General features: G+C 48.3%; 10 protein-coding genes across 32 annotated transcripts; 7 read left to right on the forward strand and 3 right to left on the reverse strand.

The window, feature by feature from the left end:
* The first annotated feature begins 280 nt into the window (after positions 1–280).
* Positions 281–23088, forward strand: SETDB1 (SET domain bifurcated histone lysine methyltransferase 1). 7 transcript variants are annotated; one of them, XM_033092571.1, is made up of 23 exons: positions 303–351; positions 445–534; positions 1516–1786; positions 2565–2716; positions 7416–7450; positions 8090–8189; positions 8822–8947; positions 9118–9319; positions 10117–10190; positions 11457–11647; positions 12409–12538; positions 13196–13370; positions 13456–13614; positions 14224–14910; positions 15380–15496; positions 18604–18773; positions 19322–19950; positions 20500–20528; positions 20643–20775; positions 21057–21222; positions 21580–21791; positions 22053–22141; positions 22338–22455. In XM_033092571.1, exons 3-23 carry the CDS (start codon positions 1527–1529, stop codon positions 22453–22455), a joined length of 3954 nt encoding a protein of 1317 aa, XP_032948462.1. In that variant the 5' UTR covers positions 303–351; positions 445–534; positions 1516–1526. The 7 variants fall into 7 exon arrangements, with proteins under 7 accessions (XP_032948463.1, XP_032948462.1, XP_032948461.1 ...); XM_033092572.1 differs by lacking the exon at positions 445–534 and having other exon boundaries at positions 281–351; XM_033092570.1 differs by lacking the exon at positions 303–351 and having other exon boundaries at positions 374–534.
* CERS2 (ceramide synthase 2) lies at positions 22967–32184 on the reverse strand. Of its 4 annotated transcripts, none has more exons than XM_033092584.1 (11): positions 32169–32184; positions 26670–26843; positions 26134–26251; positions 25801–25919; positions 25523–25580; positions 25372–25422; positions 25059–25151; positions 24739–24867; positions 24481–24587; positions 24216–24369; positions 22967–24026 (listed from the first exon to the last, which is right to left on the reverse strand). In XM_033092584.1, the coding sequence occupies exons 2-11, from the start codon at positions 26840–26842 to the stop codon at positions 23892–23894; spliced, it is 1137 nt and encodes a 378-aa protein (XP_032948475.1). In that variant the 5' UTR covers position 26843; positions 32169–32184; the 3' UTR covers positions 22967–23891. The 4 variants fall into 4 exon arrangements, with proteins under 4 accessions (XP_032948475.1, XP_032948473.1, XP_032948474.1 ...); XM_033092582.1 differs by lacking the exon at positions 32169–32184 and adding an exon at positions 31550–31703; XM_033092583.1 differs by lacking the exon at positions 32169–32184 and adding an exon at positions 31186–31204.
* Positions 30822–48135, forward strand: ANXA9 (annexin A9). 5 transcript variants are annotated; one of them, XM_033092587.1, is made up of 16 exons: positions 30822–31044; positions 37488–37537; positions 38625–38700; positions 38814–38914; positions 39381–39471; positions 39633–39729; positions 40287–40381; positions 40599–40712; positions 40923–41013; positions 42081–42160; positions 42346–42405; positions 43028–43112; positions 43251–43346; positions 43424–43482; positions 46986–47108; positions 47336–48133. In XM_033092587.1, exons 5-16 carry the CDS (start codon positions 39397–39399, stop codon positions 47396–47398), a joined length of 1038 nt encoding a protein of 345 aa, XP_032948478.1. In that variant the 5' UTR covers positions 30822–31044; positions 37488–37537; positions 38625–38700; positions 38814–38914; positions 39381–39396; the 3' UTR covers positions 47399–48133. The 5 variants fall into 5 exon arrangements, with proteins under 5 accessions (XP_032948478.1, XP_032948479.1, XP_032948481.1 ...); XM_033092588.1 differs by lacking the exons at positions 30822–31044; positions 37488–37537 and adding an exon at positions 38302–38342; XM_033092590.1 differs by lacking the exons at positions 30822–31044; positions 37488–37537 and having other exon boundaries at positions 38369–38700; positions 39386–39471; positions 47336–48135.
* Positions 48136–48216: 81 nt separating this feature from the next.
* On the reverse strand, positions 48217–56387 carry MINDY1 (MINDY lysine 48 deubiquitinase 1). 3 transcript variants are annotated; one of them, XM_033092579.1, is made up of 10 exons: positions 55813–56387; positions 52891–53458; positions 52462–52519; positions 51983–52047; positions 51430–51588; positions 50991–51093; positions 50483–50625; positions 49481–49672; positions 49022–49165; positions 48217–48756 (listed from the first exon to the last, which is right to left on the reverse strand). In XM_033092579.1, the coding sequence occupies exons 2-10, from the start codon at positions 53341–53343 to the stop codon at positions 48676–48678; spliced, it is 1398 nt and encodes a 465-aa protein (XP_032948470.1). In that variant the 5' UTR covers positions 53344–53458; positions 55813–56387; the 3' UTR covers positions 48217–48675. The 3 variants fall into 3 exon arrangements, with proteins under 3 accessions (XP_032948470.1, XP_032948469.1, XP_032948468.1); XM_033092578.1 differs by having other exon boundaries at positions 52891–53669; positions 55813–56386; XM_033092577.1 differs by having other exon boundaries at positions 52891–53706; positions 55813–56386.
* Positions 56388–57634: 1247 nt separating this feature from the next.
* On the forward strand, positions 57635–73579 carry PRUNE1 (prune exopolyphosphatase 1). Of its 2 annotated transcripts, XM_033092580.1 has the most exons (8): positions 57635–57861; positions 63664–63756; positions 64292–64494; positions 65941–66125; positions 67174–67332; positions 68038–68132; positions 69759–69917; positions 71694–73576. In XM_033092580.1, exons 1-8 carry the CDS (start codon positions 57823–57825, stop codon positions 72120–72122), a joined length of 1362 nt encoding a protein of 453 aa, XP_032948471.1. In that variant the 5' UTR covers positions 57635–57822; the 3' UTR covers positions 72123–73576. The 2 variants fall into 2 exon arrangements, with proteins under 2 accessions (XP_032948471.1, XP_032948472.1); XM_033092581.1 differs by lacking the exon at positions 57635–57861 and having other exon boundaries at positions 63698–63824; positions 71694–73579.
* A 470-nt stretch (positions 73580–74049) lies between these two features.
* On the forward strand, positions 74050–81379 carry BNIPL (BCL2 interacting protein like). Of its 2 annotated transcripts, none has more exons than XM_033091947.1 (10): positions 74050–74272; positions 75088–75173; positions 75377–75441; positions 75656–75880; positions 78262–78444; positions 78634–78736; positions 78897–79028; positions 79915–80001; positions 80187–80285; positions 80759–81371. In XM_033091947.1, the coding sequence occupies exons 4-10, from the start codon at positions 75694–75696 to the stop codon at positions 80793–80795; spliced, it is 828 nt and encodes a 275-aa protein (XP_032947838.1). In that variant the 5' UTR covers positions 74050–74272; positions 75088–75173; positions 75377–75441; positions 75656–75693; the 3' UTR covers positions 80796–81371. The 2 variants fall into 2 exon arrangements, with proteins under 2 accessions (XP_032947838.1, XP_032947836.1); XM_033091945.1 differs by having other exon boundaries at positions 74100–74272; positions 75084–75173; positions 80759–81379.
* Positions 81380–81564: 185 nt separating this feature from the next.
* C22H1orf56 (chromosome 22 C1orf56 homolog) lies at positions 81565–83809 on the forward strand. The gene is made up of 2 exons (XM_033091948.1): positions 81565–82685; positions 83572–83809. Exons 1-2 carry the CDS (start codon positions 81654–81656, stop codon positions 83590–83592), a joined length of 1053 nt encoding a protein of 350 aa, XP_032947839.1. The 5' UTR covers positions 81565–81653; the 3' UTR covers positions 83593–83809.
* Positions 83810–84485: 676 nt separating this feature from the next.
* Positions 84486–91514, reverse strand: CDC42SE1 (CDC42 small effector 1). Its single transcript, XM_033093421.1, has 5 exons — positions 91377–91514; positions 88024–88325; positions 87370–87480; positions 86582–86670; positions 84486–86338 (listed from the first exon to the last, which is right to left on the reverse strand). Exons 2-4 carry the CDS (start codon positions 88075–88077, stop codon positions 86596–86598), a joined length of 240 nt encoding a protein of 79 aa, XP_032949312.1. The 5' UTR covers positions 88078–88325; positions 91377–91514; the 3' UTR covers positions 84486–86338; positions 86582–86595.
* A 57-nt stretch (positions 91515–91571) lies between these two features.
* On the forward strand, positions 91572–97437 carry MLLT11 (MLLT11 transcription factor 7 cofactor). Its single transcript, XM_033093420.1, has 2 exons — positions 91572–92406; positions 96167–97437. Exon 2 carries the CDS (start codon positions 96173–96175, stop codon positions 96443–96445), a length of 273 nt encoding a protein of 90 aa, XP_032949311.1. The 5' UTR covers positions 91572–92406; positions 96167–96172; the 3' UTR covers positions 96446–97437.
* Positions 97438–97847: 410 nt separating this feature from the next.
* GABPB2 (GA binding protein transcription factor subunit beta 2) lies at positions 97848–119621 on the forward strand. 6 transcript variants are annotated; one of them, XM_033093415.1, is made up of 10 exons: positions 97848–99117; positions 100422–100511; positions 103005–103144; positions 105082–105270; positions 105794–105988; positions 107901–108039; positions 112348–112464; positions 114313–114498; positions 117693–117826; positions 117981–119621. In XM_033093415.1, the coding sequence occupies exons 3-10, from the start codon at positions 103037–103039 to the stop codon at positions 118278–118280; spliced, it is 1368 nt and encodes a 455-aa protein (XP_032949306.1). In that variant the 5' UTR covers positions 97848–99117; positions 100422–100511; positions 103005–103036; the 3' UTR covers positions 118281–119621. The 6 variants fall into 6 exon arrangements, with proteins under 6 accessions (XP_032949306.1, XP_032949307.1, XP_032949304.1 ...); XM_033093416.1 differs by having other exon boundaries at positions 100426–100511; XM_033093413.1 differs by lacking the exon at positions 100422–100511 and having other exon boundaries at positions 97850–99117.
* The last annotated feature ends 5625 nt before the right edge of the window (positions 119622–125246 follow it).

Here is a 125246-nt window from a genome sequence, read left to right on the forward strand (position 1 = left end):
ACATCTTGCTATTCCTTGACTTGTTACACTTTGTATGACCTACATAATAAAACAAAAGCCAGTAAAAGTGAGAGAAAAATATGTAAACCTGAGTGTCGACCCACTGAATCTTTACTTAACAAACAGTATTGCTGCCACCATTTGGTGTGGGGGTGGAAGAGGCGGAGCTTCTGTAATATATTCCAGACCACGCCCACTTTACTTGGCCAATCGCTTCTCACGTGTGCCCTGGACGGCTCGCTTTGACGCATGCGTACTCGCCTGAATTTGCCTAGCCTCAGAGGGTTGCCCTGCAAGCTTTGGGTTTGACCCCATCGGGCTACCGTCGCCGGGACCGGAACGGCACCTGAGGTTTGCTTCCGGGCGTCTCTTTTGCTTCCCTTTCCCTCCCCTCACGTTTTTACCTTCCCCCTGCTCCCTTTTCTCTTTCGTTCTCTCCCGTAGAGGCCCACCCCTGAGGCGTGAGTCTGGGGTCTGGTTGGTGAAAAAGAGCTATTGTAGCTGGAAGCAGGGAGGTGTGGGACATTAACTGAGGTATTTGGAAACCAAGGGCTTGTCTGGAATGTTTTGTTTGTGGGAGGAGGTCGGGTGAGGGTGGGAAGGAAGTTTTCCCCCTGCGGCGAGCGGGGGCGGGGTTGAGCTGGGTTTGCAGGAGCGTGGGACGCACCCCTGCAATGGGTAACACAGGGGTGGGGCGGGATGTGGGCAAAGTGAAAAGTGGAGGCGCTGAGAACTGGCATTGGGGTTCCCCCGGCGTACTGGCATCAGTTTTGCTTTAACCATTTGATCAGAAAGGCAGCTAACATCAATGTGTGGGTTATTTGGATTGTAGGTTTTAGGTAGCCACGTTTTATTCCAGGTTGCTTTTTTCCCCTTGCTTTGGAGAAATCTCGTTGCTGCAAGCTTTTGTGTGCTTAAGTAGTATAGACTCTTCAAAAAGTAAATTTCCACATGTAATGTAAGGAGAACAGCTAATTAAAGAGAAAACAGTGAGTTAGTGAGTGATAGACCGACCTCTCCTCTCCAACTGGAGGTATTTGTTCAAGCTAGGCAATAGCGTGCAGCCTCCTTTTATTGCACTTTATTGCGCTTCACAGGTGTTACGTTTTTTAGAAATTGAAGGCAAAGATCCTCTACCAGCAAAAAGATTATTGCAATACTCGCTTTATTGAGGTGTCTGGAAGCCCAACCCACAATATCTATGAGGAATGCTTATATCTTAGTAAATCGGCTCTCTTGAGTTTCCGAAAACATTATTTCCAGTAGTTCCCTGTTGTACAGTATATGCCCTCTCAAACTTTTAAATCTTACTCAGGCTTAAAGTCTATAGAGTAAGATGAGAACTCTGTAGAATCTCAGCATCATATAGTGGAGAATGGGGAGAGAGACCAGAATCAAACCTAACTATATTTGAATAACAAGTAAGGAGTAGAAAGGAGTTTTATTAGAGGGCCGAAATTCTCTGTTGCGGTTATAATGACTCCAGAGGTAATTTTAGCTTTCTCTTCCATGTAGAGGACAACAGCATGTCCTCCCTCCCTGGGTGCCTTGGGTTGGATGCAGCCACAGCTGCAGTGGAGTCCGAAGAGATTGCAGAGCTGCAGCAAGCAGTGGTTGAGGAGCTAGGCATCTCTATGGAAGAACTGCGGCAGTTCATCGATGAAGAACTGGAAAAGATGGACTGTGTACAGCAGCGCAAGAAGCAGCTGGCAGAGTTGGAGACGTGGGTCATACAGAAGGAATCTGAGGTGGCCCATGTTGACCAGCTCTTTGATGATGCATCCAGGTGAGGACTGCATGGGAGGAAATCTCTCCATTGGCAGACATTTTTAAAGTATAATTGTTCATGACACTGTGTCACGCACCTTATAGTTTACAAGCTACAGATGTGCAAAACCTGACTCTGCCTCAAAGGTTAGAGTCCAATATCTTACCTCACCACCATCCATATACAGAGGCTGCCAAAAAAATGTATATACATTTTAAGAAAGGAACAAACGGTATTAAAATTGTAATACTCTATATACTGATAACAAAAGATGAGGACGGTCATATGTATACATTTTTTTGGCACCCCCGGTATATAGAATATTCATCTATCAGAGCCTAATATGTGATCGGAAGTAGGGGCCAGATCTTGAGTCCCTTCCCTTCTTCCTCTTGTGCTCTACTTCAGAACAAGTGCTTTGTTTTCTTAGTAAGATCATCTGAGGATTGAGGATTGTGAAGAGTTACTGTCTTATGTAACTGGAGCATTAATAAGGTCCTAGGGCCCTAGAAGATTTATTTCTGGTGCCCTGGTTGTCACTTAGGACACATTTTCGAATAACAAGGTAGATGATGAGATGTGTTTGAAAGGACTGTATTTTGGGCTTACTGTGGATTTTTGAGGAACTAGTCTGGAAACCGCTACTGAAACATTTTTCTATGGGAAAAGCATTCTATTCTAAACAGAGATGCTTTGGAATATGGCTGTTTAAATTGAGGTCAGCATATACTTAAATATATATAAATTCGAATGGCTCTACACCTACTGACCTTTTCTACATGTGTTCCAATATTAGGGCAGTGACTAATTGTGAGTCTTTGGTGAAGGACTTTTACTCCAAACTGGGACTACAGTACCGGGACAGTAGCTCCGAGGATGAAGCTTCCCGGCCTACAGAAATAATTGAGATTCCTGATGAAGATGATGATGTCCTCAGTATTGATTCAGGTAAGAGATGAAGCTGTGGATCGGAAAGTCTCAGAATTGAAATTGAAACACTAGAAGATGAGAAGATGGAAGAGAGGAGAAACCACTGTCACTAACTCCATATTCCTAACGTTGGACTTGTCTGATACAGGAAGAAATAGAATATTGTTAGTATCAGAGTGTCTCCTACACGCTACTTCCTGATTGGTTATCCTCCTTTCTTTTTATAGGTGGCATTAGCACCTATGTATATATCCCAAAACAGTACATTGTTTGGTTTTATCTATTTTTTAATAGTTTTTTTTAAGGTATAATTTATGTACGATAAACTGCACCCGCTGTAAGTGTACAGTGTGCGTTTTAGTACATTTATACAGTAATGCAAACTTCAGCGCAATTTAGTTTTAGGACACTTGCGTCACCCCAAAACATTCCCTCGAGCCTGTGTGCGCAGTCTCTGTGGTTACCCCAGCAACCACTGATCTGCTTTCTTTCCGTAAAGTTCTGTCTTTTCTAGAAATTTCATATAAATAGAATCACAATATGTCTTCTGTGGTGTGTCTGGCTTCTGTCACTTAACATAAGGTTTTCGAGGTTCATCCATATTGTTGCATGTGTCGGTAGTTTGTTCCTTTTCTGCTGAATGATATTTCATTGCATGGCTATTCCACATGGTTTTACTCATTCCTCAATTGATAAACCTTTGGATTGTTTCCAGTTTGGGCTATTATGAGTAATGCTGCTATGAAATTTGTGTATAAATCTTTGTGTGAACATCATGTTTCATGTCTCTTGGGTATTCTACCAGGAGTGGAATTGCTAGGTGTTAATGGTAAGTGTATGTTTGAGTTTTTAAGAAACTGCCATGCTGTTTTCCAAAGTGGCTGTATCCCACTAGCAAAGCGTGGGGTTCCAGTTTCTCTACGTCCTTTTCAATGCGTGGTATTGTCAGTCTTTTATTTTAGCCATTCTAGTGGGTGTGTAGTATTATCACACTGTGATCGTAGTTTGAATTTCCCTAAGGACAATTAGCATCTTTTAATACATTCGTTTGCCATTTATATATGCTCTTTGGGGAAACATCTATTCAAATCTTTTGCCTTTAAAAAAAATTAGATTGTCTTCTTCTTCTTCTTATTATTATTATTATAATTGGGAAATATAGTGGAACAGTGTGTTTCTCCAGGGCACAGCTCACCTCCAAGTCCAGTTGCCGTTTTCAATCTTAGTTGCAGGGGGCACAGCCCACCATCCCATGCGGGAATTGAACCGGCAAACCTGTTGTTCAGCGCTCACACTGTAACCAACTGAGCCATCCAGCCGCCCATGTCTTTTTATTATTGACTTAGAAGACTTATGCTTTAGGTACACTTCATTTATCGGATATACAAGTATTGTATAAACATTTTCTCTCAGATTATGGTCTTTTCGTTTTCTTAATGATGTCTTTAGAGGATTAAACATTCTTAAAGTAGGGTTGAGGTTGGTTTGTTTATTTTGTTTATGGCTATCCAGTTGTTCCACCACAATTTGTTGAAAAGACTGTTCTTTTGGTACCCTTGTCAACAATCAGCTGGCCCTGTGTGTGAGGATCTACTTCATCACATTGATATAAATGTCTATGTACTATCACCACACTGTGTTAATTACTATAGGTTATAGTACGAGTAAGTATTAAAATCATTTTGTTAGTGAAAAGCCTCCAAATTTATTTGTATTTCATATACGGGTCTATTCCAAATTTTAGGAACAGCTTGTCAGTTTCTACCCCCCCAAAATTTTTTTTTTTTAACCGGCTAGGATTTTTAATATGAACTGTATTGAATCTAAAGATTAATTTGGGTAGTATTGCCTTTTTAACTAATAGCGAGTCCTCTAATGAATGAACATGGTACATCTGTCCTAAGTATTAGGAGTTTATTCTTTTTAATTCTAATGTGAATGGGATTATTTTCTTAATTTTATTTTAGGATTGTTGCTAGGATATAAAAATATAGTTGGTTTTTGTGTATTGATCTTGCAGGATATGACATTATCAAATTCACTTATTACTTCTAGAAACTTTTTGTGGATCCATTAGGATTTTCTATACTCTAGATCGTGTCACCTGCAAATAAAGTCAATTTTACTTCTTTCTAATCTGGGTGCCTTTCATTTCTTTTTCTTGTCTTGTACTCACTGGAACCTCCAATACAATGTTGAGTAAATGTTTTACGAGCATATCCTTTCCTTATTTCTGATCTTAGGGGGAAAACATTTGGTCTTTAAGCATTATAATGTGAGCTTGGTCTTTAAGCATTATAATGTGAGCTGTAGGGTTTTTGTGGCAACACTTTTATCAGGTTGAGGGAAGTGGCTTCTATTCCTAGTTTGCTGAGTGTTTTTTATCATAGCTGGATTGGATTTTAGATTTTTGTCAGCTACTTTTTCTGATGATCATATGTTTTTTGTCCTTTATCCTGTTAATAGGGTGTATTAATTATTGTTTGGATGTTAAACCAACCTTGCATTCCCAGAATAAACCCCTCTCCCTTCATTTTAGTGTATAATCTTTTTTACATGTTATGGTTTCAGATTTGCTAATATTTTGTTAAGAATTTTTGAACCAAGGTTCATGAGGGCTGTTGGTTTGTAGTTTTATTGTTTGTTTGGGTTTGGTATCAGCCATATGGGTAATAAGATGTTAGGAAGTGCTCCTTTCCTCTGCGTTTGTGTGGAATTGTGGTATTTCTTTCTTAAATGTTTGATAAATTCAGCAGTAAGACCATTTTGGCCTGGGCTTTTCTTTGTGGAAAGTTTTTCTGTTTTTTTTTTAAATGAGCTTTTTAGTTGGGAATAATTTTAGATTTACAGAAAAATTACTAAGATAGTACAGAGATTTCTTGCATACCTTTCACTGGTTTCTTTTAATGTTAATAACTTATTATTACCTTGGTACCTTGGTCAAAACTAAGAAGCAAACATTGGTACATTACTTTTATCTAAATTCCATACTTTATTTGATTTTTGGACTTTTTCTGTTCTTGGATTCAGTCTAGGATACTACATTGTTTTATTGTGGAAAGGTTTTTAATTACTAATTTATTTTCTTTACCTGATATGTCTACTTAGATATTCTTTTTCTCCTCCAATTGGTTTTATTAGTTTGTGTCTTTCTAGGAATTTGTCCATTGTATCTAGGTTGTCTAAATTATTGTCATAAAGTTGTTCATAGTATTCCCTTACAATCCTTTTTAATTTTCATAGGTTCTGTAGTGATGTAATTTCTTTCATTCCTGACGTTGGTTATATTTGGATCTCTTATTTTTCCTCAGTTGGTCTAGCTAAAGATTTATCAATTTTGTTGCTCTTTTTCAAGGAACCATTTTGGGGGTTCATTGATTTTTCTCTACCGTTTTTCTGTGTTCTCTCCTGTTTTCTATTTCATTGATTCCTACTCTGATCTTTATTATTTTCTTCCTCCTACTTACTTGGGTTTGATTTGCTCTTTTCTAGTTTCTCAAAGTGGATGCTTAGCTTATTGATTTAGACCTTTCTTCCTTTCTAATTTAAACATTTAAAACTATAAATTTCCTTTTAACAGTGCTTCACTGCGTCTCATAAATTTTTATGTTATATTTCATTTAGCTCAATTTTTTATTTCTTTTGTGATTTTTCTTTGACCAGTGGATTATTGAGGAGTACATTGTTTGATTTCCAAATATTTGGGAATTTCCTAGATTTCTTTCTGTTGTGAATTAATTTCATTGTGGTTAGAAAACATACTTTATATGATTTCAACCCTTTTAAGTTTCCTTAGACTTTTTAAATAGCCTAGCGTGTTGTCTGTCCTAGAGAATAATCCCTGTGTGCTTGAAAAGAATTGTATTCTGCTGCTGGAGTGTTTTATAAGCGCTACAACAAAAATGACCCTCGTAGGATGACCCACATGTGGTATGACTCCATTGACATGAAATGTCTAGGATCAGCAGATCCACAGAGACAGAAAGTAGATGAGTGGTTGCTGGGGGCTGAGGAGATGCTGGAATGGAGTTACTGCTAATGGGCATTTTCATCACCCCAATAACCCACCCCATACTCATTAGTGGGTTTTCTTTTTGGGGTGATGAAGAATTAGATAGTGGTGTAAGTTGTACAACCTTATGAATATACTGAAATGCACTGAATTAACATTTTAAAACAGTAAATTTTATGGTATGTGAATTATACCTGATTTTGTTTTAAGTTTTTTTAAATGAAATTTCAAATGTATTTATTTCCTTAGTTGCACTAGCCACATTTCATTTGCTTAGTAGCCGTGTGGTAACAGATTGGACAGTGCAGATGTAGAGCAATTCTATTAGAGCATCAGAGCAAGAAGTTCTACTGTATAGCACTACTCAAGAATAAACAACTTTGCTTAACTTATTGACCACATCTCATTTTTTCAAGTCATTCAGCTAATCCATAAGTAAGTTATTGTTATAAACATTCAAAACCCAAAATCCCACAGACCACCACCTGTCCTAGTACTTTACCCCAGATAAGCACTGTCACCTCTTGGCTGTGTATCTCTCTGGACCCTTTTGGTACTTTGACATAGATATGTATACCTGTATCTGTTTTGCAGTTGTTATCAAGAGGCTTCCACGATAATGCTTTTAGATAGCTTAGTTCTTAATTTCTTGGAAATTGTTGTGTGTAAGTATCTTACACTCGTTAGAGTTTTTCTCATCCACAGGTGACGCTGGGAGCAGAACTCCAAAAGACCAGAAGGTGAGTTGGAATTGGTAGGGGTAGGAGGACAGATAAGAATATGAAAATGGGAGAAACTTTTGACCAGACCGTTCAGTCAGTTCAGCCATTCACATATAATCATTCACCCTGTAATCAGCCCTGTGGGTTGTAGTCCTCTAACAGACGTGGTAAGACTGCAAAAGAGGTTACTTAAAGATGCATACACTGATTGCTACCAAGTGTAGAATCTGGCAGTGTCCAGCTAGGTGAGATTAATCAAGGAAAGCTTCCTAAAGCTGATTTCTGAACCAGATTTATAAGAAAGGGCAGTTTTGCCTGATAAAGTAACCGTTAGCTTCCAGACATAACTAATTCTACTTTGTTTCTTGGAAGACAAGTTACTTCTTTTTCTGAAGTAATTTCTTCTTCTTTTTTTTTTTTTTAATTTTTATTTATTTAAGTGTGTTTTTCCAGGACCCATCAGCTCCAAGTCAAGTAGTTGTTTCCATCTAGTTGTGGAGGGCGCAGCTCACAGTGGCCCATGTGGGGATCGAACCGGCAACCTGGTTGTTAAGAGCACTGCGCTCTAACCAACTGAGCTAACCAGCCGCCCCCTGAAGTCATTCCTTACCCATCCTACTGTCTTAAAACTCGTTTCCCTCCTGCCCTTCCTTGCAGCTCCGAGAAGCGATGGCTGCCTTACGGAAGTCGGCTCAGGATGTGCAGAAGTTCATGGATGCGGTCAACAAGAAAAGCAGTTCCCAGGAGCTTCATAAAGGTGAGGATCAGGAGGAGCCTCAGGACACATGGGGGTGAACTCCTACAGAGATTTCATGGGTGACTGGCTTTGTTTTAGCATCTAAGAAGCCTTCTCCACCTTTGTTGGGCTATACAGGTCAATATAAGATTATTTTTTATTTTGTTTTTCCTTATCTCTGTAAGTCTTTTGCCTGCCGATTTTCCAGGGTGTGATGGCTTTGTCCAAATACCTTTTTAGCTCATGCTCATGACTCCTTCCAGATAGAGATCAGAGAGAAGAACTGAAACACTTAGAAAGCAGTTTGAGGAAAGCTCTGTTTGTAGAATGGGGCTGTTTCAGGAAAATGTGGTGTAAATGCTACTTGGCACTTCATGAGTGGCAGGTAATACTGTTAATGAGTTGGAAACATTTGGTTGAAGTGAGATGCTCTTGAATTACATGCGAATTTCAATTATTCGAGTTTTTCCTGTTAGCGTAACAGTTGAGTCAGCTATGCCTTGTGCTTCTGCCCTTGGTCAAGAGAGAGCAAAAGTAGTTAAGGATCAAAGATGGCCACGTTTTCCCTGGATACCTCACTGCCCTCTCCTCTTTTTCATTCTCTCCCCAGTTTCTTTCCTGTCTCTTTAGAATGCCTTCGCTTTTTTCCACAGGGACTTTGAGTCAGATACCCGGAGAACTAAGCAAAGACGGGGACCTGATAGTCAGCATGCGCATTCTGGGCAAGAAGAGAACTAAGACGTGGCACAAGGGAACCCTCATTGCCATCCAGACGGTCGGTACGTTCAGCCTGCGCAGGAGCTCGCGAAAGGCAGTCTGCAGGTCTCCATTGCGGACCGACTCCTGTCCGTCCCTTTAGCCGGGCCTCTTGTCTCGCACTCGGCAGCCAGGATTTACCCACAGACTGATGGCTTGGAACATTTGTTGTGTATCTCTCCCTTTCCCTCAGGGCCAGGAAAGAAGTACAAGGTGAAATTTGACAACAAGGGAAAGAGTCTGCTGTCGGGGAACCATATTGCCTATGATTACCACCCTCCTGCTGACAAGCTGTATGTGGGCAGTCGAGTGGTGGCCAAGTACAAAGACGGGAATCAGGTCTGGCTCTATGCTGGCATTGTAGCTGAGACACCAAACGTCAAAAACAAGCTCAGGTACCTGGACAGAGGACTGGAAAGAGAGCGGAGGCCGGGAGCACAGCACCTGCCCTGTTCAAGCCATAGTCCAGATCTCACAATTAGCCTTTGTGCTTAGTCCCCAGTGGCCAGAAACCCTTTCTCTTTCTTTGCCACAGGAGTCATTCGGGTGATTCTCTCTTTCTCGTTTTTTTTTTTTTTTTTTTTAACCTTTCTCAAGGACAACACTTGGAAATCTAGGAGAGTACTCAGGATTGATTAATAGGGGAATAGGGAATCCTTAGAAATCAAGAAATAAAAGTGGAGAACAAATGGTTTTCGGAATAGGAATCTGATAGTGGAACAAGAATAAATAGCTTTTGGAAAAGTGGGCGTATGTTGCTTAGGTTAAGGGAGAATTTTTTTTTTTTAATATTTTGGGGAACAGTGTGTTTCTCCAGGGCCCATCAGCTCCAAGTCAAGTCATTGTCCTTCAATCTAGTTGTGGAGGGCGCAGCTCAGCTCCAAGTCCAGTCGCTGTTTTCATTCTTAGTTGTAGGGGGCATAGCCCATCATCGCATGCGGGAATTGAACTGATAACTCTGTTGTTCAGAGCTCGCGCTCTAACCACCTGAGCCATCCGGCTGCCCAAGAGAGAATTTGTAACTCTTGGGGTGGGAAGAAAGAATAACAGGGAGAAAGTAGTAGACTGGAACTTCTCCTCTGAAGGGTGTCCTGTTTGAGCCAGAAGAGTGGAGGCTAAGATAAGATAATGTCTATAGGTCCATGTTAAATACGACCTCCTGATCTTTCTGCCATCACTCTTTTCCTTACAGGTTTCTCATTTTCTTTGATGATGGCTACGCTTCCTATGTCACACAGTCTGAACTGTATCCCATTTGCCGGCCACGTGAGTGTGTTTCCTCTCTTCCTTAGTGGTGTAGACTGTCTTCCTTACCTTGTATTTCTTCAAAAGACGCCCAGTTGAAGATCCCTAGTATTCTTGATGCTTCAGTCCCAAAGAGCAAAAGTTTGATTAAACCCTTTCACTGCGTTAATTAATTTCAAGTTTTTTCCTTTCAAAATGTGTCAAAAATCCACAAAAAATAAAAAATTGATATTGCGACTATTTTATGCATTTAATAACATTTTGAGCTGCATTAAACATTAATGACATTTTTATTTTAAATCTTTGTCATATGGTAATAAATTTACCATTATATTGAATTTTAGCAAAAAATAAACATACAAAATGGCATCAATTAGATATAAGTATAAATAAGAATCTAATGGCATTGATGACATAAAAAATTTATTACAAAATGTTACACAATATGACACACAAACTGTCTTTGTTGTTGATAGTGCAAGCCATAGGAAAACATACCTGAACGTTGCAGCAAAAGTGTTAATGTCCTTTGGGAGATACAGCTTTATTTGTTCATCTCTAGTGCTGGGTCTCTGTAGCCAAAGAGTGAAACACTGGAAGGTCAGGCCTGACCTTGGGTGGATACTCATATTGTAGACATGTTTTGATTTCTTTTCTAAGTGATTAGGTTTGAGACAATGTTACTGCTTTCCTGGTCTCATGCTTTGTCTGACGTGTATATAAATCTGTGGTCTGTGTAGTGCTTTCTACAGAAGTTAACGTTAGTCGGGGCTTCATGCTGTCCCCTACACTTGTGAGTGGCTTGGGGACAGACTCCTACAGAAGCAACGGTATTTAATTGCAGAAGAGTCAACTAACACTGCTGTTTCCACATAACATGACAGTAAATGCTTTCAGGGTTCCTTAGAAGCCTGAAAGAGAATGGGAAGGACAACGGTTTTTTTTAATCCATTTCATGATGCCACCTGATCTTTTTGATTTACCTCTAGACTTATACCAAGTTAGCAAGAATTTCCGTTAGAATTTTTCTAAGGAGAAACATCCATTTTTCCGAGATGAGTGACTCAACCTATATTTAGTATTTACTCGATTTGTGTGATCATTTACACAGTGAGGTTCGATGCTTTTAGGTTATCTTAGGTTTGCATCCCTTGAGGTTATGATTTCTTCATTTATTTTTCGGTCCCTCCCAACTGAAAAAATACCCAACATCTCCTTGCCAACCAGTTTGTCCTGTGAGACATGCCCTACCTGCCCTCTCTCAGCCCTCCTTCTTTCTTGGGACAGTGAAAAAGACGTGGGAGGACATAGAAGACATCTCCTGCCGAGACTTCATAGAGGAGTATATCACCGCTTACCCCAACCGACCCATGGTGCTGCTCAAGAGTGGCCAGCTTATCAAGACGGAGTGGGAGGGCACGTGGTGGAAGTCCCGAGTGGAGGAGGTGGACGGCAGCCTGGTCAGGATCCTCTTCCTGGTACTGTTCTCCCCTAGAGTTGTGGAGGGTCCGGGTGGGCTGAGGCGCGTGAGAGAGAACAATGAGGATGGTTTTGTCAAACGTCATAGCTTCCCTCTTTCTTGTCCTTCTATCTGTTCTCACTGCTTTGGGTCAAATTTTGCTGTGTCCTTTGTGTTCTTCTGTGGGTGGTGGTTGAAAATAAATTCCCTGGATTTAATTAGGATACCAACCTGCACGGTGGTGGTGGGGGTTTTTTTGTTTTTTTCCTCTAGGCGTAGCCACGTCGCATGTAGGTACAGAAGAAGCATCCAGTTCCATTTGTCCGTGCTTTGGGTTTGGTGGCGTAGAGGGACAGAGAAGGAGGGATCAGGAATTGGAGGTCCTGATGATCTTTCAAAACCCAAGTTAATTCTTAGACCTTATGTACCCATCCTTTTCTCCCTTCTCACGCCTTACTTAGAATGCTGCTTCTTCACTGAGCTCTCCCAGCTTTTTGTTCCTAAGGCCTTATGATCCTGGTCATGTTTCTTATACTCAGTAAAAACATCTATCGCTCCTGAGATTTCTTAAACAAGGAATATATGTTTTTCTAGTTGGTATTCCTGATGCCTGTCAAGGAGCCTGGCACATCAGTTTCTTGACGAGATGAAGAATTCAGGGCTCCTCAGGGAGGTTTCCCTGAGGAGGCAGGCACCTGGTGTATATTCTCCGCAAATGGCAGGATCGAGTCTAGTCTTTAACCCATTTAATCCCGCCCTTCCTTCCTCCCAATCCCCCAGGATGACAAAAGATGTGAATGGATCTACCGAGGCTCTACACGGCTGGAGCCCATGTTCAGCATGAAGACGTCCTCGGCCTCTACACTGGAGAAGAAGCAAGGGGGACAGCTCCGGACACGTCCCAATATGGGTACGTCCTGAAAGATACCCTGGGGGAGGGAAGAAACGCACACCCCAGCCAAGGAGATTGTATACAACGGCTATCCTTTGTTTACCAGGATGATACTACTGACTCATTGGAAACAGGACGTGTGCCCTGAGTTGTCCCCAGTAGTGGTGATGGATTTGTGGTGCTGCTTCCACATGCTGTGGCTCTGATTCGTTCTAAACAACCACATAAAAATCTGAAACAACTGACTTAGGTTAGGGGTTGGTGGTAGCTGCCTCTGGTACTCCCAGGAGAATCACCTGCTTTTTCTTATCTGTGGTCACCATTTTATAGCCCAAACTGTTTCTGTTTTTATGTGTTCCTGGCATACTTCCTGGTTGATTTTTTTTTTCCTCGCTACACTAGTTGATCAAAGAACATATTTTTGAAAGTTTTCACCAAAATAGAATCACTAACATAAATCGTCCGAGGCAGGAAGAGAAAGTCTTACTGTGTAAGTCAAAGCCAGGCTGTGCCAGTTTCCCCACTCATGTGAAGATTGGGAACTGACAGTCTTAGCACTCACTCAGAATGTTTCCATTTTTGCTTTTTTATATTATGTAAATTGAGGATCAGGTGTGTGCATGAATCCAGGTGACACCGTGATCTTCTCAGTGGTCCATGTCCTTTTTCCTGTAGGTGCTGTGAGGAGCAAAGGCCCTGTGGTCCAGTATACCCAGGATCTGACCAGTACCGGCACCCAGTTTAAGCCAATGGATCTCCCACAACCTACAGCCCCACCCGCCCCGCCTGCTACACCCACCCCACCTGCCCCACAGGCTCCACCTCTGTCCCCCCAGGCAGGTGACACTGAGTGAGTGCTAGTCCTTCTTTTTGGCCAGTTTCTTTCATATTTCGTATTTTCTGTATTCTTTACCATATGATCTCTAATCTCCCAGAAGCTTGGAAAGCCAGCTTGCCCAATCACGGAAGCAGGTAGCCAAAAAGAGCACGTCTTTCCGGCCAGGATCTGTGGGCTCTGGTCATTCCTCCCCTACATCCCCTGCACTCAGTGAAAATGTCCCTGGTGGGAAACCTGGGATCAGCCAGACATACAGGTGAGAAAATCTCAGGTGCTCTCTGGGGGGCTGGCAGTGTGAAATGAGTGGTCCCTTCTAGGGAGGTTCCTTGGCTCCAAGGGGTTTTGTTAAGGCTATTACAGGGAAGAGTTTGGACTTGAAACAAAAGCTTTAACCTTGGAAGCTTCCAAGAAACAGAACATAAAAATAATTGAATTAGAAACTGGGTGCCAAGAAAGTCATTTGTTAAAACTTCTTATTGAATGTGGTGTCATTGGTACAATAAAAAGGGAACACTACAACCTGTTTCCTTGAACCGTGGGAGTTCATAAGGACATTTATAGGACACGTAGCAGGAAAAAGAGCATTGGTAGAAGACTGGACTCGACTTCCATAATTCACAGGGAAAAACACTTTCAGGAAAAGATACACTGTTGAGATAGAGGTATTGTCGGTCAGTGAAGATTAACCAGGATGTTTCCTTGTCGGGGTCTTTTGGCAAGGCATGGGAAAATCTGGTGTCATCTTCAGCTTCAAGAGCACCGCTGTTTGAAAGATTAAAGAAGTGGTTTAGCCAGGTGGGGGGAGGTAATTGTATAACAGATAGACCCTGTTGCATTCTTACCTGATCTTGCATCTCATTTTCAGATCACCGTTAGGCCCAACAACCACTGCCCCGGCACCCCTGGCGCCCCCGGCGCCCCCAGCACCCCCCGTAACCCCCGCTCCCTCAGCACCCCCAGCCCTCCCAGCCCTCCCAGCCTTCCCAGCGTTCCACGGCATGCTGGAGCGGGCCCCGGCAGAGCCCTCCTACCGCGCCCCCATGGAGAAGCTTTTCTACTTACCTCACGTCTGCAGCTATACTTGTCTGTCGCGAGTCAGACCTATAAGGAGTGAGCAGTACCGGGGCAAGAACCCTCTGCTCGTCCCACTGCTCTATGACTTCCGGCGGATGACAGCCCGGCGCCGAGTGAACCGCAAGATGGGCTTCCATGTTATCTATAAGACACCCTGTGGCCTCTGCCTTCGGACAATGCAGGAAATCGAACGCTACCTGTTTGAGACTGGCTGTGACTTTCTCTTCCTGGAGATGTTCTGTTTGGATCCGTACGTTCTTGTGGACCGGAAGTTTCAGCCCTTTAAGCCTTTTTACTATATTTTGGACATCACCTATGGGAAAGAAGACGTTCCCCTATCTTGTGTCAATGAGATTGACACAACCCCCCCGCCCCAGGTGGCCTACAGCAAGGAACGAATCCCGGGCAAGGGGGTTTTCATTAACACGGGCCCTGAATTCCTGGTTGGCTGTGACTGCAAGGACGGGTGCCGGGACAAGTGAGTCGGGAGGGCTGTTGCCGGCCCTGCCTCACCTGTTTTGGGGTCGGTCACCTTTCTTTCCACCTCTTGCAGTGCCTTATGTCTGCCTTCTGCATCCCTTTCCCCTTTCCCCACCTGCCTTTACCTCATTCCTCAGCTGAACTGCCTTGAGGCCTCCATGAAAACTAGGAGATAGAGGCACTGGGGTTGACTTGGCCCCACTGCATAACCCTGGGTACAGGTGTGTGTTTCTATCTCTGATTCTCCTCCTCTTCCTTTGCTTCCCTCCGCCATGCTTTCAATTTCGTCATCTGTCTCTGTCTTCTTCTCACTCTGTCATATGCTTACTCCATCTTTCCCTTTCTCGTTTACACGTATGAGAGAAGAAAAAGAAATTTCCCCACCTTAACCCCACCCTTTTATCAGTGCTCCTTGCCTCTAAAGAAAACCTCACAGCTCTAGCTGTCGTACCTTCTATCGTGTACAGGTCCAAGTGCGCCTGCCATCAGCTAACTATCCAGGCTACAGCCTGCACCCCTGGCGGCCAAACCAACCCCAACTCTGGCTACCAGTACAAGAGGCTGGAGGAGTGTCTGCCCACCGGGTAAGTAGGAGAAAGTACAGCACCTCAGACTGAGGGGCACGTTCTTGGTTTTCTATGCTTGTAGGAACCATCAGAATTTTAAATTTTGAACCAAAAATAGAGTAACCAAAACAGGCATTTTATCAATTAAATCTTATTTACTGAAATCCCAGCTCATGTTTCTCCCGTGGGCTTTCCTTGAAATGAAGACATAGAATGATTGAAAAGTGTCTAGTAATTTTCTGTTGTGGTCAAAGGTGGGGAAATTTCCTAATTTTACAGCTGTATGAACGTCCTGACAGATTGCCCTGGGCCCTGAAATTGAGTGGAGATAGGCAGAGCCAGCGTGTGTGCTCGAGAAGAACAGGTCAGGGAAAGAGGAGCGTGGTTACGTAAGAGTGTGTGAACTAATAAGCCTAGTGCTCAAGATACATAATTAGCAGAGAGAACAGGAGAAGAGATGAGAAGGGCATCAGTGAAATAATGCAGATATTTTCCTATAATTGAAGAGTCTGTTTCCAAATTGAAAGGGCCAGTCAGGTCCCAGTGTAATGGATGAAAATCGACCTGCACTAAAACAGATGATAAGAAAAACACTGAGGACGAGAAGAAAATCCTAAAAGCTTCTAGAGAAGAGAAATAGATCACACACAAAAAAGAGATTCAAAATGACTTCAGCCTTCCCAAAGCATCATTGGAAGCTGGATAGCAATTAAGCAATCCTTTCAGAATTCTCCGGGAAATTATTTCTAACCTAGAGTTCTAAACCCGGGCAGACTGTCAGTTGAGTGTTAAAGCAGGTTAACGATGTATTTTAGAACATGAAATACCTCAAAATTTTCCGTTACTCCCCTTCTCAGAAGTTACGAAATATTTACCAAAATGAGGGGATAAAGTCAAGAAAGAGGAAAGCATACAGATCCAGGAAATAGGATCCAACTCAAAAGGGGGGTGAGGGAAATCCCACAGATGATGATGAAGGAAAAGGGGGCTTCCAGGCTGACTGCTGAGTGTAGGGAACAGCGGGTATGACAGCGGCCAGACCTGGCTGCAAGAGCCTTCGGGAAAATAAACAGTGTGATAGAAAACCTGCTGTGTCTGAGTATCTTCAAAGGAGATTGAGACATTGAAAACTAAACAGAGGAAAAGACAGTGACTAGCTTTAGCTGCATCACTGTATCATTTATGTTTTTGTTACAAACGAAACATTTGAATCTTGTAACAATGTTTAGACTTGATAATGCTGGGTGGTAGGTAAGTATTCATTGTATCTTTTTTACCTGTTTGAAATGTTTCATAAAAGTGTTCTCAAATAACCACAAATAATATGTCACTCCCCTACAGAAAACTCGCCAATAGCTTCCCACTGTACCTCGGATTTTATTCTCTTAATCTTGGGTCACAAGACACTACTATCTTGCCTCTTCCTATCTCGCTCCCTCCAGAACTGTTCCAACCACACTGATACTCTTCAGTGCCCGGATCCAGTTCGCCCAGTGTTTGCCAGCCACCTCGAGGGCCTTTGTACACACTGTGCCCTCTTCTTGGCATCCTCCCACTGTCCTTTGCGTACTTATCTTCTTTAACCTTGAGCGCTCTCAGCTCTGTTCTCACCTCCTCAGAGCAACCTTTCCTGGTCACTCTGAAACTGGGTCATCGTCACTCCCTCAGTTCTCTCAGCGAGCACCCTGTGTGTGTCCTTTATAGCATCTGTGACAACTGACGCTTATTATATTTGTTGAGTTGTTTCTGTTCTCTTTTCCATGAGAATGTAAGCTCCGGGCGGGCTGGGGAATCTTGTTTGTCTGGCTCACCGCTGTATCACCAGCCGCTGACTTACCCAGTGCCTGGCACCTAGTAACAGCTCAAACACATTTTGTTGAATGAATGAGGGATACTCAGTATAGCTCTCTGGCAGTTTCATCTGGTGATAAAACCTGAGTTCACATTCTGACCCTCTCCCTCCCAAGCTGATCCTGGCTCTTCAGCAGTAAACACTGAACACTGACACCTCCCGACCCCCAAGCCCAATGGGGTTTCAAGGGACTGAACTACGTCGTTTCTTGATATGGTTGCTGGTTCCATGGTGTATCTGTGGAAATTCATTGAGCTGTAGACTTAGGCGCCCACTTTTTTCTGTGTATGTTATGTTTTAACAATGTATTTAAAGTTTAAAAACACCCTCATAAGGCTACTTTGAGGATAGAATAAGAATGTATGTAAAGCAGTGACGTGATGCTAAACCCAAAGTATATGCTCAATGAATAGAAGCTAGTCTTGCCTTCTTTGTCCAGAGATATAGGACTAATATCATCAACCAACTAAATGTATTCTTGTCATCTTTCCAAAAGTAAACATTCCCCTTCAATTTACATACCAGGAAAAGAAGTAGTCAAATCCTAACACAGAGCACAGCAGGTAGAGCAGAAACACTGATACCTGGAAAGACAACAGTTCTCTCACTATAACTACTTCCTTTAATGTCCATATTTGCTAGATCTCTCTGATTAACTTCAGTACTTTACTTTTACATGTTGTTAAATCCCTTGAACTGGATATGGAACATGAGCTCTCTGAGATTCAACGTGAGCTCCCTGAGATTCCACTATCGTGTCCCCAGTGTCTGACACAGCTCTTGGTGTTTTTAAAGACATTCACTGGATAGAAGAATGAAAATCAACTTTCCCAAAAGAAGAATCCCATGAAATTCAGTACCAGTTCGCCCTCTTCACTCCCTTTTACTGTCTACATATTGGCCTCTGCGTTTCTCACTATCTTTGTTCATGCATTGATCTTTACACACTGACATAGCTTGCCTACTTATTTTAATGGCTCTTAACCCTGCTCACATCACAGTTGCTGAGCTTTTCTCCAGGTTAGTCATTCTGCTATTCACTGTTACTAATTGCAGTGCTGTAAATTTCTGCCGAAATCGCTTCTGCCCCTTCTGAATTATTTCCTTGGGCTCTATTCCCAAATGAATCAAAAGAGCACAGACAGCTCAGTCAATCTGCTCACTTAGTTATTCCCTCACCCGTGGTGATACCTTAAGAATGATAACAGTTGTGTGGATTTAATGCTCTAGTGATCACCGTGTCATGATCGATTTTCTTGCAACCTCCTCCCAGAGTTTACGAGTGTAACAAACGCTGCAAGTGTGACCCAAACATGTGCACAAACCGGTTGGTGCAGCACGGACTCCAGGTTCGGCTCCAGCTGTTCAAGACGCAGAACAAGGGCTGGGGTATCCGCTGCTTGGACGACATTGCCAAAGGCTCCTTTGTCTGTATTTATGCAGGTTGGTGATGAAAGGTTTGCAGTCTTGGGTTGGGACATGGTGGTGAATTGAATCCGAGACAAGTTTGAACACAAGAAAAAAATGCTTGACACGTGAACCGGGGCTACGAGGAGGCCCGGATTTTTTCTATAAAAAACATGATGAGTCCATCTGGGGGGATGAGGGAGGGACAGAAGGGCTTCCTAAGGACAAAAATGACAAGGGGTGAAATTGCGGGTGTGCTGCTTCGGAAGGACGTGACGGCAGAGTCCTCAGTACCATTTTCTCCCCCCGTCACTCTATCCCGTCACCCCGCTGCACCCAGAGATCTTTGGGTGGAGCTGAGAACCCTGTTGGTAAACAAAGGAAAGAGGACTCGTGGGAAGGCAGGAAGTGGGATATAAAACCACAGTAAGCTCCTCGTGCTCCCCTGGCGAAGGCGCACAGGAGAGGAGACTCCAAGTGGAGGCGTTTTGCCTGCGTGCTGGTGGCCTGGGTACGGGTGGGATGAGCCTGGCTCTTTCTACAAGACCCTCATGACCCGGAAGGCCTTTCCTTCTCGTTTCCAGGCAAAATCCTGACCGACGACTTTGCAGATAAGGAGGGCCTGGAAATGGGCGACGAGTACTTCGCCAACCTGGACCACATCGAGAGCGTGGAGAACTTCAAGGAGGGCTATGAGAGCGACGCCCCCTGCTCCTCCGACAGCAGCGGCGTGGACCTGAAGGACCAGGAGGACGGCAACAGCGGCACAGAGGACCCTGAGGAGTCCAATGACGACAGCTCGGACGACAACTTCTGTAAGGACGAGGACTTCAGCACCAGCTCAGTGTGGCGCAGCTATGCCACCCGGCGGCAGACGCGCGGCCAGAAGGAGAACGGGTTGTCCGAGACGGCTTCCAAGGACTCGCGCCCCCCAGACCTCGGCCCCCCACATATGCCCGTCCCTCTCCCCGTGCCTCTGGGTGGCTGCAACCCGCCCTCCTCTGAAGAGACACCCAAGAACAAGGTGGCCTCGTGGTTGAGCTGCAATAGTGTCAGTGAGGGTGGCTTTGCTGACTCAGATAGCCGTTCATCCTTTAAGACCAGCGAAGGTGGGGACGGCCGGGCTGGGGGAGGCCGAGGGGAAGCCGAGAAGGCCTCCACCTCGGGGCTGGGCCTCAAGGATGAGGGAGACATCAAGCCGGCCAAGAAAGAGGTAAGCAGTGACAGGGCTGTGGCTTTTGGTGGCTTTGGTGCCGTCCACATTCCATGCTGTCTCCCCAGGAGTCTTCACACATAGATTGTTTACTTAGTGGCTCTTTTCTGTGGTAAACCTGATTATCTCCTCCTCCAGCCAGCACAATCCAGTGTTTGTTTCAAGAACCGAATTATTTTAAAATCAACCTGCTGGGTTGCTTCATTTTCAGAGTGAAGGGTTTATAAGTGACTTTTAATGATGTTGAAACCGACCACATTACAGGTAGTGAACTGTGTCCCTTGTCCTTATAAGACTCTGCCCGTGGTGTTTTCCATGAGCATTTGACGGCCCGTTGGGGAGGGTTGGAGACCTCTGCCGGGCGGGGTTTGCTGGTGAGAATACAATTGTTGCTGTCGGGCTGCAGTCATTTCTCCACACACACCTCACTTTAGAGAGCTTAACTCCCTGGCTAATGTCTCTGGAGGGCATTGGAGATGAAGGGTAAGTGTTGGATTTGTTCCCTAGGACCTCAGCCACATTTAACCCTCCACTTGCTCTCTCTTCCAGGACCCTGATGACCGACCCAAGATGTCAATGTAAGTGCCTCCTCTGGACCCGTTTCCCCGTCTGCCTTCTTGTCTCCAGCCTACGAAAGAAGCCAGAGAAACAGCCAGTAACCTGACCCCTCTTGCTCCTTCCCCTCCCGCCAGGGTTACCGAGAGCTCTCGAAATTATGGGTACAACCCATCTCCCATGAAGATGGAAGGACTTCGCCGCCCGCCTAGTAAGACGAGTATGCACCAGAGCCGCCGGCTCGTGGCCTCAGCCCAGTCCCACCCTGATGTGAGTGGCCTCGTCTCACGCTCGGCCTCACCAGCCTTCTGTTTGGTTCAGAGTCTGAGTGCAGGGATGTCCTCCCACCTCAGGCCCTTCCCTGTAACGACCGCTAGAGCTTCCACGCTGCTTTGGCCTCGACTTCCTGCCTTGTTTCCCTCCACCCACCCTCTCCTCTTCGCCTTGCTGTAGCCTCAGCCCCGTCCCGCCTAACTCCTGGTAAGAGCAGGAGCTGGAAGGGCCCCGTCCATTTACTCTTCTTCCTTCCTCTCACCCTTCTGCCTCCCCAGGATGTCCTGACACTGTCCAGCAGCACCGAAAGTGAGGGGGAAAGTGGGACCAGCCGGAAGCCCGTTGCTGGTCAGACTTCAGCCACGGCAGTGGACAGTGATGACATCCAGACCATCTCGTCCGGCTCTGAAGGCGACGACTTCGAGGATAAGAAGAACATGTCCGGTAGCCTGGAGGAATTTAGGGTGGTGGTAGGAGCCGTAGGAAAGTTGGTAGAGGAGTTTTAAAGAAAGCTGAGGACGGGGGGTGGAAATGCAGACCCTGAGAGCTGGTGCATCTCTGGGAGGGCTCCCTGGCTCCCGGCTAAACACGGCCCCTTCCTCTCCTTTCCGGTTCTCCGCTCTTCCCTCAGCAACTTTATCCAGCACATCTAATCCTGCTTGGAAAAAACTGCCGCTTACGATCTTGGCTTCCGTCCCAACTTACTGTTATTCCTGAGCTGCGCTCGATGGGATGAAAAGGGGGTAGGATATCCAGTCATGAGTTGGGACGGGTCCTGACCCTATTCTCCTTCCTGTCCAGGTCCAATGAAGCGCCAGGTGGCAGTAAAATCAACCCGAGGCTTTGCTCTTAAGTCAACCCATGGGATTGCCATTAAGTCCACCAACATGGCGTCCGCGGAGAAGGGGGAGAGCGCACCCATCCGGAAGAACACCCGCCAGTTCTACGACGGCGAGGAGTCCTGCTACATCATCGACGCCAAGCTCGAAGGCAACCTGGGCCGCTACCTCAATGTGAGACCCCTTTCCCGCACGTCGGGGTGCTGGATTATCCCGTGGTCCTCAAATCCTAGTGCTTTTAACAGAACTTAGAAATACCTCTTCTCGTTACACATGCTTGATCTCAAAGGATATTAAAGCGGTAGCTTTCGTTTAAAACTCCACTGCTGTGACGGGGAGGATCCGACGGCATCGTTGTTCCTCCAGCCCTCACGCCCGCCACTAAGCCGGATCTTGTTTCCTTGGTTCTGACTGACCCTGTCCTTAAACCTACAGCACAGTTGCAGCCCCAACCTGTTTGTCCAGAATGTCTTCGTGGATACCCATGACCTTCGCTTCCCCTGGGTGGCCTTCTTTGCCAGCAAGTAAGAGGGAATCGGGAAAGAGGGTGTGTGGGGAGGAAAAGAAGCCCAGGGTCGGGCCGGGGCGAGGACTTCTGTGATCCTGAAGCCCCTGCCTCCTGTGATCCAGCCGGGACCCAGCCCCACCCCCACCTGTGCAACCCCAGGCACCTGGGCCCCTGCCGGCCTCACCGCCCGCCCCCCTTGTGTCCCTGTGCAGGAGAATCCGGGCTGGGACAGAATTGACCTGGGACTACAACTACGAGGTAGGCAGCGTGGAAGGCAAGGAGCTGCTGTGCTGCTGTGGGGCCATCGAGTGCCGAGGGCGCCTGCTCTAGAGCACGCTGCCACCTCCCCTGCAGCCTCCCAGCCTGCCCTCTCTTCAGGAACGGGGTCTCCCTGACTGTTCAGCTCTGACCCCCAGCTCTCCAGTCTAGCTACGCCCCCAGCTCCTGGTCGATAGAAATGGGGGTTCTGGAGCGGGAGATCCCTTCCAGCGTGGTGCTAGCAGCCTGGGCCTGACATCCCTCGGTCCTGTAGGGCATCCCCACCACCCGACATGTGTTCCTGCTTCTAACGGACTTGATTCCCGGAATGAGGGCTGAGTATCTACTACCCCTGGTTTGTATTGTTTCTTGAAAGTCTTTCAACAAGATGTTAAGACAAAGACTGTGATTTGATTTTTTTCTCCCTCAGCCCCCATGCTCCCAGTTCTGGGTCTTTCCGTAAGAGGTCTATTCGCCCCCGTCCTTCCCAATGGGCAACTGTCATTAGTCTCGAACCTTCTCTACCTTTGCTTTTTCTTATTTGCCACGTGAAATTTGAAACCGAAATTGTTATGTAACCATGAGGAAGACGACCTTACTTTGTTTAGTTGATTCCCCCTTCTCAATTCCCAATAGTCTCAGACACTTGTTGTCATGTTTTACTTAATCTTTAATATATTTTAATTAAAAAAACCATTAACAGTACATTTTGGTCTGAAGTGGTCCCTCTGCTAAAATGCCAGGTGCTAGCTGTAATTCTGGCTTTAAAACCAAAACCCCAAATGTTTAATAAATAAAAAAAATTAGAACTAGTTGCCATTCTACTTCAAACCAGCTAGCCTAGAGGAAGAGGCCAGAAAAAGGAGGCAGTAAGATCCCGGACCTGTGACTACAGGGACAGCTGGCAGAGAAGTAGTAACAGACTGAGCAGTCCCCAGTATGGCCCCCACTTTTTGGCAGAGGTAGGCTAAGGGTCACGTGTACCCTCCTACACTCAATTCATTTGCATCTTAGGAGAGAAACAGTTAAAGTCTCAGCTTTGGTTTCTGGTCCAAGTTAGGGAGCTTAGAAAGATGAGCCCTGGTCCAACTTTGGCAGAATGAGGCCCACAGATGGGACAGTAAGGCACGCCCCTGGCTCTGGAGGTCAGGGAGGCAAAGGCAAACGGCCAACCTCTGAAGGCTAAGGAATGTGAGTTGCAGCCCCCACCCCCAGAGTTGAGGAAGGGTCCTGAAAGCAATAGGAAGGACAACTTGGGAAATGAGACCATTCTCCGCCCCCCCGCCCCCCGATAAAGGACATAACCAGCTTCTCCAGGTAGAGACCTGGGGACAGGCTGGTTAGGATTTGGTTTAAAGGCAACTGGGTGACTAGCAGGGGTGGGGGCACAGAGAAGAACTCTCCTCTGGCTTTCGCCTTTCTCTCCAGAGCTTAAAGTGACCCTGTGGGGAGGGTGGGGTAGCTCCTTGGCTTTACGCATTAATCTGAGGGGCTGCAGGGACATTGGTTCAGTCATTCTTACGATGGTTATTGAGGATGGGGTGGCCGTTGGCTAGGGGCCGGCTCTTTGCTCCCCCAGCCGCTGCCTCCTCCCCCTCAGAGCTCTCCGTTTCTTCCCGGTCACTGCGTTCATCTTCTACCTGCTGTAAAAGGATATGAAGGGTTATTCCATGTCCTCCGAGCCCTAAGGGTGGCCTGTGTGCGGGCTTGTTCCAGCTACACCCAGGCCCCACCGCAGCTTCTCAGAGGGCTGCTTCCCCTAGAGGAAGGAGTTTGGGCAGCAGCTAGAGTTAAGTATAGTAGGGCCTACAAAGTGGGGACCGAGCCTTCACCTTTCCAGTTATGAACTTGTGAGCCATCCGCAAAATGAGGTAGGCCCAGAAGATATGCAGCGTCTGGAGCACTCCCATCATGGAATTGAAGAAGTAATAGCCAAAGAAAGCAGGGTAGAGCTCCAGTGGGTACACCACGGTGCAGTGCAGGATCCTGGGGACAGGAAGCAGGGGAGCACTGTAAGCCCCGCAGGGGGAGGCCAGGATGGAGGACAGGTAACGGCGGGGAGGCAGGACGCTGGGTTTGGTCCAGCCTCCTACTCACCAGAAGGGCAGGATGACCAGTCGGGTGATGATGAAGACGATGGCAAAGACGATGAAGATGTTGTTGCAGGTGTTTTTCCATCCCGCGTAGTTGAACATCTTGGCTGACTGCATGGGGAGCCCCGCCCGTCATCACGGGCCCCTAACTCCCCCATTCACATTCACGCGTACAACCCGGTCCCCACACCGGCTCTGTGCCCCTGCCCCCACCCTACAGAGGGTCCAGAGAGCCTGTCCTGGGGCCTCTGGGTTTGCTGACCTCCAGCAGATAGTCGGAGGAGTCGTGCAGAGCCATGATGAGAGTCCCCGCTCGGATGTAGTTGGCAAACCAGGAGAAGCTGATGAGGATGATGGTGGCCACGTGGTGGATGATCTGCTCCTTGAAGTCCTGCAGGAAAGAGGCAGCTCCAGGGCACTTCTTCCGGACCTCAGCCCCCGCTATTCCCTCTTCCTCCCGCTCACTTTCAGTTCCCCATTGCCCACAGCTCCATCCAAAGCACCCAGAAATCAGAGGGGAGCCTGTTCATCACAGAACTCCACGTCGGCTTCTAGGCTTCATGGCGCAGCCCCTGGACCCACCTTTCGTTTGACATCAGAGGCAATGCTGAAGAGCAGGGACCAGTAGAAAGAAAGTTCGATCATGTAGTACCAGTACTGGGACGGGATGGTGGTCTGGAAGGGAGGAGAGAGAGGTAGGGGCCCCAGAGCCTCGGTCTCCCCCCTCCAGACCCAGCCCCTTGGCCCCTGAGGTTACGTTTAGTGCTGTGACATCAGTCCCTTCTGCCATCCATGTGTTCCAGGGGTCACCTCTTCACGAGGGTACACGTGTCCCAGTCCCACCCTACACTGATTCTCTTAATCACCCCCACATAAGGAAATCAGGACTCCATACCTGTATGGGATATCCCTCCCAAACTTTCTTCATGTCATAGAACCAGGGTTTCTGCAGAGATGGCGAGAGGTTAAAAGACGGACCCACATTCTATGGCCTCCCCACGCCTTGTGAGAGGACTGACTCCCACAGCCCAGAAATCCCCACTCACATCCACAATGACCGCCATGCCGGCAATGAAAGCAATCAGGTAAAATGTGAATCTCCAGCTGGAAGAGGAAGCGGAAATGGCTAGGAGAGTGGGGTGGGAGGAGGGCACAAGCCTCCCGCCCCCAAGTTCCCCAGAGATCTGCTGGGAAGACAGGAAGGACCCAATCATCTCACCTGAGTGAGACCTCACCCTGCATGCAGCCGTTGCCCCCACCCCTCCCAGCAAGACACACAAGACCTTCCTCTGCCACCCAGCTCCGCATACCCCAGCAGCCCCACCTGGCCTCTCGGAACTTCTTGAGGAGACTGGGCCGGTCCTGGTTGCGGCGGCGGCGGAACCAGCGTTCCACCTGGCGGCCGGAGAGCCCACTCTGCCGGGACAACAGCTCTACCTCCACCTGGGTGTCGCGAAGAAGCCATCACAGGGCACTTCAGAACTCAGCAGCCATCCCCCACCCTCCCCCCTCCCCCTGTAACAACCTAAGTCAGCACCACCACCTTCCCGCCCACCACAGCTGGCATTGCTACCTTCCCCACCCCTCCCCTTCCCTCCCCTCTCCTCCCTTCTCCACCAGAACTCAGCAATGCCCAGAGAGGGGCTGCAGCTCATACCTGTTTGGGATGCTTGCCGTTGGTCAGGTAGAAGTGCTCCAAGGTGGGATTGGGAGCTGCCCGCAGCCGAGTTTTCTCCTTGACATTCAGAAGGGCAGCCAGGGGTGTGGCCACGTAACTGGGGAAGGAACATGAGTGAGAAGTGTTTGGCTCTCTGAAGCACCGCGGTCTCTTGGTAGCCCCTAAGCTGGGAGGGGGAAAGCACTGCAAGCTCAGGCAACTTCATTCTGGGCCTCAGTTTCCCAGCAACCCCTTCTCTGGCTTCCTTGGGCTACCCAGAGCTGACAAAGCAGCCTATGTTCACAAGTGACCAGGCGGGGTGGAGGGTGAGAACAAACAAGCATTGACAAAAAGGGCATGGGGGTGCTGAGCCCTCAGGAAGACAATGCTGCCTTCAGTGGGGGACACAGTAGGCAGGGACCTGGGTGGCCAGAACAGCAGGGTCCAGGACCACTTAAAAGGCAAGAGACACTTGAAGTGCAGGAAACGGTGTGGCCGGCAGCCAGGGCGAGCATGGGGTAGGCTGGTATGCTCACAGCTCAAAGAAGTATCGAATGATGAGGAAGAGCAAGGCCAAGGGTAGTGTGATGTAGAGGTCTGAGGCTTTGGCGTAGACACGTCCATCTCGGTCTTCTAGGTCAGCCCAGGTTAAGTTCACAGGCAGCCACAGCCGTTCCCACCAGAAGTAGTCATACAAGGTCTGGAGCATCCTGAGTGAGGAGGGAGGGAGAGGAGAAGGCGTCAGTGGGGGTAGCCATGGGGGACACAGAGAGATGACAGTTGTCATGGTGTAACAAAAGGAGCAGGGGGCAGAGACTCAAGCCCTGGGCTCGGGTGCTGGTCACGTGGCCTTGCCCAAATCAGTTTCCTGGTCTGTAAGATGGCGTTTTTCTAGTTCTAACATTTACTATTTACAGTAACTGCTGGTGATGCTGACACCACCACCACTACCACCCCTCCCCTCCGCCCGGAAGGCTGGATGCCCTAGAACCTCAGGTCGCCTGTCATTCTGCTATCCCAGCATGGGGGACAGGGAGGATCTGGCCCGAGAAGCTCTAGTGAAGTCAGAGGCACCCTCCTTTCCCCCCCCCCCCCCCCCCCCCCCCCCCGCTCTCTAGCCACCCCCTCCAGTCCCTCAGCCAAGCGACAAATGCAAACTTCCCAGCCGGGAAAGCTCAAAAACAGATTGCAGGTATTAACCAATGTCACCACAATAAATTTAATTACAAAAAAAAAAAACAAACGTATTGCAGGGCTGGGGCAATCCCTCCCTTTCCCTTCCCTATAAGCCATCTAGGCAGCAAATCCCTAGGGAAAATTAAAAGGCTAGAATAAAGTAAAATTATGTCCCCAGATGAGGCTGAGCTCTCGGACACTCAGTGGACAGCAAACTTTTGCACACAAGATGAACACGCACGCCAAGCCACCCAACCCCTATACATCAGGCAGAAGAGCCCTAGATAGACAAAGTGAGGGCACAGCTACACAAAGTCAGGGGACAGGAAATCGAAACAGCAGACCAACCATCTGGCAGAACTACGCGCTACTGCTTGTTAAGGCTCCCCTGGAAAATAAAATACTAGTCTGCTGGGGGACAGCTGGCACAAATACCCTCAGCTCAGGAAGAGCTGCTGCTTTCCTCGCCTCCGCCTTTCTCCACTGTAAGAGAAAGGATCCACGAGGGGTAGTGACCACTTGGACACTGAGGGAGGAAGTGGTCTGTGGTTCACGGGGAGCCAGCAGTTGCTTGGAGCCCAGAACAGTAGCAAGATGGTCCCAAGAGTCAGTGATGCTGGAACCAGCACACCTGGCAGTCCTGGGACTCAGCAGTGAACGCCAGCAGGGTGATAAGGACAGTACTTTCCAGGCTCCCTATCCCTCACCCTCCCAGGAGACAGAAGAGATGGTGGTGTCTAGGCTGGCCTTGGGACCAAAGCTGACTCAGAGGAAAGGTGGTCGTGCCCCCCTACCCCTGCCAGGGAGGAAAGAGAGTGGGGAGATTGTTCTCCACTGTGAACTGGAGACCAGGGGGTGCCCCTGGCAGAAGGCTCATCAGATAGATCACAGCTGGGCTGGGCCTCTCGTCCCTCCTCCCACAGCTCCGCCCCCCCCCCCCCCCCCAGAAGCACTTGCGAAATCCCTCTCAGCCTGTCACGGGTCAGTATTCCAGCTCAAGGACTTTACCCTCTTGTCCCAACTCCTGGTCACTGCTCTCTTGGATGAAATCAGAGGTCAGCACTAACAAAGGAGCTTCAGCTCCACCTTGCCCCCAACACCCCCCCACACACACACGTTCCAGACCTCAGCTCCTGAGGGCACTGCCCCTTCCCCCTCTACCTTAGCCAGAATAAATATTTAATCAGTTAAAAAGATGGAAGCCTTTTGAACTGAACAAAATTAAACAATTATCCACAGTGGAACTTTCCCCACACGACAGCGCACACGCACACACACATTTTTCCTAGAGAAAAGTGGTAGAAAATGTAATAGAGAAGGGACAGGGCAGACGCCATGTGGTGGCCCCTGGCTGTCCCTTCGCAGCGTTGTGCTTAGCCTGACTGGAGGTGGGGAGTGTACCTGACCCAGTCACCTGACAGCTATGGCTCTTGGAGCCCAGTTTGCCCTGCAGGGAGCTCTAAAACCAAGGGCACAGACAGGCCTCCATCCCCACCCTGGTCAGACAGGGACATTTTGAGGATTAAAGATTAAGGGCACTGACTGGGGTCCCCCTGGCCTTTGGGGCCCAGGAATGTCTGATGCCCTTCCTATTCCAACAAAGAAGGTGAGGGGCTGGGGAGGTAGGCAGAGGTGGCAGGGGTCAAGGGCAGGTGCCCGGATCGTGGTCTATCTGAACGTAGGACACGACAGCACCTGTCTCCTTCCCGCTCCACGCAGGGAGTGGAAGGCGGGTGTCAGCTGTGAGGACAGAGGGTAGTGTCAGGCATTCAGAAATGCAGAGTAATGGGGGCTCCTGCACCTGGGTCTCAGGCTTTCTGTGACCACAGCCTTCCATTAGCAGATGAGCCCTACCCCACCCCACCCCACCCCCACACCCAGCCTGGCCCAGCAGGGAGAGGCACCCGATCCAGGAGGTCGATCCAGGAGGTCGGGACTTCAGAGTCAACATGAGGGAAGGGAAAACAGGGGCTCCCGTCCGGCTCACTTACACACCCCCACCGAACCAAGGGGTCTGCTCCCAGGGGCGGCCCTGGCGGCTTCTTGGCACCCGCACACCAAGCCACGCAAGGGGTCCCATAAACAAAAGGCTGGGGCAAAAAAGAGGGCCGTGTAACGGGGACAGGGACACCAGGTCCCCGACCCTCAGGGCACACACACCTACAGATAAGTTTCCACGCACAGAATTTACTGCCCCGCCCCCCCACACACGAAGAGACAATAGGTGTGTGTGTCTCAGATTCTGACACGCCCATGCAGACACACACACACACACACACACACACACTCACACCTCCTCAGAAACACAGACGCCACTTTCGGAGGCGCAGGCTGGAGAGGGGCCAGCAGAGCAGGGATTCATGGCATTGGATTACCAGGAACTTGAGCTCAGCTCAGCCCAATCCCCACCCTTGGCCCCAACTTTGACTGACCCCTCCCAGGTGGATGAGAAGGGGCAGAGGGTCTCCAGGGGGACTTGGAGACCCAGAGGGCAGGGAGGGCAGCAGTGTGAGTCTGTGAGAAAGGGATCTCACAGATTCCGTGTGACGAGAAACAGTCCCACTGGCGCTCAGAGGTTGATGGCATAACTGAGGTGACTATAACAGGATAAGCAACAGAGGAGAGGGTGACAGAGACGGTCCCACAGGCTCCCGGCTTCCACGGAAGCCTGAGGAACCACAAAAAAGAAGTGGAAGACGACCTGAATACTCTTCCTTGTTGAAAACTTTTCAGGCAGCAGCAGCAGCAGCAGGCCATGAACTAGAAGGTTGTGAGCAACGGATGAAGCCAAGGAGAGACGGCGTCATGGCTCCAGGCTGCCGTCTGTGCCCCCAAATCTCACTTGTCTGGGCTGCCCCACCAGGGGCCCCAACACACCCAAATGCTGCCCGAGACTACAGCACCCAGGGGTCAACAGAGGCTGGCAGGTTGAAGATGGGGTGGCCAGTGACAGCGGAAAGAGGCCCTTCCTCCCAGAGGGAAAGCTGCTCAGAGACCCCAGTAAAGGGAGTGGATTGTGGGGTACCCTGGGACACCAGGAACTCTCTTTAGAACAGTGCCTGTGCAGGTCACTGGATGATGAGGGCCAGGCCCTGAAGGAGGACGAGGCTGCAGACGCCCTAGTAGCCTCATCACCAGCTCAGTCACCACCCACCTTCAGGCCCCGGACCTTTGGACCAGGACAGTGGCTCCTCCAACACAGATGTGGGAGTGACGGCCTGCTGAAGGCCGTCCCTGATTCGATTCTCTGGGGAGAGGGGCTCCCTGCACACCTCAGGGTCCTCAGAATCCCCTCACTGTTGGCCTGGCAACTTGGGTTGGATGCCAGGAGCCTGGTTTGGGGTGAGGGAGAAACCCCCAAGCTCAAACCACAGATTCACCCATCACACCTGCAATTAACCTACTTGCCAGAGAGCCTCCGGGCCAGTAATTCACAAGCTGTGGCACAGCAAACCAGTTTCACCAGCAGCTCCCCGTCCCCCACGCCCCTGCCACACACACCCCATAACGGTTCAGGAGCCTTACCCTTGGGGGGCACACACCCCATAACGGTTTAGGAGCCTTACCCTTGGGGGGCCGGGGCAGACTCTCAGAGCCACTCCTTCCTGTTTCCCGTTAAGCACATGGACGCTCCGACCTCCCTCCGGGAGTGGGCACAGTGCGCCCGTCAGAAGGAAAAGAGGCAAGACCCTCCTCTCTCCTCCCTCTCCGGCCATGGACCCGTCCAGGCCACGGGTAACGCTGCGGGCCCTGCTACGCTGGGGGATCTCGCGCAAATGGTCACCAAGCCCTGTTACTGCCCCACAAAGGGACGCCTGTGGCTCGGGCCCTCCGCCACATCCCCGTGTCCCAGGGTCCCCACCTCCCGACCCCTACCTGTTGCCCAGGAGGGCCTCTCGGCGCTCGGGGCGGCGCGCCCCGGAACGCCGGGCTGCCCGACTCGCCGGCCCCCGGGCGGTGCTGGGGGCCGGCCGCTCCCGCCAGGCGCCCGGCCCGCCCTCCCCCAGGCCCGCCGCCATGAGCGCGCCCGGCAGAGGCCCGAGCGCTCGGCCGCCCCGCCCGGCCGCCGCGCTCCGCGACCCGGTCCCTTTCCCCCCTCGGCCCCCGCGCCCTCCCCGGCCGGGCCTCTCCAAGGAGCTGCGTCGGGGCAGCGCCCGGTTCTCCCAACTTCTCCGCGGCCGCTGCCCGCCCCAACCCTGCGCGCTGTGCCCTGGGCGCCCGGGCCGGGGTCCCCACTCACTCGGCGGCAGCGGCGTCGCGGAGCTGGCCGGGCCGGGGGCCGCTGCTCCGTCTCCCTTCTCGTCCGAGCTCCGGGCCCCACCGGACTGGCTCGGCCCGCTCCTCTCCTCCCCCTTCCGCCCGCCCGCCTGCCCGCTCCCTCCCTCCTTCCTCCTCCTCCCGCCGCCCGCCGAGCCCAGCCGAGCCGAGGCCGAGCCCAGCCCGGGAAAGAAAGGCCGCGAGCCACCCCGGAGCCCGGAGACTGGGCGTGGGCCTGCGGCCCGGCGGCGAGAGGGGAGGGGAGGGCGGACGCGGGCCGAGGCCTCTGCCCGGCAGCCGCTCCCAGCCCCCGCTCCCCGCCTCCGCCTCCCGACCCGGGGACCCGAGCCCTCGGGCGGCGCCTACTGAATCACCGCCCCGGGGAGAATGCCTCGCCGAGGGGAGATAGTGCGAGCCCCCCCAGCCTCTCTGCCTCTCCGTTCGGGGTGCGATGTAGCCCTCAGACCCGCGAGGTGCCTGCGACCCCCCTCACGGAGGGGCCGGGCCCCTGCCCCACCCAGCCCGCCCCCAACTTCTGTCCGCGACCTCAGCCTGGCAGCTGCCCCCATTCCCTCTGCCCCGCCGATCGCCACACTTCCCACCTCCAGCCCCACTGGGCAGTGGAGACAGGAGGGCGCCCCGGCTTCCGGCGGGCGCAGCCCAGGGGCGTCCTGCCCGAGTGCAACGCACCCAGGCCGAGCGCCCCTCCAGGGCCGACCAGGCAGCGGGCCCTTGTGATTCCACTGCGGTTCCCAGCGCAGAGCCCGCGACCCCTAGGTGTCCCCACCCCGCCGCCGCCGCCATAAAACCCACAAAGTTTCCCCCCAACCTATCCCCAACGGGACACATATCCTCCTGGAAGACTCTGAAAGAGCCAAACCCCAACTTTTGTAACGTGTATTCGAGTTTTCAATCTGCATCCGTGTTCAAATTCATATTTTAAAAATGTTTTTCCCTTAGTCTGGTAAAATTGATGTTTCAGGAAGATGCAACATGTTTATCCTAGAAAACTGTCCTTGGCTCCTAGTGTGGACACTGCGTGACTAAGATACGTTTGAGGGTTTGTTTAGAGAGAGAGCTATAATTACTCCATGTAGAGGTAACTTAATTTTTTACCTTGATGAAATGTTGGCGTTTTTATACTGTCTCAGAACCTCTGACAGTAGCTTGTTCCATGGTTTACCTGGTCAAGTTCAGGTGCTCTGATGGAGTGCGACCCCCTAGTAAACCAGTTTGAGAGCTTGGCCCTCACCTATGGCTTTTTCTGGAGAGGTTGAGAGGCAGAGGCTGACTGATTTCTAACCTGTTTGTTCTTTTGCTCTTTGCAATGGGACCCCATCCCAGACCCACCCCCTGACCCAGTCTCTCTCCCCGCCAACCAGGCCGGTGGACTCCAGCCTTTTTCATCCTCAGACCTGCCAAATTTTTCAGTTCCTAGGAACCCCTCTAGCCCTGTTTTCCTTTGCCACATGCTGAACTCCTTCTTTCTTAGCAAATGTTGTAACTCCTCCTCTTTCAGCCTTCCAATTCCAAAGTTCCCTCTACCTTTCTAGAGCGCCTCCCAAGATTCCTCCTCCGCTAAACACCCATTCACCCGTTTCCAGCAGGGTTCCAGTGTCTCCTCATTGGACCCCAGATGACCTTTGGGTCCCTCTCTAACTCCTCCCCACACCTCTGTCCTACTTGACTCCCCTTCTTTAGAGTCTGAACCTTCTTAAGCAGTTTTCCTGTTGTCAGGTTTTCCCAAGGTCCCCAGATGTTTTTATTGGTTCTTTTTTTCCTTTTTTTTCAATCTAGTTGTGGAGGGCGCAGGTCACTGGCCCATGTGGGAATCGAACCAGCGACCTTGGTGTTATGAGTACTGCGCTCTAACCACGGAGCCAACCGGCTGCTCCAGCCCTCCCCCCCCATCACCAGATGTTTTAAATGATTCCTCGGAGGACTGGAGACCAGTTAACATTGTTAAAGATAGCAGGGGTGAGGGGAAGTTTTGGGGCAGAAGTTAGATTACCAAGGCCTGAGAAATAAAGATAAGAGGGTGTAACCCTCCCCCAGAAGACAAAGGAGGAGGATGGAGAAGAGGAAACCTGGCCTCAGGCAGTATTAGAAAGAGGCTACCAGTTCTGTCAACATAATTAGGACACACACACACACACACACACACACACACACACAGAGTGTGCGGCCTTGGCTGGATCAGGAGATTTTGACCACCGCCCTTGTGACCCATCCCCCACGGCCCCGGGCTGGCATAGCCACACCCATAGTGCCCCACGCTGCCTCACTTCCTCTATACGGGCTGGTGAGGTGTCCCGGAGTCCTTCAGCCTGGGATTTAGGTATCTGGGCGGGCTTCTGGGTGGGTGAAGACATAAACCCTCGCTGTGGGAAGTGGGTCTACCCAGGTAAGGCTGCCTCTTGCAACATAGAAGCCTATTTGGGTAAAGGAGTAGAGCTTGGCTGGCTAGGACCTGAGCAGAGGGATTCAGGTGCCAGGAGTTCGGGGGAAAAAAGTTTCCTTACAAGAGGAAAAATAGCCACGAGGAATGTCTGTGTATTCTGAAATCATGCAAGGCAAAGTACAGTCATACAGCGCATGAGGACGTTTTGGTCAAGGGTCCACAAATACAAAAGTGATCCCATAAGATTATAATGGAGCTAAAAGTTTCCAATTGCCTAGTGACTTCACAGCAGTCTTAAAATCGTGGGAACGCAAAGCTTGCAAAAATCAACAAGGCCGTGGTTGAGACAGCAAACAACTTTAATCTGGGTGTGGATGAGGATAGGAGCTCCTTAGAGAAGGTTCCTGAGTTGACTAATGAGTTGTTGGAACTGGAACAGGAACGCAAGAGGCAAGAGAAGAAAAGGAAACTGCAGAAGAAAAAGAACCCCCAAAATATTCACAGTGAAGGATTTTGCAGGAGCTTTTCAGACCTCGACAAGCTCCTTAAAAAGTTTGAAAACATGGATCCCCAACACTGAAAGGTTTTCATTAATAGAGAGGAATGTTTATGGTGCATTTTCTATGTGAAAGAACAAAATTCAGCTGAGTAAATTTAAAGATCTAATTGGCTTTATTAAGCCTTTCATGAATCCGGCAGGCCCCACCACCACCACCAAACTACTAGAAGGAAGCTCCGAGGTTTTGTACAAAATGGAAGGTTTTTATAGGCAGAAAGAGGGCTGGACTAAGTTAAAAAAGTGGATTATTTCAGACAAGGACTTTCCTTTAGGGAAAGGCAGGGGGTCTTCTCAGGCAGATTACCCCACTAAAGTTGATCGGGAAATTCCACACTGAATGATTTAAAATTCCACTCCTGGGAAGGCTGAAACTGCAATTAGGTTAGTTATTAAATTTTGGTTTGGTGCCATGGCTTAGCAAAAGTGACTCCATTTTGGCCTTTTTTTTTTTTTTTTTTAACATCTGCTTACAAGCAAATCTAGGATGAACAAAAGAAACCAAGCTAACCACTGTGGGCTTGTTTTTGAAGAGAGCTGCCTCCCATGAGAAGCCTCAGGCTGGTGCTTTAGGAGGTGTTTCCAGAAGAAGTTTCCAGAAGAAGGCACTGTTGTCTTAGATGACACAGCTCCATGTTATTGCTCCTGAAGGCCTTCCCATGGATAAGATGTGGAAAACAGTGATATACTGATGACCCAGACCCTGTGTAGGTGGAGGCCAATTTTTTTTAATAGAAAAAAGCTTATAGAATAAAGTTATAAAGGAAGAAAATGTTTTTGTACAGCTATACAATGTGTGTTCTAAGCTAAATGTTGTTGCAAAAGAGTCAAAAAGTTTTAAAAATGTTTAAGTTTATAAAGTAAAACAGTAAGCTAAGATTATAGTAAGCTAAGGTTATTGAAGAAAGAAAAATGTTTAAATAAATGTAGTGTAGCCTAAGTGTACAGAATTTGTCGTCTACTGTAGTTACACTATGTCCTAGGCCTTCACGGTCACTCACTCACTGACTCACCCACAGTAATTTCCAGTCCTACAAGCTCCATGCATGGTGAGTGGCCTATACAGGTTTGAACTGTTTATCTTTCATACCATATTTTCACTGTGCCTTTTCTATGTTTAGAGATGTTTAGATACACAAATACCATTGTTACAGTTGCCTTTAGTATTTAGTACAGTAACATGCTGTACAGGCTTGTAGCCCAGGAGCAGTAGGCTAGCGCATACAGCCCAGGTATACAGTAGGTGACACCAGCTACGTGGGTGTGTGTGCCCATGATGAAATCACCTAACCTCGTGTTCCTCAGAACTTGTCCCCTTTGTTAAGCGATGCATGACCGAATTTGCAGAAAAGCAAGATGGAGTTAAGAGTTGAAGAGATGTTCATGAATCAACAGCTGAGGCTTGTCCCCCTGTGTTCCACTAAGAGGGACCCCAAATCAGCCATGCCCTGCTCTGAGTGATAAAGAAAACACTGAGAAGAAATTAAGAGACCTGGATTCTGGTTCCAGCACCATGGCCTTGGGAACTCACTCAGCCTCCTTGAGTCAGTAAGAGAGGGTAGGAGACCAGATGGTCTCTAAGATCTCCTCCAACTCTGAAATTCTAAAATGTAGAGCACAGGGGGTGAAAGTGATTGGTAAACCTATAAACAGTCATGCTCTGGAGTTGAACAAAACCAAACCAAGGGACAAAAGAAGTGAGATCCGACCAAGTTTCAGTGGAGCAACTGTAAATGTATCACACACCTCCCCACACCCCTAGGCAACTGGCACTAGGCTTGGGCCACGTGACTGGGGTTCTGCCTGCCTTCTCCAGATTCTCCAGATTCGGAGTTTGGCCTTGAGGTCAGCCAAGAGTCCCTTGCAAAGGTTTGGACTGGGGAAAAAAGAGCCCTCTCTCCCCCTCCATTCCCTTCTAAGCCTACTTGGGACCTGTGCCCAGAAGAGACTGAACGGTACAGAAAGCAGAAGGCATGGGGACCCTGGCTGTGGAGCCACTGTACTGCAGTAACCCAGCCCAGGAAGTCTCCTGCCTGTCTCACAGGGGTCCCCTGAGTAGATGTCTACTCAAGGCTCTTCTCCTGATCCTGCCTGCCCACCGAGTCTCTCTAGGAACCTGAGGTCTTCAGGAGACTGCTCTTCCCCACAATGGAAAGAACAGGGCTTTGAGATCTGTGTGGAACCAGAGCCTCGAGACTTCAGGTGGCCACGAGGGGGCTCTCGGCTCTCGGTGGCTACTGATGCCCTCTTGTGGCCATATTGGGGAATGGCAGGAAAGATGTTGCAAAAGAGCCGAGATTGGACTTCCTAGGGAAACAAGTTAATAAGTTATCATTATACAATAACACAGCAATATTTATTATGACATATTAGTTAACATTTTGACATGTGTACTTACCACTCTGTGCCCGTCACGCTCCTAAGCTGTTTTACATGTATTAATGTATTTGATTCTCCCAAGAGCCTAAAATATTAACACTATTATTATCTCCGTTTTGACAATGAGAAAACAGCACAGAAAGGGTAAGGCAGTTGCCACCTTCCCACAGCAGACCAGGATTCTGAGTCTAAGGAGTCTGGCTCTAGAATTTCTGCTTTAACTATTCTGAAACTAAGACTCATTTTTCAGGTTGCCAGGTAAAATACAGGATGCTCAGTTAAATGACAATTTCAGATCAACAAATAATTTGTTAGCATAAGTATATCCCATGAAATATTTGGGTCATACTTAATACCAATAACTTATTTGTTGTTTGTCTGAAATTCTAATTTACCTGGGTGTCTTGTATTTTTATTTACTAAATCTGGCAACCCTAATTTCCACGGCGCCTTTCTCTGTCAGATGTCATCACATATATTACCTCATTTAATCCCACCCAGGAAGCTTAGCCTCAGGTGCCCCAGGATACCGCTCCCCCACCACCACCACCCCCAACCTCTCCCAACATTCTCTCTTCTTTTCAGGTAAAGAAACAGAGACGGAGACCTGAAGTGACTCGCTGTGGTTACAGAAGGTAACAAGTAACAGAGCTGGGGACTGGACCCGCATTTCTCCAGCGGACACCAGTGTGTGTTTCCCATTTTCACAGGAAAAAAGTGATGGACAGTGATTGGCCCATGGAGATCCCTTCCTGGCATCTCCTTAGCCCTGGTCTGTTTTGTGGAAGAGCTGCAGGTCCCTGGTCGTGTAAGAAAACCAGTGAGGGCCTTCCTGGCTTGGGACCCTGGCACAGGATTGGAGACAACTCTCTAAGCTTCTGTGCCCAGCCTCCACCTGACGGCTCTAGGGAGTCAGGAGGGGACTGCTCCCAGACCCTAGGGAGCCGGCTGTCAGGTTCGAGTAGCTGCCTGTTCAGGGGCCCCTGAGGCTCCTCAGGACTGTTCACCTGCTGCCCTGTGCCCCGACAGCACCAGACCCAGCTGTTAAAACAGTCCTGGCAGCCAAAAGGCAACTGAAGGACTCCAAGGAACAGGGACCCAGGGAGCCTCCCGCATCTCCCTGTTGCCTTTTGGGAGCGCGGTGCTTCAGCCCACAGGGAACACCCTGCGCATTTTTTTCTCTTGACTCTGCTGATCTGCTCCCACCGCCAAATATCTGTGCCCTCATTCCTCGCTGATGTACACAGTCCCCTGGCCCTCCCCACGCAGGATGCTGGCTCTAATAAGGCAGTTGTCAGGGAGTGTCTGGGCTGGGACCCCCTCTGGGGTGCAGGCTGGGGTGCACTGCCGGTATGTGCCCCAACAGGTTTTTCTCTATCAGCCTGAGATCAGCCTGGAGCCTGTCTGACCTGCCCCCCAGGGAGCCGGAGATAGAGCCAGGTCAGAAGCTGGATGTAGAGACTGGGTTTCTATGGTCCGAGCTGGTCCGCTGGGAAAGCAGCGCACAAAGCCTCCTGTGTGCCAGTGGACCTGCTGAGAGGCTGAGCGCGGTTCTCACGCGTGGGCTGAGGAGATGCTCCTTAGGGAGGTGTTTGCTTGTGGGACCCGGTACCGCCTGGTCCTCTCCCACGTTTGGGAGGGGCCAGAGCCTGAGACAGCAGCTGGACTGGTCATCTGACTGGCTGCTGGGCAGGCTGCTCATGCCCTGCTCTCCTCTACCAGGCCACACAGGAGCTAGTGCCCACACAGGCACGCCACCAAGCTGTGACCACACCCACCTCGCCCTCAGCACCTCTGGGTAAGCACTGGACCTGGGCCTGCAGGCTGGCGAGGGGGTGGGGGCTGTGCATGGCTTAGGGGAGGGAGGAAGGAGTTTTCCTTTCTAACATGAGTACCTGCTCTTTTGCCCAGGCACCCATGTACCAACAAGAACACAGATTCCCATCAGCTCAGAAATTGCACCTGCTGACCTAGAAATCCCGGCCGGAGACTCCAAGGGTGAAAGACAGCAGGTAGGTGGCTTGGCCAGCTGGGGCTCACCGGGGACAGTGCTGTGAGGAGTTAGCTCCCACCCCACATTTACTCCTGCCATCTTGCCTCCCCCGGGAACACCCAGCCAGGCCACGGGAGGTAAGGACATGGACCTCAGAGGGGGTCATCCACCTCAGGCCCACAGTTAGGGAGCCCTGGGACCAGCCCTGGAGTCAGGGAGGGCTTGTTTGGGGCTAGTTTTGGCAGCACCCTTGCTTCTTAAAGGAGGGTGAGAGATGGGGAAGGTGGGGGCTTCCCTCTTACCCCTCTACTTGGGCTCCCAAACCTGCCAAGCAGGTTAATGTCCCATTTTTCTACAACAAGGGGAAGGAACAGGCAATGCGATCCCAGGCTCTAGGGCCTGGTGGTGTGTGTGTGTGGGGGGGTGTCATAAAGAGTCCCAAAGGCCGGGAAGTTCCCCTCAGGTGGCTCCTGTCCCCTCCCCAGCACAGCCAGTTACACCATGTCTGTGACCAGCGGGAAGGCGGGACTGTCTCTGACCCAGGAAATCCTCAGCTACCTGGGCCTTGCCAACAAGGTAGGGGCTGCTGGGACCGCAGGAATCATTTTTACTACATCAGCTCTGGGGCTGCGAGGGGGCCAGAGATGGGGAAGAGCAGGCCCTGAGGCCTGCCAAGGGCCTGACTGGGGTACCTGGGAGGGCGTCGGCACACCTGCAATGCCTCCTTGCTCTTACAGACGGCAGCTTGGGGGACCCTGGGTACGCTGAGGACCTTCTTGAGCTTCAGTGTGGAAAAGGACGTGCAGAGGCTGCTGAGGGCCATTGCAGGCCAAGGTGAGCCCCTTCCCCTGTGCCCCAGGGGATCTACCTTTAAGAAACCAGATTAGGGACCAAGAGAGAGCCAGGAGGGAGGAACCGGCCATCTCGATAAGTGGTTGTGGAATGTCTTAGTTCCTGTAAGTCAAGTACCACAGCAGGTGTGGCACAGTCCTGTTCACACACCCTGTGAGCTGTCTCATTGTTTCCATCCTACAGATGAGGAAACTGGGGCTCAGGGAGGTGAAGAGGCTTGCCCAAGGTCACACATAATGGCTCGCCCAAGGTCATAAAGGCAGAGCCAGGGTTCTAATCCAAGTCACTGATCCCCCAAAGCCACTTTTTCCCCATCACACTGGCCACCTTTGCCTAAATGTGGGTCAGATTTGCATGCTGTTTTGGCATCGTATTTGTATCTTCTTTTGAGACCAAATGGAAGTGGGGGTGAAACCCTCTCTGAGAACTTGGTCTCTCCTCCTTTGCAAGTCTGAGGAGTAAGGGGACCCCCAACCCTGTAAAGACCCCGCTGGGGGTCTGCCCAGTGGGCATTCAACCCAGCCCTGGTCTTGGTTCAGGTGTAGATCGCAACGCCATTATGGACGTGCTGACCAATCGGAGCAGAGAGCAAAGGCAGGTCATCTCCCGAGCCTTCCGGGAGCGTACCAAACAGGTGAGACCCCTCTGACTTCCCAGGAGCAGCGGACAGGGGTGAGAAGCCCCATGAAAGGCCTGGGGTACAGCAAGAGCAGGCCAGCCTCTGCCCCCCTGGTTAAACGGGAAAAAGTGCTTTGGGCCTGAGATGAAAACCAGCCAAATCTTCCCAAACCTCCCCACACGCCTGGGCCTCCCCCTCACGCCCAACCCTCTGTCCTGGGGACCCCTTCCAGGATCTGCTGACGTCGCTGCAGGCAGCAGTCTCCGGCAACCTCGAGAGGCTCGTGGTGGCCCTGTTGAAGCCAGCAGCCCATTTCGATGCCCAGGAGTTGAGGACAGCTTTGAAGGTACCAGGAGGGGAGGCTGGGACGTGGGGACACACTGAGGGAGGGACATGGCTGGGCGGCTTGGCCTTCGCCCCTCCAGAAGAGCGGACTTGGCAGAGGCCCCTTTTAACATTCTCTATGGACCCTTAGAAGGACACGTGGTCAGCATCTGCTCTCTTCTGGGGTGAATGACATGGTCCCGTCTCAGGGTGGCCTCCCAATTTCTTGTAGGACTCAGGTTCTGCTGAGGACGTGGCCGTGGAGATTCTTGCTACCCGTGCCCCACCCCAGCTGCAAGAGTGCCTGGCAGTCTACAAACACGGTGAGCGCATGAGGGAGGGCGCTGCAGGAGCTGGGAGGGACCAGAGGGACTGTCCTATCCTCTCCTGCAATCGCTGTGGCGAGTCCTCTGGGAGCCTGTCTGCCCGACCTCTGTTCCCTGCGGCTGTCTCCTTCCTCCCTGACCTCCTGTCCTCCTGGTCCCCTGGCCAGTGCTGAGTCTCCCCGGGGAGACAGCCAGATGTGAGTCTCCGCAGGAGAGACAGCCAGATGTGATCTTTAAAGAAAGAGAAGCAATGAGTAACCGTCTTAGTCTGGGGCTCCAGGGCAGATCCCAAGGTAATGACAACGTTGGGCGCTGTGACAGTCCCAAGGGTACCCATGTTGTCTTCCCAACCCCTGGCTGATTCTGCCATCACGCCACATCCCAGGCTGAATGGAACCTTGCTGCAGCCGAGGGGAAAGGTGGGGACCTGTTCTCTAAGTCATGGTGTCACCTCTCAGGCCCCTGGCTGCTGGCCCTGCTTGGCTGCCACATGTCCCACCCACTAATTGGGAATGAACCTTTTCTCATCCTCATTGTAGCCTCCCCTTTTGCTCTTGCTTTCCCCCGTTTCCTTTGATGTCCAGTCTTGGCCTATCTCCTAATCCCTCTCCTACCCCTCTCTCTGTTGTTCTCTTTTGCCTTCCTTTTCTCCCTTTCCTGCTCTTTTCCCTTTGAAACATTCTACCTCCCGCATCACTTTCCCTCCCCTCCACGGAGGGGGCCAGGCCCTAGCCATCCTGCCTCATCATATGTATTTCCCTACTTCCTCTTCACTGTCTGGCCACCACTGGACTAAGAGATGCCTCCTGCCCGCAGCCGGTTGGCGCCTGGAGATGAGGCCGTGCCACGGCACGAGATCCCACAGCAGCGGGTGGTCACGTCTGCGGGACGCTTTTTGGGTGGCCATGATGGTGCTTCTGCCTTCCATCTTGGGGACTAGCAGCCATGCAAGCAGGGGATGGCAGGCTTGGCGGGGCACAATGGGTCAGGCATTTGACAGGTCCTAGAGGCATCCGCCTTGGGAAAAATCAGGAGGACTCAGGGAGCTCCCGACCCCACCCCAGATTTCCAGGTGGAAGCTGAGGAGGACATCAAATCTGAGACGAGTGGCACCGTGCAGGATCTCCTGCTGGCCCTGGCCAAAGTGAGGAGAACTGACCTGCAGGGGAAGGGAGATAAACCACCTGGGAGTGGGGTGGGACAGAGTGGGGAGCCTTGTTGTGGTATAATGAACAAGAGAGGGCTTTGGGCAGAGACCAGATTTGGTTTGTTGTCCTGGAGATAAAAAGCTGCCCCTCAGAGAATCCTCCTGAGACAGTTTCCTTCTAGGGGGGCCGTGAGAGCTACTCTGAAGTCATTGACTATCACCTGGCCGAAGAGGACGTCCAGGTGAGCAAGGGGTGAGACCGCACAGCTGTGCACGGAAGACACGTCCTCCACCATATCTTAGAGCCAGTGACCCACGTACCCATTTGTCCTACAAACCTGTCCTTGCCGTGGGGAAGGAGTCCTCCGTGGAGTGGGGGCCTGGGGTAGTGTTACACCTGAAGCCTTTGCACTCAGCTAGCCTCTGACTCCTGAACTCACAGAAAGGGAGCTCGTCAACTCTCAGGGGTATTTGGGTGGGGGACCCTCCCCAGACCCTCCCTTGGGGAACACTTAATTACTTGGGTGCCAGTTGTTCCCAAACTGGGGGATCGAGCTGTAAGAGTGGGGTCCCTCTCTTGGTCCTGTTCCTTTTTATTCAAGGAGGGCACAGCTCACAGTGGTCCATGTGGGGATCGAACTGGCAACCGTGGTGTTATTAGCACCACAGCCTGACCAACTGAGCTAATCGGCCACCCCCGTTGCATTTTTTTAAAAACCATAAATAAAAGCAACCCATTTACAGGTTAAAATAACTTTTCTGCCCTTAATCCCATTCCATCGTCATCATGGTGGATTCTGGGAACATCGTAATCGTGGCTCTCCAGCCCCCAACCAGCGATCCTGATTTACACCCCCTTCCTAGGCACTGAAGCAGGCTGAGGGACCCGGCACAGAGGGGACATGGGTCCTTATCCTCACCCAGCGAAATCCTGAACACCTCCTCCGAGGTACCCACCAGGCTTCTTGTCTCCCCAGCTTGCTCTAATGATGAGTTCCAGCTGAGGAAGGTGGGGAGGGCTCATCCTTCTCTGTGGTAATCAACCTCCCGCGTTTCTCTCTCTAACGACCTCCCCGCACACCCCAAGTGTTTGAGCAGTACCAGCGACGCACCGGGCATGAGTTGGAGCAGACTGTCCAGAACCGTTTCCACGGAGATGCCCAGATGGCTCTGCTCAGCCTAGGTAGGGGCCTTCTCGGGACACGTGGGGTCTCCTGGGATTGGAGCTACCTCTCTCCATCTCTCCCTCTTTGCTTCCAGCCTCGGTGATCAGGAACACACCGCTGTACTTTGCTGAGAAACTTCATCAAGCCCTCCAGGTGAGAGGGACTCTCCTTTTCCCTCGCTTTGGAACAAAAACTGGTGGGGAGACACCTCGTGGGCCAGAGGGGAAGTTTCACGATGCCGTTAACGTAACAATCTCATAGTCACTTTATAAGCATATAGCAGCTCGCTTCCTAGGGTTGCAGACTCTCTCGTCAAGAGTAGAGGAGTGAGCTGTGGTGAGAGCTAAGTTAGGTGACCCTAAGGCACTCAAGCCCACGTTTTGGCCTCATTCATGTCTACGTGGCTAAATACAGATAAGATTGGCTCTGGAAGACCATGCTTTGTCTGGTTTCACTTGTTGCCAGAGTGGTGATGGTGGTAACACCGGCAGCAACAATGACAAGAACCAGCATTTCTTAGGTGCTCACTGTGTGCCAGGGCCTACGCTTAGCCCGTTACACACCTTTCAGTTAGTCCTCACAGCCACACTCCATCCCTGTGTTATAGATGGAAAAACTGAAGCACAGAGAGGTTAAGGACCTTGCTCAACGACACACAGCCTTTAGGTCGTATAGTCTCCCTACAAACACATGATGGTCCTGTAGGACATTTAACTGCCACGCGTCAACTCCTGGTCCATACAATAGATGCAGGTCTCTACAGGCAGACCTCATTTCATTGTGCTTCACAGATACTGCAGTCTTTTAACAAATAGCAGGTAAGACCCTCCACCAGCAAAAAGATTACAACTTGCTGAAGGCTCAGATGATGGTTGCCATTTTTTAGCAATAAAGTATTTTTAAATTAAGGTATATACATTGTTTTATTAGGCATAATACTATTGCACAGTTAACAGACTACAGTATAGTGTAAATATAACTTTACTACATCCTAGGAAACACAAAAATTCAAGTGACTCGCTTTATTGCGGTGGTTTGGAACCGAACCCACAATCCTCCAGCATATGCCTGCACTAAAAGCTCTACCATGAGTGCTCGTAGCACCCAGCACCACCTTTCTCCACACTGGTCAGACTTTGTTCCATATTATCCATAATTAAAATGGCAGCTTCGGTTGGAGTGATTTCATAAGCAGAACCCAGTCATTCTGCTCATTGAACTAGGTCTCCTATTAGGAAAATTGTCTCCCAAAACCCAGAAATAAAAAACTCACCAAAACTTTGAAGAGGAAAAGAGTAGTTACCATTTGGCAGATGGAATAGCTTTCTGGGTACTGGCTGAAAATCTCACATACCTTATTGACCGCTGTTCAAAAGACAGTACATTTAAGTACTTGTTTCATCATCCAGAGATTTCCATTATGACAGCAGATCATTGTACTTACCCAATAAAGCCTGGACTTTTATAACGAGTCAACACTAAAACTCATTTGAAGAGTTGTGCTTATCTAATTTTGCTGTCAAAAAAAGAGAAAAACTTTTACCCCAGGAGTAAATAATTATAATTATGTATCTGGGTTACAGGACCCACCCTCTTGGATGTAAATGCCAGATTTATCTTAGAAGTAGGAATCGAAAAATAATATAGGCCCAGTTTTCTGAATTTTTTAAAAAAGAGGATAAACTCAATCAGGATACTTCTGTACTATTCTTTTATGAGAGATAGGTGAACACATAGATTGTGAAGAATATTTCTTCAGAAAAATGACCTTCAGTGAAGGCTGATTCGGGACACATTTGGACCAACCTGAACCATAAAATAAATGTTCGTTATAAAGATCATTATGAGATGCCAAGTACATTGTCAAGTATCAAGACAAAATTCGTATTTAATATAGGTTTGGTGTGGATGGTACTTGTACACCAGTGGGAGTATTCAGTTAATGAGTGACTCTTTTTTTTTTTTTTTTTAAGATTTTATTGGGGAAGGGGAACAGGACTTGATTGAGGAACAGTGTGTACTTCCAGGACTTCTTTTTTCCAAGTCAAGTTGTTGTCCTTTCAGTCTTAGTTGTGGAGGGCGCAGCTCAGCTCCAGGTCCAGTTGCCATTGCTAGTTGCAGGGGGCATAGCCCACCATCCCCTGCAGGACTGGAGGAGTTGAACCGGCAACCTTGTGGTTGAGAGCCCACTGGCCCATGTGGAAATCGAACCGGCAGCCTTCGGAGTTAGGAGCATGGAGCTCTAACCGCCTGAGCCACCCGGCTGTCCCCAATGAGTGACTTTTGCCCGAATTCTACAACTTTGGAGTGACAAGAGTTGGGAAAAGGGAAGAATCGATACTTGGGGGAACAACTGGCAATCTTTATCGCAATATGAAACTGATGATACATGAAATTTAAAATATGGTAGCCATCAGGCCCACTGACGATTAGGTAATGAGTCCAGATGAAATATAGCATCCTGTTTTCACTTCATCCCTTTCTTTTGTTTCTTCATAGGAGTTTATGATCTGTGGGGTCCCATGGGTGTGGGTTGCAGGCCGTCTGGGGAGGGTCATGTAAGTCAAGTAATTGAGGAAAGTGAAAAATAGGATATTAAGTGGTGGACAGCTCCCGTGCACAGCTCATGACACAAGGAGGATTTTTGCAACCAGAAGTTTTTATGTAGCAATCTCTCATGATAACACTTTACTTACTATAATCAATTGCAATGCAGGATTGATGTAATGACTTGATGATGGTTTTGTGCCTCTATTATTTCTAAACTGAACCCTCCATTATCTTCTTTAACCAAAAGGCAGGAGGCCTGGTGCAGGTATGGGAGAAAGACAGTGATGCTGAACCCCAGGGGTCCAACCAGGAGAAACTGATGTGTAAAAATGAGGGCAGCGAGATGGCTTGTTGGGTCTGAATCGGAAGCGGAAGTCACATGACCCTGCTCCCTATCAGAGCCCCACCCACTCAGTTTTTGGTTTATTTTGTTGTGTGTGTGTGTTTTTTATAATTTTATTGGGGAATATTGGGAACCAGTGTGCTTCTCCAGGGCCCATCAGCTCCAAGTCGTTGTCCTTCAATCTAGTAGTGGAGGGCGCAGCTCAGCTCCAAGTCCAGTGGCCATTTTCAATCTTAGTTGCAGGGGGTGCAGCCCACCATCCCATACGGGAATTGAACCGGCAGCCTTGTTGTTGAGAGCTCCCGCTCTAACCAAGTAAGCCATTCCACCGGCCTCAACTCAGTTTTCTCCTTAGACATTCACTATCTTGGAAGTGAAAAATCGTCTTCCTGGCTTTTATACTGGAAGTCTTTATAGGAAGCAAGTCTTTTCAAGTCTTTTTTTAAGTCCCTGCCTTTGGAGCTGCCTACCACCCAGCTCTGGAGGACCGAGGCTCTCAGCAAGTGGCAGGGCCAGGAAAGACATGTGGAAGGAATGAGAAGGATTCCAGCTGCCCCCAGAGACTGATTTTCCTGCTGTGCTGCACATCTTCCACGAGGATGGACAAAGATAACTTTTCCCCTAGATAACGTATACTTACTTCTCTTTTCCCTTGACTCTCGCTTCACCTCCACTGTTCTAGAATAATCTACCATGCCATTTAATCCCCACCCTGTGAGAATCTCATCACCACCCCTCTCCATTCTGTTTCATCCCCCACCAGGAAGCTGAGCCCAACTACCACGTCCTGATGCGTATCCTTATTTCTAGAAGTGAGACTGACCTTCTAAGCATCCGAGCTGAGTTCAGAAGGAAATTTGGGAAGTCCCTCTACTCTGCCCTCCAGGTGAGACTCGGCTAGTTCTTAACCTGGAGCCCCAGAGCTGCACCTCTTCCCCGGCATCCACTGCACACAGCAGAGCATGTCATGCCCTGGAGAATTCATGAGTCTTTGGTTAACTTAGGTGTCGGACTCCAGGCACCAGATGAGTTCTGGACCAGCATGAGGGAGGGGGCAGAGTGCCTGGGCCAGGAGGGTCGTGAGTCCTTCTAACACATGACTCTTGTGTGCAGGATGCAGTGAAAGGGGACTGCCGGTTAGCCCTACTTGCCCTGTGCAGGGCTGAAGACCTGTGAGACCTCCCTGCCACCATCCTACATGACATTCAAGGATCTGAGCGTCCCATGTGTGGCTGAGCCTGCAGGAGACCAGCTGGGCCTGCAAATAGGATAACCCCTCACTGAGCACATGTTCCAGCTTCTTGTTGAGGCTGGAACTCGAAGTTTTCTTTTAAATCTCTTAATGTCCCTCATCTCCAAGTGATGTCTGGTACCTGGGTCCCCTCACTCTGTCTTGGGTGTGGGTTCATGGGATCTCTCCTTGACGGTCTCTGCCCGACTCATCCTTCCTGAGCCCTGGGCAGAACATCTCACTGATACTTGAATTCTTTTGGCTAACTTCACAGTTGTTTTGTGTTCCCTGATTGATGTTTGGGTGGAACAGGACGTGGGCTGGGAGGAGGCCATGAAATTGGAGGTGCCTTTGATGTGTGCTTGGATATTCAACGGGGAATCCTGTTTGGGGCTCTAGTGCCGCAGTTATCAACAATCCCTCTCCTCTGGGAATCTCCACCCTCCCTTTGACCCCATTATTCTCTCTTCCCCAGGAAACTTTAGGCAAAATAATTAAGAAACAGAAACCAGGACATGGTCAGAGGTGGCAAAGGACCATGCCTTGGAAACCCACCTCCAAATGAGAGGACTAGTTCCCAAAGACTTATCCAGAACATAAAAACAACCAAAAAAGGAAAAAGCGGGCTTTGGTTCCCCCTGCTGGCTCTATTCGAAATGACAGCCAACCCCTTCACACCTCTTTACCCTCCCTCCCCTTTCGCATTCCTCAATTGGGTCAAGTACTTAACCCCATTGCTGCAGGGTAAGGCAAACAACACACCTCAGGAAACAAGTTTTATTTCCAAACCCCTAGAAGGCGTTACAAATAATGGAGATAGAAACCCAAATCAAACCCCTAAACAAAGGAAGGCGGGCCTGCAGTGTAGGCCGGAGGACCCAGCCAGCCAGGGGTGGGAAGTAGGGGAGATGCATTCTAGACAGGGATCTCACCCGAAGCCTGAGTCTGTGTGCTAGTGTGATATCCTGGGGAAAGGGAGTTGGGAATCAGAAATCCTCACCCCGCTAGCCCTACTGTTGCCCTGGGTGACTGGCAGGAAGCGAAGGCCGCAGCACATGAGGGCAAGGATGTCACCGAGTCTGACCTTGGCATTGACTGCCTGCCCAGATCCCCACCAGTCCATAAATAAGTTACCCTGCGTATCTTGGGGCTTGACGGGGCAGCAAGCGAGCTAGCCAGGGCCTCTGGGAGAAGAGGCAGGGCAGCCTGGCACGGGGCAGCGCTACAGGAGGACACAGTCGGACTCTTGCTTCGGCCTCTGTCGACGCTCCCTGGCTGGGCGTCCGGATGTGGCTCCTCTCCCCTGTGTGGATGTAACAACCAGTCATCCGTCAGCCTTGCCAGAGCACAAGGCCTGAGATTCTAGGTAGAAGCGGGGGTCGGGATCAGGAGGGAGAAAGACAGGAAGGGGCGCAGGGGCAAGGGACAGACAGCAGCAGGGCCCCGAGGGCATCCTTGAAGAGACAGCCACAGGCAGGGATCACAATCGCACATGCGTGGACTGGGAGCGGCCGGGGTGGCACAATGGGATTGTGGACAGGCGGAGGGGCGGGCTGCAGGGGGCTCACCCGTGGCGCCAGGGCCCGGGCGGGCACAGGCTGGACCCCTTGCTGCTGCTGGTACTCCTCATGCTGCAGCTGCTGGGCCAGCTCCAGGTCGCTAAGGCCCACCGTGCCTTGTGGCTGCTGCAGGGACAAGGCGATCAGGTAGTCCTGGAGGGGGGTAAGGACAAGGTGTGGGCCACGGCCGGCCGGCGGGATTAGGTCTCCAAACCCGTTTTTCCTCATCCTTCGACTTCTTCAGCTCCTCCTCCGTCCCAGCAAAATCCACAGCCAAGTAGATCCCCGTGATGCCAAAGAATACACAGCAAGCACGAGAGGGTCCAAAGGTAACAAAGGGAAGGTGCATGGGCGTCACGTGCTACGATCTCTGGATGATCCAATGCATGCAGCTGGCCTACGGCCAAACGCGCTCGGACGTGAGTGAGTGAACGAGCTCTCTGCACCCTTCCCAAAGGCCCCACACACCTGGTCTACCTGCCGCTGCTTTTCGGGGGAGCCACTCCCACCTTCTGCTCCAGGCCCCTTGTCCAGGGAATGACTGAGGTGAAAGTCAGAGTCACAGAAGCAGCTGTCGCCGTCCACGTTGTGCAGGCTCTCCCACACCACTTGCTCCTCCTGTAGAAAGCCTTGGTCGGTGACCAGTAGGTACAAGTGACTCTGCAAGGAAGAGGATGGAGCTGATTGGGGGGGTAAGTGATACAGAGGTGGTTTGCTGCCCAGATCATCTGACATGCTCAGAGACCGTTTGAACCAATTGGAGTGCCGGCTGGAACACGCCACTGGATGCGTGAGCATCTTTTATGCGTGTGTGGCTATGGGAAGAGGGAAGGGGTGACTGAGTGTATGGTCAGCTAGGTGGTCACTGTGGTCAAGCAGGGTCCTCAGAGTGGAGGTCCCACCCAAGATCCTGCTTCCTCCCCTCCTTCCCATGGTTCTCTGGGCTCGCCCGACGGCTATGAGGAGAAATCCTTTGAGAACCAAAGGCCTGTCCCGCTCCTCCCAGAGAGCTCAGGTAATTTCTAACTTTGCAAGACCACAGTATTGTTTAAAAGTTCCACTGTCTGTCCCTTCCTGGGAGAGGATTATACTTTCCTGTCCCCACTGATGGCAGGCTTGTTCCTCATGGCTTGCTTGGGCCAGTGAGATGTTGGCAGAAATGACACGTGTCACTTCCAGGCAGAAGCAGTAAAAGCGAGTGCATGGTGCCCCTCCTATATTCCAGATAAAGGCTGTGTTTTGTCAGCCGCGGTCCCAGAGTGGTGATGATGTGGGACAGATGTGCAGCCAATCTGCAGTGGACATGTGGCCTGAGAGAAGTAAACCTTTGTTCTGGCAAATCACAGGGATGGTCAGGGACACGTGTGACCAGAGCTTAATCTACCCTCTCCTGACTGAAGCACTGACCCGGAAGGAAGAGGCCTGAGGACAGAAAGAGCACTCCCCTCCCCCACTCCTGCACCCCATCACCTTGTGCTTCGTCATAGTGCTGAAGTGGTTGTTGCGGAAAAAGACGCTAAGTTCATCCTCCTTGGCCGTCGCCGTCAGCTCACACAGGCCGTGGTAGGTCAGCTGTGCCGCGGTGGTCTCCAGGAACTGCTCTGCGATCAGGCCTGCAAAGGGCACAAGATGGCAGGAGGGGGGGTTGGCTTCAATCCAAAGTCATAACTGGTAGGACCCCCCCAGACAGTCCCTGTCAACAGGCCTAGGGGTGTCCCACCGTCTGAAGTCCCTTCCCCGAAGCCTGGCCACATTCATTCATTCAACAAAGCGTTACTGAGTGAGCAGCTACCTCGTACCAGGCACTGCGCTGGGCAACAGGGGGACGTGCCAGGGAACTACCACAGTTCCCCAGACTCCCTTTCATGGAGTTTACATGCCAGTGGGATATAGTCGGAGGGAGACAGACAAACAATAAACCTAAGTAGCCACCATTCCCTCCACGTAAGACCCACAGAGGGGAAGGGAGGGAAATCACCTTCGGTCACGAGGTTGGTGTCGCTGGAGTGCTTGCAAGTGATGATCTTCTCTACCAGCTGGTTGTAACTCAGTTTCCCCACTGCACTCACAGCCTCGGGACTCTGCATGGGCAGCGGGGTGGGGGGGGGTACAAAACAATAAACCATTGAGACCTTTTTAGGAAGGAAATGAACCAAGCCCACAAGAACGGCAACCCGTGACCAAAGGTTCCTGAAACTTTTGATGTCTAAAGAACTGTATATGGTTTGCTTGTATTTCAACGGTACCGCCTCAAAATGGTTGACATTCAAGGAATTCTGCACTGGGTCCTGCCTCTCAACGCTTTTACCTTCTGGAACCAATCTAATCCCTACCTCCTTAACCCTCACCCCACAAAACTGTGCTTCTCTGCCAGCCTGAGCTGGATCAGAGGTTCACGGGGGCCCTCTCACCCTCACCTGTGGGTCCACGAGCCAGCCGTGGTACAGAGGTATGCCCAGTAGGTCGAAGATGCTGCATTCAGGTGTATACTCAAAATCTGAGACGCCCGTGAACCGCACGTTGACATCCAGACCTGTGGCCAGTTTAGGCAGCACTGTCATTGCATCGTCCACATTCTGGGGGCAGGAAAGAAAAGGCGGGTCTATCGAACCAACACACTGTCCATCTTAAACTTACACAATGGTATATGCCATTTATATCTCAATAAAGCTGGAGGGGAGTTAGAAAATGATGGATAGTCTAGCCCCCCCTCCCCCTACCCGGCTCCCAGAAATGAAACATTAATCTTGTTGCTTTTCTTCCCTGGTTCTCTAACAAGCCATTCCATTCCCCCCTTTGCCTCAACCCTTCTTCGGCTGATGTAACTGAACATATTTTCTAGGATGCAGATATACCCTCCTCTTCTTCCTACAGAAAGAAATCATAGTTCCAGGAACCTTCACGAAAAGCAGCAGAAAGGCTTCTCTTACTCACCTGTAACCCCCCGCTGTCCACAGACCTTTTGCTCACCTGCTGAAAATTAAGCTGCAGTCCCTCTGACTTCTCTTGGGGTTTGATGGACAGGAGGCAGTCTCCTACAAGACAGGATTCCTCATCAGCCTACCCACTGATTGTCCCCAAAGCCGCTTTGTCTTCTCCTGGGGACTGGCTGTGAGGTCACGGGACCACAGATTTTTAAAGCTAGAAAGGGCCTCAGAATCTAATCCAGACCTTTCATTTCTCAGAGGAAGAAATAGGCTCACACAGGTGAACGGCCCCCCCAAGCTCACATAGTGAAAGCTAAGGGCAGAATTGGGGTTACAAGCCAGGACTCCTGACACCCTGACTTTTGCTTTTCATTCCCCAGCCTTGCAGAAAAGCCCCCCAGACCGCCGTCCTCCCCGACACATCAGAACCCCAGACGCGGAGTCCGTCCATGTCCTGGATTTCTGGTGAGCAGACAGCACTTGAATCCTCTGCGTAATTCCCGTCAAGGCCCAGTCACTCACCGAGGTGGGCCATGAGCTCGTCTGAGGTGATCACTTCCTTCTGAGCGGGCAGCTTGACCTGGAGGCAAAGGGGTGACCAAAGGGTCGACCACGTGAGTGCTTTCCTTCACACAGCACTGAAGGAGAAACTCACAGAAAGGCGGGGAGATGGCAGGGGGGTGATGGACAAAGAAGGCTTTCAATGGGGGCGGGGGCAGAAATGTGATATACTTCAAGGCAGTCCCATGTGCCAGAGGGTGGAAGGTACAGGACTAGGACAGGTAGTCCTGTTTTGATAAACATTTTATCTCACTTGTTCAAGCTGGAGAAACAGCATCATCTGGAAAGTTTTGACTGGTGTGAGAAACATTGGGATGCTCCAGGGGGTGGGTCAGGGAAGAGAACACTCCCCCCCCTTTTTTCTGAGCCCCAATCCAAAGCATCTCTCACCTTCCACTGAAGAAAGAGGACATTCATGATGGCGAGGAGCGGGCAAGGGCCGTTAGCACTCTGTGTGATGACGGGCGTCCGTTCTCCCTTCCAGGGGATCCACTTTACACAGTAGAAATCCAACTCTGGCTGTCGGGCCCTGGGGGACTGGGGCAACTCCTGGGGCCTGGAGCACGCCCCCTCTGTCTCTCCCTCGGGCTGTGTGCCATGGGCCGGCACCGGCTGGCTTGAGCTAGTGTCAGGAGGAAGGGACTCGAGTTTATCCCGGCCCTGGGCTGGCAGCGCGGCGTGCTGGGCTGGCTCCTGCTCCCCGGCTGCCCCGTCGGCACCTCCAGCATCCTTATCTTGAGGGTGCTCATCTGGTTCTGACGGGACCTCGTGGTTTTCAGAGCTGACTGCTTCTGCGGTCCTGGCCGTCCCAGAGGCCAGGTGCTCAGGGAGGTGGTCTTCCATGGTCAGGAGGAGTCTACTGAGGGGTACCAAAGGACTTCCTGGTCCTCGGGCACCTGCCTAATCCAGGCTTGGTATGCAAAACAGAGGCCGATCCCATACAAAGGAAAGCATTGGGCTGGAAAGCAAACGGACCCAGAAAAGTCTTGGAAAAGGGTTGCAGTGGGCAAGGCTGGACAGTATCTGCAGTCACTCCTGTCGGGGGCGCGTGTCTTGGTCAGCTTGGGTAAACAAGTGCAGCCCCAGCGTGAGCTCTTTTCACCTCTAACCTGCTGTGACCAGATGGGGCCAATGAATGTACAGGACCTTCAGGCTTGGGACAGATGATTCTAGTGGGATTGAAGACATTGGGTGGAGTCAGCTTCCCTGAAACTGATAAGGACACGGAATGCAGAAAAGACAGAGAAAAGGCAGAGTGAAAGGAGAAAGACAGAAGAGAAAGAGATGGAGAAAGAAATGGTAAAACTAAACTAATGGCTATTTAACATGGTTTAGCTTTAGCTCATCCTGTAATAAGCATCACGTCGGTAACCCCCACCTTTGCCAAGATCCAAGTAATTCCTCTGCCCTACACAAAACTCCGCTGTTCGTGGACCATCCTGAGCACACACAGGCTGTTTGTACCCTTAGGGCTACCTTCTCTCTGCCTCAGCTCAAGGACGAAGCCATGAACAGCCACATAGAGCTTGGAGTGAAGAATAGAAATGCAGAGTCAATATCATGCCCCTCAAGACGAACCGCTGGTGAGGAGAAGTCCTTCGTGTCAGAGGACTCTACTGAACCTTACACAATCTCAAACCACAACAAAAAGGTCTTGGGAGGGGCTTCCTGTAGGCTAGAGAGGGGAAATGGAGGCCGTAGGGATTTAAGTCGGAGACTGGTACTGATTAATAAGTTCACATTAGGACCACAGAGACCATTGCCCCGCACAAATCCTCCAGTAAGCTTTCCTGGACAGCTGGAGGTGAGATAGGAACTTCTCCTCCCAAAACTGCCTAAACCCAGGGATACATTTTGGCCCACTATTTATGGAATATAGAAATACAGATCATCGATTTACATTGAAAAAAGCTCCAGGTATATTTACCTGTCTGTGCCTTGGTGCTTTCTGTCTGTTCCCATCTAGGTCATTTTAGGTGTGAACCTGGACCTGTTTAACCAGCTCTCTATCGCACAAAACATCAAGTTCAGCAGGGACAGACATTTAATTAACCCTGTGGATAGTAAACAATAAAAAGCCACAAACTCTACCCTCTGGAAAACATCTCCCTTCAAACTCCTTGCTCCCCTCGTGCCCTGGCTCAGGGTAAGAAATGGGGAGACATTAAACTTGCCAGAAGTCTTGTCTTTTCTCCAGCTCCTTCCTACCCTGAAGTCATGGCTTCCTTCTTGTAATCTGTCAGGAATTTAGGGCAAGGGTATGGCCTGGGAGATAAAGTTGAGGAACATAAAAAGTCCCGAAATACACCTAGTCACCCAAATTGATCATCCCCCTGATTCAGACATAATTAATGCTAGCTGCATCTCATTCGCATGTTGCTAATTTAGAATCAGAGTAGCAAAAATTGCCTGCAGGCCTGACACTTTATTTTCCTCTCTCCTTTCCTCCCCTCCCAAATGACACTTAGGATGAGCCTCAGACGCAGAAACCAGAGCCTAAGAAAGTTTAAAAAGCCTGGAGGAAAGCAGGGCTCATTTCTTATCTTTTTTTGTCCAATGCCAGAAAAATGATCAATAATTAAGTGGGGGCTGGGCAGCTAGCTGGCGAGGGGTTGAGCCAAAAGAAACCAGGAGCTGGACAACGGAGGGAGCTGGGTGCCAGAGAAACGGGGCAAAGCTGAGTGGGCTAAGCCTTACGCAGCTGGGCAGGAAACATAATGGAGGATTTCCACTCTACAAGGTGTATGTCTGGTGGGGTGGGCATGGGGAATGTCAGAGCAGGAAAGGAGGGGCGGGTACTCAAACAAACAAATCAGGATTCCCTCTTCTCAATTCAAGTCCTACGCATTCTCTCCAGCTGGCGTTATCCTCTGATGGTGGGTGAGGGAGTTAAAATAGCCCTGGCCCCTCCCTAGCAGTGGCAGTAAGTAGCCAAAAGTTGGCAGAAGCCTATAAAATGGGTAGGTAGCTTCGGTAAGACTCCCACCCCTCCCCCCCAGAACTTTCCTCTCCCCACATGTCCCTTACTGTCCCACTCCAATCTCCTTCTCAGTGTGACCCAGATCTTCATGCAACTAACTAATAGTTTAAGTTTTCCCCTCAGAAGAAGTCAACCACCACCACAGGGCAGAAAAAGAAGAAAATGAAGAAACCAAGCAGCTTCCCTTTTACGTATTGCCCCTACCTTAGCCCCTCCAGACTTGGAGAGACCAAAGGTAGGAGGTTAGTCAGTGTCACCTCCCCAGAGCTAGAGAGAAAAATAACTGAGGGTAGGAGAGGAGGTGAAAGAAATGGATAAAACGAAGTTTTTACCTTAAAGAAGTGGGTGCTGTTTCCGGACTAAAAAGGAGGGTTCAGATCTGGCAATTCGATAGGGGCGGTGGGTACAACGAGGGGTGCCGCCTCAGTCGCAGCTGCCTTCCAGCTGTCAACACCAGAGTTTCCACATACAGGTTTATGAGAGCGGCGGTCCTGGCTGGGTCCTGGCCACTTCCGGACTCACGCCCAGGACCCAGGGCAGTGGAGGAGGGTGAGCACAGGCAGGGGCACAACCCAGGTGCCCCCCCCAGGTTGCTCAGAGCGCGTCTTCAGGATTCCTGAGTCGCCGAGTCTAGGGCGTGCGCTCCAGGCCCTGACTACAAGCTGTTTTTCAAAGGAAGTTTGTGGTTCTTTTTTCTTCTTTTTTTCTCTTTTTCCCTCGTTTTTTCCCATCGAGACAAAGAAAAATTAGTCAAGGAAAGGCTTCCTGGAGAAGGGGCCTGCCCAGCACTGTAGGGTTTCCATCAAGGCTCTCTGACCTGGTCAGCAGCTTGGTGATTAGCAGCAGTGAGGGAGCGAGAAACAAGGAGAGAAAAACAACAGAGCCTTTCTCTTCCCTCCGCCTGCCGCTGAAAGGGACGGAGCGCTGTGCCTCTCTGGTGAGAGCAGGGAAGAGCAAGTGCCCTTGCCGAGCGGGGAGGAGCAGGGCTGGACAGCAACAGCCCGCTGGATTTGGGCTTTCTCGGGGAAGGCAGTCCTTTGCTCTGGATCCACAGAAGCAGGGCCAAAGAGCGAGATATTTACACGTTTACCCATTTAAAGTAAAAAAACAAAAAGAAAGAAAGAAAGAAAGAAAAGAAAAAATCCTGCTCTTTTCCAAGTTCTTACTTTATCATTTGTTTGGTCCAGAAATGAAACTGATTGGGCTGTTAGTGCAGAAATAGGTGTGCAAGAAGGCCCAGGCTGTGGGGAGAAGAGTGTAGCAGGGAGAGAAGTTGCAGAACAAGCAGGAGACCCGATACCCCTGTGCTCCGGTCCTTGTTCCCACACAGGCTTCACCTCCTCTCAGCTGCTAGCTTGGGGAGCAGCAAAAGCTAGTGTCAGTCGGGCTGTAGGAAACAAAAGGATGGATTAATAAAGGAGGGAACATTTGATGATGAGAGTACATTTGTTTGCAGCATTCTGTACAACGTGGGCCTGGAAGGTGGCAGTTGGAAGGAGGTTGGAACACAACTGCACATTCTGAAGGGCCCTCCAAACTCTACGTACTGGGCTGCCGCAGGATGACTGAGCAAGCAACTCTGAAGGCGGAAAGGGCAGTTGGCACAACTAGGGAGGCAGAGAGCAAAGAACCCAGATTACAACAATCCAGGAAAAGAATAAGGAGACATTTCCGAGGCTATATTAGAAAGAAAGAAGCAGCAGGAGTTGGCAAGAGATTGTAGGTATTAAGAAGAGGCGCCAAAGATGATTCTAATGTTTTTATCACATGGACAGTCACAGAGTTGGTGGCAATGGGTCAGTTTGGTAAAGGGGAGAATTCAAGAAAGATGAAGAAAAGCTGTTTTGCCATGTGTAATTTAAGATGTCAACCAGAGGCCCAGTGTAATATATGGAAAGATGCTCTATTTAACCTGACTAGAGAGGGAAAGCTCGGATGCCACGAAGACAGGTTACTGTGACACATACACGTTTGTATGTCAAATGACTGATCTTAGAAAATTCTCCTTCCCTCAATTCTTGGAGCCATTTCGGAGCTTCTGGACTACGACTCCCAGGAGGCCCTGCGCCACGCCCCACTTCGCGCCTCCGGAAAGGCATCCCGTGAGTCTCCGGGCGCAGAACTCCGCCTCCGCCTCCGCCTCCGCCGCTGGGGGCGGGGCGACGTCGGACTCCAGGAATGCGCGCTTACGCACTTCCTCCCCGGGTCGGGGCCGAATCCCAGCATGGCGGGTTCGAGTCCCGCCTCCTGACTGTAGCTACAAGCCCCTGAGTCCGGGGTGGGGCGCATTTGCCGGATAACCTCTCCACAGCGAGGGGCGGCGGCACACGTTGGACTTCACCATGGAGGACTACCTGCAGGCTTGTCGAGCTGCTTTGCAGGTAATGCACTCCTGTCTGTGACTGTGAGAATGGAGCGATGATGTGGGCTGTGGGGAGGGTCTGTGTGGAGGGAACACGGAATTGTGGGCTCGGGGCTTGGGGACCAGAGCAGTGGGGAACGCGAAGCTAGCTCTTGACAGTGGGAATACAGCTCAGTCTCCCCATGTTTGGCCCCTTGCTTTTGGGGTCTGCCAGAGAGCGGGGAGGAAAATCGTGGGTCTGGGTCCTGCATCTGAGCCTCTGCCCGCTGTCGCCTGGGTCAGTTCCGGCAAAAGGTCCAGGGCTGCGCCGCCGCCAGGGGTGCCCCGGAGCTGTGTGTGTTCCTTTCTCCCCGCCCCTCTTGCAGTGCTCCGCTCTCGAGGCCTCCTTGGCCCACTGGCCTCCAGGTGAACCCCGGGGGTACCTGTGCTCCTGACTTTATTGCCACTGAACGAGGTTTCTGTCTGGCGGGCCTGACTCATCCTAGAATAGAGAGGTGGTCGTGGGGTTGTCATTTAAAGCTGTTTTTATGATCAGCCTACACAAGACACCAGGCATATCTGTTCACCCCCAACCTGCATTGGTTTGCCAACAGTTTTTCTTCCGTGGCCTTAAGGCACACCGATTACATAACCCCCCCACCCTCTCCCCACCCCCCACCCCCGCCTGGAAGATAAGCACAAAGTGTGTTTGGAATCAAAACTATAAACACGACTCTTGAGGGCTTTGTGGCTTATTTTCGGTGCTCTCTGAGCCAGTTGGACTCTCCCGCCATGCAGACTGGGCATGCAGCGTTCGGCTGCTATCCTCAGCAGCAGAAAGCTGGCCCGGAGAGGTTCCAGGAGGTCGCCTGTCCCCCTTCCCCCCCATCCCACCCCCACTTCAAGTTACACTGTCCCTGTGGAAACTTAGACAGATGTGTGACTTCGCCTTCCTTTCTAAGTATCTTAAGCTGCGACTACCCCTGGGCCATAGATTCTGGTCTTTGACAAATCCTGAAAGTCACCTGATTTCTCCTGCAGCATTAGCTGCTGGCATAAATGCAGGTCCTCACCTGAAGAATGGGGGTGAAGTTCAGTTTTAACACCAATTAACACCAGTTACTTGTGAAATACAAATTTGGGGAAAGTTGTTATAATGCCTACGGCGATTTGGAACCGATTCATTTTGGTTACCTCCAGTTTCTACCACCGGGAACGCATGAGAGGACTAATGTAGAGTCTTTGCGGCACCATTCCTAGTGTTAAGCATTGGATCTGCCCCCACACACACACACACACACACAACCTAGATGACTGGTCTCTCCCACCATTTGATCTGAAACCCTTGGACCTGAAACCACCAAATAGCATTTCCTTGCATGCATCTATCCCCCAGCATCTGCCCTCCAGAGGTTAACAGTATACAGAGGGTGCCAAAAAAGGGGCGATTTTCTACAGCAGTATGAAGCTGAAAACACTGGATTTTTCTAATATTGCTGGTATCCTGACCTTTCTGTGTCTGCATTCATTCCCCAAGGGGCAAGGTTTAGATCTTAATTTTTCCGAACGTGTGAACTTGAGCGTTGAGGTTGTAGCTTAGAACTCTTCCTCATCACACAGCCTAGCCGAGGCCAGGTGGAGGGGGGTGAGGGGGGTAAGAAAATTAGACTCGAGGGATATTAGTGAGGGAACAACAATAATTTAGATTGCTTTTAATTACAGAAGCTGTAAATGTAGATGGTGAAAACATTTTAATACAAAAAGGATATGAAATGAAAAAGATTCGTTTTCTTCTCCCCATTCATTCCCCAGAGGCCACACTTGTTTCTTGTGTCAAGAAGACATGAGTAAGAGACACTTAAATTTGAGTGTTTCCATTTTAGCTTTTTTTTTTTTTTTTGTAGTTTAACTTGTAGGGAATTGTGAATGCTTGACTTTTACACAAGATGGAAACGGCTGATAACCCAGCCAACTCTCTTGTTGATACCATATTTTTAGCATTTGATACCAGAGGAATTTTCCGCAGCCTCTGCTCCAATGACAGTAAGGTTGTTCCATTTAAAAGAAATCCTGGTTAACAAAATGTCCTGTTCATGGTGTCTCATCCCTAGTGGGGAAGAATCTTTGCTTCAGGGTGGGGCTGTACTCAAGTTCAGGTGCAAGTTCTGAAGCCTTCCGATAATCAATCTGTGTTGTCCACACTTCCTCAGGCTTGAGGCAGGAACCGGGAGTGGTTGGCTTTCCGTAGAAATGTACAGTCCTGGGATCGCAATCGGTCAGTCCCCCTCTCTGCTGGGAGGGCTTCTCTGTCTCTGGCTTCTTGTCTCTTTTTTTACCCTCCCCTATTAACTATTTTGTGGGGTAGGCATCAGACCACATTCAGCTTCAGGAGGGAAGTGGTTTTCTTTGCCAGCACTCTCCCCCCCCCCCGACCCCCCCAGACCACAAAGAACATCAGGATATAGTCATTCCAAGTAGTGGCTTGTTGTTGTTTTAAAGAAAAAAAAAGTTCATATTTACTTGTGGCTCTGAGATTGGATTTCTTCCGTTGGCAGCTCAGGTTTCCTCATGCTCTAAGTAGAGCTATATTTGCTCTGGACTCTTCTGCGGATGGTCAGAAAACAGGCTGTTTGGCTTGTGCCTTAAGCTGGCGGGGATGGGGTGAGGGTGAAGAGTTGCCCCTGTTTTTCCTAAATGGCAGGAGAATGTTGCCTTCTACACCCGTTTGCCCAGGGAAGCCTTCATTTATTCTGACGTGATCCTTAGTTGCACCTTTTTTCATTCACAAGAGACTCCTGGTTTGAACAACAAAGCACATGGCTGCCTACCTGGCGAGCTATGTTAGGGATCAGAACCCAGGAAAAGATAGTGAGTTGCTTAAGGTAGAAGTTAAGCTCCCTGTGACAGCCACGGGTGCTGACAGCTGGAGGTCTAGAGGAGGGGGGTTGCTCTGGCCTGGGTGGTGTTCGGAAGAGAGGGGGCTTTGGACAGCGCCTGACCGGGTGGGGAGGCAGAGGGCCCGGAAGGGAGCTGTCTTTCCTACTACAGGGTGGGCACTTCTGTGCTGTCTCATTGACTCCTCGGAACACCCTCATGAAATTGGTTGCAGTAGTATCCTCATGGAAAACACGGAATCATGCGGCTTACGGAGGCCAGGATTCCACCGCAAGGAAGACGCAGAGCTGGGATTCAACCCCAGTCTGGTCTTTACAAAGGGGAGCTCCGCTGCTTTCAGACAGAGCAGGACAGACGGGGCTGGGCCCGAGCACATCTCATTTCGCGGGTAGTGACCAGACCAGCGGGCTGCGGGAATGGGGGGTGCTGCACAGGATGGCAATGCCACCATCTCCCTCGGTCACTCGTACTCCAAGATGTGCTAAAGGTCCCACAGCACTATTCCTTTTGCAGTAGTTTCTTCTGGCTGCTGGCTGAGCTTGGCTGAGCGCAAAGGGTTATTAGCCTCCCCCTGGAACTCATTTCCCCTCAGCCCAGAGCCGTGGCGTGTGTATTTGCTCCCTGCTTTCCGCTTTGCTGCTCAACCTTCTGTCGATGCTGGAGGCCTGATCCAGCCTGACTCTGCTGCCACTGGAATGAAGCAGTACTACCGTGTTTCCCCGGAAATAAGACCCAACCGGAGAATAAGCCCTAGCATGATTTTTCAGGAGGACATCCCCTGAACATAATCCCTAATGCGTCTTTTGGAGCAAAACTTAATATAAGACCCGGTATTATTTTTGGGGAAACACGGTAATACGAGTGAGACTGGGAAAAGTTCTCCGAGGGCCCAGCAATAGGTCTTTCCCCTTTGCTCTGCCTTTTCTCCGTTCCTCTTACCTTTTTCTCCACCATCAGGGGCTATGGCCACCCGTGTTTGTATATTAGCTCTATAGAGAACATAGTGCCACTCCCCTTACTGCGTCAGCGAGCGACTTATCTGTGTAGCCACTTATCTCAAGTGCTTTGTTCCTGCTTTGGTCCACAGCCATCTGGGCAGTGCTTGGTATCCAGGAAACAGAGTGGCCTTCTCTGGTGTCAGGAGGAGGAATTGCGAGTCAGCGGAGTTACTCTAGGACTGGGGTCTTGGGTACAGAGTTTCTCATATTGTGTTGGAAAAGAGTTTAATATTGAAAAGAGTCCCCCATGCTGTTCAGTTGGAACGGGTCTTGGCTGCCAGCCTCTTAGGCTTAGGGGAACGGCACAGGGCAGAACCTCAGGACAAACTTTCCCCAGAGGCCCTGCGCCCCAAATCTTGACAGATGACCTCTGCCTTTTGTTCTTCTTTCTTAGCGGTGGGAGTAGGAGGTGAGAAAGAGGGTGGTTTAAAAACAAGAACCTAGTGAGTTACTAGATAAGGCAATTCCTACCACCAGAAATCTTCTGAAATTGCGCCTTTCTGGCTATAGCTTTCTGGGGGGTGGCGCAAGCAGGTAACAGCCAATACAGGGAAAATGATTCTAGGTTCCCTTAGACTTCCTTTTCCTAAAGTTATGTGATTGATAACTGTTCATTCCTATGTTTTTCTCCCCTGAATCCCTTGCCCACTTTTCTAAACTCTTCCATCTTGTAAATCTTCCCTGGTTGAAGAAGCCAGAGTGTGGATTTTCAGCTTTCTGTCACGCAGTAGTTCTCAACCAGGGGTGATCTTGCCCCCCAGGGAATGTTTGGCAATCTGGAGACATTTGATTGTCTGGGGGTGCTGCTGGCATCTAGTGGGTAGAGGCCAGGGAAGCCTGTCAGGCCCAGGACGGCCCCCACCACAAAGTAGTACCCAGTCTGAAATGGCAAGAGTACTGAAATTAAGAAACACTGCTGTAACAGGTGGATCTCATTGGGTCTCGCTTTTCCCTTCGTCTCTCAGAAGCAAAGTGATCAGAGAGAATTCTTGTGCCCTAAGCTAAGCCGTGTACCTTATGGTCTCATCCTACCTGGCAGAATGCTCATACCTGGGATGAAATCATAATCCTTAAAGTACCGATGTCTTCAGATCGGTGCTTGAGGACGAAATGATTAGTTCATGCTCGTAAAAATATTAGCACGGTGCACGGCCCACAAGTCAATGTTTCAAAATAAAACCAAACCCCTGTCTCTGCTATTGTGGGCACTGGAGGTTTTAATGCATATAATTTAAAACTGATAGTTAGGAAGGTGCAGAGGAGCAGGTTAATAAAAAGCTGCTCCCTCCTCAGACTTCTTCCAGCAGCTGGACTTCCCAAAGCTTTATATCCACGAGTGCCAGCCGGCGCAGCTGTTCTCACTTTCATCTCAGCCTGCTGGGAAAGCGTCTGCTTCCCGGGCTGCGAGTGTTGGTTGTATCTGGTTATCGTTGAGGCTCCTCAGGGAAGGGGACTGCTCATGGACCAGTGGATCATGGACTAGACCTTATTTTTACCTTATTTTCCAAGTCTGTTTGCCTAGTCTTATGATTTAGAAGTGGAAGGACTCTTCCCTATTTTGAAAATGGGAACAAACAAACCAGGGTTGATACGGCTTCAGTGCCTCAGCTCCCCCAGATGCCCTGCCGTTGACTCCTCCTCATGTGCCCAAAGCCACATGAGAAATCAGAGTATTCTCTGTCTCCTGCTGTTCTTCCGTAAGTTAACATTCGAGGGGACAGTGTAGCGGAGAAGAAAGGACACTTTCCCACTAACTGGCTGTGTGTGGAATGCTCAAAACTCCACTAAAACCTGGGCGCCCTCTCAGCTAACGTCCTCATCCATGAGGTGGGGACCCCTCAGATGACCTGGCCTCCCTCCTCTGTGAAGATGAGTGAGGGGATGTGTGTCAGGCAGGTGGAAGTGGGTAATGATGCTTCTGCGCATGTCCCTTCCTCCTTCCTCCCCAGGAGTCCCGACGGCTGCACGTTGTGCTGGGAAATGAAGCGTGTGACTTGGACTCCATGGTGTCAGCTCTCGCCCTGGCGTTTTACCTGGCAAAGGTGAGTACTTAAGTGAAAAGATGTGGATTCAACACCCAGCTCTGCTGCCTGACGCCGTTTAGTCTTGGGTAAGTTCAACCCCTTAACTTTGCCGAGTCTCATGTCACCCTCTGTCAAGCCCGAAATGATACCATTTTACAGTGTTGCCGTGAGGATCAAATGAGTACGTGTATCTGGCCGCATTGTAAAGCATAAAGCTCTAGGCAGACAGTTTGTTACCGAGTTCCTCAAGGGTAGCGGTGATCTGGTGCGAATTCCTCATGCCATGTGGCAGTTCTGGAAGACCGAGAATCCCTTGTCCGTGTCATCTAGAACTACTAGGTCTTTTCCTTGAGTTAACTTGTTGACCTTCATGTTATTGCTGAGAAGGAGAGAGGTCAAGCGCTGGCCTTCTGTTTTCATCCACTGGGTCACTGTGGCTTCGGGGAAGGCAGTAACTTACCCAAGAACATGTCTCCCTGGGTCCCAATAGTCTTGTTCTGTTTCCTGTTTGTGCCAAAACACTGCCATGGCTTCTTTTCACTTTCCTCTCTAGACGACAGAGGCGGAGGACGTTTTCGTGCCAGTTTTAAATATCAAACGTTCGGAGCTACCTCTACGAGGGGACAGCGTCTTCTTCCTTCAGAAGATGCACATTCCAGAGTCCCTCCTGATTTTCCGGGACGAGATTGACCTCCATGCCTTGCGCCAGGCTGGCCGTCTCACCCTCACACTTGTTGACCATCATGTCTTACCCCCGTAAGTGGCCGGAGGTTCAGCTGATAGTTACCAAGGGCTTTGTTGCCCTGTGATGAGGAAAACAGAAAGAGAGAAAGAATTTTTGCTCTCGGAGATCTCACAGGCTAATCGTAATTGATGGGTCATATCAGATACAGAAAAAAAGCAAAATTATTTCCTACACAAGGCAGGATCTCATTAGTGTCTGTTTAACAAAAGTGCACACCTACCATAATTCCATCCCTAGTTTAGGACTAGAAGAAACTGCCGACGAAGCACCACAAGTGGAGACCTTCCTGTCTGCCTGGCTCCTGCTAGTAGTAAAATGTATAGTTTTTTCCTGAGCCCAGTGGTTATGGCAGGACTTTGACAGAGGGTAGCCTCAGGGCGTGGGTCCAGCCATCCATTCACTCATTAATAAACTTCTGTTCAGAGGATGCAGGTGAGACAGAGTCCATGATTTCAAGAAGCTTTCAGTCAGGAAGAATCAACTAGGCAAACAGGTCCTTGTAATGGGTTTAGAGTTAAGGGATAAGTGTCCCTCTAGGGGGCAGTGGTTGTGTGTGTGTGGAGTGGTTACAGAGTTGCCCCTTGATCTCAGCCTTGAAAGAGGACTAGGAGTTTCCTCAGGGAATGGGGAACCCAGGTACGTAGGGAAAACATCCAGGCAGAGAGCGAGATTCGAATAAGCAGAGGCAGGCAGGCATGAAGTAGCGTGGTGAATTGTGAGCGCTGGAATTTGTTTTGCATGGCTGGAGCGTAAACTATGAGGGAGAAGTAGGACATAGAAAAAAGATAAGACTAGAGAGGTGGGCGGGGTCAGAGCCTGGACACCTCGTGGGTCCTGCCAAGGAGATTAGACTTTGCTTTAGGACAGTGGGGGACTAATGTTAGTTGTACTTATCCCAGGTCCTAAACTCATCAAACCTGCATTCTTCAAATGATCACTCAGGTAGCATCGTGGAGGACAGCTTAGGAAGACCCAGGACCGGAAGCAGGTGTTTGGTTACAAAACTATTGGAATAGTCCAGATGAGACACTGGGGGCCTAGAATAAGACAGTAGCAGACGGTTGGCAAGGAGGGGATTGAGACAGAAGCCACAGGATCTGGTGAGCTGCCTGGAATCGGGGTATGAAGCGAATTGAGGGAAGAGGAGAGATTTAGATGTTTGGTATCAAGGGTATCATTTGGAAAGACAGCCCTAAAGGACATCAGATATGTGAGGAAGGTCTTGGTGGCAGACACTTTGCCAGATTACACAGGACCTATTGAAAGATGACGTCAGTTATAACACTGGAGAACTGAGAGGAGTGAGTGAGAGGTAGACGGGACCAGAGGTCTACGTGTTGGCCTGAGACGCCTGTATTTTGCTTCATGAGTGACGTGGGAATTGGTCAGAAGCAGCGGAATGCTCCTACCTTTCTTTCTTTCTCTTTCCCCCGCACCCCACCCTCTACCCCACACAGAAGTGACGCAGCCCTAGAGGAAGCAGTAGCAGAGGTGCTCGACCATCGGCCCATCGAGCAGAAACGCTGCCCTCCCTGCCATGTTTCGGTGGAGCTGGTGGGGTCCTGCTCCACCCTGGTGACAGAGCGGATCCTGCAGGGGGCACCAGAGATCTTGGATTGGCAGACCGCAGCGCTTCTGCACGGTGAGAGTGGCTTGGTTGGGGCCTGACTAGTTAGTTCCTCTATTCCTATCCCAGAGAAGGGAGAGTGGAAAAGTCTAGACTCTTCCAGCTGGACCGTACCCTCTCAGAGCCATTCAGGCCATTCATAGCAAAGAATAGGAGTCTTTCAGGACACAATTAGGTGCTAGAGGCTTGGGATACTTTGTTGTTTAAAGGCCTAGGGGATACTTTATTGGAAAAAGCAGAAAGGAAGCCCAGGACAGCGGACTCAGGAGCTGCCTTAGCCCCACAGCATAATGCAAAGAGGGGTAGCCGAAGAAGCAGGACACAAATTCTCATGCTCTTTCTGCCCAGGAAATAACTACTCTGTTTCCCCGAAAATAAGACCTAGCCATGCGTCTTTTGGAGCAAAAATTAATATAAGACCCGGTCTTATTCTACTATAATATTTTACTATATTTTACTATAATATATAATATTTTACTATACTATACTATAATATTTTACTATAATATAAGACCGGGTCTTATATAATATAACATATAGTATAGTGTGATATGATATAATATGTAATATAATACTGGGTCTTATATTAATTTTTGCTCCAAAAGGTGCATTAGAGCTGATTGTCCAGCTAGGTCTTATTTTCGAGAAACACGGTATCTATGTGACTTGGAGGAAATCTCTTAACCTTTTTATTCTCATTTTCTCCATTTGTGGGAAAAAAGACAGCAAAAGAGTTCGACTAGACTCCCTTTTCCAACTTATAAGATTCTTCACTGGAATTTGGCCTGCAGAAGACAGAGGTCCTCTCTCTGACTAGGTTTCACAATCTCCTAGGACTGAGGTGCTCAGGCTTCCTTTCTTCCTTTTCCCCACTTCCCTGCCTGCGTTTGAGTTCGGATTTGGGCCGTCGTTCTCAGGACATAGTCCCAGTTTCTTGTTTTCAATGAGTTTGCTGCGCCGTCTCCTCTGTATCACGTCCTTTTGCTTGGAGGATTGCGTGTGTTCTAGGGGTCGTGCGTGGAGGGCCACAAGACCTGAGTTCCACCATGTCCCTTCTCCCCAGGAACAATCATCCTAGACTGTGTCAACATGGACCTTACCATTGGGAAGGCAACCCCAAAGGACAAGAAATACGTGGAGCAACTGGAGGCCCTCTTCCCAGATCTGCCCGAGAGAAAAGACATCTTTGATTCTCTGCAAAAGGCAAAGTTTGATGTGTCAGGTGGGAAGGGGTGAACTGACGTCTCTCCTGCCCAGGTGTGGAAATGGCGGGAGCATCACCAAGACAACTTCATACTATGCGTAATGATTAAACTTCATGCTGGGGAGAACCGAGGTGGTGTGCGAGCGATCAGGCACTGATCAGTCGTTGACGGGATTGTTCTGTGTGAGCTGTTGTGGGGGAAGAGGAAGAGAAGGAGGAGGAGGAGGAATAGAGTAAGAGTCTCGGAGTTTCCAGTCTAATCAGAATATAGACATAGAAATAAAATATGCCAAAAGAATACTAAATTATCAGAGTGAGAGCTGGAAGCAGAAGAAATATACCAAAGTGAATATACCAAGGACAAAGAAAGAGAACAAAAAAAATCTTCCATAATTTTCTACCCAGCTACTACCTCTTGACGTATAGAAAGAAAAGTGCCACATGTACTTTTAGACAATGAAAAAAACACAGAAAGGGGGAGAATCCTAAGCAAAAGGCTCCCTTCTTCCTTTTATCCTTCTCTCTCTTGTTCTAATGGTAACTATTGTGACCCAGTAATTTAAAGTAATTTTGATTATCTAATGACATTCTCAGTTACCAGTCCTTTCATTGCCCCAAAGAGAGGCTGTGTTCTTCCTCTTCCTTGGCCCATCTTGGTATCCTCACCTTCCTGGTCTTAGGGCCCTGGGCTCTTTGACCCCAAGTCTCACATCTGCTTTCTAGGACTGACCACCGAGCAGATGCTGAGAAAGGACCAGAAGACCATCACCAGACAAGGCCTCAAGGTGGCCATTAGTGCAATATATGTGGACTTGGAGGTAAGAGCAAGGTGTAGCTGTGGTGGGCACGAAAACCTTCAGTTAGGGAGGTACTCTTGCCCCTCACGCCTGGCTCTCCTCCGGAGGACATCTCGTACCTTCCTGCGTCTCTCCGTCTCTGTCACTCCCACAGTTTCCTGGTTTTCCTGCCTGCACTTTTGCGCCCCTACAAACCATTCTCCCCACAGCAGCCGGAGCGATCTTGATACGTCAGGTAGATCACACCGCCCCTCCCTTTACCGCCTTTTCAGTGGACTTCTAATAACATGCAAAGGCCTGGCTGTGGTTACAGCGCCCTCCTTGGTCTGGCCCTTGTCTTTCTCTCCGACCTCACGTCACTCCAGCCCCACTTCCCCACTCCTGCCCTCACAGTACTGCAGCCACACTGGCTTGCTTTCTGTTCCTCGGCGCCATTAAGCTCATGCCCATTTCAGGGCCCTTGCACTCGCTTTTCCCTGTGCAGCGCCGGCTTCTCCGTCTCACTGAGCACAGGTGTCCCCTCTTTTAAGAAGTTCTTCCTGACCGTCCTCACTGAAATGATACCCTCCCCACTCAGAAATCTCTAGCACTTATCTTACTTTGTTTTCCTCGTAGCACTTAACACACTGGAATAATCATATTTCATGTTTTCCTTGCTTATTGTCTCTGTTCCTCTGCTGGTGTATCAGCCCCGCCAGAGGGAGGACCCTGCTTCTTGGGTTTGGTTGGGTTGTGTCTCTAGCACCTTTGCCAATGCCTGGCACTCAGTGGCTGCTCAATAAACTTTGTGAAATGGGTGAATGAGTAGAATTTTGATGCTTGATATCTGAAGTGGTATTTGAATTCCTGGTTCCACATCATATGGGTTTAAATCGTTCGACAACCTGATCTGAACACATACTCTCATAGTCTGCACAGCTTTCTACTAAATGCCGTGTACAAATGCTAAAACACTAAATAAAACAAAATAGCATGACCTCTTCCCTTACGACTCATAACCTAGTTTGGAAAACAGACATAAGAACTGAAAAGGCTTACCAAGTCCCATAAGCACAAAGCAAACTAACACATTAAAAGGGCCAAAGGGAGAGAGAAGCCATGATCAGAAACAGGTGGGGGTGCTCTCCATTGGGGGATCCACTGGGGGAAACACTGCGTGAGATGTTGGAGATGAGCATAGATTGGCAAAGGATGAAGAGCCAAGGATGCAGTTGTCACGTGTCTATTCTTATTTGTGTGCCCCGTTGTTCCATTTTGGAATTAAAATACCCAAACGGCAAAGACCTTTGATTGCAAGAACAGGGGAATTTTTGTAATTCCTAAAACAACCATGTTTGGTAAATGTTTCATCCTCACTTTACAGACGAGGAAACTTAAGTCCAGGGCGGTTAACCTAACTCTTTGAACATAATGCTTAGCTATAGGTAATAGAGCTGATTTTCAAACCAATTCTATCTGAACCCAAAGCCCATCTTCTCCCCACTCTACACACTGCCTCCCAGCACAGAGTACATCCAGGTACTTCTTCTGGCGTACCAGTCCCAGGGTAACGTGCAGAGAGAGAAACCCTTCCTAAGCGTGTTGTGTTGGTGGTGACAGTGAGGGGCCAGCTGTCGTCCTCAGCTCTGTCCATTTCTTCTCTTCCAGGCCTTCCTGCAGAGGTCTGGTCTCATTGCAGACCTCCGTGCTTACTGCCAGGCTCACAGCTACGATGCCCTGGTTGCCATGACGATCGTTTTCAACCCTCACAATGAGCCAGTGAGGCAGCTGGCTATTTTCTGTCCCCATGCAGCCCTCCGAATGACGGTGAGTCTCTGTCCCTTCTCCATCCCGAAGGCCCTGCGGCGCTCTGCCTATACGCGCTGCCCTCTGTGGTAAGACCTCTCCTTGGTTCTTATGTTGACACAGGTCCTTCGTATTCCCAAAATCTCCCCTCTCCGCTTTTTCCCATTCTCTACATACGTGAATACCCTTAATCATTGTTGAGAAAGGGAGATTCCAAAGAGAATTAGAGACACGGTTCCTACTTAGAAGGAACTTAAAATCGGCTTCAAAGAAAATAAATTTGGAGTTAAGACTTGGTGTAATCTTTGATTCCCACCCCTGAAAATCGATTCTTTCTTTTTTTTTTTTTTTTTTTACCCTATTGTCTTGAAAATGGAAACACAAGAGAAAGCTTTTCTGCTACTTACCTGTGCAGCAATTAATTACTCTTGTTTAGCGCTGACTGTTGAGAAGTGGTCTGGGAGCAGGTTTGTTTTCTTGCCTGATCTGCCATGTGGTCCCCTTGCCCTCCTCCTCCCCTTTCTTTTCCTCTGTTGGTTACTCATTAGCCCAGAGGAGAATTTAAAAGTGGACGTAAGGCGGTCCAGGGGCTCTTTGGGCTGCTTGGCTGTGTGAGAACTGCCAGACTGGTGACTACAGCCAGAGAACCCTCTGAGCCCGCGAAAGGTACGTCTGCCCCCCTCCACCTCTCTCTGCCTGCCTTCTCCTACAGGAAACAAGTGTCACTTCACTCAGTGGAAGGTAGTTTGGTCCTGTGGAAAGAACTAGTTTCTAAAGGCAGGTAGACATGCTTTTCTGTCTCCGTTTGCCACTTCCGTGCTCTTTGAGCTAAGGCAAGTCAGTTGACTTCTGAGTCTGTAAGTGGCATGATATTACCTACTCAGTAATCAGTCTGATGTAACATTAAACACAATATCGTGTAAAGTATATTGCTGGGCACAGTCAGCACTCGGTGCCAGGTGGCTCTTACCAGCGTGTCATGAAGGAAAGGGTCCCTCGGCTGATAGAAGTGCCTGTCCCCACTGTGTCCCCACCACAGCCTGGCTGTGCTGGGCCACAGGAGGCCTCTCCCACTGTCCGTGCCATTGCCGCTCTCCCTCTTGTTGGGACAGTATAACACAGCGATTTCGAGCATTGCCTTTGCTGACAGACCTAGGCTCCAGTGTCAGCTTTGCTTCCTTCAAGCTCTGACTTTAGCCAAGTTACCTAATCTGTCTAAGCCTCAGTTTCCCTCCCTGTAAATGAGAGTAATGGTAATACCAATCTTATAAGGGAGTTGTGAGGATTCCAAGAGAGACTATTGGTAAATGGCCAGACGTGGCACCGTGCCTGGCCTACGTCCCACCCCACTTTGATCTGTTCATTCATTCCGCCCTGATTCTTTCCCGACCTCAGTAGAGGTCTGTCCTGTCCCAGCTAAGGCTAGAGTTCAAGTTTTTGAGCCCAGGAATACACTTGGAAACAACAAGTATCCTCCTAACAACAAGTGTTAGGAGCTGGGGGGCCTGGGTTCTGGTTCAGATTCCACCATCATCTACACAATTTTGTTCATCTCTCGGGGCTTTGGTTGACTTCATAATAAAATGAAGTCTATGGTCTCAAGTGTTTCTTCTGTTTCTGAAATACTAGATGTATTAGCTGATGTGCCTTTGGTTGCAAGCAATGAAACTGAACTCTAGGTGACTTAATAAAAAAACCGTGTTCTCCTCTGTAAGAGAAGCCTGTACCTGGGAAGCCTCAGCTCTTTGCCTCAGCCACCGCCTTATATACCATTTCCCCATCTTGTCTCCCCTTTAGATCTGTGGGGTCCTGGAATGCTCCCAGTCTCCGTCCCTGAAGCTGACCCCTGTCCCAAGCAGCCACCCCAACCTCCAGGCCTACGTCCAAGGCAACACCCAGGTCTCTCGGAAGAAATTTCTGCCTCTGCTCCAGGAAGCCCTGTCAGCGTATTTTGACTCCATGACAATCCCTTCGGGGCAGCCTGAGACAGGGGGTGTGTCCAGGGAGCAGGTAGACAAAGAATTGGACAGGGCAGGTACCCCGCTGATTCCTGGACTGAGTCAAGATGAGGAGGACCCCCCACTGCCCCCCACACCCATGAACAGCTTGGTGGATGAGTGCCCTCTGGATCAGGGGCTGCCGAAACTCTCCGCCGAGGCCATCTTTGAGAAGTGCAGTCAGATCTCGCTGTCACAGACCACCGGTGCCTCCCTGTCCAAGAAGTGACTGTTGGGACAGGCGAGCATAGCGAGAGAAGTTGCTTGAACCATGTTTTGAGACGTTTGCATGTTTTGAGACGTTTCAGCAATTGTCTTCGTTGCTCCAGGATCTGGTGGATTGTGGTCATAAACCTGGGAGGAGAAAGAAGTACAAGAAAGCAGCTGCTTCAGGAGTGGCTTTCTGCCTTTCCACCCCCCCCACCCGTCTCTACCAATCAAATTTTATTATTTAATTTAATGATTTAAGTCTGCACTGACTCTCCTACATCTCATTTGCCAGGGGCACAGAGAACGTGTGCCCCAGAAGTGCCCTCCACGAGGCTCTTTCCGGTGTCTCATGGAACCACACGCTTACGGTCTCCATGTATTCACTTATTCTCTGGTGAAGTCAAGTATTTATTACTGAGCACCTACTTCAAGCTAGGTAGAAACATGGAGTGCTTTGGAAACTCTTCTTCCAGTTTTCAGCCGTTAGCAGATTTCCAACTTCGTGACCCCTCTCTCTGCCCCCAGCTAGGTAACGATGTCTGATTCTGAGGTGACGAAATTTCTGTTCTGAGCTTATTGTGACTCTTCCGGCATTACCGGGGAGCAGGGTAGAGGCCATTATCTTCTGTCCTGATCAGGTGGCCCGGCTCTCACTTTCTTTGGATTCCTCTCCCCCAAAGCCACGGGGAGCCTGAGGAGACCCAACAGACCCTGGTTCTGGAGTGCTCTGGGCCTAAGACTTCATAGACTCTTCCCAAAAGCCAGCAGAACTGCGTTAAGAGCCCGGGCTCTGTCCCCAGCCTTAGTGGGTCTGTCAGTTTCTTGTCTGTGTTATTCTCTTGCTCATATTAAGAGGAAGCCTGGAGTTCTGACACCAGCTGCCATGAACCATGAGTCTTTTGCGACGCTTTGTCTCTCTAGGTCTCATTTTCCCATCTATAACACCATGGACCTGGACGCAAACCTCTCTCGCGTTCTGTGATCTGCCTCTTGCCGCCATCCTTTCTCTCTGCATCTCTGAATGTTTTGGGTTTTATTTTTCTGTTTTCCCTGGGAATGCTCGGGGTCACCAGATTGTCTGTATTTATACGTGCTTGTGCCAAGGGACTCGGTCGGCCTCATGTAGCATGTACAGAGGTGCGTCTCAGACCTTAGTGACCGGCTGAGAGCTCCCTCCCCTGACTTGTTCGGCGTGTAGTCTCCTTTTCTCTTCAGACCTGTCCCCCTGTCCCCCCGACCCCCCGCAGCTCTATTCCACATAAGTTGCCAACAGTTTCACTGAGTAGTGGGGGGGTGTGACGCGTGGCGTCTTCATTGTAATGGGGGGCGGGCGGACTTCCTGCGGGGATGATGTGTGTAGCCATTGGAAGGTGAAAATAGTCGTGTGATTACTGAACCAAAAGAGTTTATGTTTTGTAATTTGGGTACTTTATTTTGCATTTTGTTAAAGTATTAAATTTTTTTTTCCTGTTTGGGGTCGTATTGTCTCTTTTTACAACTTATAATCAGGCCTTTGCCTCAGATCACTGTTTCAGCCTCCTCAAGTTTCATCTCCCTTCTTCCTGCTCTACTTCATGTTTTCCTTCCGTTGACTCTTTAGGAATAAGGCACAACAGTCTTCTGTCTCTCGTCACCCTCAGCCTTGCCTTTCATTTGTTTCTTCCTCCAGAACCCTCCTGAAAACATACTTCTGTGTTGCTGATTTTGCTTATGCTCAAAAGGTAGGGCCAACATAGTCTTAAAACCAAAGTGGGTTTTACTGTTGCCTTTTTGTCTTTTTTTTTTTTTAAGCAGCTTCCAGGTTATGAGGAGTCTGAGGAGGAGAACAAGTGGCCTTACTACATAAACCTCTACCCCCCCCCAAGACTAGCCCCTTTAGAAAATGTACTCTCCTCCCCCAAACCCGCCCCCACTTAGGCAGGGTTATTCTTTTGGGTGAACCTGCTCCTTGGGAAGGGAGGTGGCAAAACCTGTTTGAAGGTGAGGTTCCCTCCCTTCTACCCCTTCCTTCTGAGGCAAGAGCAACAACAGCTGAGAGAGAAAAGGGTACAGAAGTGCTGGGGAGCTGGGACCACCGGCTGCCTAGAAGTCCAGGTGTGTAAAGGAGACAGGAAGATTTGGGAAGATGGAAACTATAGTGGAGGCAGGAGAAAAGACATTGGATCTCGGGTAAGTAAGATCTTGGTTAACTCAGTTGGAAAGAAGTGAATGGTCTTAGGGGATATTCCCACCACCCAGCTCTTACCAGGTCTGATCTTGGGTTCCTAGAGGCAATAAGACTAAGAATTTGCAGGGAAGGCATGGGGGTGGCTTTAGGTAGGAAATGTTGGAATGGTATGGGAACAGGGGAGGCCAGGGTAATTCCCTGTGCGTGTGTGTGTGTGTGTGTGTGTGTGTGTGTTTGAAGGAAATACTCTGTGTGATAAATCTGCCCCTGTTCTCTGTTTTCTGACCCTCACCCTCCAAAATGGCTATTCTCTAGGAAAGCAGACCTAGAATTAAATTAGGTCCGGGTTCTCCTCCCCAGCAAATCTTTCTTCTTACCTTCTTCCTCCACCCATGCCATGGTTTCCCCTGGCCACTCCCAACATGGTGGAGGAAAGGCAGGCCTGACCAGGTGCCATGTGACTGGGGCAGGTCTGTTGGGTTCCAGCCAATTGTAATGAGAAACACTCTCACCCCTACTGTGTAGGTGGAGGGACTGCCACAGATGTAACTGATTAGCTTTGTGTTCTATCCTTCCTCTGCTCCTCAGCGCAAATGAGGGGTGATCTGTTTCTAGCCAGTGGTGAAGTGGGTGGAAACATCTGCCTAGGAGACAAGAGATCTGACTTCCTTTTAGGGCCTGCCCTCTGCCCGGCACCTGAGTCACTATTCTCCATCCCAGGGTCTCCTACCTCCCATCCAGTTCCCTTAAGACACTGCTTAGTTTGCTTCATGGTAATCTTTTCTTTTGGGGGGTGGGGGGACTTACGGTCAGGGAGAATGCAGAAGCGACAGGACTAGGAGCACCGCTGAGACTCGAGGGACTGGATCTGAAGGAGGAATGGCAGGATGAAGAATTCCCTAGGTGAGGAGGTGTGAGGGAGGCTGGGAGAAGGGGGGTGGTCACAATGGAGGGCAGGGAGGGTAAGCCAGGACTTGAAGGAAAGACGCTGGATAAAGAAAGCGGAGGTGATGAAATTGTGGCGGGGAGAGAGAATGGGTCAATCAATATCTGGCTTGATGCCTTTAGCCTGTGTTTCTTCCCCCTTTTAATCTTTTCCCTTCTAGATTGCTTCCTGAAGCAGCTGACCCTTCCGAAGATACTGATAGTCCTGAAAGTGACTCACAGGCAGGTAGGAAAAGTCAATCCTAGGCCTCAAATTCTTGATTCAAATCTAGTGAAGGGTTATGCCACCCGTATCCCTTTGCAATTTTAATTCCCTTTCCCCAAACGTCCTGTGTTGTCTCCGTATTATCACTTCCATCTACACAGGAATTCTAACCTCCCCCGCTAACACATACACACATCTTTTTATTTTTTTGTCCCCTCACCCTCCTCCAACCCAGGTACCCCCAGCACGTTAGCCCTGTGTGGCCAGCGCCCCATGCGTAAGCGTCTTTCTGCCCCAGCGTTGCTACTGAATCTGACGAAAGGGCCGGGAGATAATGGAGCTTCTCCTCTCCACTCTGTACCTTCCTCTCCCGGTGGCAGTTCTGACCTGGAAGTAGACGAATTAGAGACACCTTCAGACTCGGAGCAGCTGGACAGTGGACATGAGTTTGAATGGGAAGGTGGGAAAGACACCTGAGGGCTGAGCTGGTAGAAGTAGAGGCCAGTTAAAGAAGCTCGGGATGGATTTAGTGGGACTGAAGTTAGAACTAACAAGGAGGGGACTGAGAAGTGAGGTCAGCAAAATCGATTTCCTCAGAATAGAAAGCTAGAGCCCAGAGATCCAATGCAAGAGTGTCAGCAGAGGGGGGCTGGGGTCCTTTTTTATTAAGGAAAACTGTTGAATGACTGTTACATGCCATCACTGAGCTGGAACCGGAGATATAAAGTCCCCACCCTCAGGCACTTCTCTGTTTAGTAAGAAATGAGCATAAATAGAAGGAAGTGCAGTTCCAGCTTATGACCTTCACATGTCCAGGGTACAGTTCAGGCCGGGAGGGGGAGATCAGTGCTGCGGGAGAGGCACGAGGAAAGACCACAGAGGAGGTGACTGACAGCTGTCCGTCACGTAGTCGGACAGGCATTCTAGCTGGAAGAGGCGATTGGGGCAGCGGCATGGCATTTGGGGAATTCCAAGTCTCAAGCATGACTATTTAGATATTAAGGAAAATTTGGTTTCTTCTCTACTCTCAACACTTCTGAGACCAACTGTGTGGGTTTTCCCCACATCAATTCTCCAGCTCTCCAGACAGCAATTAAGTTAGAACATGAACCACCTGGAGTTAGCGCAGACCCCAAGGTTAAGGGTCAGTCCCCCAAGACTGTCCCCCTCCCCGCACTTCAAACACCAGTCACATGTCCAGGTCATCACCTGTGCTGGCCACTCACTGCCCCCTGCTCAGGTTCGATAATTTGCTAGAATGACTAACAGAACTCAGAAAAACAATTTCCTTACTAGATTACAGATGTATTGTACGAGGATGCAACTCAGGAACAGCCAGAAGGAAGAGATGTGTAGGACAAGGTGTATGGGGAGGTGTGTGGAGCTTCCACGCCCTCTGAGCACCCCCATGTGTTTGTTCACCGACCCAGAAGCTCCCCGAACCGCCTCCGCTAGGGTTTTATGGAGGCTTCATTGTGTGGTCACGACTGATTGGTTCACTGGCCATTAGTGATTAACACAACCTAGTCTCTCTCTCCTCCTCAAAGGTGCAACCCTCTAATAACAAGGATGGTTCCCCTGGCAACCAGCCACTCATCCTTAGGGGCTTTCCAAAGTCACCTTATTAATAAAAACCCATGTGGTTGAAAGGCGCTGGTTATGAATAACCAAATGTACTCCTTTCATGTTTCTCATCCACTGTTTCAGGAGGCAGGGACAAAACAAAAATATATATTGTGTCTCAGATATGAAAGGTTGGGAGGTGAAGAGACAATGACAAAAGATAGTGCTATGTTAAGTCAGCAAGGTCAAATAGCGGAGAGTCTTGCTGCCCTGCTAAGAAGTGTAGATTTTATCTTTTATCTTTAGATGGGGAGTCATTGAATGGTTTTCATCAAGGGAGTGACGTGATCAGAATTAATCACTCTGGAAAGATCCCTCTGTAGGGTATCAGTCCTATTTATGGTGCAGCCATACAATGGAATACTAAGTACTAGGCAGCTATTTTTTAAAATGAGGTGGGCATAGTATTGTCATTTGGGTGAAAAAGGTAGGGGAGAAAAGAAAGCTTGCTCTGGCAGTCGTGTAGAGGGTGCAGTGGAAACCAGACCAGAGGCAGGAAGACCAGTTAGGAGGCGAGAACAGGCTAGGTGAGAAATACTAAGACGCCGAACCAGGACAGTAGCAGCGGAAGGAGTGATAAAAGTGTAATGGAGGCAGAGGGAAGAGGACCCAGGCTCCACTTGGCTCGAGGGCTGATAGAGGAGAGTCTCGGATGATGTACAGATTTCTCTCTCAGGAAGCTGGATGGACCCAGTCCTTCACTGAGAAAGGAATCTGAGAGAGGAAGAAGAGCAGAGTCTGAGTTGCTCTTGGGGTCTGGTGACTTGGAGGTGACAGAGAGATGAGTAGAGGTGTCCCGTGTAGGCACGCGGGGATGTGGGTCTGGAGAGAAGCCTGGGTGACAGAGGCGAATCTGGGGGTCATCACCTTACGCTGCTAATGGAAGACATGGGAATAGATGCGCTCACCCAAAGAAAAGCATGGAAAGAGGAATAAAGAATCCGGAAAAAAGAAAACAAAAACTGATACTGGCAAGGGCCATAGACCTACCACAGGGCAAGGTTGCCTCAAGGGCACTGTCTACTGCAAAAGTGACGATGATGAGTCATAGAGAGCCACCAGCAAGGGGTTGGCTGTATTGGACAAACGAGGGCTAGCATCATGGGGAAGGAACTGAGGGATGAGAGGGTGAGGCAATAAGCTAGAAAACGGGGGACGTTCACGATGCTGAGGGTGTGTATTCTGCCCTGTTGACCCTTCCCCATCCCTCCGTTTTAGACGAGCTGCCCCGGGCAGAGGGCCTGGGGGCCAGTGAAGCCGCTGAAAGGCTGGGCCGGGGTTGCATGTGGGATGTGGCTGGAGAAGACGGTCATCGCTGGAGGGTGTTCCGCACAGGCCAGCGGGAGCAGCGAGTGGACATGACGGTCATTGAGCCCTATAAGAAAGTGCTTTCCCATGGAGGTAATGGCTGGCATAGTGGAGGGGAAGGACTATGACTTCTGGACTAAAATGCCTTCGCTGGAAACCCCGTGATTGGGTGCTCCCATCCTTCTGTAACTTCCAGAGACCCTCCGAGTCCCTCAGCGGCAACATGTCTGTCAGTACATATTTGTTGCTTGAATGAATGAATCTTCCCTTTATCCTTCCCAGGTTACCATGGTGATGGCCTCAATGCTGTCATCCTCTTTGCTTCCTGTTATCTACCCAGAGGCAGCATCCCCAACTACACCTATGTCATGGAGCACTTGTTTAGGTGAGGTGGGAGGCCCGAAGGGTCCCAGCTGGATGTTGCGGGGAGGCATACAAAAGGAACCCCTTCCACGTCCAGTAGCTGATGTTAGAGTCCATAGTAACGTCCCTCTCCCTCCCCACGACCCAAACACGTACCTCCCCTGACAGTTGCGTCCCCCCAGGTATATGGTGGGAACTCTGGAGCTCCTGGTAGCTGAGAATTATCTGCTTATTCACTTGAGCGGAGGTACCAGCAGGGCCCAAGTTCCACGTCTGAGCTGGATACAGCAGTGTTACCGGACTCTGGACCGGCGGTGAGCCTCGGGACAAGGGGCCACGGCTCTGGCTCTGGCTCTGGCTCGTCGTCTTCTCTCCCATCCTCCCGCTCTTTCTTCTTCCATTTAGTTCTTCCCCTTTTCGTCCCTCTACACCCCTTTCCAAGCCTCTCCCATCTTCTGTCCGCTAAGAGTCAGGCAAATCTAGTTTCAAATCTTTTTCTTTATTCTCTTTTTCCCTGTGGCCTTTGTTTTTATTCTGGATTATTCTACTTCAGGGGTTAGTTTCACATCTTGCCTTCACCATTTACTAGCTGTATGGCTTTCGACAAGTCACTTAACCTTTCTGAGACTCGGTTTCCTTGTCTGTAAAATGGCAGTGAGAATACCTTTGTCACTGGGCTCCCTGCCTTCTCCCACAGTCTTGTCGTTTATTTCCCTTTCCAGTCCATTGTCTTCTTCTCCGCCTTCGTCCCTAACCCACGCATCTGTTTTCCCCCATGTTCCTTTTTTTCCTCTCTTTCTCCCATCTTCTCTTTGTTCGCTTTCTCTTTTTTGCTCCTTTGTTTTTGTTTTTGTTTTCTCCTCCTGGGTCTTCTTCACCTGGAGTTTTATAAGTAGGCCTGGTCATGGAGGTTGGAGCAGTGTACAAAAGGAACTTACGTGAGGGTGGGGCCCAGGAAGGAAATGGGTGGAGAAGACCAGGCTGAGAGGTTCTGAGAAGAGAGCTTCCTAAAAATGAGCATGGAGGGCTCAAGCTGGATGGAGCTGAGATGGCAGTTAAAAGAATGGCGATTAGACCCAGTTGCCAGAGAAATCTAGGAAGTAGAGATGTGAAAGAAGTTAAAGGACAGAAGATAGCCCCACCTGGTTTTCAGGCATGAAGATGGGAGACAAAATAGGATGACCTCATCTTCTTCTTCAGGCTCCGGAAAAACCTGTGTGCCCTGGTGGTTGTCCATGCCACGTGGTACATGAAGGCGCTCCTGGCACTGCTTCGGCCCTTCATCAGGTATTCGCTCGGGGGACAAGTTCCCCCCCCATCCTTTCCCATTTTCAAAATCAGGATAAGGGAACTTGCCCCATCCTGTCTCTTTCAGCTTTAAGCACTGTACTTGTTCCATTTTCCTTTATAAGGGTCTCCAGGAGCCCCCTTCCTGGTACAAAACACGCTTGGTTTGTCCCTCTTTTTTTCAGTTCCAAGTTTACACGCAAGATCCGTTTTCTGAACAGCCTGGGAGAGCTGGGCCAGCTCATCTCCTTGGATCAAGTCCACATCCCTGAAGCTGTCAGACAGTGAGTCCTGAGTTTTAGGATAAAGGGTGGGGGCGGGATGTATAAAGCCAGTTTCCATTTTCTTAATACCGTGCGGGAGACACAAAGCAACTAACAGCCAGAGGCCCTGCCTTCCAGTGCTCCAAGGTATCTGGGAAAACTACACACACCCAGGCAAGAAATGAAGGACACTACTGTATCCAACAAAGACAAATGAAAAACTATACATAGAAGTGCTGAGACACCAGGATTAAAGGAAGGATCACAGCACCGAATTTAGAGGGATTCAGGCCAGCCCTAGAAATTAGAAAGGGACGTGTTGGCAGTGGGTGCGAGAGCCTGTGCAGTGTGGAAAGGGCTAGGGAGCAAAGAATCCTAGATGATGACCCACTCAAGCACCCCCTATTCTCTCTTCCACTCACCTGGCTTCTCCCTAAACCAGTGAGTAAAACCCAGGTCCTGCTCCTGTACCACTTTCTTCCTCTCTCTCCTAGGCTGGACCAGGATCTCCATGGCTCAGGAGGAACCTAGCATAGGACTGGAATAAAGGGCCGGAGAACCAAGCAAAGATATCCATCTGCCTACACCGGAACCCTGAAACCCTGAAACGTGAGCTATTGTGTAAACATCTCCTTCACTCCCAGGACCAGTGGATCTTCACATCTCAGTGGCGTGTCATTCCTTCCGTGACTCTGCCTTCAAAACAGGGCTGGTCTGGAACCTGATCTGCTGGGTGACTTTGATTTCAGAAGTAGGGGTGCACATGGTGGCATTTTGTATGCGAAAGTGCAAGGCTGGGGGTCTGAGTCCTGCTTTAGCTGTAGAACCATCATCTCTGAGTCAGAAAAGGGCTGTAATCCTTTCCCCCTGGGTGTGGTATTCTAGCCATAGGGTGAAGGTGAAGGGTGGTGGGTGGGGAGGGCTTGGCCAGGAGTCCCTCCCTAAATCTGGAAGGGCCGCTGTGTGCCCCCCTTTCCTTTTTAGCCATATCTGCTGCCTATGAGCCCCGGGAAGGCGTGTTTTCAAAACCTGTCCTTCTGTCCTCTTGAGTCAATTCCGATTTGGAGCGCTTAATAAACTGCGATGAGAGGTTTAAGCTCTGCACCGAGGAAGTGAACTCTTTCTCCAGCCCCTGCATCCCAATCCGTCTGTCGGTGGAGTTCTAGTTGCGGGGTTCCCAGGATTTTCAGCCGAGCCACTGGGGCTACGGGAGCCACGGGCAGAGGGCCTGGGGGCGGGGGTGGGGGCGTGGCGCGCGCATCAGAGCCCCCTCCCCCCTGGGCCACAGTTCTAACGACCCGGTGGGTCAAGAGCAGACGGGAGGGAGAGAAGGTAGGAGCCCCGGCCTCGATCCCTGGGCTCCCTCCCAGCCCCACACCGTCCAGCCCCATGGTCCCCGCCGCCGGCGCGCTGCTCTGGGTCCTGCTGCTGAGTCTGGGGTCCCGGGCGGCGGCGGGGGCCCGAGGCCTGACTTCGACCGGGACGACCGGGACTCGGCCGGTCAGTTTCCGCTTCCAGGGCCCAAAGACCCGCAACTACCCGTCCACCGCCCTGACGGCTGCCTCCCCGAAGAGGAGGGTAACGATGGAGGATGAGGACGACATCGTGGCCACTGCCGACCGCCTGGCAGGCCCAGCAGCTGCGGAGCTCTTGGCCTCAACGGTGTCCACGGGCGTCAGTGGGTCGCGGTCGTGGGAGCATGAGGATGAGACTTTGGAGGAAGGGGTTGTGATTCAAGCCGATAAGAAAAGCACCAGATCGGAGGTTCCCAGTACGCTTTCCAGTTCCGTTCCCAGTACAGCGGTGGGGTCCAGCTCGAGGTTCCCCGCGAATATCCAGGAGCCGGAATACAGGCTCTCCACAAGCCTGCCGCGCTCCAGCTGGAGGTCCACTGAGGACCTGGCGCTCGCCGACACGAGCCTCACCCAGTGGACAACAGCAGGGGCCACCCCACAGCGCTCCTCACGACCCTCGCCCACAGCCATGCCACCTCCGGAGGAGCTTCGGGTGATGCTAATGCCCTGGGGCCCATGGCACTGCCACTGCAAGTCAGGCACCATGAGCCGGACCCGCGCAGGCAAGCTGCAGGGCCTTTCGGGGCGTCTCCGAGTTGGGGCGCTGAGCCAACTGCGCACGGAGCACCGGCCTTGCACCTATCGTCAATGTCCCTGCGACCGGCATCGTGAGGAATGCCCCCTGGATTCAAGCCCCTGTTCTGATGCCAGCTGCACCACCCAGCCCACCACCACCAGCACCACCAGCGCCACCACCAGCCCCCTGCCTCCCCTCAGCAGCAGACTCAGACCCACGCCCATGCACTTGTTCAGCCCCAGCCCCGCCCTTGCTTTCTGGAGGCGGGTCAGGATAGGGCTGGAGGATATTTGGAACAGCCTCTCTTCAGTGTTCACAGAGATGCAACCAGTAAGTGTGTGGCGATGAGCGGGGATCTTTGTTGATGGATCTGAAAAGTGCTGATAGCCAAAGCCTGTTGCTCAGCAGCCAATGTGCTTGTGTCAACTGTTGCTTGTGTGTCTGGTCGTTGATTCGTAATGTGCATTGGTCTGTCCATCTTGTTGTTGGCCATGGATTGCAGTGGTTATGCCTTGAACTGCTGGTTGGTTATTAGGTAGCGTGCATAGTGGGTCATTAGGTGATGACTGACCAAGCTTTAAGATTGCAGATACATAAAGAATTCCTGATGAGCAGATAATTAATGGAGGTGGAAGATAATTAAGTTTTCAGCCTCTCTGTGCAGTTTAATAGTAATTACAGCCAGTGCCTGAGGTCTTGCTATGTGCACTTTCCCTGGATCAGCCCTCCAACACCCCCATGAGGTATTAGTATCCCCACTTTACAGACGAAGAAATGGGAGTTTGCGAAGTTGGTAAGTGGCGATCACAGCAGGACTTAAACCAGGTTGGTTTGACCCTAGTGCCAACTCTCAACCACGGTCCCAAAGTACTGTCCTGGGATTATTCCCAGCAACCTAAGAATTCTCAAGGAAGCACAGTCATCTCCTTTACCAAGAGCCCCCCCCAAGGCTCTGACTGACCGGGTGAAATATTCTCAATGGATAGGATGATAGGACCTGTGGGGAGAGGTGAGGGACAAGATGTCCTCTTGCTCATTTTGCCGGTTTCTGTTGTCTTTCTCCTTATGTGTCCAATGGCATTCACTATGTAAGAAAAGCATAAACGCAGTAGTGTTGAGGGAAGGAGGGTTTGTGGGGAGAGGGACATGAAGTAAGGAAGGGAAAAGAAATAGACTTGTTACAATTCCCCTTTTCTCTATTTTCTTTCTTACCCAGATAGACAGAAACCAGAGGTAATGGCCATTTGACCTACAAGAGGAGGTGTCGGCATCTCAATCTCTCCTCCCTTTTCAATCCCAGCACCCACCGGATATTTTTAGTACAGAAAAACAAAACTAGAAAAAACATTGTTTGGTCTCCTGTCTTTTTACAGAGGTATCTGTGGAAGGAGAGACCGCCAGTCTCGTGGACCCTAAAACTGAACTGTGAAGCTAGCAGCGTGTGGCTTGGGCCCTTCCCCCATCCCTCAGATAAAATGTTGATATTGTTCACCTTGCTCATTGCCAAAGTTGTTTTTAAACAAGTGTTTCTTTAGAGACTTGGAAAATCTCAGGTGAATGCCCAGAGAAGGGAACGGGAAGAGCAAGGACGTGAGCCCTTGGACGATGGTGGTCTCGTTGCCGTCACAATACGTAGCCTTCTTCTCTCCTCGGAAAGGTACACAACCCCACGTCAGCCACTTTCTAGGCGTTACCCAACACACACCTGTAGTGATTAGTCTGAGACTATTTTGCTTACACTTTTTTTTTTATTTGAAAAATGTATTTAAAAGTCCAACACATTTTTTTAATATAAATTATGACTCTCAAACCCATTTCCATCACTCTAAATATTGTTCAAGTGATGGCAGCATGCACATTAGAGAAGGGAGCGAAAGGTGAGAGAGCACCAAAGAAAAGACTGTGTCCAAATAGGCCTTAGAATAAGGCTGAATGAAGATCAGAGTGACCAGCAACTCCAGGGGTCCCCATCTTTCTACCCTATCCTGTCAACCCTTCAGATCTAGTACAATCCTCGAGCTATCGAGCTACTTCCAGAGCAACTAGCTAGACTGGAACATAAATTGTCAATGTGTCTCCCAGGACCAATCTGACCCTGAAAAACTTCAGGAAATACACTGAACTTGACACCTTAGTCACTGTAGCTGGGGGCAGACGGGAGGGATGGTGCAGTCAGCAGAGTGGATCCTAGTTCCCACGCTCCTGACACCCCCCCACCACTGTCAAACAGGACGCTTCCTGTTACGGAGCTAATGAGAAAGCAGGCAGGAGCTCATCTGCCCTGTTCTGCCTTCCTCATCTCCCCGCAAGGAAGGGACCAGAACCAAAAACACCTGAGAAAACGAAGTGCCTGAAGACCCTGCTCCTCCATTACGTTCCCACCTGCAGCAGACTCGTTATCCGGGCGGGGAGTGGGACCTGGTCTTCAGACAAAACTCCCTGAGTCTTACCTGTGTCTGGTTCCAGGGCAAGGGCACAGGCATAGGGCTTAAAGCTGGGGAGGGGAAGCGGGTTGTCTGCAGCTCTACTGCTTTCCACCCCCCAAGCCCACCACACCCCGTGCATGCCTCCACTGCAGGCCCCCCTTGTCCTGAGCGCAAGAAGCACAGAGACGACCCATGCAAGCACAAGCCACAGACTGAGTAGAGCTGTTTGGAGACTGTGCAGCCCCGCTAAGCCCACTTTACAAGGGGGCCAAGCTCATCAAGGCTCAGGCTTAGGATGAACTATGGGATGGGGGAGGGTGGCGGTGGAAATCACTTAAGGGAAAAATATCTTGACTTGAGAGCAGTGGCTATCAACGGGGGGTGATTCTGCTCCCTAGGAGACACTCGGCAACATCTGGGGGTACGCTGGCTTGTCATAACTAGGGTAGGCCAGGGATGCTGCTAAACACCCTCTAATGCACAGGACAGTGCCCCCCTAGGAAGAATTATCCAGCCCGAGACGGCCAGTGTCCAGGTTGGGAAAGCTTGCTCTGTGGGTCTCCCTGCTCCCAGGCTGTGAGGACCTTAAGCTCCCTCAGCTCACAGATGAGTTCTTCTGAACACACTTATCTCCCCGCCTCCCCTCCTCAAGGGTCCAGAAGTCCACCCTGAGACGTAACTCCTAGTTTTGCGGCATGTCTCTCCAGATCCCTCTTCCTCCCCTCACCTGGGCCAGCAGGGAGGTCGGCAGAGGGCAGGCCAGGTCCCCAAGGCTTAAGTGGACCGTCACCGGGGTTAAGATCCACCCCTTACCATAACTCTCATTCAGTGGGAAATAAGGCTCCTAACAGGAACGGGGTAAGGACAGAGGTAGTAGCAGGAGGGGGGTAATTACGAGAACTCATCTTAAATTAAATCTTTAATTAATTTAAAAAAGAGGGAAAGGTGCCGAGGAGCTAGCAATGCTACGAAACAGGGACAGGGACCTAACTAGAGAAAGACGCTGGATCTGGCAGAGAGGTGCTGACGAGCGGTGAGCTTAAGGTCTGAGATGGAGAGAGAGTAGCCCAGGCAGTGGTCACCCTCCCAGCCCCTGCTTGACGTCTGCGTCAGTTCATCACGAGAGGGAGGCGGCGAGGGCAGGGAGGTAGGAGCTGCTCGGCAAAGCCAGCTTCAGCTCTAGTAACCTCACCCACCTGCCACTTAAGGAGCTCCAGGTTCAGAGTTTAAAAACAGGTGGCCCGTAGACCGTCATTCAGGAGAAGGGAACTCTTCCCAGGTTCCCAGAAACTCCCATTTCAGATCTGAGAGCGTCCAGGGCTTCAGCTGCGCTCCTCTGGCCAACGAGTAGTCACTTGGTCAGTCCTGCTGCTTTGACCCCATCTCCAGGAGGGGCTACAGCCAGAGGGAGTGGAGGGAGGCCAGCCCCCAAGCCTTCCGAGGCACTATGAGGCAGAGGGGGGAAAAGGGGGCCCTGGGGGCACTGGTTCTAGGAGGGATCTGGAGGGGGCAGCATCTCTTCTGGGCTGGACAGAGGGAGGCTTCGGACAGCAGAACCTGATTTAAAAAAGGGAAGATTAGCCTCCAAGAACCCAAGGCCTCAGGGAGAAAGGCCCAACCTCGCGCAGACTCCACTTGCACAGCGTTCTCTTTTCTCCATTTCCATCTGTCTGCTCATCCCTGTCCCTCTGCCTTCCTGCATCCCACAAGTATGTTCCTGACTCTGCCCCCCTCGCTTCCCATTCTCGCAGAGGAGCTAAGGCACCAGCGGGCGCGGGGTGGGTTTCCCTAGTCACTCACCATTCCTGTTGGAGCTACAAGCCCCTGGAATTGCTCCATGGCCTGTCTCGGTTTCCCTTGGATCTCATCTGCTCCTGCACCGCGCCTGTCTGTGAAAAAGCGCACGTGGAACCTTCCATCAGTCTTCATGTCGCACAGTAGGAGGTCGCCCCTGTGTCTTCCCTAGAGGAGGCTGACCCCATCTCCTTGACAGTAAAATCATCCAAAAAGGTGAAAATTCACCACCATTCCTCCAAGGGAGGTCTCATTGCCTCCCTCCACACTGACTTTCGTGAGGGTGACATAAAATGAGCCTTTTACAAATAAGTTCCTCTCACAAAGGGCCCTCATGTTTATCGAAGTTTCACAATTGGTGAGAGGACGCCTGCACTATCTCCAGGCCCACTGCCCACCCTTAGGACAGATACACACATTAGGACCGAGGCGCTCGGCCTTTCCCTGCCCCCACATTCCCAACCACAATATGACTGACTGTGGTACCGAGACAGCAGTTCTTAATGAACAGAAGGAAGGGGTATGGCGTTTGGAAAAAGCCACCCATGTAACTTTGAAAGGTGTATATCCCCCATCCCAACGAAGAACAATCTGCTAACTGTACAAATGGGGGGGGCCTCGGCCAGAGACCTGAAATGCCAGGTCTCGGGTCGATGCAGCTGGTGACCAGGACTAGAAACCTAGCTTCTTACTTCCCCATCGAGTATTTTGTTATGTCCTCTCCCTGAACTTTCAAAAAGGGGAACAGTTCTAGGCCACAACCCCCTATCAACCTGTCCCCCTTCCTTTGTTACCATGGCAAGTCCGTCTCCAGCCCCCATCTCCCCAGAGCCAATGTGAGTCAGGTGGACAAAATTCATTGGTTCCCCAATCATGGTCCGGTCGATCCGTCGCCTCTTCTTCTTCTGTTTCGAGAAAATGGGGGAGTTATGTCTGAAACCCCCTCCTCCAGTCCCCGTGGAGGAAGGGAAAAGAGTCTTGCAAACCACTAAGGGAAGAGCTAAGGGCCTGGAGGGAAAGGGGATATGGCATCATAAGAGGGAAATCACGAGGCCGTGAAAGGCAAGGCCGGAACAGCCTCAAACAGAGGACACAGGCAGGGAGGGAGGGCCAGGAGCCTGCAGAGTGAACACTGGACAAAGTGTTCAGAGACATGTCAGAGTCACCTCTGGCTGATGAGGAAACAATGGGGGAAACTGACAGGTGTTAAGCTCCACCTACAACCGCTGGCCAACTCAGAAGGACAGGAACAGGAAGTGCCAGCCAGGACTATTCACGCCTCCCACCCGGTCCCCGTTATTCCAACACACACCTGTCAGGCCACAGCAACTACCCTGACAGAGAGGCAAGAAGGGTGCCTGGGAGGAGGCAGCTCCCAAATGGTGCGTCTGCCTCCCGGATACGGTCCCCAGTTTCTGTGTGGGTGGGGAGGGGGTGGGGAGACTCACCGGCTGGGGTTTCTCTACCACACAGCAGCCCAGTTTGTGCCAAAATTCACTCATGTTCCCCGACGGTTCCAGTTTCACTCCCCTACCCGAGGCCCCAGAGGGCTCCTGCTCTGGCGCCCTGACCGTCCACTGCGCACTCCCTTCAGGTGTTAACAACACCCTGGGCACTCGGCGGCACGGGCCAGAGAAAGGAGAGTCCTTGGAACCCTTAGCTGAGCAGTGAAGGGCAGTGTCCCAGACCAGGGCCAGAGGGCGGGGCGGGCGGGCGGGCACAAGGCTCTGTCTTCCTCAGACGTGGAACCCTGGATGAGCAGACAGCAGAGAGGACAGGTTAGCGAGAAACCCCTCCGTCCTCGAGCAGCCTCCCGATGAGCCCATGTTCCTGTAGTCCCTACAGGGCCTGGTCCTGTCCCCAACACTAACCTTCTCCTCACAGAAGAACCTCACAGTTGGATGCTCAGAAAAAAGGAGAGAACAACACCGAGGGTTAAGGAGCCGTAGCTGCTGGTACCAAGGGAGAGGGAGGGGGCTGGAAGCCTTTAGGGTGACAGGATGGGAGGGGACCAAAGGGCAGTGGCAGAAAGGAGCCAAGTCTGGGGGTGCTACCGGGTGCCACCTCCCTTCTCTCTGGGTTTAGGGCAGAAGGGGAGGGGCACGCAAGTGACTTTGAAGAGGAAATGGTGGTTTTCTGTTCTCACAAACAAGGCCTCCACCCCGTCCCTCCCTTTTTCCTTACCTGACTCTGAACACCTAGATTTTCTTCAAGACCTTGACTACTAGGTTCTAGGTGACGAATGTAGCAGCTTGGACCCCAAGAAAGACTTTCAGCAGTGAGGAATGTCTTCCCTCTCTGTTCCCTGACCTTGTCCCTCCTCATTTCCCTCAGCTAAGATCCAGCCCCTCCCAAAAGACATTTAGCAGTTCCTTTATTACTTGACCTTGAGATCCTTCCTGAAGGCTGTGCACACTCCGTTTCTGTGTCCTGTATCACTGCATGCCTGCGTGTGCACCTGTTTGCACACACGTGGCAGGGCCAAAGCTCTGTGTGTGCCTTGCATGGATCACCTGTGCAAGGTAGCAGGTACCTGTGCCAGGTATCTGCTGTCCCATGAGAAATCTTTTTCCAGCCTCCCCACCCTCTTCACATGTCCTGTCGTGCCACGCTGCTCATAGGGCCTGGACCTGCCTGCTTCCTTGCCTCCCTCCCCCCTCACGCTATGACCTGTTCTCTCCTCCCCCCTCACCACTTCCACCCCCAAGCGTCATCAGCCAACCAGACACTTTCCAAAAGCATTAGTGTCCAAGGAAGAACGTTCATTCCTGCGAGCCAGGGTAGGGCACGCCTGGCGTTTTCTATCCGCATCTCCCCGTCCTATCACAGGCAACGTCCAAGTTTCCAAACGGGGCAGTTTCATGAATATTACACTAGAGTGTGAAAACGAACCTCCCCTCCCTCCAGCCCTGGAAGCCTGAGGCTCTGGCAACCTAGACTGATCTAAGAACGAAGGGGTTTTTTCTTTTAACAGCCTTGAGATGAGATCACACAAACTCTGAGAGGCAACTTCTAGGGGAGGGAAGGACCCAGGAGTCTGGGCTTCCTCTTACTTCCCTTCCCACCACTGGAGGGGAGGAGTAGAGACGGGCCGGAAGTCACAGCGCAGTGGGACAGAGAGGGGAGCTGTAGTCAATGGGGAAGTCAGTCACAGTGTTTGTTGTGATGGTGGCGGGTGGTCAGGGTTGGAGGCAGGGGTGAGGGTGAAGAAAACAATGGAGAATCAGAGGAAACCCCCAATACCACTAGACAGGCTGTACTGAGATTGGACTCTCCCCAATACCCCCCTGCTCAAAGCTGAGTGGACAGAAGTGGATGGTGGGAGGGGAGAGGAGAGAAAAGGGGGAGGAGGAGAGAAAAGGGGGAGGAGGAGAGAGAGGGAAAGGGGCAGTGGAGGGAACAAGGACGTTTCTGTTCCTTTTCCAGGGACCTGGCCAGAAATGGGTGGAGGGAGAGTGTGTGTGTGGGACTTGGCACGAAATGACCAATGATGATGAGAAGTGACCAGGAAATTCCATTCTCCAGGACATAGGACACAGGGGTCTCTAAAACTTGGGGGTGGGGTCAGAACGTGGAGAAAACTGGGCAGGGTGAATGGGGGGTGGGGGAACAAGGCCAGGAAAGGAAGTAAGAGCGACTGGCTGTCACTCCCCTTCTTTAAAATATCTAAAGAGTGTGTTGAGGAAAAATGAAATCCTGAGCTGCTAAGCCCAGGCAGGAAGCGGTACCCGCATCTGCTGCCCACTATTTCCATCCCACTTCGAAGAAGCAGGAGCTGGTAAACCAGCAGGTGGGATCGGGATTAGATCATGTAGGGCCATATCCTGACAGGCCCAGAACTGGGCCTGACATCCAAATAGGCAGGGTGAATGGGAGCTGGGAAAGACACCAAGGTCACACTGCGGCCACCGTTAAGGGCTTCAAAACCACTGGGGAGCGAGCAGAAGGATGGGAGAAAGGTTCCAGGGAGGAAGGATGTACAGAGGTAGTTCCCGGGTCCTGTTCTAGCCCCAAACCGGTTTTCCCAGTCCTTGCTGCCTCCAGCCCCCAGGCCTCCAACCCGCTGCCTGACAAGCCTTCACAAGAAGCAGCTGGAGAGAAAGAGAAAGAGAAAGAGACTTAAGAGAATGGAGTGGGCAATTCTGGCTATAAGCCCAGGGCTGCAGCTGGTCGCCTGTGGAGACCTCCAGAAACAGGGCTCTGCTGAGGGGTTCAAGAGAAGTAGGGGTGGGCCCCACTTTGCAGGCAAGTGACAGACTTGTGACCCAGCACCAACCACGTCCTTCCCCAGGTGAGGTCTTATGGGGCCTTAAGAGGAAACAGAGGTAGGCCCCAAACTGCCCGTCACAGAGACTCCATTTCTGCCCCCTCCCCAACTCTACCCAGGAACCCTCGGCTCTTCCCAACCTGAACTAGGGCTGGGGCTTCTCTGCGAATCCCTCCGGCCCGGTCACTGTCGCCCATGGTTGCCTCGGTCTGATTTAGACCTTCCAGGACCCAGTGCGGCTTCACTTTGTCTGACACACGCCATCACCGAGGTCAGTGAGGCTCGGAGACCTTGCCCCTGCCACCTCCCCCAACAGCGCAGGTCCTTCTTTCCCTTCTACTCTTCGGCGGCCTCGGCCTGCGCGCCGCACGATCGTGGATGGGGACGGTTACTCGGGGAGCGCACCGCTTTTCCCACAGACCCAGCTCGTCCACAGCCCTGGACACCCTCCTCCCCCACCCCCAGTATCCGGTGCGGCGCCGCCCGGGAGGGCAGGCGGGGCGCACCGACGGGGGACCAACCCCGCGGTCTCACCTGCTCTGCTTCCACATCGAGGCGCCCGGCTGCAGCTGGTGGGGGGCTCCCGCTCCGTGCCCGCCAGTGTGGGGTTCCCGGGCTCGCTCCTCGGCGCGGTGGGGGAGCCGAGGGCGGGCCGGCAGAGGTGGGGCTGGCGGAGGGCGGAAACGGCGGCGACGCGATTACGAAACCCGTCCGGCTGGGAGCCGGGCGCACAGCTCCCCCCTGGACTGAGGAGGCGCTGCACCCGGAGCGCCGTGGGAGGCGGCCTGGGAAGCCCCCGAGGGCCGCCGCCCCTGCTGGGCCAAGCGCGGAATGCGGACCCCTGGACGAGGGCCGGACATCCAGGCTGGGCCCCCGGAATCGCACGTTCCCTTTGCGCGCCGAGGCAAAACGAAGCGGAGCCCCTAGATCCCCCCAGCCCAATTCCGAGATTCTCAGAAGCATCTCCCCCAATTTTCTGTGCTCTACCCCAAGTGGAACAGGGCTCCGTTTATTGGGGAGGCGAGTTGGGAGGAGTAGGGATTGGAGGAAGGGAGGCAGAATTTTCCTGATTCTCAAAACCACTTCGTAACTGAAATCCTTAAATTGGGGACTAAAGGGGGCCTCCTCTCTCCATTGTTGCCTAGAGTTAAGGGTTTTAACCCTTAAACCGAAAATCAGAGGACAATTGACTGCTCGCTCATTGCACCCCCCGTCAGCGTGGGTGTGCTGGAAGAGCCGGGCAATCACGGTGCAGACCAATACGCCAACTGAGATGCCTCACGCCTGTCTCCCTCCCCAAAGGGTTCTGGAACCTATCGTTTGAATTAGCCGAGTCAGGCAGGGAGGGGCGGGGAGTCCTTCCGCCCGGCCTAGGAGGGGCTGCATTGCAGGGGGAGACTGAGCCGACCGACTCACTCACTGAAGGGAGGGAGAGGGAGAGGGAGCGAGAAGACAAAGCCGGCGAAGCCCCCACAGCTGCCTCTGTCTCCAGCCCAGAGCAGGCTCCGGAGCCCCACCATCCTCCCTCCATCTTTGGAACACGCTAGTAATTCATTGATAACAGGTAAACTGAACTGGATTGGGGGGCAGGGACTGCAAAGACAGAAGAGCAGCTGCTTCTGGTTAGGTTGAAGACCCCAAATAAGGATGAGGTTGGGGGACAGTTCACGGGGAGAGATGGCGCGACGATGAACAACGGGTAGTTATTTGGTCACCGTTTCACATCTCTTCGCTCAGATCTCCATCCATGATAACCCTGTACACAGGCATTAATTTTTAACAATGTACATGTACTTATCATTTCTCTGTATTTATCTCCTTATTTCAACCATCTGTTTGCCTCGTGACACTGTCCTGTGTATTTTATTATCTTCAGGCTAGTTACCTGTATCTTCCTCTTCAAGCTGTAATTTGTCCAACCAGCTTTTTGATGAATCTCTAGTCCTACTGTATCGCTGTGGCTTCTACTTCCTTGTATTTCCAATTTTTTTCTATAGTGGTCTATTGATGTGTCTACCCTCACTCCTAGAAAAGTTTGGGGGGAGGGATAGGGAGATAATATTGAGATTAATCCTCACCTTTTTTTGACAGCCTCCTCCCCATCTCAAACCTTTGCTCCAAAGAAAGGCAGCTTGAGGTAGGAAGGTGGGGGCCTGTATTGGAGAACTGCCTGATACCATATAGAAATCATCAGTACAGCCCCCCAGAGCTAGGTATGGGGGCAGATTCTGGAAAAGGAACGCTTATTTGCAGCTCAGGGCAATAGGTGGGGGAAGGACACGGCTAATAAGAAAATCCGACCCCAAATGAGGCACATATAATAGGAAGCCAGAGAGCTTCCATTGCTTCCCATCAGTATCCCTGGTCCTCCCCTCCGGTGGCGGTGGCGGTGGCGGCAGCGTGACACAGCAAGGCCTGGTTGGGTAGGCCCTGGATTCCCACTGAGGGTCTGGACAAAGGGTATTTGGGCGTGTCTGTGGGGCTCAGAGAGAGTGTGTCTTTTTATACTACATATTTGCTAATCATGTATCACTAAGAATAGACAGTGATATTTCGAAATTGCCTAAAATATCTGGGTGATTTAAAATGAAGGCTAACGGGAAGCAATTATTCAGCATACATTGTGGCCCAAGACGCTGTCCAAGCCCTTTAGGATAAGTAAATGAGAGAGGTAAAGCTAGATGAGGTATGGGTGGAGAATATTGGAGAGGGGAAGAGAAAGCTAGCTGAAAAGAGACCTCTTGCAAAATTTGGATACTTGGGAATTAAATTCATACTATTTTAGAATTTCATTACTAACGCAAAGGGTATTTTAACTCCAATTTCCTGTGTAGGCAGTGTTCTTCAATTGATTTTTAAATGCCACAAAATGCTGTCTGAGTGTCTTTCTAGAATGCATTTAGTCCTCTCTGTACATGGCTCTGAGACAGCGAGAGAGTTTAGGCCTTTTAAGTTCGTATTTCGTGAAATTTCCCTTAGCTTTTCTAATTGCAAGAGAAGCTCTGCCAGACATTCAGATTGTCTGGGCAGGTTGGACACGTGGGCTTACTGTAAGAAAAGGAGTCCGCTGGTCAAAGAGCTTTTTCCCTGTTTTAGATTCTGGCTTGCTCTCTGCTGCCTTTTGCATTTTCACCATTCAGATCAGAATCACAGGAACAATCAGCACCTAACCCACTGGATATGTTCTTCGGGAACTAAGAATTCTGGAAAGTTTTGAGAATATTGGTATTGGATTATATAAAACATTAGGCAACTATCTGTGTATGACACATCAAAAAAACGATCAGGCTGGGAGTTTTGAGACCTGGGTTCTATCCAAACTGACTGGAAGATTGCAGAAGTCACTAGAATTTCCAAGGTGTTTTCTAGTTTTAAAGGTCTATGATTATTTCCCCCTTATGATTCTGCTTTTTAAAGAGCCTATTTTTTGCCCAGCTTATACTCAGCTCACTCTGGAAAGGGAAGGGATGTGAAAGAAGCCAGGTAGGTAGGCAAATCACTGGTAATATGATTTAAAAATCCCTTTGGACAGAAGTCAGTAACACTATTGACTCCTGAGGTTTGCTTCTTAGGATCTCTGTAGTCCCCGGCCTGAGCTGGGGTTGGTTGGTTGATAGGTACAGCTATTTTTTTGTAGCTCTCTTTCTGTCCATGTGCCTCTGCAAATTACTGTGGAGATGATCAGAGCTGAGTATCATAGGACGATGACCTCACCTTTCCAACAGGCTCCCCCCCCCCTTCCCCCGTTCCAGTCCCCGCATCACACTCCTTCCCAGCAGCTTCTCGGCTGAGTAATGCTCGGTTCCCAAGGTTTATTTTGGAGCTTGAACCTAAGAAGACAAAGAGCAACTCAGAACTCACTGTTATAACATGAAAAACATTCTAGTCTATCCACTCGCCACTGCTAAAGCCGCTGTACTCACACATAAACGTGTTCTAGATTAAGGTTTCCTTTTTCTGCTTTAGTGGAGACTTTTATGTGGGGTTATAGAGTTTCTGTGAGGTAGTGGTTATCATGTTCGCTTGACACATTATATGGGGACATTTTGGAACCTGTTTAAGGCCACCAGTAGGAGTTTCAAGGCCTGGTGAGAGCCAGTGGAGTGCACTGGAGGAAGCCTTTTGAAATGGGGTTCTATTTTTGGTGGCTGTGGAATGTTCTTTCTGCTCTTTTGGGAACATTTCACCTACTGCTTCTCGCTCCTTCCCTTGGCTAGTAAGCAGCAGGGTGTATCATAGTCATAACATCAGGGTGGGTGGGATGAGCAGAAAAGGTGACAGCAGTACTCATTAAAGCATGGAGAAGTGTCTTAATTCCTGTTAAAGGACCTTCTCCTTCCAACCTAAACTTTACTTTTACCTGGAATTTCCAATACCTTTGCTCTCACTAGCATCAGGTATATTGTAGCACTGGGATCAGAGAAAAGAGACCTGTTATAGGCGAATTCCTGTAGCACCTGGGTTTTGTTCTGGAGAGGTAGGCTAGAGAGAAATAGATAGGCTATTAAGGCTTATCTGTGGACTATTAGACGGGAGTGGCAAGGTATTCATTGTATCAAATAGTGAGGGAAAATGAATCAGCAGCCTTGAATGTCTCTTGTGTGCAAAGCCCAGTACTTGTGAAGAAAGTACAAAGTAGACTGGTTTTTACCCTTGGGGAAAGTCAGTCCCTTGAAGGAGGTAAGACTATCCCTATACAAGACACTAACAGTGATCTGTCACCCCAAACTGATAGTCATGTAAAATTCTACCGGGTGTTGGAGGAGATGCTGAAATAAATAGGGTAGATGGAGCTGAGTAAATTTAAGGAAGTCCTGGATGAGGAGTTTATTGGAGGGTTTGGAAGGCAGGGAGGAAAATAGAAGTGGAAACCCTTTTCAGAGATTCCATGACCTATTAAAGCTAACGCAGGAACAAGTCGTGTATTTGCAAATAATAATAGGAGTCGAGGGGAAAGATTCCTCTACAGACGAGTGGAGTCTTGAAACTTGGGTAGTATTTTCAGATGGAGAGTGGAGAGAGTTAAGCAAGACAGGAATGAGCATAACTAGCAGAGAAGGTCCTACTGCGAGGAAGAATGGGGACAGACTCTAGAAGACCTTGAAACCCAGACTCAAGGTAATCCTGAAGCTGTAGGCAGTAAAGAAGTCATTCCAAGGTGGGGAGAAGTTAGGTAACGGTAATAAAGTGTTCCTGAAGCTTGTCCTAGGGAACGTGGATTATGTACAGAGGCAAATGGAGATGGAAAGTTTCTAAGTAAGGAAAGGCCCTGGGCCTCAAAGACATTGCTGTAGCATGAGGACTGACAAATGGTTTCTTTCTAGGAAGTTATGAGGGACCCTGTGAGTAGCCAGTACAGCTCCTTCCTTTTCTGGAGGATGCCCATTCCAGAACTGGATCTGTCGGAGCTGGAAAGCCTGGGCCTGTCTGATACATCCACCTACAAGATCGATGACAGCAGCGTTGGCAAAATGACTGGGCAAGCAACTGGAACAGAGGAGGAGAAAAACCCGGAAGGTGATGCCCTCCTGGAGTACAGCACCTTCAATTTCTGGAGAGCTCCCATTGCCAGCATCCATTCCTTCGAATTGGACTTGATCTAAGCCCGAGACCTTCTCTCCCACCACCTTGCCCTCGTTGTCTTCACTTTCAAGCCCCTTCCTTTCCACCCTTTTCCCCTATTAATCTTGCTCTCTCTCCTCTATTGTGTTGAGGTGCTGATCAATCTGCTAGAGTCGTATGGTGTTGTATTTATTTTTTATTTATTTACTTATTTATTTATCTTCCTTGTCAGTGTCTCTCCAAAGCCCTCAAGCCACAAAGGGTTCAAGCAATGAAGTTACTGGGTCACAGAGATTCCTCCACCCCTCCCTCCACATTAATTCCAGAAAACAGGCCTGATAGGGACACCAGAGAGTAGTATAGTGGTGCAAAATGGAAGGAATGATTGTTTTCCCACTCCATGACAGTAAACACAAATATTTCTTAAAGGGTTGAAGAATAGCTTGGAAGTTTTCATTTGCGATGATCTGTCACGAGACAGTCGGATTTCTAAAAGGCTGAGGGGATAAGACTCTTGCATTTTTGTTTCTGCTCCTTCAGTAATACACTCTTTCGCAGAGAAATTGGGGGTAAAGGTATAAAGCAAGGGTGTTCCCATCATGGAAAATGAAAATAGGGGAAAGCAGTGAAGCCTTTCAGATATAGCTATGGTTTCTCAAAAGGGTGTTTCTTCTTCACGCCTACTCACTTTATAACTTTGCCCCTAAATGTGGGTTGAAAACTCTAGCTGAGGAAAATCACTCCATTTCAAATCTTCACATGCTGTCTTGCTATGATGATGATTTGTAAGGTTTTGATTCAGTTTCTAAACATAGGGTTTGGACCTTAGTATTTCGGACTTGTTCTCCTGCATTTGTGATGTGTGGCATTGATCAATGGGCCTCAGGCACAGTTCTTCAGCCACCTTGACCATGAAATGAACAATCACATTCTGACCCTACACCTTGTCCCCACTCCTTCCAAAATTATCGCTGCTGATTTGTGCTGCCATTTACTCATTTCTTTAATAAAGATATTCAATCCCAGGACTGCAGTCTAGTTTCCTCTCTTCCCTGGGAAGCAGTATAGATCTCAAAAATTAGCCTTGCTTTTACATTTAGCTTACACAGTTTTATCTAATATTCAACTCGAGGAAGAATGATTTGAGTAGACTAGACATTAAAATGATGAACTTCGTGTTGAACAGGTAGGTGACAAGAAAAAGGGTGAAGTCAACTTAAAATTATTATTTAGGGAGAAAACTACAACCAACCACTCTTCTGCTTGCCCAGTGACTACCAACATATTTAATGTAATTCTAGGTGCCTCAGAAAGCACCTGTAGAACTAAAGATGCTCTTCCTTATCTCGGCCTAGGTGCGTAAGAAGATAAATGAATTCACCCAAATATGTTATCTGCTTATTTAAATCTCGCCTCATTAAAAAAAAAAAAAAGACTAATTCACAAGTAGTTTTTGGGTTGTCTACTATATGAAAGGTACTGAGCCAGGATATAAGAGGATGTAAACAGGAATGAGACAAGATTTTTTTTTTAATTTATTGGGGTGACAATTGTTAGTAAAACTACATAGATTTCAGGTGTACAATTCTGTATCACATCATCTATAAATCCCACTGTGTGTTCACCACCCAGAGTCGAGACAAGATTCTGACTCACAAAGGCAATCTGTAAATAATAATATGGACAGTACTTGGGCGATAAACCGTAAATACTTTAAAGACGTGAACAAGATCTACGTAAGTTCAGAAAAGGGAGAGACATAAATCTTCCTCGTAGGCTTTGAAAGGCCAAAATCAAGCCAAAAGCCAAACTCTAATAAAGAATAGAGTACCGATGTGTCCTTTCCTGTTTTTACTGATTTTTGAAGGGCTTCTCTCCCGATTTCTTGCTGTGCTATAATCATGGCTATCAGTGGGTGGAGATGAGAATCAATTGTTCCGCAAATAAAATACCTAAATGGATTTGCAAATTCATGCTCCATCCTCTTCCAGTTCCCACCCGCTCCCAAAAAGCTCCTGGTATTTGACGCTTCGCGCTGTCAGCTTGGCTCTGGGGTCCTTACATTCAGGTTGGAACTGGAAATATGTCCGTCAGGCACCCGAGTTCAGTTCTTGCGCAAAGCCAGGAACGTCCCCAACAGCTTCACCCGAGGCTGAGACAGGAAAACAAGCTTTCCCCGTCAACCCTGAGGCGGGCCCCTCAAGAAGCAACCACGCGGGAGCCGGATCGATGCAAAATCCAGTTTCTCTTCAGCGGTTCGCCTCGTTCTTGGCGCCAAAACAAACCATCGGTCCGTCCCCTGCCGGATCTACACGACACGTAAGACACGTAATCGGCAACTCTCCGCCACGCTAAATAGTCCTTTCTAAGATGTATCGGACACACGCTTTTTCACCCCAGAAGGACTTCTGTGGAAAGCCAGTGAGCTTCGGAGATGCGTCACCCTTCTGTTCGAACGAAAATGTGGGTCTTCTAATCATTTTCTCTTCACAGATTCCTCCGCCAGAAGTTATATCCGCGGATCTCCACTTCCGGGTCCGCCATTTTGTTGCCTCCATTTCTCCACGAGGGGGGGTTAAAGGCCCCCAAAATATGCATATATGAAAAGGCCAAAAAGTAACCGTCACTGACAGGGAGACTTAACTAGAGAAGGAAACGGGACCAAACTGGCGGGCTCGGTGGAAGCGCATCCGGCAGCGTCCCGGACGAGGAGGTGAGGGGGAAGAAGGGATGTGAGGACGCCGGGGGGCGTTAGGGCTGGCGGGACAGGGCACCGCTTCCCAGCCCAGCCCCGAACTTGGTGCAGACAGAGCGCGCCCCTTCACCAGAGCGGGTGCAGCTGGGAGAGGGGGACCGAGAGGAAGGGGATGCTGCTGGGAGGAAGGGGAGGGGACTGGGAGGAGGTGAAGAAGGGGGTGGGTGTAAGACCTGGGGCTGGGGAGCTGGACCAAGGGAAGCCAAGGCCACAGAGGTGACCACTAGGGGGCAGCGCGGAGCCCGGGTCCGGGACTGCTCCGCAGGCTGAGACCTTGGCTTCCTTCCTACCCCACATTGGCTCTTCTTCCTGAAGGACAGAACTTTGCTGGGAGGAACTGGAGGATTTGTGATAGAGGAGAAAACGGGGACTCGAATTCTCTGGCCCCAGGAATAGCCTAAAGATTATTGGGGCGCTCAGTACTCTGAACAAGAGCATCATGGCCCCACCTCCAGTTCTTGCACAGTTGTTTGTACAGCTGGTGGCCCAGTGGGGACGTGTGCAACAGAAAAAGAACAAAAAAGGTCCTCACACCAGGGATTCTTCAATTTCAGTTCTCCATCCCGTTAGCTTTCTCGAGGCTCACAGACTTCCTTGAGCACGCAGAGATCATCCCATTCCTCTCTCCCCCTTACCACAAGGTTTTCTCTGTCTCTCTCACACACAACACACACACATCGGTGGAAAAGGACATTCTGTGTCTTACCTTCAACAACTTAACATTTTTGGCCATCTGGGAACATATTTTCAACATACCGTTGGACCCAGTCAGTCCAAAGGAGATGTTCCTAGGCCTCTGTTTTCATACACGCCTTGATAACAATTAAAGAACTGCCCCACCCAAATTCCTATACCAGCAAATAATTACTGTCTAATAATAGAGGGCTTTGTTTTCAAGAGCTCAAGCACCTCATCCATTATTAAAACACGCGTATTGAAAGTTGTTGTGTGTGTGTTTTTGAGGGGGAGGGCTGCCTTGTTGTTTTATTCATCGCCAAAGCTCTAGGAGGCAAGTTGAATCGGATTTCGTTTCTTCACTTTACAGATAGGGAAAGTGGAGGTACATCCAATAAGGGAGAATGTTTTCCCTTTGTTTTTAGTAATCAGGGCGCCCAGAAGCGCCTAGACTATACTCTTGTCTCTTGGGCTACATCTCTCGTCTGGTGGATGCTGCCAGCGCTGACATAGGATACTGGCAGGATGGCACGTAGTCCCCCCAAAATGCAGTTATTTTTAAAAAATAACATTTGACTTTACTCAAGATAGATGCTTCAGGTTAACTCAAAAGAAAAGAGTAACTGAGGACGGGAAGAGCCTTGAACACATTTCTAGGAGACCTTTTTCTATATCAGGTAATGAATGTAAGACCTTATTTACATTCTAATCCCAAAGTTTATATTTTTGTATAGTAAGAAATAAGACTTTTCAAGGCCTAAAGAATAGGGTGACAAATTTGGGTCAGTTGCCATTCAATGGTACTGATACAATGAACTCACAAATATGATTAAAGAAATGTGATAAAATTAAGGTATAAAGGCAGACTACAGTGGAAAAATTTGCTCAAATATATTTTGCAAGAGTTCAGGTGCTGAAGACACCAGTTGCCGCCAGATAAAATCAACATATTTAAAGTATCTTGTTTTCCAGAAGTATCAGCTTCCCAGGAATGTGAAGGGAACCAGATTTCTCCTTAAACAGATACCTCAGCCTTCAACTGCTTGTTTTGTTTTTGTTTTTGTGGTTAGAGGATAAAGCTGGAATTTCATTGTGAGGATAGTTTAATCTTGCTTTGTGCCAACATTTCTGAACATCCCGTTGAGGGCATTTTTGCTCTTTGTGATCAGTTACTGTAGAGGTATGAAGGCTTGCTGATAGACTTCTATATACAGTATAATTTGAGGAAATGTGAAGGAGTCATTTCTGACCATTGAAGCACCTAGAAATTTATTCTTGTTTTGAACTATTAGTAATAAGATAATTAAATTGAAAGGCAGGTTGGATATTTTAAAAGGAAGATAACCATGGAGAAATGCAAAGTATCAGTTTTCTGTAAGAAGTTTTTGCTATCATTTTTTTCTCTCTAGCATTTCCTTGAGTTGTAAAAACTGACACTTAGATTATAGCAGTTGGGGCAGCTAGATGGCTCAGTTGGTTAGAGTGCGAGCTCTGAACAACAGGGTTGCTGGTTCGATTCCCACATGGGCCAGTGAGCTGCGCCCTCTACAACTAGATTGAAGGACAACGACTTGTAGCTGATGGGTTCTGGAGAAACACACTGTCCCCCAATATTCCCCAATAAAATTTAAAAAAATAATAAAAGATTACAGCAGTTGACATTATTGAAGTTCATCCTTTGCTCCTGAACATTTTAAAGGCCCAGACCAGAGCTTTGGGTGGATTCATTTTGAACAAACTCTCCTGGTCTCCTGGACCCATGTTTGAACACAATGCTCTATGATACAAATTGGAAAATTAAAACAGTGGCTGAATGATTTGCCTAAACCAGTGATTCTCAGATTTTCTGGTTTCAGGACTCATTTATATTCTTAAAAATTGTTGAGGACTCCACTGTGTTGTATCTACTGATATTTACTGTTTTAGAAATTAATTTTTAAGTGCTCATTGATTAAAATAAAATAAATCTTTCACATGTTAACATAAAACATTTCTTTTTATTTTTAAGTGTGTTTTTCAGGACCCATCAGCTCCAAGTCAAGTAGTTGTTTCAATCTAGTTGTGGAGGTCGCAGCTCACAGTGGCCCATGTGGGGATCGAATAGGCAACCTTGTTGTTAAGAGCACTGTGCTCTAACCAACCGAGCTAACTGGCTGCCCAACATAAAACCTTTTTATGAAAAAACAAAAACATTTTTATGAAAAGTATATCTTCCAAGTTAAAGAGATAGTGAGAAGAATGGCATTGTTTTATATTTTTGCAAATATCTTTAACTTATGGCTTAGTAGAAGACAGCTGCGTTTTCATATCTACGTCTGCATTCAGTTCGTTGCAATGTGTACTTGGAGAAAGGAGTATTTTTATAATTTTTCAGGTCATTGTGGGTATTCTTTGATGCTACACAGAAACTCAACAAGTGGTAATTTCTTAAAAGTTAGTTGCAATGAGGAATCTGAAGCTACATTAATGAAATCTTGATACTCTGTTATCTTAAAAACCCATTGATCTGTCTTTCACTTTGAATCTTTTTACCTTTGCATGATTTTATAACATGCATTGGTTGTTTAAAAAATTCTGGTTCACCAAATTATGCAGATTATCCAAATGTTGGTATATTTTATTATACACTATAAAAAATTCACATTCATTAGCATCACCACACCTTTTGTCAGAAAAGTTTACAATAAGCTGTCAACTCATAGTGGTGGATACAGGTTTTCCAAAATTCTGATTTTTGCTTGAAAGCTCAAACTGTAATGGATAATTGACAATAAATACTGTCGATTGTTTTCCTTGAAGTGGCTCTGTTCATTTTTGGAAAAGTGTCTGCCTTATATCTACCTGGGTGTCAGTATCCTTGGTTTGTCTATTCATCATTTCATGTGGCACAATATTTCTACCATGGTCATTTCAAAGGGCTGAAATGCTTTTTTATTGATTCCGTGAGCCAGAAAGGTGATAATGTGTTGCACATATTTCCAGAGTCTTTTTCTGGAGATTGAAAGTGAGGGAACTATTGTTTAGGGCCTGAAACTCTTCCAAGTGTCTGATCGTTTGTGTTAGATGAGGTAGAAAGGAAGTGCCCTACCAGTCACCTTGACAAGCATATTCAAGTACGAGAGGGCTTCTAAAACGTTTTACAGGCAGCTTTCCTTGTGTTTGAGTTACAGCTTCCTGAAAACGTTTGTTCCTATGCATAAAGATGTCTTTGGTGGACTTGGGGAAGAGGTTGCTAGAAGCAGCAAGAAAAGGCCAAGATGATGAAGTGAGAACATTGATGGCAAATGGTGCCCCATTCACCACAGACTGGGTAAGCTGTCTTGACTGTTCCCAGCGTGTGCTGACACCAATCTTTTTCTTTTCTTTTTTTCTTTAAAGTTTATTGGGGCGACAATTGTTAGTAAAGTTACATAGGTTTCAGGTGTACAATTCTGTAATACATTATCTATATCTCATGCTGTGCGTTCACCACCCAGAGTCAGTTCTCTTTCCATCACCATATTCATATTAGACCCTGTTTACCCTCTTCTAGAGCCTCTCTGCCCCCGCCTCCCAGCCAGTCTTTTTCTTAAAGGCTAAACAGACTTTATTGATTTTTCTTCATTCCCTTCCTCCCTCATTCTCCCCACAAGAGTTTTATTTTATCTCATCTGAATATGTGGTTTTCTTTTTTTTTTTTAGTTTTCCAAATTGAAAGCCTCCTGTGGATATATAGGTGGTAATTGTTAAGGTATTATATACTTGTGATTTTCAATAATGCTTTTTAGAGCATTTTCTAGAAGTTTAATTCTCCCTGGAGTGTGCTTGGGTTACGGGCTTCTGTAATTAGCTAGAAATTAAACAAAACCAGTGTAATGAGAGTGTATTTCTAAACTAATAAACTCCTTGTTTCCTTTTCTCTAAAATGTCCTGGTTGATAAGGAATAGTCTAGCCATTTAGTTTCCTTTGCCACTGTTAGAAAACATGAAAAGGGAAGGTGTCATTTCATGAGCCTAGACAGCCAGCTTGGAGAGCAGCGTCTGAGAAGACCCAGGTCCAGGTGACTGTGAGTCTGCTTCGCATTCGTGGATGTTGTAAGCACTGCCTGACTTGAATAATTCAGTGAGTGAGTGTCCTCTCTTCTGGGGTGATTAATTCATAACTGTAGAGGCCAGCAGGTTCTTAGCACTTTACAAAAAGGAGGAGAGCAAGCCCATAAGATTAGAATTTCTAGAAATAGACCTGAAAAGAGCAAAGTGAGTTAACTCCAGTCAGGCAGCGAGGCTGAGTATATGAAAAGCACAGAATAAATAAAATAGGCCTAAAATAAAGAGCATAACACAAGGAAAGGAATAGCACTCGGGCCACAGTGGATGTTGGTAACTGATACGAGATTTACTTTGAAATGATACAGACCTCCTTGTTGCTGTGGACACACCACTGCTAACTCTTTGTTGCCTCTTCATTTCATCAGTCTTTCTGCTTTGCTTTGCTTTACTGTGGCAACAAACGTCTGTTTCAGCCAATTCAGTTGGCACCCCACATGCAACTGTCTAGTCTCTGCCCTTTTCCTGAGAACTGTTTGGAACCTGCATCAGTCCCTTCCTGTTACCCATGACACGATGCTCTTGTCTGCGCATTTTTTCACCGTCTTCTAGGCCTTGTTTAAAATCATGTCCTGTAGGGAATCTTACCTGATACATCCACCTGACTTAAAATCCATTATACTTAGCACTTATTTAATTGGTGGTATATTTGTTTGCCTATTAGTATATTAATTTTTTTTCCCCCGTTTTTCCGCCTCCCCCCCACACACTCCACTTCAAGCCGTTGTTTCTCAGTCTAGTTGTGTAGGACACAGCTCCCTGGCCCAGCTGAGGCAATCAGTTGGCAGCTCACGGCAGCTCTCGCCGCCTTCCGGCCATTCACGATGGCTGCCGGCCACTTATGGCAGCACACAGTAGCCCACGGCAGCCCAGCTCTCCTGGAGCCATTGTTCACGATCTTAAATAGAGTGCAGCTCACTGGCCCATCTGGGAATTGAACCGACGACCTCGGCATTAGGAGCACGGCACTTCAATCACCTGAGCCACCGGGCCGGCCCTTAATTTTTTAATAAAGTCACTTCTTCAGTGCTGTCTGCCCAGCCAGATTCTCTCTCCAAGGACAGGAACCATAGACTTCACTTCTTGTCCATTTGTATCTCTCCAGTACTGATTTAGGAGTCTGCACACAGTTGATATTCAGTGGGTATTCTTTTCCCACAGCTTGGAACATCACCCCTCCACCTGGCAGCCCAGTACGGTCACTATTCCACAGCAGAGGTGCTCCTTCGAGCGGGCGTTAGCAGGGATGCCCGGACCAAAGTGGACAGGACCCCCCTGCACATGGCTGCAGCTGACGGCCATGCACACATCGTGGAGCTGCTTGTCAGGGTAAAGCAAGACTTGTGGCGGGTCTGTATCGTAAAGAAGACGTCCACCTCCGTTTCTTACTTAAATGGGTGGCAGGAAACTGGGTTGGAAAGGATAAAGTTTAGGACAGTTTACGGCATTGAGTGTTGCATCTCTTTCAAGAGTAATCATGGCTACGAGGATTTTGTTTTCTTAACTTTTGAAAGCTAAACACACTTTATTGGCTTTTCTTCATTCCTTTTCTGGAGGTATTCTCTGCACTTACGCCTATTTTTTCAGGCACTCAACTCTGTTAATAAATGCAACAAAAGTCTGTTCTTTTCCCCTTCCTTTCACATCTGTTATGATAATTTCCCAGTGATGTCCTTAGAAGACCCACTCACTGAGGCGTTATGTCTATCAGCATTCAGGGTAATTTGAGAAATGTTTTTCCCTTTGCTATTTTGTAAACGTGATCTAAGTTTGAATATGTGTAATCTGTGGAAATCCTCCGTATTGGTGATGGCATCTTGGACCTGTGCTACTGTATCCAGTGTCTGTTTGAAAAGTTACTTTTCTGTGACAGAATGGTGCCGACGTGAATGCCAAGGACATGTTGAAGATGACAGCTTTGCACTGGGCCACAGAGCACCACCATCGCGATGTTGTAGAGCTACTTATCAAATATGGAGCCGACGTCCATGCTCTTAGCAAGTTTGATAAATCTGCCTTTGACATAGCCCTGGAGAAGAACGATGCTGAGATTCTGGTCGTCCTTCAGGTCTGCTGCTTTTTCCATCCCCACAGTGTGCTTCAATTGAAGTTAAGCGTTTCTTGTAGGCACTGAATCACAACTCAATTTTCCTTATCTTATCAAAGTAGTACTTCTAATATACCTTAATCTTGTGACTCAGAGTCATTAGTATCTTAAAAAAAATATGTATTCTACAACGCCCTGAATTATTCACTTGTGATTGAATAATCATGGTGGCCAATATAAAAACAAAATTTACTTGGCTTTAGAACATTTTCTTTGTCCATGAAAATTTCGGTTTAACCTTTGTTTTCTGAATGTGCATCCACTGATACGAGGACAGTAAATATATAGCTCTGAAGCCTGTTGAGGTGTAAGGAAGCCATCTCAGAATTAAAAGTGAGGTGTGATGATTTCACCCGTTCATTTCTTAAGCCAGCACTGGTATATCAGGGAATACCAGGATCAGGAATACAAAGATTAGCATGACCCCGTCCTGAAGTTTAGATAAGAAATAAAGCATTATAGTACTCTAGGGCTAAACCGATACCTAGTAACTGTCACGGAACACAGAAGAGGGCATATTAAGGATGCTGAAGGCAAGGGTTAAAGTGGGTATGGAATCTGAACTGAGTTTTGAAGAACTAAGCAGAGAAGTGGGAAAATGATATTGTAGGCATGAAAAAGAGCAAATCGAAGACAGCGGTGTGAAAGGACATGGAATGTTCAGGAGGCTGGGCCAGGGAAGTGGAGTTTGGGAGCAGCTAAGGCTTGAGAGTTAGGCTGGGTGTCACATGGCACACAAAGGAGTTGGGACTGTCTTGTGGGTAACGGGGACCCAGTAGAAGCCTTTAAATAGAGGATTGATGTGATTAGATGTTTTTAAAAAGGTGATTATTTGGAGTGTGATATGCAGACTGGAGAGAGAAGATTTTAATGCTAAAGAACCATGTTGTGATGTTCATTAGGCCAAGCAGGAGCCAATGAGCACGTGAGTTAAGGAAGTGAGAGTGGAGGACAGAGGAAGGGGCAGGTTTAGGAAGGAATTTAAAGTAACCAACCAGAGAGTGGAGAGTCTGTTTTAAGCTGAAGCTTTTAGTCAGGGGGATAAGGAGAAAGCCATTTCTGCTGCATTTTCAGTGGTGTGTGTGTTTGTTGTTTCTCACAGATGGTTCCCTCTAGACTGATTATCCTCTTCAACTTTCAATTCCTAGTTTACAGCCCTTTCATAATTGGGACTTTTTAAATAGTGGTCGTGTCTGTAGAAAACTGCTTCTGAAAGTAAAAAAATAAATAAAAATGAAGAGAAGTCTCTTTATACTGAAATTGCGCAAACATTCCTAGAAACAGAAATGCAGGACATAAAATTCTACTTTAAAATCTGGCACTCATTTATTTGCTTGTTGTATATTCTCTCAGGAATTCTTCAATGGCAGAACAGAACAAGTAGTTGGGAAAAACTCCGGAGAATATGCTTCTCTGTAGATTGTCTGCAGGGACCTCCTGCTAACACATTGACTTGTAGATAATTGATCATAGACTATTAGTGCTGGAAATTACTTTTTAGGTCACCCCCCCCTTTATTTTTCAAATATATATTAAAAAAAGATCCAGAGAAGTTAAGTGAATTGTGTAGAAGTTTTTGCAATAATACACATTTGTTTGTGTTTTTTTTTTTTAATTTTCCTAAAGTAGAAATAAGCTTGGGAAAGCAACCTAACATCCCTGTTGCCCTGGTCTGGGGCAAAAACAACCCCCACAGTGGTCTTAATGAGGACGCTGAGCTCCCTGGGACATTATGTGCTAGAGCTAGTTCTGCTTGACTAGAGCATGGGGGCGGGGTGGCCCTTCACTCCCTGTGTGACTAAGGCTAGTTAGTGTTCTGACTTTGAAATATCCACCTTGGTTGTGGTTTTTTTTTTTGTTTTTTTTTTTGCAGGAAGCAATGCAGAACCAGGTGAATGCTAATCCCGACAGAGCCAACCCCGTGACCATGGCTACCCCGTTCATCTTCACGTCGGGAGAAGTCGTCAGCCTTGCCAGCCTCGTTTCTTCAGCCAACACCAAGACAACCTCAGGTAATACTCTGATAATGTGGCATTTATTTTAGACCTAAAATGAACAGAACCCCAGGTTTTCCTATGAGATTAACAGATAGCCCGTCTGAGACCCACTCCTTTATTAAAACATCCCCCAAATAGAAGATGTATGCTAGATTTTAAAGCTAATGCACTTATCCTTCCTGAGGGAAGGGAATAGCATACCTGGAAAGGTTATACCTGAGTGCTCACGGTGCTAAAAGTAAAATATTCTGCAGGTTAACCTGTTGAAGGATTATGCCTGAACCCAAAATGAAAACATAGGGCTGCTTCCATGTGGTACTGCCAAGGAAAATAGTTAAATATTCATACTCCAAAGCAGTAGCAAATAAAGCAGAAGAAAGATAAGTGGTTGTTGGAATGCTGGTGTAAAAGAGGTACTTGTGATTATTTGAAGAAGAGCCTCGATTTGTACTGGAGAACCTATATAACAACAGAATAGCAGAGAAAAGCACTTGGGGTTGATCTTTGGAAACCTGTATGTTTTTAACAAAAAGGTCTATCTAAAAAGGGGAAAACTCAAGTTGTTTTCAACATCTCTTTACAAATATTTGTTGTACAACAAAAGAACATGCGTCCTCGTTTAAGTTTTCCAGCAGACTCTTGGTTTCTTTTTCTGTTTCTTTTGAAAAATAAGCCCCTGTATTCCTCGTTAAGTTTATAGAACATCAAAGGAAGGTGTGGAATGAGATATTATTGAGGGGCAGTGTAGTAAATAGAGCGTATGCACAGTCTACATAGAATTGTGCGTTCAGAGCTGCATTCAGATACTAATTTATGAATCGACTAAATGCTTGACTGTGGGAAAACTGCTTCTCTTAGCCTTCTTTATCTATAAAATTGAGATATAATAATATCTACTTTAATAGGTTGTTGTGAGACTTTGAAATTTTGTATTTCAGTGTCTATTTTATAGCAGGGCTTCAACTAACAGCTAGTGTTCAGTGAAAATGAACTTCTCAATAAAGGTTGACTCTGTCATGCCCACAAGGGGGCAGTAGTGGCCTTCATTTTTTTAGGCCACCAACATTTAAAATCGCTGCGATTTGCTTTCAGCTGGATGATTCAAAACATGTAGCTTAAATATATGTATACATGTAATGACAACATTCACAGCCTTTTGGATTTGTTATGGTTCAGACCACACAGATTAGAACAAGTGCTTTTATGATCCAAAAGAATTTAGAAGCCAGTAATGTTACGTGTTCATAAGAGTTGGTCTAACGACTAAAATTCTCCAGACCCTGATCTGGAACTGTAAGGGAAGTTGAAGACATTCAAAATACAGATGCTCAGCCTTGGCTCCCATGGGACTATATCATGTTTGTTATGTTGCTTTTGGCAAATCTACTCTTTTTTCTTCTGTATGTTGACAACTACAAATTGAAATTGCTAAGCCATCACGTAATAGAGCTGATCTCTCCAATGTCATCTTTACCATGAAGCAGTTCTACCTAGCTCTCCCCATGAGGGGATTGGCCGACCTGGAGCTTAATCAGTGCAGGTAAAAGAAAGGAGAAAAGCTATAGGACAAAGTCAGGTTGTGTTACTCAACCGGGTTAAAGGATTTTCTTTTCCTGAATGGTGGTGGGTGGGCTTCTTGTTTCCCATCATCCAGTAGTAGTTTTCAGAATTAACTGCAAGTATCCTAGGATTATCATGTTGATGGATATTTTTGATACCGAAATCCAGATTACAAAGTTTGCTTCCAATTTTCCATTTGTGACTAAAAATATGAGTCATCAGTGCTGCCATCAAACCGCAGTGATTTGGGAAGACAGGCTAATTTAAACATTAATCAGGGTAAAACAAAGCTATGAGGATGAATTTCCTGTTTCTGTAGGATCATAAGAGGCATTCCAAAGTCATATATAAATAGCTTTGTATTGGGTCATAAGAGGATAGGCTTGGAGTCTAAGGAATTGGGTTCTAACCTGGGCTCTGATATTTACTAGCTGCATGACCTTGGGCAAGGTGCTTAGATTTTCTTCATCTAGTTTTCACTAACTCACCAAGATTGTCTAGCCTACCATAGCATACTCCTCTAAATCTTGGTCTGAGAGTTTATTTATATAAGCCACATTTAAATAGGTAAAAAGAGTCATCACTGATTAGGCCATCGCCCTTCCAAAAACAACAGTATCCGTGCACATTTTACTTTATTTGTTGTGTTTTATATTGAGGAGAAGAAAGCAGTTAGCATTATTGAACAATAAAGTAATTTTTTTTCCTAGAACTCACTGGGATGAGTCTAAAGAGGTAATTTACATCGTCTCTTTTCAGTTTCAACTGTATATGTCAGAATGCTAAAACTGATTTTTCACAAATGTTCTTCGTTTTGCTATTGAGGGGCAAGGTGGGTGAGTCATTATGTTTGAATCAAAGGGAGAACACCCTTTGGTGGGATGATTCCCACCATATGCTAAAAAGTATAGAATGCTTTTCTCATGAAGCAGTTCTGCCCAGCTCTTCTCCTTTAGCTGGCAGCCTACCTGCACTTTATATTAATAACAGCTGTGTGTGTGGTGTGTACACTGTGGTGAAATCATAACAGCGTTGTTTTTTGATTGCTAGTGACTTACTGTCACATATAGTCCAACCTCCATGAGGATATAGTTTTTTCATTCGTGAGTTCCTATGTCAGCAGTTGGTATGATGGACCGAGTAATGAGAAAAGCATGAACTAGGCAGGAAAATTAGGGAGTGGGCTGGATCGTGCTCTGCATGAAGTCATTAGATAGACATGGGCTCCTTTCTGGAGGTCATGCATGTGTTCCACTCAGACCATCTGGTTCCCCACGTATGTTATGAGAGAATTCAAATAAAATAGGGTAGCGTCACTATCTCCTCCTTCATCCCCACTCCCACAGGCCGCGTCCAAAAGCTTTCGTTGAAGTCGTTTGCTGCTACGAGGAGGCCTGGTGCACAAGTAATCTATCTCCTAAAGGAAAACCTTCTGAAATTTAAATTTTTACATAAGTTAGGTTACCTCGATGAAGCATGTCAGAAAAGGATTCTTTGCTCTGGGGGCATATTTATTATAAGGAGTATTAAATAGGAGTTTCCTTAAGTGTTTGACAGGTCACTGACTTTTTCACAGAAGAAAGGCTGGTAAGAATCTTCAAGTGTAGGTAGGTGTAAAACTTAAAAATTAAGAGTACATTTAAAAAGAAGATCAGTGTATCATGTAGAGTCCAGTGAAGAGACGAAACTACATGGTGATTTCTATAATTTTATTTCATATATAGATATATAATTTCTAAACTTACATGTCTAATTTATACAGAATCATTAGTTAGTAAGAGTGGATTAACTACTACGAGGGACGGAGAACCCTAAAGAGTACGGGAATGGCCAATATAGAGAGCAGCCACCACTCCCATGTGACAAAACTTAATCTCCTGCCAGCTGACAAGAAATGTTTATAGAGTCCAGCTTCAGTATCACAAGGCAGGGCAAAGAAGGGTGGATATGGAATGGAGAGGCAGTAAATCTACAACTGGCACAATAAGTGTCTCTGAAATAGGGAAATGCAATTCATTTTATGAAAGTTAGATTTATGCACAACTGTTGAGTAATACTTTTGGTTCATAAAGTGAGGCATGATGCCTATTGCTAGATCTAATGCATTTCCCTCTTGGGACTTAGCTGTTAAGACTAGCAGATGCAAGAGAAAAAGATAATGAACAAAGTTTTTTCAAAAAGCACATCATGACATAAGTAAAGTAGATGATTATTATTTTTTTTTTTAGCATTAATCAATTGTACTTAGCCTTTGACATTCACTATGTGAGACTTTTGGTTTTTAACTGTCCTCGCACTAGAGGTCAGTCCTATTCTTCTCTCCTAGCAGCTGATGAATAGAGGTAGTAGGTTGAGGAAAGCCCAGGAAGGACCTATTCTGTCCCCACCGCTCAGCGGGGGAGGCCTGCCTTGTACGCTAACTGCCTGCTGCCTGCAGAGCTCTGCACAGGCCCCCAGGCCCTGGGCGGCAGGCTTGTCTGAGCTGCGCAGGCTCAGCCCTGGCCCTGGCCGGGCCGAGATGGAGCAGGTGGGAAGGCAGTGGCCCGACACCAAACAGGATCACTCAAATCCACTTTAAAGGGATACCTTTTTAAATCTCAAAAGCGTTGGAATGCCATGATAACTGGTTTATGTCAGTTTGTATTAGAGAGCAAGCTCGATCGAGGAAGTTACAGTGAAAAGGTTTTGACTTAATGAGGCATTTTTAGTTCATCTCAATTTATTCTCTCCTCTGGACCTCACTTGCCTTTTTTACCGAAATAGGTGACCCCCATGCCTCCTCAGCAGTGCACTTCTCACATTCTACCACCTCAGTGCTGGCCACCCTTGCAGCTCTTGCTGAGGCATCAGCCCCCCTCTCCAACTCACACAGAGCCACAGGTAGGTAAGGGATATCTGCTGAGCAATTTGCCATTTCTCCTTTTGTTTTTAAATCTCCAGCAGATTGTATTTGCATGAAATTAAGGAATTGTGGTTCATTGGAGACGGCTGGGAAAAAGCCATGTAGAGTCACTGAGCATCAGAAAGAAGAATCACTGGGTGATATAATCACAGAATGACTAAGTTAGTTATTCCTTTGTATTTTTGCAGTTTCACTTTTGCCCTGATTTCAGTTGCTTCAGATTGAAATATTTAGTCTTCTATTAATTAGCAGATGTTTTTGGAAATACTCTATGTTATGTTTTGACTGATGCTATCATAGAATGATTCAAAATAGCAACTTAGATATCGTGTATTAAAGCATCAAAATACATGGGATGGTTCCCTCTCTCACTGTCATATCTTGTGTACTTCAGGTTAGCTTGTGTTATTTTCACGGGAGATGTTAATTTGGAATTTCCAATGAAATTGAGCAGATACCCGCCGTATAGTGAGTGCCCTTCTGATACTTAAAACAAAAAGGTTTTAAGTCACTTAGCCAGAGATAGTGGTCTACGGGGAAAAGGCTTAGGGCTTCATTTATGTAGGGATACATAATCATAGGTAGGGCTACATAGCCATCTAGGAATCTTTCTGGAACATTCTGGCAGTCTGCTCCATCGTAAATGAAAGCAGGTTGTTCTGATTTCTCTCTGCCATTGACATTTGGGGAGTGAGAACATTTCTCCAGTCGTGTTTTCCCGACCGGCAGCCATCATAAAGACCTCTACTCAGATGTGTACAAGGGAGCAGCATGTTAGAGGGGAAAGCAGTATATTAAACTTGTGCTTGTTATTCTTTCAATTTGCTCTTTGATAATTGGATAAATCGCTTCTTCAGATCTCAGTTTCCACATTTCTGGCATGATGGTGGGGTTCGATTATCTAGCACGGTCCTTTCAGCTATATATAACATTTAACCATCCTCTGTTTCTAAGAGGTGTGAATGCTCTATTTCTGTTGAACTACGTGAATGTGGCTCATATGGATAGTCTACATCCCGCTTATTGTGAAATTCTTCTTGTGACTCTTTAGATAGAGGAATTCCCCTTTGGAGAGAGGAACTGTTTCCCCTAATAGTTATTGGGGATATTGACTAACCGAACTGAAAATCTTGATTCAACATAATACATGTAAATCTTTTAGAAAGAAAGCTGGCGCTTAATAAGTAGTCAGTGTTAGTTGCTACAAATATTGTTGATCTGTCAGATGGGAAAAACCACCTACTATTTTTGTCTGTCAGACTTCCTCAATACTTTGACTACTTGACGTATTATTTTGTTGATTCAGCATTAAGTGCCTCTATTTCCTTATAGAAATAAATCTAATTTATAATTATTTTTCTAAGCTCCATAGATTTATTGACACTTTCCAGATGCTTCCTGAAAAAAAGAGTTTTAAGATCAAATATGTTGGGGAAACTCAGCTTATCTTATTATCCACTCTTGGGGAGTTACTTGGAGCCTGACTATTGGGGTCTCTGATCCTTCCTACAAAACAAACAAACAAAAAAGTATAAGCACATTTTAACCAGGATTTTGGAAATGTATTTGTACATAGAACTCATCTTAAGCGAAAGGTATTAATATCTGAAGACATATTAGAAAGTACCGTTTTAAGTCATTCCTTCTTTTCTTTTCTCCTCTGACTTAAAATTGTTCACAAGAGCTTGCATGTGTGCACTGTTGAATCTAACTTTTTGTTCTTCAAGTTTTCCTATCCTGATATTATCAATTACCAGGAGGCTGAAATTGCTCCATGCCAATTTTTTTTAAAGCTGAAATTTTGGATTTACTTTTGTCACCTCTAGCGAATTCAGAGGAAGTCATAGAGGGAAATTCAGTTGACTCGTCCATCCAACAAGTGGTGGGGAGTGGAGGCCAGAGGGTCATCACCATAGTGACCGATGGCGTCCCTCTGGGTAACATCCAAACTGCTATACCTACTGGAGGCATTGGCCAGCCCTTTATTGTAACCATGCAAGATGGACAGCAAGGTGAGTCATCCCATTGGACAACTGTTTATTAAAAGATAGTTTAGATACTCGGCTCTCCTCTAAAAATGAGGCATTCAGGAAATGGGAAAATGCCAGGAGCCAGATGGGGCAAAGAAGCTCAGAGAGAAAAACAGAAACCAGGTTGGCAAAGGCTAATTTCCCAAACATATATAAAATTTGTGAGTAAAAACCAATAATCTGGTAGAAAGAGCAAATAATATGAACCAGTACTTCACAGAAAGGAAAATCCTGATGGTTCTTAAAAATATGAAAATATGTTCGGCCTGCTTCATTCATTGCAAGAGAAATGCACATAAACACTGCACTGAGGTACCACTGTAACACTGGTTGTCAAGGTGTGGAGAAGCAGGTGCTCTTACAAATCGCCGTTGAGAGTGTTAATTGATGCATCCTCTAAGGAGCAGATTGGCAATATCTGTCACCATTAAAGATGCGCAGGCCTTTTGGCTACAAAGTTCTTTTTCTGTGAATTCATATTCACACACACAGGAATGACATGTATACTAAGTCATTCATTCCAGCCTTATTTGTAATCATCAAAGATTAAAGGAACCTAAGTAGATGTCAGAAGATGATGGATAAATAAATTATGGTACACCCATACAATGAAATACTTTGCAGCTGTTAAAAACAATGAGCAAGTTCCTTAACAAACATATTGTTAAGTGACAAGAGCAAGATACAGGCCAGTGTGTAGAGAATGCTACATTTGTACTTTTTAAATGGGGGGGAATATGTGTATATTTGCTAATGTATTCATAGACTTAGACTATCTCTGGAAGGATGTTCAAGAATAACATTTATTAGCATTGGTTGCTTCCTGGGAGGGCACCTGGGTAACTGGGGATGAATGCAAGGCTTTTCACTGTATAAGTTTGTGTAGCTTTTAATTTCTGAACCATGTGAATGTATTACTTATTCAAAAAATACGTAAGTAAATTTTTTTTAAAAGAAAAACTATTCATTACAACTTCATTCCTTAAAAATGTTGGAGGTTGAAAAGAGGAGGGTTGGTATAATTGCCTTTGCATTACCAAAATTTTGGCTTGGCCTAAATAATTATGGGGAGTTTATAACTTTCAAATTATTTGAATTGATGGATCTTGGCAGTGTGGGAAGAAAGAGTAGGAATTAAACATTTATAATGCAAACTTTGGTATCATAAATTTTTATTGGTTTTATTTGGAAATATACCACTGATGGTTTTGTGAACATGATTTTCATTTAAAGTTTTGTGGGGCTTATTGGGTAGGTGAGAGAGACTACTTGTAATGGAGTTAAGTAAATGAGAACAGAGTTGTCTTGGTGGAAAAAAATAAAATTTGAGGTTTTACTTGGATGAACTACACTACTTTATAAAATTTATTTCACCAGACCCAAGAAGGAAAGCTGAGATTTTGTGAATTATCTGCAGGAAATTTACAATCCCAGACTAAACTTCCATTTTCACTTCTATATCTAAGCTGCTTTCCACCGCCATCAATTGATGACTCAAGGAATACAAGCTAATTTTTTTACTTTATTTATTATAAGTTTGTTCTTCCAGGACCCATCAGCTCCAAGTCATGTAGTTGTTTCAGTCTAGTTGTGGAGGGCACAGCTCACACTGGCCCATGTGGGGATCAAACTGGCAACCCTGGTGTTACGAGCATTGTGCTCTAACAACTGAGCTAATCGTCCGCCCCCACAAGCTAATTTTTAAATCAACCATACCAAATAACTAGGTACATCTTCTGTTTTAAACAAATCATCATTCATTTTAAAACCTAAATATAATTTTTAACATTTTATTTTTAGATAATTATAGATTCATATACAGTTGGAAGAAACAATACAGAGAGATCCCATATACCCATCACCTAGTTTCCCCCAGTGGTAACATTTTGCATAATTAGAGTACAGTAGCACAGGCAGGAAATGAACATTGATACAACAACCCACCAACCTTATTGAGATTTTTCCAGTTTCACATGCATTCATTTGTGTGTTTGTGTATGTGCTTAATTCTATGCAATTTAACACGTGTCGTTTTGTGTGACCACCACCACAGCTGAGGTACCGCGCAGCTCCATCACAGGGATCCCTCATATTACCCTCATATAGCCACCTCCCCTCCCACCCCGTTCCTAACCCTGGCAACCTCTAACTAACTCATCGTTCTCTCTCTATATACTTTGTCATTTTAATAATGTTACATAACTCGAATCGTACAGTATTTTCAGATCGGCTTTCTTCTCTCAGCATAATTCCCTTAAGATCCATCCAAGTTGCTGTTTGTCTCAATAATTGATTCCTATTTACTGCTGAGTAGTAGTCCATGGTGTGGATGAACCAGTTTGCTTAACCGTTCACCCACTGAAAGACATTTAAGTTGTTTCCAGTTTTGGGCTATCAGTGAATAAAGCTGTTATGACCAGTCCTAACAGGTTTTGTGGGGACATTGATTTTCAGTTCTCTGGAATAAATGCCCAAAAGTACAATTGCTGGGTTGTATGATAAGTGCATGTTTAGTTTTGTAAGAAACTTCCATCCTGTTTTCTAGAGTGACTGTACCATTTTCCATTTCCACCAGCAATTTGTGAATAATCCAGGTTCTCCACATCCTTGCCAGCATTTGATGTTATCACTATTTTTTAAATTTCTAGCCATTCCAGTAGGTGTGTTGTACCCCAGACGTGTTGTATGCTTATGTGTGGTGACGCTTTTCACAGCTATGAGAAGACATAATTAAATTAGATACAGTTAATGGCAAACTGCTTTCATGTGAAAGAAAAAATGTTTCACATAAGATTTCAAAAATCTTATATAAAAGAATAATTTGTCTTTAAAATTTGTCTTTAGACAAATTATTCCTGCAGAATTGTAAGCTAATTGGTCATAGCTTCTGACCTAGAGTCAGACATGTTTATAGAAGAGCCTCAGACCTGGGTCTTAACTGCATGGCTTCCAAACCTGACAATCTTTACCCTTCCTTTCAGAGGCCGCCTTAGTTCCTCTCTAATCTTTTCTGTTGCTCTCTGCAGGGCCATGCTTTCCCTGTTGATTTTAAAATCCAAAGGGATATGAAACGTATCAGGAAATATATATCAGTTTATTTTCTAATTTGAAACAAGCAAAACCTCTCTGTTTTACAATGTATTCATCCCCTCCAATTGGTGTTCTTTGTCTTGTAGTTCTAACTGTGCCTGCTGGTCAGGTTGCAGAGGAGACTGTAATTGAAGAAGAAGAGGAAGCAGCCGCAGAGAAGTTGCCACTGACTAAGAAACCCAGGATAGAAGAGATGACAGACAGTGTGGAGGAAAGCAAGGTAATGTTCTTAGCAGTGTGCAAAGAAGAGAAGGGCAAGAGTCAAAGCCGTAACTTGTACGGCCTGAGCCCTTCTTTGTCTTTCTGTCTACTCTGCGTAATCTGGGATCAGGAAGTCTTACCAGGCGGTGACATGACACGGTGTACTTTTACAGGAAGGCACGGAAAGAGAGCTACTCCAGCAGCAGCTCCAGGAGGCCAATCGGAGAGCCCAGGAATACCGACACCAGCTGTTGAAGAAGGAGCGGGAGGCGGAGCAGTACCGCCTCAAGCTGGAGGCCATGGCGCGGCAGCAGCCCAATGGCGTTGGCTTCGCCGTGGTTGAAGAGGTGGCCGAGGTGGACGCTGTAGTTGTCACTGAGGGGGACCTGGAAGAGAGAGAGACGGCAGTGACTGGGGCAGGGGGCACCCCCGGGCCTCATACTGGGGTTTCCATGGAAACTGTTTCATCTTAACGTACAAGGGCCACAGTCTGTACTGAGTCCATCATTTCCCTCTTTTTAAAAGAAAATCCAACAGAGGACCAACACTGTGTAAAAGTTAAGAATGTCCTTAAGAAGAAAACTATGGCAGGGTACAATGCTTGGGCCCAGGAGGGCTCTCTATGCAACAGGAACAATCAAAGCCAGATCTAGGGAGCACTCCTGCGGAGGGGCCCAAAGAGAAAGGACCAGCTTTCTCAGCGTCCGTCATTGCTTTAAGCATAGAGGGTAAAGAATGCTGCATGTTGTAGGTTGATTGTCTTTTAAATAACTGACTTTCTATCAAACGATTCTATTTTCTATCAAAAGATTTTTAAGATAACATTCCTAATACGGACATACCCAGAGCCTTTAACAGCCGTACCGTCAAGTGACCTGAAGATTTGCCTTAGATCTGGGACGGGTGTCTGTTAGAGAAGAAAGTAATTGAGAGTGGGGTTAGGAGCAAATTCAGGGGGCAAAAAAGGAATATGCTCCACTTCTAAGGGAGCAGGCGCTCCCCCACTTTCCTGAGTTAATCTCACTGGAAAGAAATTAGTGGTTGCCTGATGAAATTTGCATCCATCGTGTCCATAGCTCAGATGCCAGTTTAAGAAACCAAAGTATAATTTTTAAAAACTGGAAAGGAGAGAAAACTTGTTTATGTGGGAGAAGTGTATATAAATCCCAAGTCCTCCGGCTGTTTCACAATGCTGGGAAGTGGCCAAAAAGGCTTGTCGCATTGTGAAACAAGCTGGTGTCAAGATACAAGCGTTGCTCCGGCTGGATTTTATAGTCGCTATTAGGAGGGGAGTCTGTTGGTAGAACAACTTGCTTCCAAACATTTCTTTATGTAATATCAAGCTTTAATATCAACTCTTTAATTTCATAAAATCTGTTGGGATTTCTAAGTGCGCCTTTCTGTGGAGCTTATACGGTATCCTCTTACATGCAATAAAAGAAGGGGGCAGGAGAGACGCGTGCCAAGGGTGTTGTGTAGTTTCGATGCCATTTGATTTCGGGGTGGGAAATTGCTGTTTCCTTGGGCAGAGTGGGGGAGTGGTAGGGGAGAAGGGGCTTGTGCACAGATGGCTTCCTTGCCTTCCTTACCAGGTGCCAGGTGTGGGCTGGCAAAGGCAGTAAGAACTACCAGCGCCATAAAGTAAGGAACCAAAGATTCTGGCCAGATACTTTGTCTGCCTTCCTCCCTTCTCCCCACTATGCCTGCTCCTTTGCCTAGACCTTTGGGAAAGTGTTTCATTGCTGAGTTTTCTTTGTGTGCCAACTTGCCGTTTTTTTCAAAAGGGACATAGGGATGGAGAGGGCTTGGAGGGAGGTCACGTTACAGAGCTTACTGCCTTTGAATTGGGCCCTCCCTCTTTCTTGACGTGCTTGCTTGCTTTGTCGTAAATGAGAAGAAACCAGAGGAGATGTGCCAAGTAAACATTTGAATGACTGTTCAGAATACAGTTTTCTTAATTAGCGATCATGGGGAAAACATACATTTTTAATTCGGGATAAAACTTGACAGTTAACATAGTTCTGTTTACCTTGATTAGTGAAGTAATTTGCCACAGTTTTCCAGATGTGAAAAATCATTTGGGGCTCAAAATAGATCGAGACTCTAACTCCCCAAACCACATTTAACAAACAATGGGCTGTTGGAGGCTTGTAGGCAAACATATCAGTTTGGAAAGTAACCTTGAGTGCAGGCCTCCGCAGCCAGGTTTTCTCCATGGACTCATACCGAGCGCTTCCTTGCTGCCCAGAGATTGTTCTGGGCTGTGGGGATGACGGAGAAATGCAGTGGAGGAGCGTTGGTGAGGGTGAGCATGACCTTGGAGAGTATCTGCTGTCAAATCGGTCTGTTTCTGTTTGTGATGCTTTTTGTTTTGAGTCCTTTTGTGATCCAGGTGCTAACAATAAGCTGCTATGGTGTGCCATTTCAGAGCCTTAGCGTCACTGTAGATGGACCAAGTGTCATTTCAGATGTGCTTTGTTTATGTTCTTGGTATATATGTTGACTTGAAATCCTTTTCTGTTACGAGGGTGGAGGTAAACACTGCACAAGAAGATATCCAGGCCCAATCACCTCACTGTCTAGGGTAGCTTCTGATTGGGAGTGGTGGGGGTTTCCATCCAACTCTCCCTTTTGAACATATAGAGTCCCTACTGTTTGGGGGAGCTGTTTATCAGTTCTTTCTTTCTGTAGGAGGCTATCATTCCCACCCAGAAAAACCTCTAATCCAACCCGATTCATTTTTGATGATGGGTCTCTGAGACTGGGAATTAAAGGAGAGGTCGGGGCAGGGAGAGAGAGAAGGGAAATGTCTAGAAAGGGATGGGTAGCAAAAAGGTACTTGTTTTTATTTACTTGAAACAGACCTTTTAGCATCTTAGAGGAGGGAAATGGGACTTGGTCCCCAGTTGTGTAGCCATGGAGGGAATAGTAAGTCAGGATCCCTTGAAGTAGTTAGCAGTTAAATATTGAATGCATGAATGGCAATACCATTTTACGATTTTGCATTTCTTTCTGAATCAGCCATGGACATTGGGAAAATGTTGCTACATCTTCTGGGTTGGGGGATTCCAATTGGCTTATCGGCAAGGTTGGATTACAGAGAACCAAGGAACAGACAAGTGGTCCAGGAGAAACCCGGGGCCTGGGATGACTTGCCCACTTTACAATAAAGCTGCTTTAATAATATCAGTATTAATATAGGACTTCTAGACTCTGCCTTTACATTTTGGTCTTAAGCCTTCCCCAAAAAAAGAGAAAGAAAGAAATCTTAATGTTTCTGTTCTTGTTCCTGGTTTCAGGGAAATTACTTGTAATGTCAGTGTACAGTCTCTTCCTGTCACTACCTCTGTGGGATCTCCCCATTATAATGCCAAAGTTGGGGTCTCTTAACTGAAATATGGGAGAACTTGGCTTTAGGCTGTCTGTATTTTGAACTCAGTGCCTTAAAAAATGTTCTTTTTCTCTGTCAGATCTGCGATCAGTTCTTTTTGGCTTTGCCTTTCCCCCTTCTTCAGCCTTAGCCTTGCTTTATTAACATTTGTGTGTCTGCTCAGTAATGTTAGAAATATATGGCATACAAAATTTCTTTCTTTCTTTGTGCTGATGTAAAAGAAGTGAATTCACCAGAGGACTGTCCAGTTGAAGTTAGGGATCGTGTGACCAGGGCATTTTTAATAACCCTTCACTGAGTGTATATTAGTGTGTATGTTTGTAAATACATAATGGGTTTTCCCCACTTTTCTCTTTGTTTGTTCGAGGTTCACCTCCAAAGTATCTGGTATAAGCTGGAAATATTTTTATTTCATTAAACGCATGAGAGAGGGTTTCTCTGGATTCACTGAAGTTTTCTGTGGATTCACTAAAGGTTGCTTTGGCCCTTCTCTGAGAGGTGTTCTCTGACAGGCAGTAATGAGAAGGTGGAGGAGTGAGGCCCCAGGGTACCTGGCTGTACAGAGGTTTGCGTAGCATATGGTGTGATGACACCATGGAAGCTGAAAGACGCAGGCAGTGTCGGGTAGAGATGGGCCAGCCTCCTTTCCACGTCTCTGGCAGCTGTTTTGACTGCTACTTGTACAGTCTCTTCGCACCAGAAGATTTGATGTAGTGAACTCTTCCCAGAAGTTTAATATTGAGTGGGAATCAGTTTCTGTTCCAGTTTATTGGGGAATGGCCTCCTGTTCCCTACTCTTTGTGCAGACATCTCTGTATGGCCAGAAAAGGAGCTTAAGAATGTAATACATGTCAAGACCACCTATATGCAGCTCTAGGCTCTTATCTGGTGCTGTTTTTTGTGATGATTGTTTTCCCCTTCTGAGTTAGTCCTCTGTTTCCTACGCCAAGATATTGAGCAAGAAGGATATAAATTCGAATTCAGTAGCTTTGAGCCTCTGGTGCTGCCCTCCCAGTCTCCCGCCCCGGCCTCTCCAGAGTTAGGGGCTGGGATGACATTCCGAGACTCTACAGTAGCAATTTGGCTTGTTACTGGCAGGAAATGGTGATTCCCTATCTCTCTCTCTCTCCCCTCCCCTTTCCCCTCTAACTACTTCTGCTTCTGTGACCCCGTTTTTCTTATCTCACTGAGTCTTTACCAGGAACTAGGACTTAATTAGTAGGTCATTTCTAATCGATGGGCCTTGCCTTGCCTGAGTCCTCTCCCCTCTATCCCTGCTACATCTTTTGTTTATCCTGAAGGGGTTTATTTCTGAGAATTAATGTCGGTCACACCCTGTCTCCTGTGCCTCCTAGTCGTGGGTTTCAGGCCTCTTGCTCCGTCCACAGTAGTGATAGCTGCTCTTCTCTGGCTCGGCCTGGAGACTATCCTTCTGCCAAGGCCATTCCTGTGGGGGTGGGGGTGGGGGTGGGGTGCCTGGATGCTTCTCCCAACGTCCTGTTGTTCAGGTTGTCCGACAGCTTTATGTACAGTATGTTTTAGGAAAACTTAAATACACTTCTCTTTTTTATTTTAATAAAATAGAGTTTGATTCTGATGAGCAAATTGTGTGTGTGTGTGTGTGTGTGTGCATTTGTGTATATACACCTATACAGATCTATATTATATATGCAATTTTTGTACTATCATTTAAAATAAAGATGTTTCTTAATAAAATATCAAAGTCTTATCATTTTAGGGTGTCATTGACATTTTTTCCATCTCCTGGGCAGGAATTGTATCTACTCCCTGATCACAGATAAACCGCATGCGCCGCCTCACGGGCTTGCGTTCTGAGGATTGCATCGTCAGGCCCCTCGTGGCCGTGCGACCATCACAGCGTGTCGCCTCCTGCACACCTGGGCCACGAGCCTGCGCAGCACGTCACCGCCCTGAGCACTGCAGGCAGTGGGATTTGTGGATCTAAGCCTCTCAAACACAGGAAAGGTACCGTGAAAAGCGGTATAAAACCTGGTGCACCGGTCCCGGGGTAGCTTACTGGTCCTCCTTACGGGGAATGGAGCGGGCAGGACTGGACGTTCCTCTGGGTGAGTCAGTGAGTGAGCGGGGAGTGACGGTGAAGGCCTCGGACGTAGTGTGACTCTGTAGACGATACACTCTGTACACTTAGGCTACGCTCCATTTATAAAGCAACGTGACATGAAATCAGGCACAAGAGAAAAGGATGCGATCAAGGGACGCGGTGAACACAAGATTCTGAGGCCGCCGCCGGCATAACACGACACTGTCTACAGCGAACTTGTTACGTGGAAAGAGTGCGCTCCAACGATAAAATGAGTCTAGTACGGTAAATACGTAAACCAGTAACAGTCGTTTATTGTCGTTTTCACGTAGTATGTACTGTACATGATTGTATATGTAATTGTGTACTTTTATACACGTGGCAGCACAGTAGGTCTGTTTACACCGGCGTCACCACAAGCTGGTGAGGAATGTGTTGCACTGTGACATTCTGACGACGATTATGACGTCACTAGGCGATAGGAAATTGTGAGCTCGTTACAGCCTTAGGTGCTGCACAGCTAGCAAGCTTTCCCCGTCCAACTGAGCTAACGAGCGAGGGCAGAGTGGCCAAGGCCATTGGGGCGACGTCCTTCCCTTCCCTTCCCTGCCAGGGTTTCTTCTCACGTGGACTTCCTTACCTAGCTCCTTCTCAGTTGTTATTCTTAGCAAGCAGAGCAAGTTGAGGTAAGAAATGAAGTGAGAATAGAGAGAGCTTCTTAAATTTATGTCTTCCTCCCTTCTCTCAGCCCACACTCGCTCCCCTGAAAGCAAACAACCGAGAGAGAAAATAGCAGCTGAAGAAAATAATTCTGTGCCTTGTGTGGGAGTAAAGTCAACGCGGAGAAAAGGGGGGAAATTCAGGCCCAGGGAGGCTTGGAAACGGTGGATTGGCTCTGCTGGCCCCTTGACTATTCTTAATAAGGTGCCTGTTGCTATCTCTGCCATTCAGCTCACCTTCGTTAAGTATGAGTAGCAGTCTGTCTGTGGCACATACCCCACTGGTAGCCAGGGTTGAACATACCCGTCTGGCTGGCTAGATGGACTCCCCACCTAGTGTGCGTATAGGGTTCCCAAAAGCTGCTCCGTTGGCAATAAGGATGACTTCTTAAATAAAGGAGGGTAATACTAAAGTCAAGGACATATAAACATCCTGTGTTCAACAACTAGAATCTCCACTGCAAGCTCTCAAAGTCAATATTTAGGAAATTGAGTCCCTAACATGTACTCGGCTGCATTAGGCAATTGCTTTTTTGTAAATACATGTAAGCAACAAGTACTGTATACATATTAATTATAAGGTGCATCTGGTCTGGCAGGTCCCTCTTCAATGTATATTTGGTCTCTGCTCCACTGAGAGGAAGAGAGAGCAGGGACTTGAGTCTTAAGAAGCAAAGAACTAAGAGTCTTGTTGAATTAAAACCCTAGTGAGAGAAGTCAGCAGGAATATAGAATTAAAAGGGAGGTGAAGAGGAACCTCTGAAGGGTAATATTCTTACATGATCGGGAAAACATAAATTAGGACAACTTGCCTAAGAGTCTGCTCTCTGCGTGAAAGTGAGCCCTCTACTCCAAGAAGAACAGTAGGTAGACAATACAAGAAAAGTTGAAGTGGGAGCAATTATAACGACACCTATGTAAGGTTTGTGCAAGATGTCTGACAGGGACCCCTGAGGCCTCTGCTCCCATAACCAGTCCTAAAGTTTAAGAAAGTTCTTATTGAAGAAGCGGCCACATCGAGACTGAATTAAGGGAAAAAAAATGTTTTTTAAAGAATGCTCTTATTGTAAAGGAAAGTGATATTTGACTGAGAGGCTTTTTATCAATAATAACAGCGTCCATATTTTGCTACATGTCTGGCAATGAACTAGGCACTTTGCATACACAGAAACAAACCTATCTTGCCAGTTGTGTTATCTTCAGTATATAGATACAAAAAAACAGGTTGTGACTTTTGTCCAGAGTCCCTCAGCTTTAAAAATACAGT

The sequence above is a fragment of the Rhinolophus ferrumequinum genome, chromosome 22, assembly GCF_004115265.2.
Source record: "Rhinolophus ferrumequinum isolate MPI-CBG mRhiFer1 chromosome 22, mRhiFer1_v1.p, whole genome shotgun sequence".
NCBI classification, from domain to species: domain Eukaryota; kingdom Metazoa; phylum Chordata; class Mammalia; order Chiroptera; family Rhinolophidae; genus Rhinolophus; species Rhinolophus ferrumequinum.

Excerpts from the sequence above, each read along its gene's own strand:
- MINDY1 (XM_033092579.1), bottom strand. The coding sequence starts at position 53,343 with ATGGAAGACCACCTCCCTGAGCACCTGGCCTCTGGGACGGCCAGGACC. Across the intron at positions 51,589-51,982 it reads TGCAGCTTAATTTTCAGCAG|AATGTGGACGATGCAATGAC; the intron begins GTGAGCAAAAGG and ends TCCTGCCCCCAG. Across the intron at positions 51,094-51,429 it reads GCTGGCTCGTGGACCCACAG|AGTCCCGAGGCTGTGAGTGC; the intron begins GTGAGGGTGAGA and ends CTGCCCATGCAG.
- BNIPL (XM_033091945.1), top strand. The coding sequence starts at position 74,229 with ATGGAAACTATAGTGGAGGCAGGAGAAAAGACATTGGATCTCGG. Across the intron at positions 78,737-78,896 it reads GTCATGGAGCACTTGTTTAG|GTATATGGTGGGAACTCTGG; the intron begins GTGAGGTGGGAG and ends GCGTCCCCCCAG. Across the intron at positions 79,029-79,914 it reads TACCGGACTCTGGACCGGCG|GCTCCGGAAAAACCTGTGTG; the intron begins GTGAGCCTCGGG and ends CTTCTTCTTCAG.
- ANXA9 (XM_033092587.1), top strand. The coding sequence starts at position 39,397 with ATGTCTGTGACCAGCGGGAAGGCGGGACTGTCTCTGACCCAGGAAATC. Across the intron at positions 42,161-42,345 it reads TCCTGCTGGCCCTGGCCAAA|GGGGGCCGTGAGAGCTACTC; the intron begins GTGAGGAGAACT and ends GTTTCCTTCTAG. Across the intron at positions 42,406-43,027 it reads TGGCCGAAGAGGACGTCCAG|GCACTGAAGCAGGCTGAGGG; the intron begins GTGAGCAAGGGG and ends CCCCCTTCCTAG.
- C22H1orf56 (XM_033091948.1), top strand. The coding sequence starts at position 81,654 with ATGGTCCCCGCCGCCGGCGCGCTGCTCTGGGTCCTGCTGCTGAGTCTG. Across the intron at positions 82,686-83,571 it reads TGTTCACAGAGATGCAACCA|ATAGACAGAAACCAGAGGTA; the intron begins GTAAGTGTGTGG and ends TTTCTTACCCAG.
- SETDB1 (XM_033092572.1), top strand. The coding sequence starts at position 1,527 with ATGTCCTCCCTCCCTGGGTGCCTTGGGTTGGATGCAGCCACAGCTGCA. Across the intron at positions 12,539-13,195 it reads CCGGACACGTCCCAATATGG|GTGCTGTGAGGAGCAAAGGC; the intron begins GTACGTCCTGAA and ends TTTTTCCTGTAG. Across the intron at positions 21,792-22,052 it reads ACCTGGGCCGCTACCTCAAT|CACAGTTGCAGCCCCAACCT; the intron begins GTGAGACCCCTT and ends TTAAACCTACAG.
- GABPB2 (XM_033093415.1), top strand. The coding sequence starts at position 103,037 with ATGTCTTTGGTGGACTTGGGGAAGAGGTTGCTAGAAGCAGCAAGAAAA. Across the intron at positions 105,271-105,793 it reads TAAAGCAAGACTTGTGGCGG|AATGGTGCCGACGTGAATGC; the intron begins GTCTGTATCGTA and ends TTTCTGTGACAG. Across the intron at positions 105,989-107,900 it reads AGATTCTGGTCGTCCTTCAG|GAAGCAATGCAGAACCAGGT; the intron begins GTCTGCTGCTTT and ends TTTTTTTTGCAG.
- CERS2 (XM_033092584.1), bottom strand. The coding sequence starts at position 26,842 with ATGCTCCAGACCTTGTATGACTACTTCTGGTGGGAACGGCTGTGGCTG. Across the intron at positions 25,581-25,800 it reads AAGAAGTTCCGAGAGGCCAG|CTGGAGATTCACATTTTACC; the intron begins GTGGGGCTGCTG and ends TTCCTCTTCCAG. Across the intron at positions 24,370-24,480 it reads CTGGTCATCCTGCCCTTCTG|GATCCTGCACTGCACCGTGG; the intron begins GTGAGTAGGAGG and ends TCCTGTCCCCAG.
- MLLT11 (XM_033093420.1), top strand. The coding sequence starts at position 96,173 with ATGAGGGACCCTGTGAGTAGCCAGTACAGCTCCTTCCTTTTCTGGAGG.
- PRUNE1 (XM_033092580.1), top strand. The coding sequence starts at position 57,823 with ATGGAGGACTACCTGCAGGCTTGTCGAGCTGCTTTGCAG. Across the intron at positions 64,495-65,940 it reads GACCATCATGTCTTACCCCC|AAGTGACGCAGCCCTAGAGG; the intron begins GTAAGTGGCCGG and ends TACCCCACACAG. Across the intron at positions 67,333-68,037 it reads GGCAAAGTTTGATGTGTCAG|GACTGACCACCGAGCAGATG; the intron begins GTGGGAAGGGGT and ends TCTGCTTTCTAG.
- CDC42SE1 (XM_033093421.1), bottom strand. The coding sequence starts at position 88,077 with ATGAGTGAATTTTGGCACAAACTGGGCTGCTGTGTGGTAGAGAAACCC. Across the intron at positions 87,481-88,023 it reads TGGTAGAGAAACCCCAGCCG|AAGAAGAAGAGGCGACGGAT; the intron begins GTGAGTCTCCCC and ends TTCTCGAAACAG. Across the intron at positions 86,671-87,369 it reads CTGGAGACGGACTTGCCATG|ACAGGCGCGGTGCAGGAGCA; the intron begins GTAACAAAGGAA and ends GCTTTTTCACAG.